The following is a 138,665-nucleotide window of genomic DNA, read 5'->3' on the forward strand; positions in this document are numbered from 1 at the left end:
ATATAAATCAGTCAAGTTGTTTAACACTGGTTTGGAATTGTATAAGGTACTCTATTTTTTTGTTGCATATAATTGTTTTTAATAATTACTTATTGAGATAAAGAGAAGTTACTTTAAAAATACCGCAGTTGTTTACTTATTCATCGCATAATATTACTTTTTTAGTTGATTGCACCTGAACATCAAACTTTAATTACATTCTATATAAATAACATTATTACAGTGTCAGTCCTATTTCTAACCTTTCTTTTCGATTTGTATTAAGTTACTCGATTCTCGGCACTTATTTTTAAATCGATATAACAAAACTCTGCACAACACTATGAAATTAACATAAATAAAACATCCTATTAGACAAATAGCTAACAATATTATCTAACAGGCAAATTGTAGACAGCATTGTAATGAATGTAACATTTCTTATCAACTTCTGTTTACCCTAAGATAATAATTGATTCAGAATATAGATATGAACTGTTCCCATGGTAAGATTAATCCAAAATAATTTTTTAAACGTTGCGTTATATTCTCTTTAGTTTCTGACAAGAATTTGTTTATTTGTTCTGAGAACTAAATGGAATGCGTTATTAGCTAAAAACTCAAAATTATGTGTATACTAATATAATACCTAAAGGCTCCGAAATTACTGAACGGATTTGAAAAATTCTTTCACTCTTGAATAGCTACACACTTCCCGAGTAAGATAGGCTTTATTATTTATCCCAGTACTGGCAGTCAGTAGTTCCCACGGGTTGCGGGTGAAACCGCGACTATCTATTTAATAACCACATAACTTTGTACCCGCGATCAGTTTTGATTTAATATCGAAAGTTTAATGAAATAAGAGAAAAAGTTAGATTAATAATTTAAAACTTCTCAACCAATTTAACTGTTTTTGTAATAGCACTAAAATTAAGTGTCTTAGAACAGGTACACGGTAAATTGGTAAACATTCCAGTTTTTGGTCATTTACCTAGGTATGTCCAGTCTCCATAAAATGTGAACCAAGATTGGGTAATAAGTTGGCAACCATAGACATAATATTAGTAAACAGGACTGCGCATATAAACCCAAAAAACGAGCCGAGTGAAACAGTTAGTACGGAGGCTGTCTGTCCCTTTCTAATAGGGTGACTATGAGATTAAGCTATGTGAGACAAATCCGAATTTGCTAAAATTATTAAACACAGATTGGTATTGAAGTTTTAACTTACTCAGTTTGTGACCTTAAGAAGCTAATAAAGGCTTTTAATAATTAGCGGGAATTAGCAGTATAAAAGCAGGAAGATTCGAAGTGAAGACTGTTTTTTTTTGTATTTCTATTTCATATATAGACTGCTGAGCCATTTATGTCGCCTTTTTTCTTTTTTTGGGAAGCTATAACAGTAGTACAACAGTTTTAAAATCCATCACCCATATTTTGACTCGTTACAAGAATTCATGGGCACCCTAGTTGTTTGGTTTACGAAAATGTTATTATTAGCTTACCTGTGGAACGATATATTGCAACCACCATAGGATTCACTTTTACAAGTATAAACACAACACTTTTTCACCATTTAAATAGTTTAAATTGATTTAATACAATAAATATATACAAAATTTTAAATGCTGATTACGCGCCAAGAATGTTCAGGGTTGCCGCTAGAAAAAAAAAAAACAAATAAAAAATTTATGTTGTTTATGTTTTAATAATAAATACGAATAAATTAATGCGATTGTTATTAATTTGTTGACTTACAATTGTTAAAATAAGATAAAAATTTTATGTGATTCAATTGTTTTTTGGGAAGACAAAACTTTTGATCACAACATTTTTTTATGCTGGCAAGGTGTTAGAAAGAGACAAACAGCCTCCGTTCGAACTATCCCTCTCGGCTCGGATTTGCCTCTGTGTATTATGCAACCAATTTAGTACCTTATTGCGTTAGAATAGAGTTCATTTTCGTAAATATATATTTTGAGCGTGCGCAATCTTGTTTAGTAATATTATATCTATGTTGGCAACTAACTCTCACGTTTTTTTTTTCTTCTAGCCAGAAGAAAAGACGAGCCCATAGATATAATATTACTAAACAAGATTACGCTCAAAATATATATTTACGAAATATAATAATTGCATAATACGAGGCAAATCTGTTGCAACAAAAAATGTTGTGATCAAAAGTTTAATTGAATCACTTATATTTTATCTTATTTTAACAATTGTAAGTCAACAAATTAATAACAATCGCATTAATTTATTATACTAATAAATTATTTATATAAATTATTATTCTTAAAACATAAACAACATAATTTTTTTGTTTTTCTAGCGGTAACCCTGAACATTCTTGGCGCGTAATCAGCATTTAAAATTTTGTTAATATTTTTGTATTAAATCAATTTAAACTATTTAAATGGGGAAAAGTGTTGCGTTTATACTCTTAAAAGTGAATCCTATGTTCCACAGGTTAGCTAATAATAACATTTTCGTAAATCAAACAACTAGGGTGCCCATGAATGAGTCAAAATATGGTGATGGATTTTAAAACTGTTATACTATTGTTATAGCTTGCCAAAATGAAGAAAGACGACATAAACGGCTCAGCAGTCTATAGTAGAAATACAAAACAAACAGTCTCTTCGAATCTTCCTGCTTTATACCTAATTCAATAAAAGCCTTTATAAGTATCTTAAGGTCACAAACTGCGTAAGTTAAAACTTCAATACCAATCTGCGTTTAATAATCTTAGCAAATTCAGATTTGTCTCACTAGCTTATCTCATAGTCACCCCACTGTAACTAATATGCGCAGTCCTGTTTACTAATATTATGTCTATGGACGAGACAAACAGGATAGGATGACACAGACTAATATTTTCAGATTCTCTATAAGCCGTTTTTTTTTAAATTGCAAAGTCCAATCGGAACGCTGCCAAATAGTTTTAAAAGCATTAGATTAACTAATGACGTAGTTTCACGGTTCAAATTGGAGTTTTTTTAGCCAAGAAAAAAGATTGATGCGTTTTGCATGGCATATATCAGACTGCAATCGGTTCGGGAATGTATTTTTACTTTATTCAGTAACTAAGCCGAGATGGTATCCGGCTGATTTCAGCTAGTGTTAGACCGAACTTTAATCCCAACATAGTTTGAATGAAAGCTAGTAGGTTGCATCACCATCATCATTATATCAATACTAGGTTTTCTACTGCAGAACAGAGGCCTCCCTCACTGATTTCAAAAAGGACTAGAGAAGTGGCCTGCCAGATAATTGACTCCTTAATAAACGGTATACTATTTGGCCACGGTAGCTGGGAAGCAGTGGATGCGGAGATCTGAAAATCGCGAAAAATTTACTAAGTACCACGATCCAGCAGCAGACGTCTTTCGGCTAACACGGCAGTATCTATAAGCCACCAGCATGCATCTGGAGCTCGGCACTCGAACATACTGTAATTAAAGTTAAAATATCAATTTAATAATAACGTTTATTACACACTAAACTGCCGTTTCACAAGATAAAAGAAGGCTTATCAAAATAATAATGATTGAGCACTATCTTACAATAAATCAGGACGCTAGGACTTAGCTAATCTGAGTTGATAAGGTTCTGAATACTTTACGCATATGTGAAGTATGTAGCTAGTTTATTCACAAGTTAGTTTGACTTCATCGTCATAAGCCTCATCAAGTTTTGCCGCATGATAACGCGCTTACGCGCGTATCGTACGAGAGTCGTACCGCGTATGCGCAAACAATTGACGACTACCGGTTCGTATGCTAGAACCTGGAACACTTTTATTTACTTATTTTAACCATTTATGAACACAGTTAATACATGACAGAAGAAGTAATATCATATAGTACAGTTTACTGCTTAATTCCGTGAAAATTGGACAAACTATCACACAAACACGCTTCCTTCACAATACCTAAATATTGACACACGTTTTCGATAAACCCGTTAAAACATATCTGATTGAAGATTCGTGCTCGCTATCTGAGATAAGGGCGTATAACACCGGGTGTTGACGCAAGTGGTCGCTGGTTACGTTAAATATAATCCTTATCTCTATCAAGATTTTCCTTAAAAAGACCGATAGACTAGCGTAAAACTGCCTGAAGTTAAAACCCACAGAGTAAACGGTTCGATATCAAATCCTCGTATGTATATGAAAATGAAAGACTGATTTTTAGGTCTAGCCAATATTCTCGCATCCTGACACTATGAATGCCATGTATTTACACGGCTATAAGTCAGTTTCAGTCGTTGTATCCCGTAAAACACACAGTAATTAAATCATTTACAGTTTCACTCCAAATAAATTTTTCAAACCTGCTTTTAAGCAAAATTTCATCGGATCAGTTTTCGACACTTAGTTAAAACTCATATAAAAATCGCTTTCGCAGTACAAGTACATATTTATAATATTAATCGAAGTCAAGACATATTTCGTAATCACAGTCGAAGTCACCATTTCTATGGTGACTTCGACTATCCAAATCCAAATGCAAATCCAGAAGGATTTGCAAAAATGCCGTGTAAATACATGGCATTCATAGTGTCAGGATGCGAGAATATTGGCTAGACCTAAAAATCAGTCTTTCATTTTCATATACATACGAGGATTTGATATCGAACCGTTTACTCTGTGGGTTTTAACTTCAGGCAGTTTTACGCTAGTCTATCGGTCTTTTTAAGGAAAATCTTGATAGAGATAAGGATTATATTTAACGTAACCAGCGACCACTTGCGTCAACACCCGGTGTTATACGCCCTTATCTCAGATAGCGAGCACGAATCTTCAATCAGATATGTTTTAACGGGTTTATCGAAAACGTGTGTCAATATTTAGGTATTGTGAAGGAAGCGTGTTTGTGTGATAGTTTGTCCAATTTTCACGGAATTAAGCAGTAAACTGTACTATATGATATTACTTCTTCTGTCATGTATTAACTGTGTTCATAAATGGTTAAAATAAGTAAATAAAAAAGTGTTCCAGGTTCTAGCATACGAACCGGTAGTCGTCAATTGTTTGCGCGCATACGCGGTACGACTCTCGTACGATACGCGCGTAAGCGCGTTATCATGCGGCAAAACTTGATGAGGCTTATGACGATGAAGTCAAACTAACTTGTGAATAAACTAGCTACATACTTCACACATATGCGTAAAGTATTCAGAACCTTATCAACTCAGATTAGCTAAGTCCTAGCGTCCTGATTTATTGTAAGATAGTGCTCAATCATTATTATTTTGATAAGCCTTCTTTTATCTTGTGAAACGGCAGTTTAGTGTGTAATAAACGTTATTATTAAATTGATATTTTAACTTTAATTACAGTATGTTCGAGTGCCGAGCTCCAGATGCATGCTGGTGGCTTATAGATACTGCCGTGTTAGCCGAAAGACGTCTGCTGCTGGATCGTGGTACTTAGTAAATTTTTCGCGATTTTCAGATCTCCGCATCCACTGCTTCCCAGCTACCGTGGCCAAATAGTATACCGTTTATTAAGGGAGTCAATTATCTGGCAGGCCACTTCTCTAGTCCTTTTTGAAATCAGTGAGGGAGGCCTCTGTTCTGCAGTAGAAAACCTAGTATTGATATAATGATGATGGTGATGCAACCTACTAGCTTTCATTCAAACTATGTTGGGATTAAACTTCGACTATCCAAATCCAAATGCAAATCCAGAAGGATTTGCATTTTTGCAAATCCTTCTGGATTTGCAAAAATGCAATAATGGGGTGGGTGAATGAAAGACCGAATGAATTGCAAAAAGAAATCGATATAGGCACATCACTTTAAATTTTAAAAATTGGACCAATACATTGTTTATTTTGTTGTGTTTCGTAATTTAGATAAAATCTATATTAAAATAACACCGTATCAATACGCGATAAAGATCATGCTGACAAAATTTTGATTAATATTTACGTAAATGATATGCGGCTTAAGAGAAATACGGATTTTACGAACGAATAAAAATATGTAGGTACATGCGAACTATTCTGGAGGCGGGAGATTAAAAAGATTTTTTTTTTCACTTGTAATAAGTACGCGTTGCTGAGCCGAAGTATTCTTATATGTATTTCATATTAAAAAGGTAATCGGATAAAGCACTAACCCGGTGTGGTGTGTATGTACTACATACTTATAGATATGCACCTAATAAATATTTATAGATTACTTTTTTCCTTGGGGGTAACCAGCGCACTCTGTCAGAAATCCGGGAAAACCCTTTTTGTAATGAGTCATAATTTACAATGAACATCAAGTAACTTTCTCTTCTACTACTTTTTACTTCATAAATGATTTTATTTTATTTTTCGACATAGGTACATGAATACTTGATTTTTTATTTTCTATTTTGAGACAATCCGATTTCCGTTGCAGATTTTTATAAATATTTATTGAAAATTCCAATATGGTCAATATTGTGCATTTCATTCACACTTGTTGGTTCGATAGTCGTCAGAGGAGAGACTTGAATGCAAGGGGTCTTCGCCTTTCGGGTTTATACCCAACTAGAGCATAAAGGCAAGGGAACAACTTACCTAGGTACCTAGTGTCTCACAGGATAGATAGATGGCGTTGGTACGTTTTTCACAAGTTTGCTTTGACCAAAATATGCGTGAAGTATCAAATGGTAATTTGGCAAAAGCTATACTTACGGTGAGTTGCACCATTTAACTATAACGATAACCGAACCATTTTCAGTAGTCAAATCGCCGATGTAACCAATGGGCGGAAAGTATAGGGCTGGCTATGATTTGGTTATCGTTATAGTTAAATGGTGCAATCCATCCCTAGTGTTTTTCTTTCTATGTTTTGACTATCATCGTAGGTACGTTAGCAATACCCGGATCGGCAAACTTATTTGACGAGATTTAATAATGTTTATTATCGCTAATACTTGAAAGGCAAAAGTTTGACATGCAAAAGGCTGTAAGTACTGATATTGATGAAACTTGATAACTTATACTTCAATATAACATACAGGCCACTTTTCATCTCGGTGCGAGAAATCCAACCCTCAGGAAAATTAAAAGAACCAACTATACATAAAAAAAAAAACACTTTTCTTTTAATAATTCAGTTTTACATATATAAAATTAAGACATTCTTAGGGGATGTTAGCCAGATAATCCTTGACGTGCGCGGGCTCGAGTCTCCGGAAGCCGGCGGCGTCGCATATGCCTACTTCAATGTTGTCTGCCGTCATCTGACCTTCGAAGCCTTCCTTGAGAGTGAGGATCGCTGTGTGGACAGCGTCATCTAGTTCTAGTTCTTCTGTGTACCTGGGTATTGGTGTAAAAAGGTTTTATTAAAAAAAAAAATAGTTTCTTGAAAAACTATGTATGTGTAAAACTGGGCCCCGATTGTCCTAAGTTAATAATGTAAAAATCGAATCGAAATCGAATCGCAATATGATCGTAATAGCAGTTTTAATCATATCGGGCATTCTGCTACTAATAAAAGACCACTCGTATTCGATTGACATTTGATTGGTGTGCGATTGGTCTGCTATTTTGATGATTTTGGTCTATACGGTAGTTTGCTGTACAATCATTTTGCAATCGTAAATCATTTGCAGACAAAATGATTCATTATTGAATGACAGAAAAGGATAAAAACGTTTATTTCAAAGAAAAAATAGCGGAATGCCACATACGCTTCAATAGTAACCGAGTCGGGATTGGATCTCAGTCGAATCGAGTCGAACGTGAATCGAAAGTCGCTTAAGTAAAATTAGGAGAATCGGGCCCCTGTATGTTGTCCACTATTTCCTGCACTAGGATAAAAAGTGGTGTATAAAATTTCTTAGTCTAGCTAGTACCAAATTACATTTAAAAGACACGAGTTTACATTTGCATTTATAAGTTAGGACAAACTTAATCTATACAGTTACATGGTTTAAATTGTCTTCAAGAATTGACGAAAACTGTCAAGAAACTATGATGAAATGATCTAAAACACCAGGTTCGCGCTAGATTCGAATTTCGCTACAGTAGATTAAAATAAAGCGCTCTTCAAGAGCTTTTATATGAAATATGTTTTTAATTAGTCACTGTTGAGCAATGTTAAAATGTGTGAAACAGTGTTCATACAAAAATGCCCATGCTTTCATATTGTAGTTCTTATGTATTGCTAGTTGACGGCATTGGGGAAGGCCTACATTTTACAGTGGACTGTAACTGGCTCATATAAAGATAATGATGTATTACTGTTGATGCACCTTAAATAAGTAGATCATAAACATTATGAGTAGCACAAACCTCTTCTCCAAGAAAGTCTTGCCATTATTATAGTTCTTGCCCATAGCGGTGGCCTTCCACGCGAAGTAGGCGCCTGAAGGGTCGCACTGGAACAGGTACGGCCTGTCGCTATCCCAGCCGCAGATCAGCAGTGAGACTCCGAAGGGACGGACACCACTGTGGAGGTTTAATGGAGGTTAGGTTGATTATCATGTAAAGGTTGTTTTTGTTAAACTCAATGGCGGTCTGCAAAAATTCCAGGCAAAAGTATGAGCTTGTGGTCCATCTCATAAACATGGTTTCTGCAAAACAACTTCCACAATATTTCATGACAACTAAAGGTTTGTTGAAAGCTATACCAAATGTGTATTTCGTCAATCGTTTTTACCCACCCATGAAGACAACTGTCCAAAGTCTCGAAAACAGTGCTAAAATTGTATGAGTTTAGTTTCCAACACTCTCGTACTCGATAAATTAGATTAATTCTACTTGGAGAAAGATGACACAAGAGATTCTTAATAATAAAGTCAGAACCACATCTAATTTCCATCCTCTAGTTAGAAAACACACTTCTTCAAAATTCTGCAACTCTCACCCAGACTGTGTATACTCCTGCATGACAGTAGCTACTCGCTGCACGAGCTGCGCCGTGGGTATCGGCTCGTGGTACATCAGGAAGTATTGCTGTGCCATCTTGCGGGCCTGGGTGACGAGGAGGCGGTAGTCCGGACCCATGCCTGAGTACACCATACCTGGAAAATAGTGTTGGCTATAAATAAATGCTCTCTTTTTAGGAGGTTTGTCACGTCTTGTATTTGGCTTTTTGTTGTACAAGGCGGCTCTATAATCTATATAAATAGGAGTAAAACATGAAATAATATATAGAATAATCATCTCTACATATCTGTATGTATGACAACATGACTCATTAATTAAATATCACTAGCAGTCATTGTTACAATACCACATTGGAGGTTGTCTGGCAGATTTGAGAAAACTCTGAAACTGAGCACTAGTCTTCTTAGATGGTTAAACCTACAGCTCACTCCATAACAAGAAGAATCAGTGTTATATGCTACAATTTAAAATTGTTACTTTAGGCATGATTTATAAAGAAAAAAAAAACATTATTGTATCCTGGCTGTTCTAAGATCCAGAACATAAAACAGTATATCTATAATATAAAAATGAATCGCAAAATGTGTTGGTAAGCGCATAACTCAACAACGCCTGGACCAATTTGGCTAATTCTTTTTTTGTTGTGTTTGTTATTGTCAGGAGAAGGTTCTTATGAAAAAAAATATAGGGTAAAGTAGAGAAGTCAGTTGACGGGAGCGAAGCCGCGGGCAAAAGCTAGTCTACAATATGTATGAGTTTTATCATCAGTTCTTTGCCCTTATTCTAATTTAATATTACTAAGATGTAAGGGAATCCCCAGGCTACTGAATTGTGGAGGTCAGTTAAGCAGTCAGTCCTAGTAAAACACCCATACATACTTGGGGAAAGGCTAAGCAAATAATGATGACATCTGTTTTTATTGAAAATCATTGCAGTTAATCATATTCTGGCTGTTCTAAGATCCAGAATATAAAACAGTATGTCTAATAACATAAATACTACAAACCTATATGTCCGGTGATCATCTCGACCTTGTTGACGCTGTGCTCATCATACAGGATGCTCTTGTGCTTGTTCTCTGTGGCTATCACCACGCCATTGGATGCTGGAAGTAAGCAGAGAGGTGATTAGATATAGAACAGTTGGAGTTATGAGGAAAGTATGATTTTACATGTTTCATCATTCTAAGTGTATGATTGTGTTTTGTGCTATTGAAGTTTTTGTTAAAGCTGTTACACCAGCATTTTTATAGTTGGGAAGTGTTTTTAATTTTGAGAAATAGGTAGGCAGAGGAATATAGTTTATAGATTGATAGTTTAATACACATCAATATTTTGACAAGTCATTGTTAAACAATAGTAAATTAATACGAGTCTCATAAGTTCTGGGGTAGTCAATTGGGTTTTAAATGCACATGACTCCAAAGTTAGTCATGACATTTTTCCAACTTTTACACGGTCTATGAACTTGCACAAAACTATGGACGCTAATATAACCTAACAAATAAACAAAACTTACCTTTGATACCGACGGATGTCCCGCCGGCGGCTACGGCAGCTAACGCATATTCGATTTGAACTAATTTCCCTGAAGGGCTGTGAAAAAATTAACAATTATGATTGAAATTACACTAAACATACACTCGGACTTTCGTACACCGAAAACCATCAAAATAGTAAGAAACCAACTGTTAAAATTCATTGAATAGGTTCTCACATTGTCGGTTATGGTAATTTAACAGTTTTTAGCACAATTAAACACGTAAATAAATAGTTTTTTTACCTAAAAGTGGTGAGAGAGAAACTGTAACGTTCGGACGCCATGATTACAAAGCAAATTGTCAAAATTTAGCGGCGTCATGTTGTCAGCAATGATGAAACGTCAAAAACAAAATAAACTTCTTTGCTCTATGGATCTTATGCCTTTTCAGACGAACTGGTTTCGACTAATCTAATTTTTTTAAAACTGAAAATCCTTGTTATCAAATCTTAGTCTAGTTTTTGATTGGCTAATCAATCAACCAATGAGAACGTCGAGTATTCGCTCAATAATTTGATTGACGTATATTTACTCCAGCGAAGCTATTTTTAATTTTAATGATCTTTTTGCTATAAACGTTAAATAAACCCTAGTGCGTTATGCTAGTCGGGCTCCGTGGAGTGTCACCAGCCTCCGATACCATGTCTGAAGGCACGTTGGAGAGAAATCGGGCTGAAAAAGCTTTAATAACGAAAACGCCTACCCATAGTCAGTTGTTCCCTAAGAATTCTGGAGTCAAGAATTATTCCGATAAGAATGGAAATGATGTGACGAAAGCGGTGCATAAAGGGAGGAAGACATTCGCTTTTTGGACGCTCGTCTGTCTACTATTTATCCTAGCTATAGGAAATTTAATTCTTACATTCACTATTTTGGCTGTGTTGAGGCTTGGTCAAGGTAAATATTTTTATTTATTTATGTTCCAACTAAGTCATATCTTCTTCGAAGATTCTAAACACATAAGTGAATAAAATTCAATGTGTTCTTCTGAATACATTATCTACTCCTTTGGAATTGTTATGGTTTTGATATGACCCAGTTTCCTATGTTAGTAGGTCACATTTTGTAAAAGCCAAAACATAAGTAAACATATGCTCCAACTATCAACACTAGAAGTGTTAGGACTGTTGATTGAAATTGTGTTTATTAATTAATAAATAAATATTACTATTGAATGTGTAATTAATAATTATTAGCTAAGCTTGGCCCCTGTTCCCGATCATTGGTCATCTATTTTTTAATGTTTATCACATATATCATAATCATATCTTTATAAACTACATTAAAAATGTTATCTATTTATATGCAAGTAAATACTTAAAATATAACAACTTTTCTAGGAATGGAGAGCATGGAATTCCTGCCGGAACATAACGCTATCAAGTTCTTCGGAGACACAGACTTTGAGCACTTGTACAAGAAGGACGGACTCATTGAGAGCTTCCGAGACACTCCAATGACTATTTCTAGTGAGAATGGATCTGTTATGTTCAATTTGCAAGTCAAGTAAGTACTTAATTAATTTATTACACTGTTATAAAGGGACAATAAAGAGGAAACATATTTTGTTTCTTTGTACCCTAAACTAGACTATCCCTGAGTAAAATATGCTATATTTTGTTGGGATCACTGTGGGGACACCTAGTACATATTATATCAGAATAACATATAGGCAACTTTATATTTTAGTAATTAGTATATAGATAGAAATATACTTAGTCAGTGCAAAAGTAACTCTGTCTATTGTTCACTATACTATACTCTGCCTATCAAATTATATCTAATCTTGACCACAATTCTCTATTGTTATATTACTTTCCAGACCATCTCGCTACGAGAACAAACTGACAGTAAACACATCTGGAGTGTTTGTACGTGGAGTGAACGCTCTGGAGCTGATAGACCCTGACTCGGGAGGTGGTGTTCAGTACCGCAGCCGCTGACATGAATATACCTGATGGAGTTAATAATTTGCATGCTAAGGTTGGTTTTCAATTTTGTTATTTAACCGACCTACAAAAGGGAGTTCCTCAGTTTAACCTTTCAAAGCCTTTGATTGAGGGCATGATAATAATATGTAAATTCACGTCAAAATTGCTCTGCCTGCCTTATTTAAATGAAGGGTTTTACTTTGTATTTTAACATCCAGACAGTGAAAATAAAAAATCTAAGATATTCACATTCAGGATGCTAGTTAATCAGAGGTCTTCCACAGGGTACAATTTTAGGTCTTATTTAATTCCTGATGAATCACTTCTTTCTCAATTCACTGCTTTAAATGAAAATATCCATACTATCTAAAATGAATTACTTATTATTTCCAGCAAATATCAGTGAAACGCATAACATCACCGGTCGACGAGGATCTAACCCTTCGCTCCGAGACGTCCGCTCACCTTCGAGGGGCTGAAGGAACTCACATGGAATCCAAAGAATTGTTCTGGAGTGCCGACCAAGATATTTACCTTAAATCAATTAATGGTTCTATAGTATTGAGCGGTAAAGAAGGCGTTTTTATAGATGTTAGATACCTTCCTATAGCGGCCACTGTTAATAGGACAGATAAGTACAGCCAAGGTACGGGACAGTTTAAAGTGTGTGTATGTATGCCTCAAGGGAAATTGTTCAGAATAGCAGTACCCACGGGGCAAAAAGTTACATGTTCGCATATTAATATGACAGGCGATTTGAATCCTTGTGCCTAAGTGGTAGAGTAGGTTTTTGATTGTAGTTGAATTAGGAGAATTTGATGTTTTTATACGTGTAAGTTGAAATGAAGGCCTATGATTGTTTTTTTACTAATTTACTTGGTAATTTATGGTCTTAATTGCTTTTTTTTATGAGTGTAAGCTAAATTATATTTTATGGACATTGAAGCGAAAAACGGTACCTTTTTAATTTTCTAGTCGTCCATAAGATTTTTTTTTCATAATGAATTTATGATTGTGCAAAATCTTTTAAGCTTTTCGTTTCTTGCAATTTCAATTTTAATTCAATTCAATTTATTTGCTACAGTATTCTTATGACTGCACTCGGATATCAAGATCTACATATCTGATATTAGTTAAGTTAGAAGTTATTAATTTATTGTAGGTAACAAAAATATAATTAGCATTTAAAATGTTTGTATTTAAAATATACAATATCGTACTTATAATAGTTGTTATTTATTTCATAATAAATAAACGAATCTAGTCAATATTTATGAGGTCTTATTTACGTTACCCATCCAAATGGCAACCTTACCAATACTTGCTTAACCCCACCCATCCAACTTACAACCTTACCAATAGTTGCTTAACCCCACCCATCCAACTTGCAACCTTACCAATAGTTGCTTAACCCCACCCATCCAAATTGCAACCTTCCAAATAGTTGCTTAACCCCACCCATCCAAATTGCAACCTTACCAATAGTTGCTTAACTCCACCCATCCAACTTGCAACCTTGCCAATAGTTGCTTAACCCCACCCATTAACTTGCAACCTCACCAATAGTTGCTTAACCCCACCCATTCAAATTGTCACCTCAACAGCAGTTGCTTACCTAACGTACTAAGAACAAAGCGCAAATTCTTTCGTTTGTTTTGGTACCTTATAAAATGGGTTCCCCTGAGTATTTGATCAACTAGCTTATGCTCGTAGTGGACAATCTCGAACTAAATAATTTGATAGATCAGGAAAAGAAAACATACCTCTTTTTTGAAAAATCCACCCATCTCCCGAGCCTTTTCTTAACTATGTTGGTGTCGGCTTCCAGTCTAACCGGATGTAGCTGAGTACCAGTGTGCCACAAGGAGCGACTGCATATCAGAGTGCCTAGTGCGAGTTTTGCAAGTAAATTTTTTCGATGCGAAGATTATCATACCATTGAATCACGTAGCACATATCATAGAATTGTTTATTTAATAAAGTCTGTCATCGGTACTTGGTACTTGGTCGTATAACACTCCAGCTCACTTTTGCGAGTGTAAGCATTATTAACCGGCAAAATGAATTAACATGTAATATCTAAATCATGTGACGTAGCATACGACTCTTTATTTCAATAGGCTTATAAATACGGATCGAGTTGCGAACGCACACAAAACTCGGAATCAGCACTCAGGGCCCGATTCTCCTAATTTTGAGCGACATACGATTCGATTCGACTGAGATCCAATCACGATTTGATTACGATTGAAGCGTCTGTGGCATTCCGCTATTTTTTCTTGGAAATAAACGTCTTTATCCTTTTCTGTCATTCAATAATGAATCATTTTGTCTGCAAATGATTGACGATTGCAATATGATTGTAGAGCAAACTACCGTATAGACCAAAATCATCAAAATGGCAGACCAATCGCAAACCAACGATTCGATTTCTATTCAATTTTGACATTATTAACTTAGTTAGGGAATCGGGCCCCTGGCCTCCTCAACACAGCTACGTTTTAGTTCGTTTTTTGGAAAATCAGTTAACAAATGAATCCAAAAAGCATCAATATTCAGAATTTTATTCCTCAATTTTATAACTAGATATACAAAATACTCACGCGACGTTTTATTCTTCACAAATACTTTCAAAGAAACTATGAATTAGGCTCTTACTCGAACAGTATTTATTTAAACGCAGTAATACAGTCGTAATGTTGAACAACAATGTACTAATATAAAATTATATTTATAAATTGTCCATAAAGGTTCCAAAACTACTGAATCGATTTGATAAATTCTTTCACTGTTAGGAAGCTACACTCTTCCTGAGTAACATAGGCTATATTTTATCCCGGTACGGGCAGTAGTTCCAGTAGTTCCACGGGATGCGGGTGAAACCGCGGGAAAAGCTATGTAAAATAAACAGTCCAGATAGGTTAGTTATATGCGAATCATAATGTGTCATAAAATATTGATATACATTATAAATTAAAATAAATATGATCAATAAAACGAATAATTTAAAAAAATATGTTATATATTAGTACATTCTTGCTAGATGCACATAACTTTTTATGTAAGTAAATCTACATTTCTCAGCCTTAGGTAGACTGGAATTCAGTCCAAAATTCAGTTGTAACCAGTGTTTTACAAGGAGCGACTGCCTATCTGACCTCCTCAACCCAGTTACCCGGGCAACCCAATACCCCTTGGTAAGACTGGTTGTCAGATTTTTGAAAATTCCAGTCTACCTAGTTAGAATATTTCTTGAATATACAAATTACTAACAGTCAGAGGCGGTAATATTATTAAAACATTATTATCCAAAGTCAGTTTTTATATAGCTGAGAAATTGACATTGCACACACATATCACAAGTTATTATAAGTTTTCCCATTCTTAAATGCTGATATTGGAAGACATAAGGTCGTTACCCCTTGGTAAGACTGGCTTTCAGACTTTCTGGCTTCTAACTACCCGTAACGACTGCCAAAGATGTTCAAATGACAGCCGGGACCCACCAATTTAACGGGCCTTTCCAAAGATAAATAAAATTAGTTTTGAAACTTTTCGAAAATCAGAAGTGTTTAACTTTCTCAAAGCTATTTTTGATCGTTGATGTCAATTCCAAAGCTATGAATTTTTGTTTTTCAAAAATTACAATACTTTAATCATACTACTGATTAAACCGTTTTCAGGTTGAAAATATTAGGTGACAAGGTTATACCACGGTCTATCATGATTTTAAAAATCTTTTCAGCTCAGTTGAGCTCAGTTTTCTGACAGAAAATATAGGCCTAGTACCTAGTTTTTTTTTGTGTTCATCATCATCAGACTTTTTATTGTTCCGGGTTGCATACATGCATGTCAGACTTACTAGCTTCTGACTACAAAAGCCTCCGTTAAAAGTTGTAATAATTTAACTCTTCTTGGCAGTCGGGTTACAGCCGTGTCACCCAATTTTTTCTTAAAAAAAAGCGGTTAAAATTCTAAAAAACTACTATTGAAAATTTTCCGTTTATATACAAAGAAGAATATTATATTTATGTATGTATTTATTTATATATCCACTCACTTTATTTCAGCAAAAATATTTTCGACACAATGTCAAGTTTTGTAATTGTATTTTGAAATAAAATGACATGTGAATCTCTATACATAATACTAGCTTCCGCCATTCCGTGGGAAGTACTCCGCGCACCTGGATAAAAAGTATATATAGCAGCCTTCCTCGATAAATGGTCTATCTAATACTGATTTTTTTCTCAAATCTTCTTAGTTGTTCCTGAGAGTAGCGGGTACATGTAACAACCCAGCAATATTTTTATCCAGGTGCGCATAGCAGTTCTCATGAGACGAGGGTAAAACCGCGAGTAACAGCTAGTTTTATCATAAAACTAAGTCTACCACTGTCAGTCTGTTAAATTCAAATAGCAATCATCTCAAAAACGACTGAAACCAATTTAAAATTAAAAAAATAAGCAGCCTCTTTTAAAGCTTTTAATACAAACGCGATGACAGTCAATTCATAAGTTTGGAAATAAACGAAATAATTAAAAAAAACAATAATACAAAAATTCACATGTCATTTCTATCTTAAATGTTACATCATGACCATTACATTACCGTTACGAAATGACACTTTTGTAATAAACCACTGTAGCAACTTCATGATAGATCGTTATAGTTACCGGCACGGATATTGAGCTCTCGGCGGAAGAGTGGGGATCGCTTTGCGCACTGTACACTTAAGGCAATAAACCAATAAATCACTTCTGCGCAGGTGAAGGTCAGGGCTCAATATACTTGCCGATGATTATACTATAACTATAGTATCAGGATAACCTGTTATAATTATCATTATTAAGAGCTGAAAACTATCATAAAGGATACGGCAGTATTTATTGGCAAAAATCTTCATTCAGCATTGAAAATAACCTCATTATTATCACGGTAATTGTAAACAATACCATCGTTACTAAAGCCTAAAATTATCGTTATGATTACATACTATTACGAACGACAAAAGTAAGGATAATTTCGGTAATTACAAACATGTAATTGTAAGGATAACTACGTTTATAACAGTATGTAATCGTAAACGATAACCGTGATAATAATAACATTTATTACCGATTGTAATCGTACCGATAATTACGTTAATTACCGTATGTAATCGTAACGGTAATAACGTTTACTACCATAGCAATCATAACGATAATAAAGTTCATTTTCATTGTCATATCCATATTTATTACCGTATGTAATTTTAACGATAATTACGCTTGTAATCGTAACGGTAATGACCTTTATCGTAACGGTAATGACGATTATCGTAACGGTAATGACGTTATCGTAACGGTAATGACGTTTATCGTAACGGTAATGACGGTTATCGTAACGGTAATGACGTTTATCGTAACGGTAATGACGATTATCGGCTAGCATCAGTCGATATGCCGCAGAGTCCACACAACGCACTGAGCACTGTCGGTCACTTTCACACGGTACCTGAGTTCGGTTCCCCGCTCACAATCTGATAGGTGATCAGGTATTCTGGGTAAGCCTGGAAAATGATAGAAAATCTTTTATTAATAAGGTGAAATTTAATGAAAAATGTTTTGCTAAAGGACTGTTATTTTTTATGTAGGTATATTTGAGGCTAATTTAAAATAATTGGAATCAAAAATTAAACCTGTGAATGCCAAAAATTGTGAATTATGGTAAACGCATATTTATTAGAATCGAAATGGTCGTACAAGATGAATTTTAGATTTTGTGGTGGTTGGATCCGACAGATGTACGTTCATCATAAGTTATTCTGAAATACATATTACTGCCAAGTTAAATCAAAATGCAAATCAAAACACATGCAGTGTTCGCGCGCACAGTGAACACAGATAGATCACCCCGACAACAACTGTCGGGCAGTAGCCCACCGGACAAAAACACCTGTCCGGTCGGAGGATCCTCCCTTTAGTGCGAGGTATGATGAGCTTTACTCTCTGCTCTCATACCTCCTCACCACTATTCTATATCTATACTAGCTTTTGCCCGCGGCTTCGCTCCCGTCAACTGACTTCTCTACTTTACCCTATTTTTTTTTTGATAAGAACCTTCTCCTGACAATAACAAACACAACAAAAAAGAATTAGCCAAATTGGTCCAGGCGTTGTTGAGTTATGCGCTTACCAACACATTTTGCGATTCATTTTTATTATAGATTTCTACAGTCTATCCTACCTGTTCCCCCCTATAGACGACGTACTCGGGGAAGCACAGCCCCCCCTGGGAAGGCCGGCCCGCCACCGAGTGGTGTCCCGGGGGAGCGTGCGCCATCTTCATCGCGCTCAGCAGTTGGAAGGCGCGGCCGAGGGTCACGCGGCATAGCAGCATTTGTCTGGAAACAAATTAATACTTTGAAAAACACGTCATCATCATTTTCCCGAGCCTTTTCCTAACTATGTTGGGGTCAGGTTCCAGGAATACGTGTCTACATAAAGGAGTACATAACAAAGGATATAACGAAGAATATAAGGAAGTATATAAGAGAATCCATAAGGGAGTATATAAAGGAGGGAAAGTACAATAGTATTATGTGAAGACCTCGTGGCTAAAACGAAGCTTCGAATCGTGCGATCAACGCTTGAATTTGTCGATCCGTGGATAAGTCACCACCTTGTCATAACGAGTTCTTTTGTGTTTCCGAAGACACGAGGAACTAGTGAGTCTCGGCTATCAGTTGAATATCTTTGGCAGTCGTCACAAGCCAAAAAGTCTGACAACTTGAGTAGCCCAAGTATCTGGATTGACAAGGTTAGATAGGCAGTCGCTCCATGCCAAACACTGGTACTCAGCTGCATCCGTTTAGACTGGAAACCGACCCCAACATAATTGAGAAAAGTCGCGGGAGATGATTAAGAAAGTTCATAATCATTACCATTACTCGAACATAAATCTTGTTATCGGAAGACATAAGGTCAATAACAAGACTGGTTGTCAGACATGCCTCCTGGGAGTACAATATTACCTGTGGCACAGATAGCAGCTCCTGTCCTTGTGCGCGGGACAGCCGGAGCCGCCGCCGAGCATGCCTCCTGGGAGTACAATATTACCTGTGGCACAGATAGCAGCTCCTGTCCTTGTGCGCGGGACAGCCGGAGCCGCCGCCGAAGCCGTACACGTACTGGTTGCTCTTGGACGAGTGCTCCGCGAAGTAGATGCCGGCGCCGAACATGCCGCCTGGAATAAAAAACGAGAGAATATACATATTGTTATAAATTAGTTTATGTTTAATATTAAAATATAAAATAGCTAAATAAAATGGCATATTGTAATTTATTTAGTTAAAAAAAAAGTAGACTAATTTCTGATAAGGTTAAAAATTCCCACCCCAAAATTCAGATTCATGAAGGAGCATAAAGAGGTACATAACGAAGTACAGAAATGGTACATAAAGATGTATATGAATACGTAAGGAATATGTATATAAAGGAGAGTACATGAGGGACTTTAAAGGGGAAGGATAAGAGGGAGTTTATATGGAGAGTACATGAGGGAGTGTTAAAGGGGAGTTTAAAAGAGGAGTATATAGGGATCATTAGGTTAGGCAACTGTTGGCACGGTCGATCCATCTATGTTGTGACGCGATCCTCTGTGTTTCGCTGTCATTTGAAACGTCTTTGGTAGTTACGATAATTCATACCGCAGAAAGTCTATCGACCAATCCGGTTTGAGAAAGACAAATACGTAATCGCTCCATGTGGCACACTGGCACTCAGCTGCATCCGATTAAACTGGAAGCCGCCCCCAACGAAATGAAAATTCTATATAGGCAGATGATTTCACCGATATAAGCGTGTCGCTCGTCGAAGCCCTTCTGCACGATGGCGTTGATGAACGGGCTGCCGTGGAACAGCATCCTCTCGTTGTGCGCGCCCGCCTCCTCCGTCACCTCGCGGCGCCGGTGCTGGTAGCGAACATACACCACCACTACTACAAGCACTACCGAGCGACAGAGGACTAGCTCACTTAAGACCCTATTGTCTTAGACATAAGGTCCAAAACACTACTACCCACTGTGTCTTTAGCAGGACCATAGCTAAACCTTGTCGTCATAGTAATAAGACTGTAGACACTACACAATAAAGCCTAAAATTCCTGTCTATTTAAACGTACTTCCAATCGAATGCTTTCTTAAGACACTACCAGCCTAACATTAGACACTAACGCCATAGACACAAAGGTTATAATACTCAAACACATATAAAAGTAACAGGCAGCTCAATTACATACCTTAAAACCATAGAAATAAGGTTGCAATTCTTACCTATGTAAGCATGTCATCCGAAGACCTTAGAATCCTAGAAATAAAGTTTAGAATACTTTAACTTACCTATGAGCAGCAAGGATAAAGGTAGCTCAATATCAAACCTAAAGAACACAGGGATAAGGTCCAAAATATCACCAATACACCCGCCATTATTTCTTACAGAGACACATCCAAAGCCACTTCAATATGAAACTCTAAGCACATAGCAATAAGGCACCCTGACCGATATAAGCGTGTCGCTCGTCGAAGCCCTTCTGCACGATGGCGTTGATGAACGGGCTGCCGTGGAACAGCATCCTCTCGTTGTGCGCGCCCGCCTCCTCCGTCACCTCGCGGCGCCGGTGCTGGTACCGCTCCCAGAGGCGACCGTTCACTAGCTTTTGTATCTGTAGGGGGAAAATACAGGTTTTACATCATCATCATCATATCAGGCATAGGACGTCCACTGCTGAACATAGGCCTCCCCCTTTGATCTCCACAGATACCTGTTGGAAGCGACCTGCATTCAACTAGTAAGCGCAGCGTAGGACGTCCACCAACAAGGTGGTTTTACATAGCTAAAATGACATTAAAAGTCTTAAAAAGATTGTTGATTTATTTAGCACCAGCCGTTTTCCAGCGTCCCGTGGGAACTACTGTCCGCACCGGGATAGAATTTAGCCTATGTTACTCGGGAAGAGAGAATTGAGTCAAAAGTTGTGGTGGCCTAGTGGTAAAGACTTAACCCTTTCAAGTTTGAGTATAGATTCGATTTCAGGTCAGGCAAGTACTAATGCAATTTTTCTAAGTTTGTATGTACTTTCCAAGTATACCAATAACTGTGTTTCGAATAGCACATTAAAATGTATTTCTCGTGCTGTAGGTCCCGGCTGTCATTGAACATATTTATCAGTCGTTACGTACGGGTAGTCAGAAGCCAGTAAGTCTCACAACCAGTGCTACCAAAAGGGATATTGGCCTGCTCGGGTAAGGCAGTCGCTTCTTGTAAAACACTAGTACTCAGCTGCATTCGGTTAGACTGGAAACCGTCACCAACATAGTTGGCAAAAAAAGAGGGAAAGAACTCATGAAAAAAGCGGCCAAGTGCGAGTCGGATTCGCGCACGAAGAGTTCCGTACCATTATTTGTAAAACGGATAAAAAAAAACTACGTTTGTTGTAAGGGAGCCCCCGAAAATATTTATTTAATTCTAGTTTTAGTATTTGTTGTTAAAGCGGCAACAAAAATACATCATCTGTGAAAATTTCAGCTCTCTAACTATCACGGTTCTTGAGATACAGCCTGGTGGCAAGTTGACGGACGGACGGACAGAGGAGCGAAAACAATAGGGTCCCGTTTTAACCTTTGGGTACGGAGCCCTAAAACAGAACTAAAATAAAATACGGAGTCATCCTCCGAGCCTTTTTCCCAAACTACGTTGGGGTCGGCTTCCAGTCTAACCGGATGTAGCTGAGTACCAGTGCTTTACAAGGAGCGACTGCCCTATCTGACCCCCTCAACCCAGTTACCCGGGCAACCCAATACTCCTTGGTCAGACTGGTGTCAGACTTACTGGCTTCTGACTACCCGTAACGACTGCCAAAGATGTTCAATGACAGCAGACAGAATGAAAATAAAATACGGAGTCATGTTAAGTAATTAGACGAAATTTTGGCCGTCTGTCGTACTTTCACCCCAAATTAATACATTGATTACAACTACATAAGGTACACAGATAGAGTATAGCCTGATAAAGAACATAAGTGACTTACCCTAACAACATTATAGTGCGTAAAGGTACCGCCCGCATGGTCCCTGTGTGCTCGCACGGAGGCCTGCATTTCCCTCTCGACGATTGTGTACTCGCTATCGGCGCATTCTCCCTCTGTGGGGGGAGCTACTTCTACGAGGGTGGTACCGCCGTACCATTCTGTTGAAAAAATGATTATTTATTTAAAAGTTCGGAATTACATGAAAAAGTCGTGGTAGCCTAGAAAGTAAAGAACCAACCTCTCAAGTATGAGGGCGCGGTTCGATTCCAGGTCAGGCAAGTACCAATGTAACTTTTCTAAGTTTGTATGTACTTTCTATGGCTGATAAAAAGGTGAAGGAAAACATCTTGAGGGAACCTGGACTATATAGTCTGAAATCAGCAACCCGCATTGAGCAAGCGTGGTGATTAACGCTCAATCCTTCTCGGTGTGAGAGGAGGCCGCAGCCCAGCAGTGGGACGATAAAAAGGCTGTAACTGTATATATTTATTAAACAGTTTGACTGCCTCGTTGGTCTAGTGGTGGCAATCGCGACTGCTATGATGGAGGTCTCGGTTCGGGCTGAAATCGCTTTCTGGGTTTTATAATCTTTCACAAAGCAGCCCGTAGTCTGGAGATTGGTGATTGATACACCGTGCGTCGGTGAGCGCGATGTCGGTCCTGCGCCTGATCTCTTACCGGTCGTGTCGGATTGCCGTCCCATCGGGTTATGAGAGTGAAGGAATAGGGAGTGCACTTATTGTGTCCAAGCAATTGCGCCTGCACTATAAATGTCATGTGCAGCTGACTGATCTCCTTACATGAGAACAGTTGCCGCGGCGAAATCAGATTCAAGCGTCTCCGAATGCTACTCAGTAGCAGTCGTTGTTACAATTCCACGTCAGAGGCTGTCAGGCGGATTTGAGGAAACACTGACACTAGGGCTTGTTAGGTAATTAAACCTGCAGCTGACAGCGCGGAGGTCCTCGTGCGACATCTCCGACAGTAGCCACTTAGCCACTAGTGAGTGATGTGTACACTACAATACCTGAGGCCGCCTGCAGGCTGTGCCGGGCGGCTTTGAGCAGTCGGTGTCGGTGTCCGTAGGCGGCGACGCCGACAGCGCGGAGGTCCTCGTGCGACATCTCCGACAGTATGTCGACGGTGATCTGTTCGCGTTCTAGTACTGTCGTTAGCTGTTCGAGGCCGATGCTGTTGGACAGGAAAGACGGTTTAACAGCCGTTACCAAAACTGAGATAGACTTTCGACTTTAACCCCAAACAAGTAATGTCAAATTTCTACCTCTAAAAACCACAGGCAGATTTGAAATATTGAGAAAGGCAATAAGTGATTTTGGTCTGCATTGAAACTATTACGTATAAAGAAAATTCAAAATTTAAAAACATGGCATCCGTATTGAAGCACTCCGTCTTGAATGTATTATAATTTTGGTAAAAGAAACTCGCAGACAACGAAAATTTTCGCTTTTCAGACCTTTAACCTAATGTAGTCAATGTTTCCTTAGGTCACTCACCTGGATAGGAACGTTTGTAGTGACTCCGACGTGGAGAGCAGACGCCGGTCTACCCGCCGCGTCTTCTAAGCTGCCGCGAGAACCTTCCGCCCAGTAGTTTGAGGGTACCACCTGGTGGAAGCAAGAATATCAGGTGTTAGGATAAGTCAAACTTGGCTGTGAAAAAGCATTTTTTTGACGTTAAATGTTTATAAAAGACTGAGATGATAATATACGGTATAATAAGGTCTATTGCAGTAAAGTGTGGGTCCATCTCATCGAGAACAAAATGACGACCGGAGATGTCATAACGGAAAATCTCCTAAGTCTCCAAAATGTGAGTGTTCGGGGGACGAGGAATGTACTATTTTCACGCTTTCATTCCTTTTCTTTTGAACCTGCCCATTTTTTGAAATACCAAAAATCTTCCATAAATATGTAAAATGACCCGAACGCCTCGTTAGTTCATTCGTAACTGAGTGTTATGTTCACACCCACGATTCGTATTTAACCTAGAAAAAGTTGCCTGACCTATCTGTCTTATAGCATCTCCACATATCTTTCTTCTGTGATCTATATCAGGGTGCAGTTGGCTCGACGTCACACACTTACCGGCAGCGCTAAAGGGACTGTATCCCCACTCGGCATGAGCACGGGATGGTGGGGCGGCGGCAGGGGCGGGAGGGGCGCGGGGCGGCCACCTCCCCGCTCTGACGTCACACACCGGCAGCGCTAGAGGCACTGTATCCCCACTCGGCATGAGCACGGGATGGTGGGGCGGCGGCAGGGGCGGCGGGAGGGGCGCGGGCGGCCACCTCCCCGCTCTGACGTCACACACTTACCGGCAGCGCTAGAGGCACTGTATCCCCACTCGGCATGAGCACGGGATGGTGGGGCGGCGGCAGGGGCGGCGGGAGGGGCGCGGGGGCAGTCACCTCCCCCACTGTGACGTCACACACTTACCGGCAGCGCTAGAGGCACTGTATCCCCACTCGGCATGAGCACGGGATGGTGGGGCGGCGGCAGGGGCGGCGGGAGGGGCGCGGGGGCAGTCACCTCCCCCACTGTGACGTCACACACTTACCGGCAGCGCTAGAGGCACTGTATCCCCACTCGGCATGAGCACGGGATGGTGGGGCGGCGGCAGGGGCGGCGGGAGGGGCGTGGGGGCGGCCACCTCCCCCGCCGCTGACGTCATCGCGTCCTGTAGGAGGGAGCGAACATCTTCCGCCCCCGCGAGATCTAAGGCTGTTTGACCCTCTTGGTTTTTGAGGTAGGGGTCTGCGCCGTGTGCGAGCTGAAACAATAAAAACATTTTTGCCGCCGTGCCACAAAAACTTTTAGGCGACTGTTAAACACTTGTCTTAAAAAAATGACAGATTGTGACGTTGAAATGAGGTCCGTTTTGCAGCCACACTTCATTTAGACAAGTGTTCAACAGATGTTTAAGTTTTTGTAGTAAGGCTGTTTAAGTTTTTATAAATGTAGGTCCTGCTTGTGATCTCTCTCCGGTGGTGTCGGATTGTCGTCCCATCGGGCTATGAGATTGAAGGATTAGAGAGTGTATCACTTTTAACTGTAGGTCCCGGCTATCATTGAACATCTTTGGCAGTCGTTCCGGGTAGTCAGATGCCAGTAAGTCTGACACCAGGCTAATCAAGTGGTATTGGGTTGCCCGGGTAACCGGGTAGAGGAGGTCAGATCGACAGTCTTTATGGCACACTGGTACACAACTGCACGCGGTTACACTGGAAGCCGACCCCAACATAGTTGGGAAAACGTTTGGGAGATGTGTACTCTTTCTATAACTTTTATGTTAATTTTTTTGTATATTATTATTAGATGTGTCACACGCGTGAATAAATGTTTTTTCTTTCTTTATTTACTTACAAGCAAGGCACAGAGCTGCGTCCTCGCCTTATGCGCCGCCTCATGCAGCGGCGTGAAGCCCCAGCGATCAGCAGCATTCGGCGGAGTACCCGCTCTCAGTAATAACGCCGCTAGTTCTACATGCCCGTACGAAGCCGCGTTGTGTAGAGGTACGAGACCGCCTTTATCGCGGGCCGAGACTGCGGCGCCGGCTTCTAGGAGTGCCTCGGCTACTTCTAGGTTGTTGTAGCCGGCTGGAGAGAAAAAAATGTCTTTGTAGAGATAGAATGGGCATGAATATGAGTCTCAGATGTTGGAAAAGTGGGTTACTTTTTTAAAGTAGGTAAGTTACTTTTTAAATGAAACTTACTTTTTCAAATCAAACCGCAAGTTAAACCACGGTAAACAGATAGTATCGATATAAAAATGTTAGTTTTATATGTAACTTATCTCCAATAATTTCCAATAAAAAGGACTTGTGCAATTTCACAGAAGTTGCTCATCCCACTAGAACGTCATCAACATACACGGAAAAATTACATGCCATTTACTGGCATATACTTCAATGAATCATTTAAACAAATTATGTATTAATAAACAATGAAAAACATGTAAATACAAAAATACCAACACCTAGAAGCCTACAATACTACACAAAGTTACTTGAAACACAAAATTGTTCATGAAACGAAGGCAACTGGAATTTGCCAGAATCTCAAAGCAGTGTCTATAGATCGTAACAACTTACCAGCGAGATGTAAAGGTGTAGAGTTTCGTCCGTGAGAATCTCTGCAGTTCACGTTTTGTGGAGTTATTAGTTTCCTGAAACAAAGAAATATTTAATTTTTAAACATAAAAATCAGAAATTAAAGTCGACTACAAGTTGCTTGCAAAATAAGTTAGTTATTGTCATAGCAAGTTTCTTTGTGCTATGCGGCTGTCATTTCGGTCAAGGATAAGGCATTCTAGGTATTTAACGAAGTGGCTAGGCGGATGATATTACCTGGCTCTAGCGAGATCCCCTCGTTTGGCAGCATCAAGTAGCGCAGCATCACCTCTCAGCGCGTCGGCTGTGTCGCTGTCTCCCGCTCTCACTAGTTGTAGGGAAGTGGCTAGGCGGATGATATTACCTGGCTCTAGCGAGATCCCCTCGTTTGGCAGCATCAAGTAGCGCAGCATCACCTCTCAGCGCGTCGGCTGTGTCGCTGTCTCCCGCTCTCACTAGTTGTAGGGAAGTGGCTAGGCGGATGATATTACCTGGCTCTAGCGAGATCCCTCGTTTGGCAGCATCAAGTAGCGCAGCATCACCTCTCAGCGCGTCGGCTGTGTCGCTGTCTCCCGCTCTCACTAGTTGTAGGGAAGTGGCTAGGCGGATGATATTACCTGGCTCTAGCGAGATCCCCTCGTTTGGCAGCATCAAGTAGCGCAGCATCACCTCTCAGCGCGTCGGCTGTGTCGCTGTCTCCCGCTCTCACTAGTTGTAGGGAAGTGGCTAGGCGGATGATATTACCTGGCTCTAGCGAGATCCCCTCGTTTGGCAGCATCAAGTAGCGCAGCATCACCTCTCAGCGCGTCGGCTGTGTCGCTGTCTCCCGCTCTCACTAGTTGTAGGAAGTGGCTAGGCGGATGATATTACCTGGCTCTAGCGAGATCCCCTCGTTTGGCAGCATCAAGTAGCGCAGCATCACCTCTCAGCGCGTCGGCTGTGTCGCTGTCTCCCGCTCTCACTAGTTGTAGGGAAGTGGCTAGGCGGATGATATTACCTGGCTCTAGCGAGATCCCCTCGTTTGGCAGCATCAAGTAGCGCAGCATCACCTCTCAGCGCGTCGGCTGTGTCGCTGTCTCCCGCTCTCACTAGTTGTAGGGAAGTGGCTAGGCGGATGATATTACCTGGCTCTAGCGAGATCCCCTCGTTTGGCAGCATCAAGTAGCGCAGCATCACCTCTCAGCGCGTCGGCTGTGTCGCTGTCTCCCGCTCTCACTAGTTGTAGGGAAGTGGCTAGGCGGATGATATTACCTGGCTCTAGCGAGATCCCTCGTTTGGCAGCATCAAGTAGCGCAGCATCACCTCTCAGCGCGTCGGCTGTGTCGCTGTCTCCCGCTCTCACTAGTTGTAGGAAGTGGCTAGGCGGATGATATTACCTGGCTCTAGCGAGATCCCCTCGTTTGGCAGCATCAAGTAGCGCAGCATCACCTCTCAGCGCGTCGGCTGTGTCGCTGTCTCCCGCTCTCACTAGTTGTAGGGAAGTGGCTAGGCGGATGATATTACCTGGCTCTAGCGAGATCCCCTCGTTTGGCAGCATCAAGTAGCGCAGCATCACCTCTCAGCGCGTCGGCTGTGTCGCTGTCTCCCGCTCTCACTAGTTGTAGGGAAGTGGCTAGGCGGATGATATTACCTGGCTCTAGCGAGATCCCCTCGTTTGGCAGCATCAAGTAGCGCAGCATCACCTCTCAGCGCGTCGGCTGTGTCGCTGTCTCCCGCTCTCACTAGTTGTAGGAAGTGGCTAGGCGGATGATATTACCTGGCTCTAGCGAGATCCCTCGTTTGGCAGCATCAAGTAGCGCAGCATCACCTCTCAGCGCGTCGGCTGTGTCGCTGTCTCCCGCTCTCACTAGTTGTAGGGAAGTGGCTAGGCGGATGATATTACCTGGCTCTAGCGAGATCCCTCGTTTGGCAGCATCAAGTAGCGCAGCATCACCTCTCAGCGCGTCGGCTGTGTCGCTGTCTCCCGCTCTCACTAGTTGTAGGGAAGTGGCTAGGCGGATGATATTACCTGGCTCTAGCGAGATCCCCTCGTTTGGCAGCATCAAGTAGCGCAGCATCACCTCTCAGCGCGTCGGCTGTGTCGCTGTCTCCCGCTCTCACTAGTTGTAGGGAAGTGGCTAGGCGGATGATATTACCTGGCTCTAGCGAGATCCCCTCGTTTGGCAGCATCAAGTAGCGCAGCATCACCTCTCAGCGCGTCGGCTGTGTCGCTGTCTCCCGCTCTCACTAGTTGTAGGGGAGTGGCTAGGCGGATGATATTACCTGGCTCTAGCGAGATCCCCTCGTTTGGCAGCATCAAGTAGCGCAGCATCACCTCTCAGCGCGTCGGCTGTGTCGCTGTCTCCCGCTCTCACTAGTTGTAGGGAGTGGCTAGGCGGATGATATTACCTGGCTCTAGCGAGATCCCTCGTTTGGCAGCATCAAGTAGCGCAGCATCACCTCTCAGCGCGTCGGCTGTGTCGCTGTCTCCCGCTCTCACTAGTTGTAGGGGAGTCAGACCATCTCGGTTACGTCGGGTAGGGTCTGCTCCGTGCTGCGAATGTATTAAAACATCGTGACGACGTTACATATTTATCATTAACAACCGTGCTTCTGTTAAATTGTTGTGTCATGGATATTACTCCGACATCATTGGCATTCTTTATGGATAATCAGAAGAGAAAGAGTCTTCTCAAAGCATCGAGTTGCCCGGGTAACTGGGTTGACGAGGTCAGATAGCCAATCGCTCCTTGTAAAACACTGGTACTCAGATGCATTCCGTTATAGTCTTTAAGCCGATCCCAACATAGTTAGGAAAGAGCTAGGCAAATGATGATACATAATATTCTTATTATTCCTTTAACCTTAAAAAAATATGTAAGGCAAGATAAGACTTATGTCTTTTACATAAATAAACATATTTTATAGCAAAAAAAGACTTATGTTTTTTCGTTCTTTTACGTTCAGTAACTATCGTTTTGTTACCACAGATAGATACATTTATTTGCACACAATTTTAATTCCTTAGTAACATAATTCGATATATCACTCACCTTTAACAATAACCGTACGATATCAGCCTTGCCTTTAGCGGCCGCTTCGTGTAAAGGTGTAAAGCGCCAGAGATCAGCCGCATTGACACCGGCCCCGGCTGATACTAGCAGCTCTGTCAGCTCGTAGTGGCCGTAGGAACACGCGTTGTGCAGGGGGACTAGGCCTCTGTATAGAATTAACGATTTGTATAGTTAACAGGTTTTATAGTTGAATTAACACAATGTATAGTAAAGATACTAGTAGTATAGTTAATAAATACACCGTATGTATAGTTGGTAGACTATGTGTATAGTTGGATGAACGAGGTGTATAGATGAATGACCGCAATGTATAGTTGAATGGCCGCTGTGTATAATTGAATGATTGTTATGTATAATTGAGTGACCGCAGTGTATAGTAAGAGGACATAGTTAATAGTGAGTCTAAAGTATCAATAAAAAGTGTAAAACGCCAGAGATCAGCCGCGTTGACACCGGCCCCGGCTGATACCAGCAGCTCTGTTAGCTCGTAGTGACCGTAGGAACACGCGTTGTGCAGGGGGACTAGGCCTCTGTATAGTAAAGGAATATAATCAAACTCAGAATAACTTATTTCATGCCGGCTGCAAAACAACACTTTTTAAACATCAAAACTTACAAAAGACAGCCCCCAAAACGCCCACCCTTCACTGTAAAGACAGTTGACAATGTGTATAGTTCAGTGACTGCAATGTATAGTAGGAAGTCACCGAGGTATATAGTTGAGTAACTGCGGTGTAAAGTTAAGCAACTGCGATGTATAGCTAAATGACCGCTGTGTGTAGTAGAACAATCGCTGTTTACTTTAGAAACCGCTATATTTAGTTCAGTGAAAGCTATGTACAGTTGACCGCTGTATGCAGTTGAATGATCGCGATGTACAGTATGTAAACATAGTTTATAGCAAGTCTACATAATGATTACAAGGGTGTGAAGCGCCAGAGATCAGCCGCATTGACACCGGCCCCGGCCGATACTAGCAGCTCTGTCAGCTCGTAGTGACCGTAGGAACACGCATTGTGCAGGGGGACTAGGCCTCTGTATAGTAAAAAAATACACTTTATAATATGGTGTATGGTGATCGCGGTGTATAGTTCAATGACCGCTATGTATAGTCGAGTGACAGCTATGTATAGTTGAATATAGTACAGAGCCCGGTGTGGTAGTGAGCGGGTGTATAAGTAGAGAGACTAGCTTGTATAGTTGAGAATGGCCGCGGTGTATAGTAGAGTAACCGCTGTGTAATGTTGAGTGACCGCGAGGTATAGCATGTAAACATAGTTTATAGTAAATACACATTATAAAGAGTGTGAAGCGCCAGAGATCAGCCACATTGACAACGGCCCCGGCCGATACTAGTAGCTCTGTCAGCTCGTAGTGACCGTAGGAACACGCATTGTGTAGGGGGACTAGGCCTCTGTATAGTAAAGGAATACATTGTAACTGAGAGACCACGGTGTATAGTAATGTGACCGGGATGTATAGTCGAGTAACCGAAGTATATAGTTGAGTAACTGCGGTAAAGTTAAGCGAGTTCGATGTATAGCTAAATGACCGCCGAGTATAGTTGAATGACCGCAGTGTATAGTTGAACGAGCGCTGTGTACAGTTAAGGAATTGCGATGTATAATAAAACATAGTTAATAAATGAGTTTACAGTATCAATAAAGAGTGTAAAGCGCCACAGATCAGCCGCATTGACACTGGCCCCGGCTGTTACTAGAAGCTCTGTTAGCGCGTAGTGACCGTAGGAACACGCGTTGTGTAGGGCCTCTGTATAGAGTTAATAAATTGTATAGTTAACACGTAGTATAGGTAACTTAACAAAGTGTATAGCAATTGGCATGAGTTCTATAGTTGAGGAATACACTGTATAGTTGATTACCAATGTGTATAGTTAGGTGACCGCTGTGTACAGTTGAGTATAATCGAGTGACCGCGTAATGTCGTTGAATGTATAAGTGATCGACAGCCTAGTGTATTTTAGCTACCGCTGTGTATAGTTAAATGGCCAATGATGTATAGTTGAGTAACCGCGGTATATGATTGAGTGACCACGGTGCATAGTGGAGTGACCGAGGTGTATAGTTTAGTGAACGCTGTGTTTAGTATGTATATGCATTACTCTTAGCATAAAATGATCTACTCGTATGCAGATCATTTTATGCTAAAATACTCACCCTTTGTCCTTGGCATGGACATCGGCGCCTCTTTGTAAAAGTAATTGAGCGAGTGGCAAGCGATTGTACCTGAAACAAATAACATTCATTTGTAACTAGCTGTTAGCCTGCAGTTTCACTCGCGTCCCGTGGGAACTACTGTCTGCACCGGGATAAAATATAGCCGATGTTACTTAGGAAGACTGTAGCTTTTCAACTGTGAAATATTTTCTTTAATGAAGTAGATGAAATAAATAAGAATAAAGATTGATTGAGATTGTGTACAGATGTACCTTTATTTAGGTGCCTACTTTTTTATGCTAAATCATTGAATGGTGTCAGATTATTACTGTCTTAAACCTATCATGTTCCTTCGTAGGCCTTTTATGTAGCCCCATATATAGATTAAAGATAGCAAAACATGAAATATTACGACGAATTCAAAACCTCCTTTTTGGGAAGTCGGTTAATAACGCGTGTAACTCACCCAGCGGCAAAATGCAGCGGCGTCGAATGTCGTCCGTCAACGTCTCGACAATTGACGAGTCTTGGCCGCGCGTCTAGTATACTCCGCGCGTTCTCCACGTCGCCCGTACGAGCGGCTTCTAGCAGCCTAAGAGCTGCCGCGTTTGCGCATGCATCTGTTGAAAGATGATATAAAAACGTCAGTTTTTTCTTTAAAACAAGTATGCTTGGAAGCGTATGTATCTGGTGTGTATGTATGTGTCTGGACAGGGTATTTGTACCCAGTCTATCTGTATGTGTCTGGACAGTGTAGGTATATATCTGATTAGTATATGTGTCTGATTGGTGTTTGTGCCCAGTTCACGAGTATCTGTCTGGTCAGTGTGTATCTCGTCATGTGTCTGGTTTGTCTGATCATGTGTCTAGTGTGTCTGATCATGTATTTGGTGTGTCTGGTCATGTGTCTGGTTTGTTTGATCATGTGTCTAGTGTGTCTGAACATGTGCCTAGTTTGCCTGGACATGTATATGGTGTGTCTGGTCATGTGTCTGATCATGTGTCTGGTGTGTCTGATCATGTATATGGTGTGTCTGGTCATGTGTCTGGTTTGTTCGATAATGTGCCTAGTGTGTCTGAACATGTGCCTAGTTTGCCTGGTCATGTATATGGTGACCCTCACCGTCTGGCTGCGGGTACAGCGCGTCGGGCGTGGTGTCGGCGCCGCAAGCGAGCAGCAGGCGGCAGGCGGCGGCGGAGTCGCGGCGAGCGGCCACGGCTAGAGCGCTGCTGCCGCGGCCGTCGCAGGCGTTCACTTTGCGCCTGTGGATAAAATGTATAAAAATTAAAAGGAAATACCACAAAGCTTTCTCACCACCACTTTAAAGACTGGTAGGCGTTAAGTCCGACATTGTACATTGTGTGCAAGAAGTAATGATTATTAAATAAATACCCTAAGAAACTTGTGGCAACACGGGACTTCATTCGTGTTCAGTGCAGCAAGTTTCTTTCCTCCGTCTAACGTCATCTCACAAGTAACATTATTTCTAGCCATATCGACTTTCACACAATCCATCCATCGTTTCTTCTCTTTTCCTCTACATCTCAAACTATTATCAACATTATTCTACCAGAAATAAAGTACAAAATGCTTTAACTTAATAGCTACATGTAAAGGCGTTCTTCTCTCGTTGTACTCGACAACCAACCTTATTTACCTAGCGATAGAGTTTAAAATATCGTCACTTACTATGACTCAGCTTGGATATATTGCGACCATTATTGCGTTTTCCAAATTTTATTCCTACAGCTATAAGGTTCAAATTACTATAACTTACCATGCCTTAACAATAGATCCATAGCATCTAAGTGCGCATGTTCAGTAGCTACATGTAAGAGAGTTTGTCCGTTTTTGTTCTTATTTATTTATTTATTCAATACTTCTTGCACATATAGTACAATGGCGGACATAACGCCTTAGGCGTTCTCTACCAGTCTACCTTTGGGTGGCGGAGAGAAAGCGTTGGTAGGTGTAGGTCTTATAGTAAACTATTCATACTCAACAAACAACCTTAAGCTTCTAGCAATAAAGTTCAACCTACTTAAACTTACAATACACACGGCACATGAACCTACCTCAATCTATCTAGTTGCTTCAATAGATTTTCAACCTTATCACAAGGTGCAACTTACCATGTCTCAACAGTAGATCCATAGCATCCAAGTGCGCATGCTCAGTAGCCACGTGTAAAGGAGTCTGTCCGTCTTTGTTCTTCTCGTTGACGCGAGCGCCTTTTCTTATTAACATCTCCATTACCTGAGAAAAAATTATATAGTTATAAAAAGCTAGCCGTTTTCCCGCGGTTTCACCCGGGTCCCATGGGAGCTACTTCCCGAACCCGGATAAAAAGTAGCCTATAGCCTTCCTCGATAAATGGGCTATCTAACACCGAAAGAATTGTTCAAATCGGACCGGTAGTTCCTGAGATTAGCGCGTTCAAACAAACAAACAAATAAACTCTCCAGCTTTATAATATTAGTATAGATATGCTGTTATTTGGGTTAAAAGCTAGTTCTTAAAGAGTTATTTAGTTAGTCTCAGAGAGTCCTTTCATTTTATACGAATTTATAATGTGGGTTTCAATAACCGATCCACCGCTTAGTGTTCTGATAGAGATTGAAATTTTAGATGTAAATTTTTAATGACAGAATTAAATCAAAATCGCAAAACGAAGGACATATCGGTTATTGAAATCAGCAGATAAGTAGATATGCATTAGAAATTATTGGTCCGCCATATTGGATATGCGGCCATGTTGGATTTGGAATGACGTTTCATAGATAATCATGCATAGTTATCCAAAATGATAGTATTTTCTTTAGTAAAAAAACTGCAGATGATGAAAATTATATCCTGTGAACATGACACTACATCACCCATCCATGTGGTGGCCTCACCTGCTTCCGCTTAGGGTAGACGCTGTTGGCGGCACAGTGCAGGGGTCTGTCCCCTGTGCCCATGTGCTGGAAGTTGCTACTGTATGACACTACATCACCCATCCATGTGGTGGCCTCACCTGCTTCCGCTTAGGGTAGACGCTGTTGGCGGCACAGTGCAGGGGTCTGTCCCCTGTGCCCATGTGCTGGAAGTTGCTACTGTATGACACTACATCACCCATCCATGTGGTGGCCTCACCTGCTTCCGCTTAGGGTAGACGCTGTTGGCGGCACAGTGCAGGGGTCTGTCCCCTGTGCCCATGTGCTGGAAGTTGCTACTGTATGACACTACATCACCCATCCATGTGGTGGCCTCACCTGCTTCCGCTTAGGGTAGACGCTGTTGGCGGCACAGTGCAGGGGTCTGTCCCCTGTGCCCATGTGCTGGAAGTTGCTACTGTATGACACTACATCACCCATCCATGTGGTGGCCTCACCTGCTTCCGCTTAGGGTAGACGCTGTTGGCGGCACAGTGCAGGGGTCTGTCCCCTGTGCCCATGTGCTGGAAGTTGCTACTGTATGACACTACATCACCCATCCATGTGGTGGCCTCACCTGCTTCCGCTTAGGGTAGACGCTGTTGGCGGCACAGTGCAGGGGTCTGTCCCCTGTGCCCATGTGCTGGAAGTTGCTACTGTATGACACTACATCACCCATCCATGTGGTGGCCTCACCTGCTTCCGCTTAGGGTAGACGCTGTTGGCGGCACAGTGCAGGGGTCTGTCCCCTGTGCCCATGTGCTGGAAGTTGCTACTGTATGACACTACATCACCCATCCATGTGGTGGCCTCACCTGCTTCCGCTTAGGGTAGACGCTGTTGGCGGCACAGTGCAGGGGTCTGTCCCCTGTGCCCATGTGCTGGAAGTTGCTACTGTATGACACTACATCACCCATCCATGTGGTGGCCTCACCTGCTTCCGCTTAGGGTAGACGCTGTTGGCGGCACAGTGCAGGGGTCTGTCCCCTGTGCCCATGTGCTGGAAGTTGCTACTGTATGACACTACATCACCCATCCATGTGGTGGCCTCACCTGCTTCCGCTTAGGGTAGACGCTGTTGGCGGCACAGTGCAGGGGTCTGTCCCCTGTGCCCATGTGCTGGAAGTTGCTACTGTATGACACTACATCACCCATCCATGTGGTGGCCTCACCTGCTTCCGCTTAGGGTAGACGCTGTTGGCGGCACAGTGCAGGGGTCTGTCCCCTGTGCCCATGTGCTGGAAGTTGCTACTGTATGACACTACATCACCCATCCATGTGGTGGCCTCACCTGCTTCCGCTTAGGGTAGACGCTGTTGGCGGCACAGTGCAGGGGTCTGTCCCCTGTGGCTATGTGCTGGAAGTTGACGAGGGCTTCCACGCTGCACTCTCCGGGAAGGGAAGGGGTGCTGCCGCTGGTTGAGGCTTGGGAAGTCTGTAAGAATTCCAAAAAATCCTGTTCATTATCAGCATTCGTAAAACTTGATGTTTTTAGGCAACTAAATTCGTCACACAAGTCTGTCCAATCGTTCTGTCTGTCAGTCTGTACGTACCCCTCTTCCACCCCCAGTATTGGCTGACAAAAAAATTGCTTTAATTTTTTTTTCGGAATTCCGTCAATGTCATCTAGCTGTATTTAAACTTGGCGCGTGTGTTACTGGCCTTAAAACTGTACTGCGCCCTCACACAAACACAAAGCATACGCAACGATTATTCATAAATTACATTCATAAAATTAGATTACTTCTGAAATACTACACGACACTACAATGACAAAAAAAAGCAGTCCATATTAGCTATTTCCCGTCTACTATATAACAATAAATATATTTCTTACCTGATGCTGATGTCCTGAGACAGCTGAGAGTTGTTTCTTGACCCTTGCCGGCTCCGCTAGTCTGCAGGCTTCTAGTAGACAATGTCCTCGGTATTCGACTGTAAGCAAAAAATTTTGCATTTTGTACAAAAAATACGTAATAGACGATAATAGGATGAATAAGGTAAAAGAGTTCATATCAGAGGATTTGAAGACTTGAAATATTTTTTGAAAACGTAAATGGTATGACTTGGTATCATAATATGTATAAGGTATATCGGGTGTGTCGTAACTAATCACATTAATTCCTATCACATATACTTTATGATATTCTATGGCGAATTGTGAAAAAAATAACCTAATCCATTCATGTGGTTCAGTGGTTTAGCTACAGGAGTCATTTTTCGTTATTACAATTTACAACATCATGTGTAAAGCAGAGATAAAGTTAGGAGTATCGAACGTTTTGACCAGTTGACAGCTGTCAGTTTTCAAGGGAGAATTTCAGCTGTTTGTAATGACTGACTCTTATAAGGTGTTCTTATTCTCGCACATTTTTATTATTTTTACTTTGTTTGAAGAAATCTTTTTTTCTTTGTGCTAATCGATATATATTTACCAGTATATGTATTAACTTATTTAATTTAATGTGATTAGGTACGACACACTCTGTATACTTACAAGCGAGCCTCTCCTGCAGTTCGCGTGTGGGCGCTACGTCGAGCGCACACTTGCCGTGACAGTTCAGTAGTGTGGGGTCTGCGCCCTCGCTTAACAGTAGGGAGCATACCTGTACCACAAAATATAAGTGTGAGTTAGGTAAACAGTGTTTTGACTTAAAACGATTACGCGAGATACATTCTGAGCGGCAAAAATCTGTCGCGCAGCTTTAAAAGAAAAAGGGAAAAGTTTTTTTGGCGAAGATACTTGTAAATTTCTTGCTTGAACGAGCCAAGTGATGTCGGAAAACCTGCTACTATGAAAGCGCTCTTAGAATAGTGTCGCGAGGCCAAAAAATATTGAAAAAGAGGCTATTCTGCACGAGGTCGCCTCTGTCTAAAATTATTTACATACTAGCTGTCTCATGCGGTTGCACCCGCATCCCGGCCGAAACTTATTCCCGTACCCGAAAAAAACATAGCCCATATTCAGCGCATATTGTGAATCTTCCCAACAGTGAAAGAATTGTTAAAATCAATCAAGTTGTTTCGGAACTTGCTTATTTTAAACAATATTAGTGTAGATTGGACTTAAAGCTATCAATACATTACCTCTAACCGCGCCTTACTAGCCGCCTCATGCAGCGGCGTGAAAGCCCACAGATCGGTCGCGTTAACGTCTGCACCCGCACGTACGAGCAGTTCTGTCACCTCGTAGTGGCCGTACGAACACGCGTTGTGTAGGGGAACTAGACCTCTGTAGAGAAAGTTTTGTTTAAGGTAATTTTGGGGTGAAAACACTACTAAGAAGAAGACCGTGGTCTACTGAGTAGTAGACTCTGGTCTTTTGGTGTAAGTTAAGTTAAAAGTAATTTTAGGATGAAACGACTTTGGTCTACTGAGTAGACTATGGTCTTTTCTTATTATTATAACAAGTAATTTAAGAAAGATCGTTGTCTTCTTCAAGGAATCTTTTCCTCGCAGTGAATAAAAACTTTTTTAATAGATACTTTCAAATAATTAACTGAAATATCGTAAAATATCGCAGTCTATTCCCTAAAAAATATAGATAATGCCACAGTCTTTTCAATAGACCGTCTTTTCACTCAGTAGACCGCTGTCTTTTCAAATCTACTCACCCCTTATCCTTAGCATGTACATCGGCGCCTCTCTGCAGCAGCAACCTCACAGCTCTCGCCCTATTATATCCGGCGGCCAAGTGCAGGGGAGTAGACCGTCTACCGTCACTCGCGTGCACGTTAACGTTGAGAGGAGTGAGGAGGGAAGCTAGGCGATCATCTGCGCCAGATCTAGCCGCTTCTAGGACATCCGCTGCGCAGTATTCACCTGAAACCAAATTTTAATGTAAAATTAATATTGACTTGTTTTAGATTGACAGTCTATCGATATTTTTGGGGAGAATAGGTTAGTGACAATCATCATATAAATAGCATGACGTTCTTTATTTTAGGCATAGGCGAAGTGTATCCGTAGTATAATTATACTAGGAGATATACCTGCGTCCCTGTCTGCGTAGCCTATCACCCGTGGATAATGAAGCTTTTCAACAATGAAATATTATTTCAAATCGGTTCAGTATTGTCGAAAACTTTAGTGGAGAAATACAAAGCTGTGCCTATGTACTATGTGTTCTATCTTTCTTTTTTTCTGTATTCTGTGTGTGTACCTGTGTACATAACTATTAAATAAACAAATAAAAAAACATATTAGAATAAATAAAATTAATATAGCCTATATTCTATTCTTAATAGCTGTAGCTGTTAGAAGACCATGGTCTTTTCATTTTCTTATCAAACATAAACTTTTCCTGTATATGGTTAGTGAACATGAACAATATAAAGTAAATAGTAGTAACATGACTCATAATGTTAGCAAAAAGCTTGATTTTATGTTAGTAAAAAAACACAAAACCAACAGGTTATTGCTGCGCCATCCCGTGAGAAATAACGCAAGATCCATTTATATACAATGTGTCCCGGGGATAAGTGACCGCCCGAAATTTTTTGAATATTTGTACAAAATTAAGGATAATTTCCTTTATATTTTTGAAAAAAATCACACATTGTATAAACTCAATCCAACGAATCAGCTATCATGTTAAGGTCACAGTAAATGACTCTTACCTGTCAACACAGGCCTGGTAGCGGAGTCGGCTAGATCGAGCGGCGTCTTGCCTTCCGTGTTGCGAATGTTCGGGTCCGCGCCGTGTTGCAGCAACGCTGAAACGTAATAAGGGTGTAACGTATCTTGTAATATAACTGTAGCATGATGTACAAATGTCACTTATAGTGTACCTTATAAGACTTTTTCGTTATTCACAAAAGAAAGAAAATACACACTTATGAAGTCACAAGTACACAAGGCAGTACCTGACTGCCTTGTGTACTCCTCTCATATACTCCGTTATCTATTCTTCCTTATCTACTATTCCTTAAATGTAATTTGTGTGATTTTTTACCAATATTGGATGGAGGGGCACCTCCAGGAGCAGGGGGGCATATCCTATTTTTATTGCTGGATCCGACCACCGTGTATCGATCACCAACTTCCAGATTTAGGGCTGCTTTGTGAAAGTTTGATAAAATTTAAAACCCACAGAGCGATTTCGGCATAACCTGGTTGCCAAAGCCGAGTATTCGTACAACAGTCACGCTATACGAATACTAGTCTAAGGAGGCAGACCAGAAAGAAAACACCTGTCTAAGCTCAACTTACGAGATAGGTAGAATATTGGGATCAGCCCTTACGGTCACCCATCCATCCCCCACCAGCTTAACTCACCTATACACACATCGACCTTCCCCTTAGCAGCAGCCTCATGCAGCGGCGTGTAGCCCCAGTTGTCTCTCGCCGCGGGCGCCGCCCCCGCGCTCAGTAGCGCTCTCACTACGTCTGCGTGCCCGAAGGAGCACGCATTGTGTAGTGGCTGTAGGCCTCCGTCGTCGCGGGCTTGGAGCGCCGCCCCGGCTGCTATGAGGATCTCCACTACTTCCCTGCGACCGTATCCTGGGGAAAAAGGTGACTTGTATAAATTGGGTTGCCTTAAGCTTGGGTTTCCTAGGAAAGCGGTGCCGTCATATAGCGGCCGTACTATTACGGACGCAAATAGACGGTCGTCTTTACGGTGATGACATGTGGAAAGTTCCACGGCTGTTTTAACACACCGTCATAAACTTTTTGTTAGTTGTATTATACTTACTAACCTGTTCGATTTAATATTCAAATAATTCCAATTCTGTTTTAGTTGACTTTTCTATAATCTTTACTTTTTATGTTAGATATTGCCTTCGTGGTTTCGAACGAAATCTATTAAAATTTCCTCGTCCTCGCTGCTCCAAGAGTTGTAACAAATTTTTGACGTTGTTCCGAAAAAAAAAACACAAATACGTATTAAAAAAGCTTCACCGCTTTCAATAAAACGTTCACCAAACTATCTGACACCGTCAAGACGGCCGTCATGCAAATGGCGGCACCGCTTTTTGAAGTTACGGCGTCAGTTACCGCTCTCTAGGAAACCGCCCCATTTTGTTTACATAGACAACGTTCTGGTGATGTCTTTCACCGCTGTATTACGGTCGCTATAAGACGGCACCGCTTTCCTAGGAAACCAAAGCTTTATGTCTGAGTGTGTTAGAGGCACTGACGTAAAAAACCTAACTAGCTTTCTGGCATAGTCGTTTTAGGTCTAGATGTTGGTGTCTAGTGGATGCAGCAATGTTTATTTTGCCTCCAACTTCACTTATGGGCATTATTTGCAGGACATAAGGGGAGTATATAAGGCATCGGTTCGTGTGCCGTCGAAAGATGGTCGACATAGGGAAGTATTATATAGGGGGAATACGTAAGAGTATATAATAGAGGGACTAGGTACATACCTACCTAAGGAATTACGTAGGAGAACACATAGAGGAGTTCATCAAAAGAAGAATTAAGTGTGACAAGGATAGGGCATGCCCCCAGTGACCACTAAGGTAGATGTGAAACTGGACCGATATACTAAAAAGCAGACAAACAGTTTTGGTGTATCAGTCTACCAGCCGCGGTATCTGGCAGATGCAGCTGTGTTCATTTCGCCACTGACTTCTAGACCGATGTATGTAAGTCTTAACCATGAACTACTGAACTAGGGAACTGGGACAAACAGACTAATGTAATAAACTACTAATATGTAAACATTGACTTATTACATATTCTAAATACATAAATGAATGCAATTAATCCGAATAATTTATTAATATTACACATGTTAATAAATCATTTAAATATATTACAGTAACATTATAAAAGTGAAAGTTATTTTATGTGTATGTTTGTAAATTCTTCATGCAAAACAAAAAACTACTGAATGGATTTCAATGAAACACGGTAATCTCTTGTAATCCCTACTAATAATATAAATGCGAAAGTAACTCTGTCTGTTTGTCACGCTTTCACGTCTAAACCACTGAACTGATTTTAATGAAAATTGCTAGAGACAGAGTTAACCTTGAGAAAGAACATAGGATAATTTTTATCCTGGACTTTTGAAGACTTCCCTTGGAAACGCGATATAACCGAACTACACGCGGGCGAAGCTGCGGGCGGAAGCTAGTTACCAATAAAATCTACGTACTTACGTCTAAAAAGGCGAATGCAAAAGCTTGTTTAAAATATTAAACAAAGAGGAAACCTCTTCAAAAGATTTGCAAAGAGAAATCGCGCGATTCAAGGTCATGGTCATAATATTTAGATCTTAAACAATAGACTAACATTGCCTAGATTGTAATGCAGATAAATATATTAGCTATTATGCAAACATTCAGTGTTAATGTGAGCATCATAGTTTGTATTTATTTTTTAGTCTGAAGTAATCAGCATTTGGTAAAATGTAGACATATATTTAACTCGCCGTTATCCGCGGTTTCACTCGCGTCCATTGGGAACTACTGCCCGTACCGGGGTAAAATATAGCTTATGTTACTCGGGAAAAGTGTAGCTTCTCAATATTGAAGGAATTTTTTAAATTGCTTCAGTAGTTTCAGAGTCATTAGGGTCCAAACAAACAGACAAACTTTAATATATTACTATAGATTATAGATAGTGTAGATTGGGTAAAAAGTAGACAAGTAACAGTCGTATGTGTCGATCGATCATAAGGTTAAGCAACACTTGGTGGTGTCGGGCAGTGGATGGGTGACTATTTTACGATGGCGAGTTTCTCCATGTTTCGGAAGCCACGTCAAATTGGTGTGTCCTGGCTATCATTTGAACATGAGTAGTCAGAAGACAGAAAGTCTGACGATCTGTACGAAGTAGTATTGGGTTGCCTGGGTAACTGAGTTGAGGAGTTCAGATAGGCAGTTGCTCCTTGTAAAGCATTTGTACTCAGCTGCATCTGGTTAGACTGGAAGCCAACCTCAACATAGTTGGGAAAAGACGGAGGAGGAGGAGATGATAGTTGGTGAAGAGTGAGTTTAGGAGTTCAGATAGGCAGTCGCTCCATGTGGCACACTGGTACTCAGCTGCCGACCCCTACACAGTTGGGAAAAAGCTAGGCAGATGAACAACAAGTTAAATACCAATACTTAAAAAGACAGTGAATTTCACTTTCTACAACAAGTACATGTTATTGGTGACTAATTAATACAAATTCAATTATGTGGTGAGTCACACATGTCTGTGTTTGTACAGCTGTGTTTTAAATTAACTGTTAAGAATTATAGTGTGTCTATACTTATAATATGTGCAGACAAATTGTAGGGAAGAGCTCGTAGCTAAGTCAAAGCCATGCAGATCAATGGATCATAAAGTTAAGCAATGGTTGATGCTGTCTGTCCTTGGATGGGTGACCCTGTCATGACGAGTTCTTCCATGTTTTAGAAGGGGGACAATATAGATTGGTGGGCTGGGATTCCTGGCTGTCATTTAAATATTTTTGGCTGCTGTTACAGAAGCAGAAGCCAGAATATGACAACCTGGGGATTGCAGGTTGGATAGGCAGTTGTTTCTTGTAAAACACAGGTAGACAACGAGGAAGCCTTTGCCAAATAGACAAACAAAAGTACCTAAAATCTTCTGCTAAATGTATAGATAAAGTTTGTTTATTTCTTTGAAGAAATACTGGACTGTTTACAAAAAGTCTTTTACTGTTTGATAGCCCATTTATGAAAGAAGACTCAGTAACCACCATCAAAAACCAAAGTTAAATGCAAGCACAACAGCAAGGCACTGCTAGTGAGCATGATATCAATAATGCACTTTGTGAGATAAGCTAAACATGACATATGAATAAAAATGTGATTATCAAACCTTCTGGTTATTACATATCTCTACTGATATCGATATGGTGAAATGGAAATTGTTATCTAAACTAATATAATAAAGAGAACCAAACTTTCGAGTATGAGGGCGCAGTTTCGATTCCAGGTCAGGCAAGTACCAATGCAACTTTTCTAAGTTTGTATATACTTTCTAAATATATCTTAGACACCAATGACTGTGTTTTGGATGACTCGTTAAACTGCAGGTCTCAGCTGTCATTGAACATCCTTGGCAGTCGTTACAGGTAATCAGAAGCTAGTAAGTCTGACACCAGCCTAACTATGGGGTATTGGGTTGCCCGGGTAACTGGGTTGAGGAGGTCAAATAAGCAGTTGCTCCCACACTGGTACTCAGCTACATCCGGTAAGACTGGAAGCCGACCTCAACATAGTTGGGAAAAGGCTCAGGAGATGATGATGATGAATTGTTTGTTTGAAGCCTTTAGAGTTAAAGGCTCTAATACTACTCATCAATACTGAATCAATTGAACTCCCTTTGTATTTCATCCTGCATTGTTAACAATTCTAAACTATTTAAACCCTCACTAACTGACAATATAAACATTAGCATTCTTGAAATAACTATTTACTTTGTAAATTCAATATTAAAATTAATAATAAACAGGTGTTTTAATAAAAATGATAGTTATGTTGTCTATGAACAGGGGCCTTACTCTAGCATATAAAACAAAATATCTGAATTATGTTATGAATAATAAATTACCTTTAGTAAATGAGCACAAAAACACAGACAACGCATAACACATTAAAAACCAAACAAATAAATATTGACACAAAACACAAGTTGACTGCAACAAGCTCAAAAACACACTGAAACCTTATTTTAGACTTCTACTTACCTCACAACGAATATATCGTGTCGTTGTAATATATAAGACCAACATTAATAGAGCATGACAATACAAAGTCAGAATTTTTAGTTCTCTCATAAAATTTCGACATCACAACAATATTACGTCAAGAAAACACGAAAGAAACAACAAAAGACATAAAACACGAAACGCCAATCAACTAGCGTAACTAATTATGCAATTTTTTAAAAACTTCATACTTCCTATTGTGGTTGGCGAGTCCTTTCACTAGTACTCAAAATCATGTTTTTTGAGAAAATGTGGTGCTTAAATTATGTTTTTTGTGTTTAATTACCTGCAGCGAAGTGTAGAGGAGTCGATTTGCGTCCAGCAGTGTCCCTGGCATTCACCGTTTGGGGAGTAATTAACTTTTTTACCCTCACGGCATCGCCAGTTTTACATGCCTCAAATAATTCGCGTAGAGGATCCGTGGGCGGGGGTAAAGCGTCAAGCGCCGATCCGAGTATCGAACGACGGCTCGACATGTTGATTTCACGTTTCACATTTAATTTTCGTGTGTTATTCGCACATTATCGAGATATTAATAAATAAAAACACGTATGGGCACAGCTGCTTGGTACTTTTATTTGACAATTGGGATTAGGGTTACTGCTTAAAAAATATATTTCCCCATTAATGGTAGTATTCATATAGGAGGACTTTTGCATACCACTTTATTATTTTGCTGTTTTTTGACATTTAAGAAAATAATTTCAAATTAGAAATTCTCTGTTTGTTATTATTTATAAAGTGCAAAGGTCCATCTGCAAAATGATTGAAAGTTGAATTTAATTATTATGATGTTTTGGGTCTTTTGTTTGTTCCACAAAGGTTCTGTAACTTTTGAATTGACTAAAAAAAAATTAACTGTCGTTTAGTCAGTTTCTTCTTACTATGGAAATGTTGTTTGTCCAAATACCCATTATTTACATATTTGATTATAGAATTAAAGACTCCTAGAAATAATTAACCCCTATAGTCTGTTTTTTAATCTCGTAGACTAAATTGACACTTGCAAAATGTCAAACTTTCTAATAATTTTGCTAGCTCTGTGGTGCAGTGTTGTACTTACGATACCGGTTCGTTGAATCGTAACTTTTTACAATAAGTCATCCTGAAATAATGGGCTTATCCTTGATGATTACGCATGGCTTTGCGTGGTCAGATATCCCTGGCAGTTTGTAGCACGTCGTAAAGCCATGTGTACGTACGTGAATTTTAAATATAAAACTTTGAATGAATATTAAATTCGTCTATTATAGATAAAAAGTTACGATTCAACGAACCGGTATCGTAAGTACAACACTGCACCACAGAGCTAGCAAAATTATTAGAAAGTTTGACATTTTGCAAGTGTCAATTTAGTCTACGAGATTAAAAAACAGACTATAGCTGTACAATATTGCCCCTTGATTTGAAAACTAAAATCTTGATTATTCCAACTTTTAGGAGCGAGTATACGGAATAATGTTCTGAATCTTATAGGTTTTTTATTAACTCAGCTAATAAATAAATAATAAATGCGAAGAAGTTTCTTGTTGTAAGGAATGTTAAAATTACTGGGTGTTTACCGTGTTATCGGCAACTTTTTTTAGTATGGTATCATTAGGTAATAGACAAATTATTTTGGTTACATTTTTTTATTTGCTTAAAGAAATTGCAATAGGCAAAATTATTAATGATTATTATGCTTTGAATATTAAATTTTAATAATATATATTCTTGGAGAGGCCTATGTCCAGCAGTGGACTGCGATAGGCTGATGATGATGATGATGATGATGATGCTTTGAATATTAAATTTTATTGTTAATCTTTATGATGTCACGCAAAATACAACAATTATCAACGATTTATTATTTTTATTAGCTTTGTTAAATTAATTATCTTTATTAAACGTTTAGTTAACTGCTTTCAATCGATTTACATTATTTCAAATTTGTGTCACGTCAGAAGTATCTGAATGAAACAAAAAGCTTGTATAATTTTTCACGATTAAAGCCAGCCAATTATTGTAGAAAATTCATCTAACTTACCACGTAAATAAACATTTTCTAAGTTAAGAACATAGGAAAAACATAACGCTGCATTCTATATTGTCTATTGCCTTTAGTTGACGAAATCAAAATGGCGTCTTTTATGGGCTAGCGCTTATCCGCCGCATACTGAATACCGTTTTCAATAATCGTGGGTGTAACTATTTATTAGTGATTATAACAATTTGTGAACGACTATTCAGTGTTTAAGTGCATTTTTTTCCATACCGGACTGACTGGATATTGTTTCAATACATCTAAACGAGCTCCCTCAAAGGTATGTCTCCTTTCACCTATCGAATATTAATATTGATAATCGCCTTATTATCGAGAACTCGTCGTAAAAAGTCGCGTTAGATACTCGTATTGTAGTGTCTGCGGCGCGTGCATGTTGAATTATCGCGGACGGAAGCCCCGTTCTTTAGATTAGTAGGTGAATGAGAGAACAGGTTTTTTTTCAAGTGGAGGACGCAAGACAGCGATGTAGTTTCAGTCAGATCTTCGTAATAGTAGGTTCCTCATTCTTGTGTCGCGTCGCATCGTCTACGGGTTCGCCCAAGTGTTATATGTACAAATATTGGTTATTGCGTACAAGTGGTTAACGTAATTAGTGGACAGGCGCGGCCGCAGTTGTTCAAGTTTCCCCGACTAGTGTTTTGTTCGTCTCTCGTGCTTGGATTGCAGTGTTGTGCCTCCGCGGTGTGCCAGATAGGCAATCGAAAGTTTAGATACGATATAAACGAGGTAATTGTGTTTTTACTTGTGTTTCAAGTAAGTATTTGAAAAATGAGAGTATCAATCCAGTTGAAGCCTATTACAACCAATTAGAGAGAGCAATTAAATTAATACTAGTTTAAAACCAGTCTGGCGATCATTAGGCTTTATTAATAGAGTATTTTTCAATCTAATTAATACCTTTTTTTGCAAACTTTTTGGAAATATTTTATCCAAAACTTGTGACCCTGAATGATGATCAAAAAATGTTACAAATAAGCTTATGAATATGATATTTTACACATCATCCACTTGACAGGAAGTTTTAACATTGATAAAAATACATTCATAACATATTCAAGTATTATATTACAGTTTGTGAGTCAGACAATTAAATGTAATACTCAACTACTGACTTATTAACCATTTCAATTGATAATTTCTGAGAGTTACAATTCTCTATTGCTAGGGAGTTTGTTCCACCATTTCTTCTTCCCAGTGAAACACATAGGAAGTGGTGAAGGGCGGGTGTTTTGGGGTCTGTCTTATGTAAAATTCAGTTTAATAAGTTCTGATTTTAAGCCTACTTTGAATAAATTACTTTTTATCATTACAAATTTATATTTGTTGACAGTAGATATATAAAATTTATGTAAAGAAATTAAGAACTCAATACTCCATTGAGTTAGGTTTGTAATTAAAAAACACTGCCTTGATCTGACCTTTTACTTAATAAAGTCAGTTTAAAAATAAAACATCAATTTAACACCACAAACCATTATTTTAAACTGTAGTTTATTTGTTTAGTATGTATTTGTGTAAAAGTCCTATCAAGATTGTTTACTTTTAGTTAAGTGCCTACTTGAACTGAGTATAGAAAGTGGTATGAAATTATTATTTGTTTTGTAGAGCAAACTATTAATTGACCAGAATAATATTACAAATGCATCTTAGTTTAGTTATGGTGATCCACCACAGCCCTGGTACATAAAAGGCTTAAGAAAAAACATGGTGGGTTTTAGTCAGTAAGAGTCTGATAGTCCCTCATGCTGCACACACAGTGAGAGGTGTCATTTAATGATTTCTCATAAATAAAAAAAAGATATTAAAACATGGAAGTTTACCGATCTCGTAACAGAACCTACATTTTATAATTTATCTCATAAGATACAAGTTATCTTTATAGAGGCTGCATTATCTCTGTAACCATCATTCTTATCAGTGCCTCAAGTACATAGATAAGTATAGAATTTAGTTTCATACGTAATAAAACTCTTCTAAAGTATTGATAAGTTTTCTTTTCAAGATTGTTGATACTATCATATTATTTTGAGAAATTTATTTTCACCCTGGAGAATTTCTTCCATCCATTCTTCAAGCCCTTTTCCCAACTATGTTGGGGTCGGCTTCCAGTCTAACCAGATGTAGCTGAGTACCAGTGTTTTACAAGGAGCGACTGCCCTATCTGACCTCCTCAACCCAGTTATCCAGGAAAATTTCTTCCGATGGCCAGATAAATAAGTACCTAGACTTTGTCTTTAAATCTGTTTGGGAGTTTTCGTTGGAAAGCTGGATAGACAAACATAATGCCCATAATGGTATTTAGTAACAACATGAATTAAATTACAATCAAAACTTATATTCTTTTAATTTAAGTATTTATTTAGGCATATTAATAAGGATGAGTTTTTGAAAGATAAACATAAAAAATCATTTAATCAAAGTAGGGTGAATATCAGCACTTTTTGAAAGTCAATATTAAAAAATGTATCTTGCTAAATGGGTAGCTATAGAGAATAGCACCTAAAGCTATAGAGAATAAAACCTGAATTAATAGGAAACTTCTACTTATCACAATAGATAAAGATAGACACCAATAGATAAATACACGTAGGTACATATGTACTAAAGCTAGCTATCACACATTACTGCAAGAAGCCTTAGCAATAACTAGATTACTTATACTAAGTTTGTAATTAATCACATTAAATTGGATTACTTAGGATTTGTTTCACATCAAATTATAGTCTGGGCTGTTGTAAGTCATTAAAGTAGTACTTATTTCATTGTGTGAGGGGAATGTCTTTCTATGCAATTTGTTCTATGTTATTGGAGCTGTATCTTGCTTTTAATGCTTCGTATTTGAACTATCTACTCTATGCAGGTGCACCCGTATAACGGTAGCTTATATAACATGGAAAGTTTAAAGGACATCATCCACATCCCATAAATTTTTGATCCAAAATCAAAAGTGGGTCAATATGGATGTTGTTCTTTCTTGAAACTAGCAAGTAAACAATTATAGATAAAAACCTTTTGACTTTGTCATACAGAGTTGTCATACATGAATGTTACTAAGCGTCATACTTACTCAAGGCACATTACTAAGTTCAGACTTTTAATGAAAAGTTTCCTTATTCTTTTCCTTCACTGTTAGTCAGTGAGGTTCAATATAAACTTAATAATGTACATAATATACATGGGACATCTAATAGAAAAATTTATAAGGGGTTCCACTCGCGGCTCGGGGGTACACCTGCCCGTACGCGGGTAAAATATAGTCTATGTTGCTCAGGAAGAGTGTAGCTTTCCAACAGTGAAAGAATTTTTCATATCAGTTCAGTAGTTTCGGAGCCTTTAGGTAGGGTACAAAGACAAAAATGATTTCCCTTTGTTATATAAATAGTATCACATCAGTATCACCCAAGTCCTGAGTGAACTACTTCACTCAAGATAGAAAGAAAATTCACTAAGCCTTTCATATTTCTTAGTACTTGAATTCACTTCACAAAGCAACCCAAGCCACATGATTAACCTACCTATATTACACAGTATTGAAAACAAATTAACCTACAGTGTTCCCAACACATAATTATTGTAAACTTGACCCACAACACTACTGACATACTGCAGTCTTCAAGGTCATTTTGTATGTAAAAATATAAACGTAAATACGCGGAGGTTATTTTTGTTTTTATCACTGCGTGTGGATTTTTTCCTGGTAGCACTAAGATGGGTTTAGAAATGTTGAGAGTGTCTTCATCATCATCATCAGCCTTTTTTAGCTGTTCCACTGCTGGGTACAGGCCTCTTGCTGGGCAAGTTTGCTTAAGGTGGATTGGCGTTTTCAGACTTAAGTACAGGTTTCCTCAATGATGTTTTCCTTAACTGTTAGTCGTTTGTGTCCAAGATACACTTAGAAAATACATATAACTTAAAACTTTAGCAAAGATATATTGGTCTGAGCTGCGAAATTCTATTGGTTGTTTATAAACTTCTTCGATCCACTTCGTTTTAGTGGCGCCTGGGCGTAATTTGATAATCCCTCGATGGGACTGCGGAATGAGCTGTTGGGGCCCTGATTCACAAACTTCTCCTGAAGGAATATGGGTTTTAATCAGTAAGAGTCTGACACTCCCTCACGCTGCACCCACAGCGGGAGGCGTCATTAGATGATTTTGCACCTCAAAAAAAATACGATTATTATATTAATCATTCATAAGTATACTTAAATCACTGCTTACCAGGTAACGTACTCATTAATGGAATATCATTATCCTGATATCATTCACTGGTTCTGGTAATTAACAATGTAACTAACTAAAGGTAACCAATTTTTATCATGAAAAATGATCGTATAAAATCATTGCGGTTTTCTCTATGAAAATTCGAGGAAAAGTACTTATGCGATGGGTTTCCACTCTTCAATGTGGCTTTCATCAGAGTTCCGGAGTTTCAAAGGCCTGAGTCTTAAAGGAACTAACAAAAGCCTTTATATCTTGCTTTTCCTAATAAAGGTCGAATTTGTCCCTTTTAAAGAGCTAGTTTAAAACACCGTTGTTTTACAAGATATTTCTTTTGGTATCTAATTTTATGTAACTAATTTAATCATATTTAAAATGTTGAAATGACACCCAAAATATTGGAACCTCGCTTAAAATTCAATGACCTTGAAATATTCTTGCATTTACATCTAGAAGCGCCAATTTTAATGAGCATTTCATAATTTGAGCGCAGTAACATAATCTGAATAGAAAAAATGCAGTTTTGTGATCTTCGACTAGTATGCAAATTGGCTTTGGAAGCCAAAGGTCTTGTGTCGTCCGCTTGTCTATGCTCCTATACTAATAGATATATACCATCTATACTTATACGAATATAATAAAGAAGAAACACTTCTTTGTTTGTGCTCTAAAGGATCCCAAACTACTGAAACGAATTGAAAAAATCATTTACTGTTGGAAACCTACACTCTTCCCGAGTAACATAGGCTTTATTTTATCCCGGTACGGGCAGTAGTTCCCACGGGACGCGGCCTGTAACTGGCTAGTACTAATATAATAAAGAGGAACCAATTTTTTGTTTGTTCCCTGAAGACTCCGAAACTACCCTATTTGAACAATTCTTCCACTTTTGGGAAGCTACATTGTCCCCGTGCCCCCGAGTAACATACGCTATATTTGTCCTGGAATGGGATGTAGTTCCGCTGGAGAGACAAACCGAGGGAAACAGCTAGTTAAAGATTTATAGTGCTATAGTGACTGTCAGTCTGAGTTGACGGATGCAACTCATCATACGCCTAGCCATTTCCCAACTATGTTAGTTAACTTCCAGAGTAAGTTATGGGTTGTAAGGGGATAATCTCTGGATCTGCTGAACATATTTTAAAATCCATTTACCAATAGAAAGCTTCGTTATTTTTGAATGTTAATCGAAGTTTGATACTGAGACCGGGACGCGGGTGAAACCGCAGGAGTTTGTGATTTATGGTTAAATCATCTCCCTACTCTGACTAGACAAACGGATGCATCTGTTCTGATGATTTGCACTTCAGTTATGCAATATGCATCCGCGTTTTTTTACTGACTATACTTGCCATCTGGACGAAGTTTTACTCGCATTTCCTTCGGGACTTCGTAACCATACTTTAGTGATTAAAAATTGTAAAGGAAATCAACACGGGGCACCTGTTGAGAAGGTTAGATAGACAGCCGCTGCATGTGACACACTGATACTCAGCCGCACTTGGTTAGACTGGAAGCCGAGTCACACAGGAAAAGGCTAGGCAGATGACGATGATGCAGTGTCATTCATTAAAAAAACAAGTACAAATAAAGGATAACCTTAAACACCAAATAAGCATAATATTCACATTACTACATAAACACTACAATTCGCAATTAACCATAAGAATCTGTAGTTATGACGTAATTTAACACGTGCAGTATAAATAATTTAAAATGCGTCAAATAAATTCCTTGCTTTGCACTTATGTGGTCTGCATAGCTTATGAGTTCAAATGACCTTATTCATAGTGGCATTTGTCCTTTCAAGGATTATTTCTTGGTTATCGAAGAAAAATATCCTGTTTGGACATTTCAAAATAGATGCTCACAATGAGGTAATGTAATAAGACAGATACTGGGATTTTATAATCTGATTTGGAAAGTCTCTTCCTAATAGCAACTCACGTTATATTTTTAAGTGTTAAGCTCTAGAACGCCGGTGAAACCCCTAAACAGATGTCAGCATTTGCATTATTATAAGCAGTCCCCTTTAAGCTGTATGGTACAGTTTAAACAGTCACACAGATTTCAGCTCCCCAGGTCTCGATTTTTTTATTTTGGCTATGGAGAACGGAAGAGGAGGTGTGGAGGTGTCACAACGCAAAATCTCCCAAGAAAGTACTTCGCCGCAGGTTACTTGACCTACAAGAAGGCTACTGGCCTACCTTCCTTATGGCATCTCCTTCCTCTGCGGTTTTGGCCGATCGTCACTCCAGCGCGCTGAAGATATTAATTTATTTCTGTTTATTCATATTATCCAGGATTCATCATCCTCCGAGCCTTTTTCCCAACTATGTTGGGGTCGGCTTTCAGTCTAACCGGATGTAGCTGAGTACCAGTGCTTTACATATTATCCAGGATCATGTTATCATTTAATACGTGCCAAACATTGAACACACATAACCCCTCCCCCCTTTTTGGTAACACCATTCCTCATCTCCTTTCCCCCTACCATTCAAAAGGCGTGGCTTCTATGCACTATATTATTGCATTTCCAAACGGGCATGCGCATTGCAGCTACTGAAATTTTCGGTTTGAACCCCATCTAGGTTTCAGTCGCAATTAGTGCGTAGGCTAGTGCGGTGCATTTGTGTGATGCAGCGGTGTCGGTCATTGGATTTTGACAAGATGGCGGCCCGTTCTGATGAGGTATGTCTTTCGTGGTTTTGTTTTAAATCTTTGAGGCCCTTTTTTGTACAAGGAATGACTTGTTTTGCTTATGGAAGGTCTCTTGGGGTATAATACCCTGTTGCTTTAAGGACGGAACCCTAAAAACCGACTTCGTTTTCGGTAATCTTAGAAACCTAAGACTTCGCACTCCGTCTATCTGTTTGTCACCAGGCTGTATCCGTGAACCGTCGAACGGAAAGGTGGTTTTAATTTCTGACCTTGACCTAACTATGATGCTCTTCTTTTTATTTACTAAGCTACCCAGGGGATCTTCCCATAGCCAAGTAAAATATAGCCTATTAGATGTTACTCGGGGATAGTCAAGCTTCTCAACTGTAACAGAATTTTTCAAATCGGTCCAGTAGTTTGGGGTATAAACAAGCTAAAAATGTTTCCTCTTTATTATCATTTTATAACTTAAAAATACTAAATAATACAACTTTAAATAATAAATAAGATCTAGTAGTGAAAGTTGAAGGTCACTGTTGCTTCATGAAGTGCCAAAAACGATGCCTAAATATACATAATTTAATAACATATGAGAAATATTGCACATTGATTGTGTCTAGGCCGTCACCTAAATTCTCTTCATCTTCAGCCTTGCAGCCTACTGCAGGGTACAGGCTTTTTCTGATTCAGAGAAGGAATGATCGCTAATCACCACGTTTTGCTTCAGTAGAATTGACCATTTCAGATTTTGAAGTCTAGCTTGCCTCCTTACCTTTATTTAGTCATTGTTGTCTAAGATATACTACTGTCCAAGAAAGTAAATAGCTTCATAATTTTATTTGCCTGACTTGAAGTCGAATATAGAAATTCGTACCTAAGATGCAGGATCAAAACTGCCGAATACCTAGTATTCAGATTTTGTCTGAATTTACGGAAAAAGACAAATGGTTCAACAAATCTATCCACATAATTAGTTTTAGCAATATATAAGCTGTGCGTTATCTGGTTGAACTGAGAATAACTAAAATATGTATGTCACTTGTTTATGAATTTGTCTTACAGAAGCATTAACATCATCTGCCTAGCCTTTTCCAAAAGATCTTCATTTCTGGCTTTTACTACGAGGTCGGGACCCACCAGTTTATCGTGCCTTACGTTTATCATAATGACCATAATCAATATTCAGTAATAAACGTAATAGATTATTAAAACATGACTGAAATAAATTAATAGTAATAGTATGTTAATACATTCTCGTTTAGATTATGATAAATATATCGTGTTATCTTGCACGTAGTAGAACGTTTAGCTAAGTCGGTCCGTGGATGGGTGATCATCTTGATATTACGAGTTCTTCCGTGTTTCGGAAGCCAGGATAAATTAGTGGGTCTGCTGTCATTTGAACATCTTTGACAGTCGTTACGGGTAATCATCCTCCGAGCCTTTTTCCCAACTATGTTGGGGTCGGCTTCCAGTCTAACCGGATGTAGCTGAGTACCAGTGTATTACAAGAAGCGACTGCCTATCTGACCTCCTCAACCCAGTTACCCGGGCAACCCGATACCCCTTGGTTAGACTGGTGTCAGACTTACTGGATTCTGATTAACGACTGCCAAGGATGTTCAATGATAGTTACGCGTAATCAGAAGCCAGAAAGTTTGTCAACCAGTCTTGCTATGATGTATCTCACAGGTAACTGGGTTGAGGTCAGAGAGGCAGTGCGCTCTGCATCCAGTTAGACTTACAGTCATGGACACATAATTAAAGACACTGTTGGAATCTTAAATTGCTGCCGCATTTCATCTGTATTTCTTTTTTCTGATTGCTACTGGAACTTTATTTTCTATTTTAAAATATTTAAGAGGGCATTGTGAAATATTAAAACTAAAGACTATCTTCAGTGATCCTTCGCGACAAGTTTTTTTTCGCTTTATCCGAATCTCGAGCGGTATGAAGCATAACGTGGCCTGGCCATATAATTAAAGACACTCCATTTGCTCAGAGGTAGAAATGCAAATTATTAATATTATTGATGGTACTTTTCTATAACAACATTCCCTACACTGTAACTAAGCATACTAATGAGTACTATTATTACTATATTTGGTTTATTTCCTTTTACTTCAATGACAGCACGACATCCCTAAGCGTGCAAGCGGTTAGTTTTGTTTTAAGTCGCTACGGGAATTTTCTTCCATGCTTCATAAAAATCTGTGTAAAATTGATCAATGTTTCATGTATGACTTATCGCCATTGTGTTTTCTGGCCGATCACCACTTTTTTTTCTATTAAATTTGCGATGGGCCAAAACAAAACCGTCATAAGTTGCTCGATCAAAGAGTCCTATTTACTACTCTTACAGTGTTTTTCAGAACTTTCCTAATTTGGAAAGCGCTAAGAACCGGTAAATTATGCTTAGCATATAAAAAAATGCTATTTCTAAAATATCATAGTACTTGAATTCGTCTATTTTTAATAATATCTTTCTAAAAGATCACCACACCAAGTAGTGGAGAGAAGCCCCACACTATTACTTTTTCGCCTCCTATGTTTGAGAACTTTCTTAGTGTATTTTGATTCCATCTCATGTTTTAGAGGCGACTAATTTCGATACATTATTTTAGAATTATTCGTATCCCTTTGTTTAATGATAAAAAAAATACATTTTTGAACACTTGTTAACTGCACCTTTCACATTTGATAGAAATAGCCAACTACAGTATGGACACGCGGTGCTTTTCCAAAAGTAACATCTTCCGATACCCATGCCTTACAGCTTTTCCCGACCCGGTTGTAGTCTAAAAGTTCTGCAGACACAATTGTCGTCCTTTTAGCATCAGATGACTCCCAAAAAAACCAGTACCGAATCATGTAAATGGTTCACTATTTGCCTATAGCACCGCCTTAAAGTCTGTTTGCGGACAAGTTTTCCTTGGGATCGGTTTTGAGTTGTTCTCAAACCATGCCTTTTTAGTGCTATTGATAAGAAATCTTTAATAATAAATTTATTACCATGTCCTTACTACAGATCAAGTGGTATGAATAAATCCGTATGTCAAAATATAATATTAAAAGGCCTAAAACATTTTACTTACCAGAATTTTTGTTCTAGTCTTATTGATAGGACTAAAATGAAATAAACCTAAATTATTACCTAATTCGAGTTTTCATAACTATTTTATTCACTTCTAAAAAAAAGTATGGCAACTATTTGTATCTTTCGTTTTTTTTCTTAACTGGGCTTTAACTGTCTTTAATTAGCTGACCAGCCAAGTATCAGCTACAAAAGTTAGTGTTCATTTCCCATAGAGCTTTATATCTAAAGTATTAAAGAAAGAAAATATTTTTGTCCTTAATTTAAAGAACACAATGTAATGTTTGTTTTAATAATTATTACACTACAGTTTATACCGTGCTTAAGCTCATGTCAGTACCATAACTATTTATTTCACTTCGAGTCGGTGGTGTCTTTAATTATGTGTCCATGACTGTATAAGCCGACCCCAAACGAGACAAAAACGTAAATTTTTGAAAAGACTGATAAAAATAATTAGATTTTATCGATGATAAAATATTAATTGCTTGGAAATAACTGTAAAATTTATGTTTTTCAGTATCTCTATGTTACAGAAGTAGTAAAAACAAGACAATTTTAGAAAACATGAGTTTTGTCACTTTATCTCACAATCTAAACTTGACCTTGAATATAAATGCTTTCTTAGTTTACATATTATGTCGGAATCATACATTGTGAGTTGGAAGAACATCGGAATTACTTATATTTTTTAAGCGACAATAAATCTGTGGATAAGACCCAGACACCAAAAACGAAGGGAACGGAGAAGTTTGTGAAAATCTATAGAATTTCTTTCACCTCGTTTCCTGACTCATTAATATCCTAGAATGCTGTAAATCTATTACTTGTTTCATAATTTATCTGCTCTGCTTTGGTAGAGTTTGGACCTAAGATCTTCCCTTGCATAATTGACAAGGACCCACTCCAGAAACAAGCAAAATATTTAGCTTTGGGATGGATCAACAAGTCTACAAGCAATGTGCAATTCAAACAGCTTGTCCCCTTTTTTATAAACGGCCAAGTGTTTTGCAAAATGCTTTGGCCGTTTTGGTGTTCGAAATTAGTAACTGTTTGCTAGAGTGAGTAGACCAGAAGGAACATTTCTATGCTTCACACAGGTATAATAAAGATGAAAAGGCATTTGTTCAAAGTAGACTGAAAATCAGCACTTTCTGAAGATCAGGTTAGCCCCAAAAACGCCCGCCTTGCACCACTTTCTGTGTTTTTGTTGTGAAGAAGAAGAGCACAACGATTTGAACACGACACAATTTGAAGAACCAGTCCTATACAAAATCTATCCTCAACAAGTAAAGCCTAGCCTAGGCAACTATTGCGCAACTCAACTCTATTGATCGGGATGGCATGAGCGATCGTGGTAGCTGCATTCGTATGTATATGCAGTATTGCAATGCGATCGATAGCTTGAAGCCCACCCCGTGCCACGCCTATGGAGGTTAATTAGTGGTGGTTTTAATATAATCTCCTGTACGCTCACACGTCATACTTTTTGTAGGACCGATTTTTTACCACTATTGCTGTCAGTGTGTCCTATTTTTTTCAAAAAATCGGTCACCGGTTATTATCGGACGTGGGAAGTTCTAACTCAATCTTTTTGGACTTCCGTACATAACGGCGAAAAGTCAGAAACCAGATTTCCCAAGGGGTATTGTGTTGCCAGGGTGACTGGGTTGAGGAAGTCAGATAGGCAGTTGCTCCCTGTGGCACACTTGCACTCATCTGATTAGACTTGAAGTCAACCCCAAAATAGTTGGGAAAAGGTTAAACAGATGATGATATTTATTTAAATTAAATTAATTATAGTATTAGACGTTACTTTGCGATAACATTAGACTAATATCTAATATGTACATAATCTATTATTTCACCCATATTCTCACAAAAAACAAGCGTAAACACAGGTACAGCATGCAGGCTTCGATTACTGCCGACAGCGGAATGCGTTCGAATCGAAACCGTGTCATTTGGTACGTGTGTCGTTGAGACTGACGTCTACCGTAGAGCGATTACGATATCGTGGTAGTGGGGAAAAACTTGTCAGGTATTCTTTGTCACCATCCTGCTACGGAAAGAAGTTCCCCCCGGGAAATACTAAAAACTTACAGAATGTGGTCGAAACACAAAAGTAGACAGCATAACACACCGGAGCATAATAGATATATGTAGGTACCATCATGTAATTTCGATGCAACAGCTCTCCCCCATGTACCAGGACAGCATAACTTACCCGAGTATTCATCTTCAGACCCAACTGATGACTATGTACCAGGGCAGCATAAAATACTTGAACAAATCCCTCAGGATGCGGGTGAATACGTGTCATTTCGTACGTGTGTCGACGAGTCTTTGACGTCTAACTTACAACGTAGAGCGTAGAGCGATTACGATATCGTGGTACTGGGGAAAAAACTTGTCAGATAATGTTAGGAGGATGGTGAAAAAGTTTCGTGGTTTATGCAGATTTTATAAATAAGAAACTGGCTGTTTTTCTTGCCTTCACGGCTACGATTGGCGTACGATTGGAGAGAATTGGATCCAGTACACATACAAAATATATCCTATGTTACTTGAGGACAGTGCAAGCTACACTGTGATACAAAAACTTTGGGGTACAAACAAACTAAAAAAAAATGACTATAAGCGCCCCTGACTGATCATCATAATAGAGAACAAACGCTTTGGCCGAGAATCGGCCAGACAGCCACTATTATTTCAGTAGGATGCTGTACTGACCCAAATAAAAATGGTCCTAAGGGCAGGGTGATGATGATAATAAACAACAGTTGTCATGACAACAGTCTGACATCCACACACCTCCAGATATTGTTTCTACCACTCCAACCAAGTATACAATACATAAATATTCATGCACCTATTCCCGTAGCATTGCCGATTACTAATTGTAATCAGAATCATGTATAAACAAATTAGCACTCATGTTATTTCGTACCGTTATACTATTTCCATGGTGTTATGGCGAGAAGAACTGTAAATCTGACACTAACATATTGCATAACTTAGTTATAAATAAGTACTGCTAAGTGTTAAGTATTGTGGGCTGCGGGATGGTTCGAAAGAGTACCGCGGCCCTGGTACATAAGAGGCCTACGACGGAACACGACGGTTTTTAGTCAGTAAGAGTCTGACACTCCCTCACCGCTGTTAACCCACAGCGGGAGGGGTCATTTGATGATTTTTGACGTCTTAAAAAAACATAAAGAAAATAGCTAAGTATTGTTCTTGCAGTGGTGGCCTAGTGGGCAAAGAATAAACCTCTCATGTATGAGTGTGGGTTAGAGACGTCAGGCAAGTACCAATGTAACTTTTCTAATTTTGTATGTCTTTTCTACGTATATCTTAGACACCAATGACTGTGTATCGGATGGCACGTTAAACGTCACGGCTGCTTTCTTTGGCAGTCGTTACAGGTAGACAGAAGCCAGTAAGTCTGCCACCAGTCTTACCTAGGGGTATTGGGTTTCCCGGGTAACTGGTTTGAGGAGGTTAGATAGGGCAGTCTCTCCTTGTAAAGCACTGGTACCCAGCTACAACCGGTTAGACTGTAAGCCGACCCTAACATAGTTGGGGAAAAAGGTTCGGAGGATGATGAAGTGCTAAGTATTGATTTTGCAGTGGTGGCCTAGTGGCTTGCGATTTATCAAAATCACCCCATCTTCTATACTACATAAGAAACTCCCTCTAAAAAATGCACATCTTATGTAATTCAAACTCCAACCATGGTTGACTGCAATCAAATGCAGATTCTCATGTTTCTAACGCGGCCTCGCTTGACCTGCATTAACGAAGTCGGTCAGTCAACGGGTATTTAGGTTTTCTAAGCTCTCGATCTACCAAATATGCTAATTTGTGATCGTGACCGGTTCTTCAATCGTGCTTGGTAGTGACAATGGGTCTGTGAATGGGTGATTTTTGGGAGATTCTTTAAAATAGAAAGGGTTATTCTTTATGTTAAATTGCAACTTATGTCCTCCTAGCTGATTATCGGCCACGGCGGCTCATATAAGGAGATAGATCATCATGTGTTGCTGGGGAGTTAGTTGCGCCACTTCTTTTTCCCAGCAAAAACACATAGGAAGTGGTGAAGGGCGGGCGTTTTGGGGGCTGTCTATTGTAAATTCCTGACGTTCGAAAAGTGCTGTCTTGCAGCCAAGTTTGATTAAATGATTTTTGATTTTGATTTGATTTTATCCCGCTGCGCAAGTCATATTATAGTTCACAAGCTTTTACAAGGATTAGATTTTTTTTTTAAGGAGCCATAGATATTTTGACGGTTTATAAATTATCGAACGGAAGCTTCGTGCCCCAGTCCGACTCGCACTTGGCCGGTTCGTTTATTCCAACTTTTAGTTTCAGAGATTATCGCGTTCAAACATATACATAAGCTATGATTAACATATTACTAATAAAAAGAAAAGATGAATGAATACTCAATACATAGTTTTTTTCTATTTCAAATACACAATCTGTTCAAATCGGATGACTCAAAAGATTCTTTGATATTTTTGATGTTCTAAAAAAAGTAATATTAATGATGTCAACTTCCCATTTTGAATAGACTGGCTGTAATCTATAAATGTTAGGTGATGCTATTTATATAATGCTCTTTAAGAAGGGGGACCTATATTGATACATCGTATTAAGCCAAAACAGGAAAATATTTTGTTTGACGAAAGTGTTTGAGGCATGCTTGTGTGTGTAAATGTACATATAGGTACATTGTGTTTGTATGTGCATCGCAGAGCATGTAAATGTCGGTCCTGCGCCTGATCTCTTTCCGGTAGTGTCGGATTGCCGTCCCATCGGGTTATGAGAGTGAAGGAATAGGGAGTGCACCTGTGTCTGCGCAAATGCTCGTGCACTATAATATGTCCTGCGCAGCTGGCTGATCTTAAATGGGCCGAAATCGGCCGTGGACGCCATTATGTGTAAGCTCGGGAGCGCTCAATAGTGGTCGAGTGGCCGAGGTATAGTAGCAAAAACGGCTGGAGTTGAAAATTCTTTCAAAGTTGTGTTCTTACAATCTTCTTTGATGAGTGATGATCTTATCATGTGGAAGGCATGTTGAATTGCTGTGTCCCGGCTGTCATTCGAGCATTCAGGCAGTCTGAAACTAGAACGTCAGACTAACATTGATACCAAGGGTTTGCCTGGTGGACTGGATAAAGCAGGTCAGATAATCAGTCGCTCCATGCATGTGGAACACTGGTACTCAGCTGCATCAATTAGACTGGAAGCCGACCCCAACATATTTGGGAAAAGGCTACTTGGTATCTTTGACTTTTAATATCTTTCTTTATTAAAAAATCATCACGAATGAGCTTCATACACTACACTCAGTCATGTCTGCCTTAATGATTATAAATTAATCACCACCACTATCAGACATCGTCATTGTTTCTCTGAACTATATTACGTTGTTACATTACTTCGTGACCTAATCTGACGTCATTATGTGAATCAGTAAACTATGTTATATTAACTTTATTTATATGTTTATGACTAAGTTTTTAATTTAAGATGCTTGATGAGGTCAATATTTGTAGTTTATTAACTTGAGTCAGATTTGGTTGAGGCAGTCGCTTCTTGTAAAGCACTGGTACTCAGCTGAATCCGGTTGGACTGGAAGCCGACCCCAACATAGTTGGGAAAAGGCTCGGAGGCTGATGAATTACTTGAGTCAAGGTGGCCTAGTGATCATCCTTAACAATCCCTGAGTGTCCGCGAAAGTTGTCGGTGTAACACCCCCGTGTCTAGGAGGGCTCCTGTCGCCGGCGTCTCCAAATGCTACTCAGTAGCAGTCGTTGTTACAATTCCACGTCAAAAGCCGACAAGATCTGAGGAAACTTTGCAGGAATTATTGCAGCACACTCCACTTTTTCTTCTTTTCCCGTTTAGAGACACAACGGGATCTAATTATGCTATTTTTCTCATTCAACTATGCCTTCAGTACTTACACCACACTTGAATCCAGAATACCCCTAAATCGGAGCGGAAAAGTTTTTGAACAATTAATATATTTTCTTCACGTAGGTAGGGGTGCCTAGGAGACGAGATGTTTCGATAAATATTTGTCGTTAAAAAGTCCTCCACTTCGCTTTGAAATCTTGGAGAGTACTGCTGCTTGAGATATACATATGTATTTGGTTACCCAGAGACCTGACACGCCAAATACTTTGGGATGCTAAAGGATATCCCTTAACAAATTGTTGTATATTGTAACGCGATACAATGCTATACGAGGCGACAAACATCCGAGGATCTTAGCGCTATCGTAATTGCGGGGTAAACATAAATACCGGTGACGTAGCGGCGGATAGCGCGGTGATGTCATGCGGTCGCGTAGACTGTGGTGCAAGATATAAACTTATATAGAAATATTGGTGTTTTTAGACTGTATTGCTATTCAGTGTGTGGTCATGTGGTGTGTGTTAGAGTTGGGACCCTTATTTAAACTTTTAAAAGACAGTCAGACAGACAGACTTTTACAGAAACTTTTACAAGCTAGAATATTTTAGAAGTACAGTTGTGGTCAATAGTCAATACGTGCTCATAGCTTGAGTCTCTAAAGTCAGCGATACGACATTTCACTCAAGCGCACTTTTAGGGTTTGGATCGTACATTTTGATTGTCCCGTAGTCAACTTCAAAATGTTCAACGTTATTTGACGAGACGAAATACTCAAATCTATGTACTTAACTGTCGCAGAAATATATGAGCATAAGTGTGGTAAAGATAGGATGATGTTTGTCAAGTCCTTTAAATGGAGTGGCGTATTCAACATAATCTGAGTTAGTAAGCGTCTTCCAACATTATCTACTTACCCCGCTAACGCTTATAAACTTGTACCACTCTTCAATTGCGACCCAACTCACGTTGTGAGAAGGCTCGTTTCAATTGGCACATGGTTGTCTGACAGGTTCGCCGGCGGCCGATTCAGGACGATTTTGCGATGTGCCAATATTGACCGGATTCTTTCTTTGTAGATAATGGTTGTTGTAGAAAGTTGATGCTTTTTTAGGATTTGTTGGGATACATATTTAAATTACCTAGTTTCAATTTTCTAAAAAAAAAACACAAAAGTCAAATATGTTAATAAGGCAAATAAAATTAGCACTTTCAAACATCACTTACTTTGGGGAGCAACTACAAAAACGTCCCCTTTTACCGCTTCCTAATGCTAGACTGGGAAGAAGAAGCCGTGGTTAACAAACTTTCCAGGAACCCAGCTGTCTATTACAATTCTTATTTTCAGCAGGGATTTGATTTGTCTATGTCAAATCATCATATAAGCCCATTGCCATCCACTGCTGACTGTAACCTCCCCAAATGAGTGCTCACCGTCCTGGTCTTGGGCAGCCCGCATCCATTCTCTATCCGCTACCTACCCTATTCCAAACTGTCGGTTTATAAAAAGGGGTGATGATCATCATAATTAATTTGGCAAGCTGCAATTTGGCAACATAATATGGCGATAGAGAAATATCAACATAGTAACATCATAATATGATAATAAAATTGTCTCCTAAATAAAATATGATTCATATTCACTCCATGTTTCCGTAATATCACCAAAGGCTCGTCCTAGTCATCATCCTCTTTCCCTTATCAAACGTTGTTCAGTTCAGCGCAGTATGTGTTCCTCTTTTTATACTCTTCTATCTGCGATTATCTCACAATTAAAACACTCTTTCTAGCCATGTCGACTTTCACACAATCCATCTATGATTTTTTTTTAAGGCTCCTATTATTTAAAATTCCCAGTAGCTCCTTGTAAAACTACTCAAGTGTGCATCCGGTTAGACTGGAAGCCGACACAAGCATAGTGAGGAAAAGACTAGACAGATGATGTTGATGACTATTTAAAATCCCGACCGCTTCTCGTTTAGACCATACCCGACCATTAAATAAGCCACAAGAAGTCCCATATTATCCTAATTGCTTCATCGCTCATACTGGCTAATTAATTGCTAATTTAATTAGGCCTCATTTATGAAGACTTAAAACTTGAGGCGTAGCCTTTGAACGGATTAAAGAAATTATTTGAACGATAGAGTAGGGCTTTGTAATCCGTGTATGCTTAAGGATTTAGTAGATTCTTCGGTTTAAAATACTTGCTAATATTATAAACTAGCTGTTTCCCGCGGTTTCACTCGTATTTCGAGGGAACTGCTTCCCACACTCGTGGTCTGGGCTGTAGGATTATCCAAAAGAGAGTGACAGCCCTGGCCCTGGTGTACGTCGGGCTCCAGAAGGTACATGATGGGTTTTAGTCAGTAAGAGACACATTTCTTCTTCCCAGCAAAAACACATAGGAAGTGGTGAAGGGCGGGCGTTTTGGGGACTGTCTTTTGTTTTTGACGTTCGAAAAGTGCTGATTTATCAGCCTAATTTGAATAAAAGTTTTTGAGTTTGAAATAAAGGGGTCATTTGATGACTCTCCCCCACCTCCAAAAGGTCAATCACACCAGATACTATCAGATCTAAAGTCAACACTTTTACAAAGTTTTTATAATTATACCATTGTTTCTAAAAAGCTTATTTGTGTCAATATGGACCCATCTATCTACCAGTTCAAACAAATACTTCTAAAATCGAAGATTTCTAAAATCGTCGAACATCGCGTTATATCAATACTTGTATTGGACTATTGGTTACTTCAGCAGTTACCTAACGCCTGTTGCAATGTTGTGGTATGCTAGCCTAGCCTCGCTGTGGAATTTCGTAGTACTAGTTGTTTGCTGCAGTTTTGCTTGTGTCCCGTGGATTTTGCCTTCCGTAGAGGGATGAAATATAGTCTTGGAGACAAGGGAATAGGGTTGCTTTTCGACTGTAAAAATATTCTTGAATCGGTTCTGTGGAATGAATTTTGGAGTCTTTCGTCGACACAGCTTAAAAACTCTGAATCTGGACTGCGGCCTCCCCTTAGCTGAAGCGATTTAGTGACCTTATAATATTAGTGTAGAATAGTATACGTATATACATGTATGTAGATAGATGATTTTAGCTCAGAAGGAAGAGTGATATTAGTTCTGTAGTAATGTATACATATACGTATGTACCTTTGACTATATCTTCAATTATCATAAGGTGTGATAGTTGTCAAACGATTATTGACGCGTGTCAGTGTTTGTCGTCTTGGGGACAGGTGAGCTCGTGGCTAGGTCACAGCGCAAAGGTCGACCAATCAAAGGTTAAGTTAAGCATTGCTTAACGCGGTCACTCTGTATAATAGCTAGTTCATATGTTCCTCGGAAGGCACGTTAAATTGGTGGGTCCTTTCAGTCATTTGAACATCTTTGGCAGTTGTTACAAAAGCCAGAAAGTCTATACCTTCAACGAGTGTTACCATGGGGTACGCTCAGGGTTGCTCAGGTAACTGAGTTGAAAAGGTCAGATAGGCACACATTTGCTCTCAACTGCATCAGGTTAGACTGGAAGCCGACCCCAACATAATCTTAAACTTTCTAGGTGCAATAAACTTATTGAACTTCACTCAAACCCAACAGACTCGGTGACCACGGCTTATCAATGGCCGTTATGAGTCAGCTACGTAATTATATATTATATTATAATACATTTTAAAACATTTATCAACTCCCGCGCACGCTTCCGGTTAGCGATAAGGTTTGTGATAAAGTTTCGTAGTTTACGTACTGCCTAACGGGTGTTTTTAGTTTTTTAATTAGGTTTCTTTTTGGGCCTATATTCTTTAATTAATTTTGGGTTATTAGAGTTTTAGATATTTTCACGTACTTGCGCTCTGAAATTACGTAGGTTGATAAAAATGTCCTTAAGCTATTTTCAAGGTCACATCTATAGTAAATCTTATCTCCATCGACGTTTGGTTGCATAGAGAGCATGAGAAATTACTCGCTATTTGTGTTCTTAAACTTGTCATCATCCTCATTCTGCCTATAGCCCAATACTATTTGCGGTCGTCGCAGCAAACCATATGAACGTCTTTGGCAGTCGTTACAGGTAGTCAGAAGCCTATAAGTCTGACAACCAGTCTTACCAAGGGTTGCCCAGGTAACTGGGCTGAGGAAGTCACATAGATAGACAGTCGCTCCTTGTAAAGCACTGGTACTCAGCTGTATCCGGAAAGACTGCCAGCCGACCCCAACATAGTTGGGAAAAGCATCGGGAGATGATGATTTTCTGTCACCGGTGCCACATTCAAACTTAAGTGACATGAAATACCTACTATCTACACGCTGGGTAGTTTGTTGCGCCACTTATTCCCAGCAAAAACACATAGGAAGTGGTGAAGGGTGGGCGTTTTGGGGGCTGTCTTTTGCCTAATTTGTTAAACCAAAATGAACGTTTTGGAGTTTATCCTAGGATGCTTCTAAAAACACTTAAATAATTAGGTACGTCATAATATTTCACAAACGTGAACAGCGACCATTGAGACGACCTTGGCTCTGATAAGACGTGTAAATACTGCATAACTTTGTGTTAAGTGCGTTTCACATTGGTTGACAGTCGCTGCGGTTTTCCTTCTGTGACTGATTTTGTCATTGAAATATTGGTAGGAGGGATGAGGAGATATTTTGTGTCATTCTAAGCAGTCCTTTTAAAAATAGTAACCATGGAGTCTCTTGCCCGTTCTTCTTCATAGGAAGCTACTTTTGGAACGGGCACCTAGAATCAACTTTAGTTATATTTTTGACGTTCATAAGTGCTTGTAAAGGCTTAATTGAAATAAATGATTTGACTGTAAAACGCTGCAGTTTTCCTTTAATAGTTGACTTTATTACCTAATAGTTTTAATGTAGAGCAGATATTTTTTCTTTCTAAAGGATCCGTAGCTCTTAATCGATTTGGATGCAGTTTTGGTTCAGTTTAAAGCTAGTACGCTGGCATTGGTTCTTAGATAATTTTGGGTCTACTCATATTCATGTAGCACAAATATAAAATGGTTTTATTAAACTAAGTTTAACCTAAGAATTTAGAATCAGTAAGATTACATTTCTCCTTATCACAGTCCGATAAACATTGACCTTGCATTTCATAATTTATAATCGTCTGCGATTTTATCCGCTGTCTGGAAGCTCCTTTACACACCGAAAAATCAAACAAATGAAGTAAGAAAAAATTATTATTTGTCCTCAAACAGTTGAATATGTATACGTTAAATGGTTTTGTTATACCTATGTTTACGTTATGTTTTTTTTAGAAATATCTGTTTGTTATAATATGTCACGTTTCTAAGTCCTGGTTTACTAAGTGAGGATTTCACATAATTTGTTGTTATTTAGTTTATAAAAAATATGTCCAGAAAGTAAAAAATATATAATCCTATTTGAATATCCATCCCTTTTGGTAGTCTGCTAAAAACCGTATTTTACACTGGTAAAAGAATTTTCTGACTTATGTTTTTTTTTGTGTCAACGGCTTTCAAACAGTGAAAATTGAGAATTAGAGCCTTTTTCCTTCAGGCAGGCATGTAAGCTAGAACCATACTGTTAAAGCTTCAAGTAACTGAGCGATTTCCTTAAAATAGGTTAAAGACAGCTTTCCTATTTCACATATTCGTACTCGATAAATCTATTCGATTTTCAAGAAGGGTCATTTTTTTAACACCCTCCTCGAACGTTATAACATTAATATCTTCGCTCCTTTCGCGAAACTTTCTTATTGAGTATTATGTTAGTGAACTAAGTTTTGTTACATAATTTTTAAGATTACTTGATTAATATTTTTATATGTATTTGTCAACAGAGATGCGCAGAGACACAGTGGAGATATAACACGATGTGCGAGGTCGGATGAGGCGCGAGCGCGCGCTCACGCGACGCGCAAACTAACAATATGTCGTTCTTCAATAATCTTAAGAAGGTAAGAAGATGTTGTACTATTACTGGGCTCTTGGGCAAGACCTTTCCAGGTTAATGTATGCCCGGGAAGTTAGGAATTTCTGGTGAGAACTACTCCGTGTAACAGGATTAAATGTTGCTTAGGCCATGCGGGGATAGTGTAGCTTCGCGGATAAAAAGTAGTATACTCTTCTTCGATAAATGAGCTATCATATACTAGATAGAAGAATTTTCCAAATTGGACCAGTATGTCATTCTGAGATTCAGAGGGCATTCAACAATCTTGAGATTTTTAATATTACTAGCTTCCGCCAGCAGTTTGACGCGTGTCCTGAGGGAATTACTTCCCGGACCCTTATAAAAAGAAGCCTACATAATTTTTCTGCTATATTACCGCCAAGTTTCATCAGAATCTAATTGAAAGCTTTTGCGTGAAAGGGGAACAAACATACATAAACACATACAAACTTTTGCGTTTATAGGATTATGATAGATTTTTGCAGTTTTCCCTCATCACGCAGAAAATAAAAATTTCCCTTTTGAACACTGCTGTTTTGGGCCTTTTGAATGTATGTAACATTTGCTCCTTTAACACATACATTGCGTGTACTCAACGAGGTAGCGGACAGAATAGATATTTTTACTTGCTCTTTGAAAGAATTCGCAAAAATCACAATAAATGTAGTTTGCCAATGAAAATATTATAATTTTGTACCACACTATTGAATTAGGGAAACCTGTAATGATAGTGATGATGTTGTTGTATAAATAAATAAATAAATTTGTAATTATCTAACTCCTCCCCTTTCGTCCTCAGGTGCTGCACCTGGGCAGCGGCAACGATGCTAAGAAAAAGAAAGTGTTCAACAACATTAGGGACAACAGCGATCCCTCTGAGAACTGGGACATGGTTGGCGAGCTCGGCGATGGCGCGTTTGGGAAGGTTAGTGTAACTTTGTTTAATTTTTATATGGAAACCTAACGTACATAGCTAATTAGTTGTACGCTACTGAGGCTCCTTTGATGCGGTTTGAAAAACCCATAGCGTAAGGTTCGACCCGTGATAATTCGAGTACCCCTCAACACTGCGAATAGCCACCATGCGAGTAAGAGCGAGCGAGTTTGTGTACGCACCTTAACTCTTTAGAGATTTGGTCACTCGTATAGGCTATATTTTTCTATCCGCCAAGAATTATCCCGCGGTTCTAGGTGTCATCATTTAAACCAGTAATTGTAAATTACGCGGAAAATGCGCTATTGTGAAAGTATTGTAACTGGTGGTGAATCCCTGATATCTCTCAAAAATTAATTGACACAGCCTGTTTACATCTTACTACTTTCTGAACTCGGATAAAAGTACCCTGTGACTGTAGTTCCTAAGATTTGCGCGTTCGTATATAATCTCATCAGCATTATAAATAAAAAAAAAATATTCAGGTCCATAACCCATATAAAAAGTATTAAATATGGCTAAAGATATTTATAACATATTATCTCCTTTCGAATTCCAGGTATACAAAGCCCAACACAAGACGACGGGCCAGCTCGCCGCCGCCAAAATGTGCGTCCTCGACAACGAGGACGACCTCGCGGACTTTACCGTCGAGATCGACATACTGTCGGAGTGTCGGCACCCCAACGTCGTCGAGCTACACGAGGCGTACTTCATCGACAACAAGCTGTGGGTGAGTTGCAGTTCAATAGTAAACGTGTCGGCAACTCGACCTAGGAGATCGACATACTGTCGGAGTGTCGGCACCCCAACGTCGTCGAGCTACACGAGGCGTACTTCATCGACAACAAGCTGTGGGTGAGTTGCAGTTCAATAGTAAACGTGTCGGCAACTCGACCTAGGAGATCGACATACTGTCGGAGTGTCGGCACCCAACGTCGTCGAGCTACACGAGGCGTACTTCATCGACAACAAGCTGTGGGTGAGTTGCAGTTCAATAGTAAACGTGTCGGCAACTCGACCTAGGAGATCGACATACTGTCGGAGTGTCGGCACCCCAACGTCGTCGAGCTACACGAGGCGTACTTCATCGACAACAAGCTGTGGGTGAGTTGCAGTTCAATAGTAAACGTGTCGGCAACTCGACCTAGGAGATCGACATACTGTCGGAGTGTCGGCACCCCAACGTCGTCGAGCTACACGAGGCGTACTTCATCGACAACAAGCTGTGGGTGAGTTGATGATGAACGGAATCCCTATAGGAACTGTGTTGCACCTACCACTTCTACTTCACCACCACCCTAAGGTAGACTGGCAGAGAACGCCTAAGGCGCTAAGTCCGCGTTGTACAATGTGCATAAAGAATTGTAAATAAATAAATCCTAGGGGAAGTACTCCTTTCACCCACACAAAGGAGCCAGGAGTCTTCCTCAAGCGGGATTGTTCGCGCTCATTACCGCGGCGCTGGTACATGGCGGGCTTCAGAAGGAACATGGTGGGGTTTAGTCAGTAAGAGTCTGACACTCCCGAGCGCTGCACACACTACGGGAGGGGTCGTTTGATGATTTCCTACAAAAAAGACTCCTTCGATAAATGTGCTGTCTATACTCCATTTGAGTAGGTACTTAACCAATGATTAACAATCTTGATATGACTACTTATTACAAATGAAAAGCAACTAAAAATCAATGTAAACACTATAGTAAGAATCATTATTTTATCCAGAAGAATATTTGTTTCAAATGCATTTATGTATGTAAAAAGTCATATCAAAAAAGCTTGCCTTTAGATAAGTCTCTATTTAAATGACACTAATATAATAATTTCACCAGGACCAGTTGTTCTTGAGATATGTTCCAAACTCAAACTCATTTTTTTTATTTCAAATAGGCCTATGAAAGCTCTTTCGAAACGTCAAAGTTAGGTGCACGGTTCCAAATAGTTGGTCTCATGGAGAAGAACCTGCAAGAAACTCCATGGACACTCTTTCCCTCAAAGGATAAGTGAAGATATGATTAAACTACAGTTCTAAACATTTTCATTTTCCCAAATTCCAGATGCTCCTCGAATACTGCGACGGTGGCGCCCTCGACTCTGTGATGGCCGAACTAGAGAAAGGCCTCAACGAGATACAAATAGCCTACGTCTGCAGAGAAATGTGCAGAGGTCTGCAGTTTCTGCACTCGAGGAGAGTTATACACAGGGACCTGAAAGCCGGCAATGTTTTGGCTACCATGACAGGGGGCGTTAAGCTGGGTAAGTAGTCTAGCTAGCTACCTACAGGGTGTTGGATTCTGGTTTTTTGAAAAAATATGTGGTGTTTGAAAATTTTGGTGTGTTTGGACTAACTAATAATGTTTATGGTTTTGTGAATTTGACAGCTTTTACTAATCACCGGTTTTGGATTTTAACTCCTATGTAATCCTTATCCTCCTTATGTGATACTTGTGCTTCCTATCCTATAATCTTATTCCCGTTAATCACCCTGTAATTACCCTTTTAAAACCTCTTTTGCACCTAAACTTTTCACCCATGAGGGTGAATGGGAAAAGTCCCATTCCACTGAATATCGGTTTCAAAAATTTTCAGTTCGCATTTTTGTCCAGAAATTTTCTTGGACCATCCCCATCCCCTTTTTTGATCCCTCAGAATCTCTTTTTCGACTAGTCCCCTTTCACTCATTAGGGTAAATGAGAACAGTGCAATTCAATTCTGGTTGCTTTTCCCAAAATCCACTTATTTACACCCCCATCCCAATATATTTCCTACTTTTCCCCAAAAGTCCCTATTTCCCCCGTTCCCCCTAGCCGCCACTGCCTGGATCGTCGCGGCCCCCGGCCCGTCATACACAGAGACCTGAAGAAGTGCGTACAACCTTCAAATCTCTGTGTATGATTGGTCGTGGGCGCCAGATACCGCAGCATCCGGTGACGGTATGTGTTTGTGTATTCTATGCTGGTAGTAATAAGGAATAATTTTGTATAACTTTGTGGTTCTGAAGTTCATACATGTGCAGTAGTCCTTTTTTTTGAGTAGTGTGAAGTTGGTGACTAACTTCGGACGAGCAAAGCTTTTCGATAATGTATGTACGAACAAATGCGCAAGGCGTTAAATATCTAACTTTAGAATTGCAAAGTTATATCGTGAAAACTGTGAGTGAAGTTTGAGCATGTTTATACCTAATCTTAAATTGTAAATTAACTCTAAATTGTTATATCGGGTGTGTCGTACCTAATCACATTAAATCCTATCACATATACTTTATGATATTCTATGGCGAATTGTAAAAAAAATAACCTAATCCATTCAGTGGTTTAGCCACAGGAGTCATTTTTCGTTTTCATAATTTACAACATCATGTGTAAAGCAGAGATAAAATTAGGAGTATCGAATGTTTTGATCAGTTGACAGCTGTCAGTTTTCAAGGGAGAATTTCAGTTGTTTGTAATGACTGACTCTTATATGGTGTTCTAATTTTCGCACATTTTTATTCTATTTACTTTGTTTGAAAAATGCATTTTTTTATTTTTACGTATTTTTCTTTTTTCTTTGTGTTAATCGACATATATTAACCAGTATATTAACGCATTTCATTTAATGTGATTATGAACGACACACCCGATATAGTGTACACTAATCATTACACTCGTATTTTAGAGGCTGGTTAACCACAAGGCCAACATAATTCAAATTTAAAACACCATTATAATGCTGCTTTTATATCATACTAGCTTTCGCTAAATTCCTGAGGGAGCTTCTTCCTGAAAAGGGACAAAAAGTAACCCATTTATATTCTGGAAATATAAGCTAAATTACTGCTGTTTCATAAAAATCCTCGAAGCTGTGTGTGTCAAACATACACTCATAACTTTCGCCTTTATAACTATTCTGTAATGTGATGTGATTTCCCTATTTATTTCAGCGTATATATTTTTATCAGTGTATATGTAGGTATGTGATTTTTCAAGTACAATCAGGCAAAATACTAACTTCAAACTTCAATATTCGCAGCGGATTTCGGCGTATCAGCGAAGAACAAGTCGACTCTACAGAAGCACGACACGTTCATCGGCACGCCGTACTGGATGGCGCCCGAGGTCGTGCTCTGCGAGACATTCAGAGATCATCCTTATGATTTTAAGGTAATTTTAGTCTGAAAGTTATCGCTAGAAAATTAAACAGATGTTTCACACTTGTTCTAGAATTGGAGTACAAACTTTATTCAACATTTTTGTAATAAGACATAAGTTTACCACCATCAACAATTAAATGGGAAGAACTCTACCATCATTATCTAGGCAGACTTTTTTTATAAGCTTTTTCCAAACTATATTGGGGTCGGCTTCCAGTCTATATGGAGTCGAGTACCAGGGCCTCCATGTCTGACCTGCTAAACTCAGTTACCCGGACCTCCCTATCCCCTAAGTAGAACTGGTTGTCGGATATTCTGGTTTCTGACTCAATACAACTTCAAAAGATGTTTAAATTGGTGGGTACCAATTTAACATGCCTTCCTAGTGAAGGAACTCGTTATGCCATAGATGAAATGACCCAACCTTATGGTCGACCTGCATGGCTGTAACTTAGCTACGAACTCATAATATAAAAAGCCTACTGATCATTTAATTTCTCGTTTTCCGCAGGTGGACATCTGGTCACTAGGTATAACCCTAATAGAGTTTGCACAAATGGAGCCTCCCAACCATGAGATGACGCCCATGAGGGTGCTGCTCAAGATACAGAAGAGTGAACCCCCGACCTTAGACCAGCCCTCCAAGTGGAGCAAGTCGTTTAACGACTTCATATCTAAGGCTCTCGTTAAGGTAAGGTTTCATTTTAGTAACATGGGCTCTCGTTACGGTCAAGTTTCATTTTAGTAACTTAACAACCACTTTCGCTGGACTTTCTAAGTGGAGCGAGTCGTTTACCGATTTTATATCTATGGCTCTCTCCCTTCTAAATAACCTAACAGTCAAGTGAAGCAAGTCATTCAAAGACTTTATACATAAGGGTCTCGTTATGGTAAGGTTTCATTTCAGTGACCTAAAGAGTCTTAGGCTAGATCACTGATGAAGAATTTTATTGACAATCTATTTTAAGGGTCTGTTCAGATAGACCGGGTCGGAGAGCATCGGCGCGTATTTTTCTTTTCACACAGACCGGAGCCGATCGGCTGCGCGAGCATTAAAGAGCATGCTAACGGTGTCAAACGTCAAGAAAAAGTACGCGATCGGAGCCGGTCGGCTCCTCTTATTATTTCACACTGAGCGCCTTCGAGCATTCTTAATGATAAAAGCAGTTCGCATGCAAAAATAAACCTTACTACAAATACTGATTACTCAATTTTCAACGTGTTAAGAATTTGCTCTGCTCTCCGAGCCGGTCTGTCTGAACGGACCCTAAGGTCTTTTCAGCGGAGCGGATGGTTACATTTTTGTTTTCTGAATTCTTGCTGGTTTTTTGATCGTCTTTTCTTGTTTACTTTTTATCCAAGTGTGGAAAATACTTACGAGACGTGAGTGGAAGTGGAAGATAATAAATTATTTAATAATATTTTACGTTATTTCCCACCAGGACCCAGAAAAAAGGCCGACGGCAGTAGAACTGATGAAACACGAGTTCGTGAACGGCAAGTTAGACGCCAAACCTCTGCGAGAGCTGCTGCTGGAGTACAGAGCTGAAGTGGTGGAGGAAGAGCTGCTGGACGACGACGCAGAGGTAGGTTTACTCTTCCTGGGCAAGACTGCCTCGTTGGTCTAGTGGTCGCAAGCGCGGCTGCTGTGCTCGAGGTCTCGCTTTGCGAGTTTTCTTTAATTTTCACAAAGCCCGTAGTCTGGAAGTTGGTGATTGATACACCCGTGCATCGGAGAGCACGTAAATGTCGGTCCTGCGCCTGATCTCTCTCCGGTGGTGTCGGATTGCCGTCCCATCGCGCTATGAGAGTGAAGGAATAGTGAGTGCACCTGTGTCCAAGCAAATGCTCGTGCACTATAACATGTCCTGCGCAGCTGGCTGATCTCCTTAAATGAGAACAGCCGCCGTGGCCGAAATCGTCCCTGGACGCCATTATTATTACAGCCTTTTTATCGTCCTACTGCTGGGCACAGGCATCCTCTCACACGGAGAAGGATTGAGCATTAATCATTTGATGATGTTCCTTAAAAATGGGTTTTTCAGACTGTGGGAAAAGCGGTGATTGCTGCTTCCGCCAGCTGTTTCATAAACTTCTTGGTTAAACTATTTCCTGCACCCAGATACCTCGTTAATAAGCTATATTACTGAAAAATTTTATCAATATTCCGTTCAGTCGTTTCTGCTTGAAGAATTGTTACTTCTTCACATTCACAAACTATCACGTGGTCTCTTCGTCGATTCTTGGCATTTTACTTTAATCCTTATATTTATTAATACTCACTCAAATCTCAACTATTTACTATATTCTTCTATGATATAATTTACTAAACTATTGTACTGTAAAACTTATTTCTTACTTTTATATTTTATATCTATTGTATTTAATAATAAAATTATAATATCTCTCCACTAACACGTGTGTCTGCTTCTATTGCACGCTTACTAACATGCTTGCCTCTATTCGATGCGACTCTTTGTAATGTATAGTCGAAGTCGAGGAGAGGCAAGAAAAATAAGGAGCAGTATCAGAGAATTGGTTAGTATATAATGTTAAAGTAGGTCTTAAAATAGTAAAATATAGGATAGGTATAATATAATATACATGATATGTTGCAGTCAATTGGTTGAAATAGCCATTTAATATAACAGCTTAGTCTAAATGACTTATAGACGTCTTACTGAAATGCATTTTTTTGTCAAATGGCTATTTTAACCAATAGGCTGCGACATAAACATTGTATTCTCGAACATTTTCTATCTATCACGCCCAGACTCTACCAAAGCTTAGCGGAGTAGAGAAGTTTTTAAAATACCAATTCTTGTAAAAAAAATTTGCTGAGGGAAAAACGAAATTCTATTAGTTGTTTAAATCTTCTCTGCTTGCTACAGTTTGGTCGAGATTTGGTCTTAGAAGCGTTTCTTAATGATAACATTTCTCCCTATAACTCGAACTCCGTTTCGCCACCAGAAGGCTTTTTGATTCCCTAGTACTTTTTAGTAACATTAATTCATGCTATGTCAAAAGATTTTCCCTCTTTTGTTTTGAAATTTTTCTTGAAATTTCTTGCTATAAACCTTACGGAGCCCGAGACCTTTCCAACGAATGCAAAACCGTTTAAATCGGTTCGTGCGTTCTGGAGTTATAGCTTCGGGAAGGAAAACCCGACAATATTTTTATATAGTAGATTTATGTAGCTTTATATATTTTGTATATTTAATACAATAACGTTAATGTGTCGTGTGAATGGTTTACATTGCAATCGAATCGGACGCCCAGCCGCTAGATCGTCTGCCTGCGTCGAAGGTATTATTGTTATTAACTTTACTTTATAAGTGGCAACACTGAAAAATATGTCAGTCGATATTTGTATGTCGTAGCTTGTTATAAAAGTTGATTTATAAAAGTACCAGTTAAGTGCCAAGTTTAGTCCATTGACTTTCTTCAAAGTGGTTTAAACTTTGCAGCAAATGCTGATCATCGTGAAAATTGGTACTTTTTCAGACGTATACATAAGTTTTCAAGATGATGGTTTAAACTCAGCGCCAAATGCAGGGTTTCTTTTGTTACTGGTACTTTTGCAAATGTATACATACGTTTTATTTAATAGATAATGGATTATGTATGAAGACACTTAAATGTAACACCATTTTTTATTTCAGTTAAACTATTTGATTGAAAAATTTTACCTTGTAATATTAGTCAACTTTTTAGTTTTTTTGTCTATTATTATAGAAATTAATTTCTTCGACATTAGAGGATGTAATAAACACAATAGTTAGGTATATTATATTAATATGTGTATGTTTTGTTCCTCAGGAGCCGCGCAGCTCTCATATCCCTATGGAGGAAGATGACTCCACCTCCGTGCGCTCCGCCGACACGCCAGATGTCAAGAGTGAGTACTGAGTATATAGCTAGTAGCTAGCTGTTTTTCCTCAGTTTCACCCGCGTCCCATAGCCCATATTACTCGGGAATAGTGTAGGTCTAGGTACCTAACAGTGAAAGAGTTTTAAATAACACCTATAGTTCTTGAGATATGATTGATTAACTGTGGTTTTCAGTAACCGAGATACCAATAATATTATTACAATAATTTGTTTAGCTCATTTAGTAGATGGTTTATGTGCAGTTTGCACAAAATCAGTCGAGTGGTATTTCATTTCAGAATCTGTAAAATTTTACAAATCTAATATTTACCTTCCAAAAATTTTAATAAGGATGAAAATTTGAAAGGAAGGAAAGAAGCTGTGTTGTCCTCTGTACATACAATACGTAATCTAAAAAGTCATCATTTCCGGAGCCTTTTCCTAACTATGTTGGGGTAGGCTTCCAGTCTAACCGGATGCAGCTGAGTACCAGTGTGCCACAAGGAGCGACTGCCTATCTGACCTTCTCAACCCAGTTACCCGGGCTTAGTGTTTTATGCTATTTAGACTATGTAGTGATATAAAATTGTATGCCACTTTTCGTTATTATTTCATAACACATAGGTAGTGCGCGTCTGTACATTCTTCTTCTTCTTTCGTGTCGATGACAGGTCTTATAGTGAGCTGCGGGTTGTTCGAAAGAGATACCGCGGTCCTGGTGCATAAAAAGCCTACGACAGAACACGACGGTTTTTAGTCAGTAAGAGTCTGACACTCCCTCACCGCTGCTAACCCACAACGGGAGGGGGCATTTGATAATTTTCCATCAAAAATTAACCCCTTTCCCTCCCCCTAGTGTCGGAGGAGCTCCCCGGCGCCGCCACAACGCCCCGCGCCGCCACGCCGCCGGCGACCACCACACCCCCTGCCGCGTCAGCCCCCGCTGTGTCCGCCGCCGCCGCCAAGCGCCCGCACGAAGACGAGCACCCGCCTGCTGATAGGAAGCCGCCTGTGTGTATTATTCCTAAAAATTGCTATGAAAAAAATCCTTATTATACTTCTACAGTGTCATCATCATACTACGAGCCTTTTGCACAACTATGTTGGGGTCGGCTTCTAGTCTAACCGGATGTAGCTGAGTACCAGTATGCCACAAGGAGCGACTGCCCTATACTTCTACAGTGTATAGTTTGATAATTTCGCGCAATAATATTGGTGCTACTTTTAGAAAAGGTTTCAATTGCATTCTAAAAAAACTGGCTTCAAAAAGAACACAGATAAAAATATAATATAATTCTTGAAAATATGTCTTCATCGCTTTCCTTAGATAGAGAATAAAAACGTGGTCATCAATTTTTTATGAAAGGATTTAATATCTAAAACAGATTAAATACACTAGGTACAAGAATGATATATGTATTGTTATAAATTAAAAACTAACTCCTAAAATATTCTTTACAGGCACCAAAAAAAGAGAAAGGCCCAGCGCCTCCGCCCCCATCAGCCACATCACCACCCGCCCCCGCCGTCACCCCCGCTCCCACCCCCGCGCGAAAGCAACCCGCCCCGCCTCCTCCCGCCGCGCCAACCACACCCGTAGCCTCCGTCACACCCGTAGCCGTTACACCCGTAGCCGTCACACCCGTCAGTGTAGTGACTCCGGTCAGTGCAGTGACTCCGGTCAGTGCAGCGACTCCGGTCAGTATAGTGACTCCCGTGAGTCCGGCGCCGTCCGAGGAAGCTACGGATACCGCAGCGCTGCCTGCTGCTACCGCCGGCAGGCTTATTGTGGACCAGGTGAGTGTTACAGTGACCCCGGTAACCCCGGATAATTCAATGACTCACTAGTTAGACCACTAATCTAATCAGATCCATGACCCCTTATTCTGCTCAATGATCCCCAGTTAGCCCACCGGGGCTGCTAGGAGCTTCATGACCCCCTGGTCAGCGTAGTACCCCGTCAGTTAGCTCAATTACGCCCTGGTTAGCTCAGTTACCTCTAGTCAAATAAATGACCCCACAACCCGGTCAATGACCCCTTTCATATTAATGACCCCTGTTGTCAACTCAGACTCCCTCTAGAACTTTGTTAGTTTTCATGACGCTACGATCCCTGGAAGCTGGTTAAATTAGTTACATTAGATTCCATTACAAAGATACATACAGTTCTATCTAATAAAACCTTGTTTCCAATTCACAGGTATGCAGAGACGCAGAAAAGGCAGTCGAAAACAAGACCACAGACAAGAAACTAGAAGTCGAAGACAAACCAAAGCAAGAAAAACAGACAGACATCAAAACAAATATTATTACTACCAAAACGGACAAAGAAAAATTACCTAAAACCAATTCTATTGAAGAGAAAACATCTAAAAGTCGACCCAACTCTTTACACGAGGTTAACAAAAGGGATATTCAAGACAGGGATATAAAAAGAGATCCCTTACAAGATAGGGACCTTAATAGAGATATAAAACAAGAAAAAGATATAAGGGATGTAAAAAGAGATTCTTTACACGAAAGGGATATCAAAAGAGATTCCTTGGAGAAGACAGGGATAGAAGTGAATAGAGTTAGCGCAGAAGTTAGTCGGTTGGAGAAGAATTATTCACGGTCCAGTTCTGTTGATGAAGAGAGAGTGGATAAGAGTAGAGAGAGAGAGAGGAGAACGCAACATAATGCTGTTGAAATTAGGCCTGTTACGGTGAGTTTTTTAATTAGTTTACTTGTACAACGTTAAAAATATAATAATGTCCCAAGTGAATTAAAAATAACTTTAAAAATATATATTTAACAAAATATATCTAAGTCATACCTGGACCACCGATACGAAATTTCCGGTTTGACAGAGCCCTTATCTATTTTATGTATATCAAGATTTTGTTGTTTACTGTGACTGTGAATTATTCCTAGATTTGCAATTTCATATTAAGTATAGACATGCTTCCCAATTTTTTTATATTTCTAAGATCTGCAGAAGTTGTTTCTAAGTCGCAAAATTAAAAATATTTCACAATAAATTCAGAGTTGTAAAGTATCGGACGCTGGATGCAGGTCGCCTCCAACAGGTATCTGTGGAGATCTAAGGGGGAGGCCTATGTTCAGCAGTGGACGTCTTATGTCTGAGATGATGATGATGATGATGATGAAAGTATCGGAAAAGTAGGGATTAAATAATATTAATAAAACCGCGACAAAATCCGTGAAAGTAGTTTTATTGTCAGATTTTCTTCATGATTCAGATCTTTTTTATGAAAACTTTTCACATAAATGACTAATCTTCTTTTTACACCGTTCCAGCCACCACAACCAAAAGAACCAGACCCGCCTACATCACCAGCCCCGGCCCCCATCGCCCCCAGCACAGTGGTGGTACACTCGGGAGTGGTGCTGGACGGCGCCGTGGTGGTGGTGGAACCCAATAGCTTAGCCGCCACGCCGGCGGGGCTGGTCACTGTCACCACCACCCATCCGCCCGTGCTTAGTACTGCAGCTACTGTGAGTAACATTATCAAACTCAAAACTCAAACTCAAAAACTCAAACTCAAAACGCAAAACTCAAATGGTTTTAAGTGAGTTTGAGTTTCAAATTAGGCTGATAAATCAGCACTTTTCGAACGTCAAAGACAAAAGACAGCCCCCAAAACGCCCGCCCTTCACCACTTCCTATGTGTTGTTTGCTGGGAAGAAGAAGTGGCGCAACAAACTCCCCAGCAACACATGTCTGTCTATTAGATATCATAATCATCCTCAGTTTTTTCAAATTCATTTATTGCAAGTAACCATAGAACTCAAGTATTAGCGACCCGCTCCGGTTTCGCACGGGATAACAGTATTTCCCCACTATTTAAGTAATGTATGTTATTATACATATAAACCTTCCTCTTTAATCACTGTATTATGCCAATAAGATGATAATTAGGTTTGTGTATTCCTGATTTTTGGGGGGCAAATAATAAGGTCACCATTTCATAAAAGTGGTCTCAAAAGGGTTTCAGCGTGTTGGCTTCGGCCCCACGTTCGCCTTCCCAAAGTCCAGGACTCTGTAGTCCCGTGGTCTGGTCAAGACATAGTTACAGCCTTTTTATCGTCCCACTGTCGGACTGCGGCCTCCTCTCACGCGGAGAAGGATTGAGCATTAATCACCACGCTTGCTCAATGCAGGTTGGTGATTTCAGACTATATAGTGCAGGTTTCCTCAATCGGTTCTGGTCAAGACATACAAAATCTTAATCATTTCAATTTCTCCCAGCTCCCGCCGAACGCAGTAACAATATCAACGACACCCCCCATAGCTGACGAAGTGGTGATAGTCGGAGCCGGCTCATCATCAGACGACGACTGCTTCGCGCCGTCATCGCTCGACAGCTTGGACTGCACACATTATAGTGGTGAGTTGAGAATTTATGTGTTAGTATCTGTTATCGGCACGAATCTTGAGCTCTGACCTTCACCTGCGCAGAAGTAATTTATTGGGTCCCATTTGTGGTATGAAGTGAGGCACGGGGGCTAAAGCGGTGATTGGCCCGCAGCGCATCGCGTCATAGCCGTCACTCGGGATTGGTTCTATGCTAATAAATCACTTCTGCGCAGATGTAGGTCAGAGCTCAAGATTCGTACCGATAACTATACTTGAATTGTATATGTATTAATATATTTTTTATTTCACATACGTTTACATTTTTATGGGCACGCTTAACTAGCTTAAAAACTATTGTAAATCATTTTTTTTCTTCTCCATAAGACCCACTGTTTGGAACTGTGCAACCAGTTTGACGTTTCGAAATATCTGTTCGGCCTATTTAAAGGACCATGGGCAAAAATGTATGAAGCCTGGGCTCACCCACCAACAGAGATGAGACCACTTTGAATATACTTGTAAAGCACTAAATATCAAGATTTTAACTAATTTTTGCGAAGAATCCATGGGGTTATTTTGCTATAAATATTTTTCTCCAACCATAAATAAACTAATATTCTGCAAAAAGTAGTGCTGTTACGGCATTGTAGGTTTTGTTATTGAACACCTTTAACTAGTTTTAATTCCAGGTTTAATGTATACATAAAAAATAAAAATAAATAACTGTTAGCAGCTGCAGTTAAAATTATTTTTGTAAACATTTCAATCAATAATAATGTCGTCTAAATATCCTGCCGGTGGATTAAATTGTGTGTGCCTGCCTAACCCTAGATACCATATTATTGAAAGGATATGAGCACAACTTCCTACTGTGCGTCTACGTGTTAGACACGAGCAGTAATACTGAGCGATGGCATCTCGACCCATTTCGTTTCTGCTAACCAGAATGTATACGTAATATGTACGTGCACGAACATGTCTTGACTGTATCCTTCTTCTTAATAGCCACACATTTTGGTGATGGATATTGCAATTATCAATCAAAAAGTTCCAATTGTCGTTACCCATCAGAATATGTTCTTGGCAAACTCTGAAAAGCAAAAAAAAACTATTCTTAGGTGCATCGGCCTAGAAGTCAGTGTCTAATGGGTGTTCCTGAGTTTATACGCCACCGACTTCTATGCCGATGCACCTAAGAACAGTTTTTTTTGCTTTTCAGTGTTTTTGGGAATCGGTTTTATTTGTTTGTAAAAAGTTTTTTTTTTATTTTTGGCTTTACTTTATATAGTGACAAGCATAGTTGTCACTATCCGCATTTGTGGAAAGTTCCCATCAATACGAATAACATAAGCCCAAACACGAGGTAGTTTAATATGTAAGTTGTCGAGTTCCCTCCACCTTCTCCGGTCTCCATCATCAGGTCAGCTCCAAACCTTCACTGTTGCGTAGTGTTATCAGACGTACACCTCACTGTCAAGTTTTTAACCTATGCACGCCAACAATTTTCGAAAGTTGCCCTCGATTTCTCAGGGGTTCCATCATCAGATCCTGACCTGGTGATTATGAGGTGGTCCCATAATCCTAGCATAATCAAATCCTGCGAATTAGGTTTTATGTCAGAAACAACCAAGTGCACTACGACTCCTAACAATTGTCCTTTTCTACAAAACCTATTTAAGTGTATATCTTTTTTTTGCCATGGAATTGAAGGTAGTGCCCATAGTAACAATTTTAGTACAAACAAAAACCTTCACAACGGCATATGCTACATCTCTGTTGGACAATGAGCCCAACTTGACTCATGGTCCTTTAAAAACATACGTTGACTTGTTGTAAAATAGGACAATAATTTCTTTATTTACCTTTAAATCAAAACAAATGGCAATTATTTTAAAACAAAGCAGGTATACTAAAAATGTGTATGCCTATTATATAAAAAATATAAACAAGAACATATTATTATATTATGAGCAAAGTAAAAATGTGGATTTGCGGCCTATTAAAATTTTATTAATAACAATGGCAGTTAAGTACAGTAAATACCTTCAGTTTACTACCTACTCAATGGAGTCTAGTCATATTCTAGCATTTATATTCTTAATTATTTTTACAAAAATATATTTTAAACAAATAAATTGTCGCTTAAAATAACAATTTACGTAATTCGGTTTTTTTTGTTGTATTTACAGTGTATTTTAAGTGCATAATATAATTAAATTTTATATAGAATTACATCGTAATCGAAGACCGAGAAGTGGGTCAAATTAAGATTCCAAGTTTTTCTTACGTACATAGTTACAAGTGAAGCTAATATAAGCGTGTCAAAAGTGATATTAATATTGTTTTTTTTTAGTTAAGTGTTTAATCAAATGGAGTATAATATTTATAGAAAAAAGGTTTGGTGTATACTAGTATCATGACCTGCGGAGCCTTTTGCCAACTATGTTGGGGTCGGCTTTATTTGCATAGAGGTACCAGTAAAGCTGAAGAGTTTGTTTATTTATTTATTTAGCAATTTATGTACACAGTGAAAATATAAAAGAAGTATACATAGCATAAAATAGTACAAAGGTACTGCTTATTTCTAAATCGAAATCTCTTCCAGCAGACCCGTAGTAGGAGAGTTAGAATAAAGAGAAGTAGATAGACTGTTTATTTACTTGAATGCGATAATCTCAGGAACTACTGGTCCGATTTGTAAAATTATTCCAGTGTTACACATCCTATTTATCGAGGAAGACTATAGTCTACTTTTTATCCGGGTTCGATAAAAAAAGCTAGTATTAATGGTGTGTTTGTTACTAGCCGTTTTCCCGCGGTTTCATCCGTGTCCCGTGGGAACTACTGCAGGTAACGGGTTAAAAATAGCTTATGTTACTCGCAGATAATGTAGCTTTTTAATGGTGAAATAATTTATAAATCGGTCCTGTAATTTTGAGTTTATCCATTACAAACAAAGTTTCTCTCTATATAATATTAGTATAGATTACTGTATGTGCGTATTTAAGTTCTTCTTCTTTCGTGTCGATGACATGTCTTATAGTGAGACTACAGTATGTCAGCTCAGTATACGGCCGGATGCGTTCATTAGGTAGCTCATAGCTCATGTATTTCAGTGTTAATTTATTAACATATTTCTATGTAAATCATGTTCATATGCTCAAATATTTAAAAAACGACTGCAGAAATTCCTAGAAAAGAAAAATGATAAAATTAAATGATAAAGCTTGAAACTTAAAATTTTAAGAATGTTCCTTATTTAAAATTATATTTTTAAAATATTTGTACGCCTAAGAGGCCAAACATGAATGGTAACGTTTATTTTCTTGTCTAACAACCTGCATAACTATGTACACCCATGTTTTCTACAAATAAAGTATAGTTATCGGCACGGATATTGAGCTCTCGGCGGAAGAGTGGGGATCGCGTTGCGCACTGTACACTTAAGGCAATAAACCAATAAATCGCTTCTGCGCAGGTGAAGGTCAGGGCTCAATATCCTTCATCATCATCATCATCATCTCAGGCATAGGACGTCCACTGCTGAACATAGTCCTCCCCCTTAGACCTCCACAGATACCTGTTGGAGGCGACCTGCATCCAGCGTCTTCCGGCGACCTTTATAAGGTCGTCTGTCCACCTTGTTGGTGGACGTCCTACGCTGCGGTTGCTAGTCCGTGGTCTCTCCAGCACTTTTCGGCCCCATCTGCCATCTATATATCCTTGCCGATGAGTATATCTTGTATGTTTGTATTGTTACAGAGAAAGCGAGAGGGCGTCGTTTAGATAGCAGCGAAGTGTTGATACTAAGTCCTACGGCCGCCGCCACTGATTCCGGAGTATTCGATGATAGTGTTACTAATGGACTTAATTTGGTATGTATTAGAGTTAATCACTTTGTGATAGGTTATGAAGTTTTGTTGTTTTATGTTATAGATTAATTGTAAAAGTCTAGCCAGATTGTTATAAAATTAATGATGGTACTGTAGGACCGGGAGATCACTCGCTTGCTCAAATGAAAAAACTACACTGTAGTACCCTAGCCGTTTGGGTGTTTTGATGTCTGATAGAATTGTTGTAAAACTTTTGCCAGACTATTGTAAAAATGAGTTTCTTATTAAAATTTAGTATGGTAGGAAGTTTTTTATCTGATGGATACGTCCTTACAGTTTAGCCAGATAACTATAAAATTTGGTCTTAAAAAAGTACAGATTCTAGTATTTAACTTTGACGATTTTTTTTGAAGATGATAATTGAAACTTTGTACTAAAAACGGCTTTTTTAAGACGTCGGTTTGAAGTAAGGTGAAAGGTACTGTTTTATTTATGTTCATGTTATTTTATACAATAAGATTTATAAACGTAATCATATGCGAACAGAAGACATATTTACTAGAGTGAATTTTCTAAATGACAGCTTATTGTGTATTTATTTATTACTATATCCTTGCTCGTATTGATTGTGTTATTATATCAACACCAGCTATTTCTGAGAACTCATTCTCGCACCCCAAAAAAGTAGTCTGAAGGTCTCTGCACGCATCGGGCGCGGCGCGGCGCGGCGGGACGGGACGGCGACGCGACACTGAGCAGTTGTAATGTACTACATATTACGGACGACGCCACACAGAGCCGTCCCGCTCGACGCGACGATCGAGTACATTGTGTCGCGTGGCCGTCCCGTCCCGCCGTGCCGCGCCCGCTTTGTGCAGAGACCTTAAAACTACCTATTACACTGACATATTTTTTTCATATCTAACCATTGTTTCTAAGATTAGCACATACAACCTTACCAACTTTTAACCGACTTCGAAAAAAGAAGTACCTATTAATACATGATTGCTTCTTTTCAGGACACATCACACGTGTCAGTGGTGACAGTCGGTAACGAAGAGGTGCGGGTTCGAGACTCGGCCGCTACACACATCGCTCTCGGATCAGTCAGCACTAGGCTCAGTCCTGATAGTTTTGAGAGGTAACTATCATATCATAGTTGACTAGCTTCTGACGGTGGTTTCACTCGCTTTCTATGTGAACTACTTTATGTACTAGGATGAAAATTAGTCTTAAGTCTCACTTGGTAAATGGGTTAGCTACCACTGAAAAATATTTTTTTTTTTGCAGATTTTACAATATTAGAATAGTATAATAATTATTTTCTTGATTCATCATCTGTCTAGCCTAGCCTATGTTGCGGTCGCCACTGCCTATCTGACCTTTTCAATGCATTACGTTCATTTAAAATTAGAGGGGATATAGCTTAGACCCGGGAAAATGACATAAGATAGTTTTTGTCACCACAGTTATATCGGGACGTGGGTGAAACCGCGGGTGGAAGCTAGTATTAGTATAGATAGATATATCGTACCTCACTATCGGCCTCATCTCAAAGCTCAAAGTCGCTCAACGAGCTATGGAGAGGGCTAGTAGCTAGTAATCTGTGGCTATGCTCGGTGTTTCTCTACGTGATCGAATCCGAAACGAGGAGATCCGTAGACGAACCAAAGTGACCGATATAGCCCACCGGATTAGCAAGTTGAAGTGGCAATGGGCAGGCCATATTGCTCGCAGAGCAGATGGCAGATGGGGCCGAAAAGTGCTGGAGTGAGGACCACGGACTAGCAAGCGCAGCGTAGGACGTCCACCAACAAGGTGGACAGACGACCTTATGTCGGTCGCCGTCGACGCTGGATGCAGGTCGCCTCCAACAGGTATCTGTGGAGATCTAAGGGGGAGGCCTATGTTCAGCAGTGGACGTCCTATGCCTGAGATGATGATGATCGTATATTTTGAATATTAATTTGCTCAGTATCCCCAGCAGGTCGCAGTCGGACAGCGGGTCGGTGGCGTCGCTGTCGTCGCGGGCGGCCGCCGACGCCGACTCGCTGGCGCCCGACACTCACGACTCGCAGCTCAATGGCGGCACCAGGTATGTACTACAGTATTTTAGGAAATATATAGCACGGTATAAAAAGAAAATAGGCTGAAAACCAGCTCTTTTTCATCGTCAAAAAGTGAAAATTGGTCCCAAAACGGACGCTCTGCGCCACCTCCTATGTTCAGTTAAGGCTTAGAAGCAATGGGAACCAAATACACTGAAAATAGTAAGTAATTAAAGAGTTTGTCTGCACTCCATTCGAATGAACACTTAACTAAAGGATTTGTTACACAAAAACATTTTAAACAAATTGACTGCTGTTTTAAAATATGAGTAAATTGATTAAATCAAAAAGTTCTATCAATTTTTACTTAAGAACCTAGTCAAAATTATTTTTGGAACATAGGTACATACAACCCTTTAATTTTACAATTAAAATTAAAAACTATTCTAGTAAAACACCTACATCTCCTACCTAATCTACATATTTACAAAAATAAAAACTAAGTATCAAAAAACTCATCCGCATCGCTGTCAGCGGGGATCGTGCCCAAAAGGCCGGCTGCATTGCCACGCTGGATGGCAATGCATATATGCCTTTTGGTCACGAGTAGACATAGTCAAATGGAGTATAGAGTAATTTTATCACAGCAAAATGCGTAAGAAATATGCTGCGCTATCATACATTTTGAGGTCATCTAAAAAGGGTCATTTGTTACAGAGTAAACACAGATAGTCAGAATTTGGACAATGGAGAGCCGGTAGTACTGAGAAGAAAGCAGCAAGACGGACAGCCTGTTAATAGGATACAGAGGTAAATATAACACTATTACCACTAACTGAATTAACCTGGTTTTATTCGTGTTTTAGTGATTAATTTTAAAATTTAATAAATACTTCAATTGATTCAGTGGAAAATATAAATGCAATTATGAGTATAAAGCTCATTCAAAATACTTTAAAAAATTGTCATTAGACATAAAATATTTTACTATTACGTTTCATGTATTCTTTACTAGCTTCCGCCATTGGTATCACTCACTTCTTGAGGGCACTACTACTACCGCTTCTAAATAAATAGCCTATGTATTAATATGTGTATAGATTACATTGCTGCCAAGTTTCACAAGAAATCTATCAGTGATTTACGCCTAGAGTAGCAAACACACTTACAAACTTTCGAATACATAATATTAGTGCGAGTTTATTCTTCTATAAATGTTATAATAAATGTTTGTCTGTTTATCAGGTCCAAGGAGGACATCCACATGGCCAACCTGAAGAAGAAGACCCGCAAGCGCACCAGGAAGTTTGAGATCGATGGCGTTATAGTCACCACCACTACTTCCAAGGTAACACTCATCAAGTATAGATCATACTATACTCCATTATGAGTGCATTTTTATAAAGATCAGACAATCTTAATAGGACGTTTTCGCTAGAAAAAAAAAAACAAACAAACGCTCTGATTGTTGTTTTTTAGGGTTCCTTGCCCAAAGAGTAAACCGGGACCCTATTCCGTCCGTCCGTCCGTCTGTCTGTCACCAGGCTGTATCTCATGAACCGTGATCGAGAGTTGAAATTTTCACAGATGATGTATATCTGTTGCCGCTATAACAACAAATACTGAAAACTAGAATACAATAAATATTTTGGAGGGCTCCCATACTACAAACTTAATTTTTTTGCTCATTTTCTAAATAATGGTACGGAACCCTTCGTGTGCGATTCCGACTCGCATTTTCCCGGTTTTTTTATACATACACGTACAAAAATGATGCTCCTGGCAACATTGTGAAATTAAAATGTAGCGGGTACACCAAGAACGGCAGGATGGAAATGCTCGCGCGTATATCAAATATTTCCTGAACCATTTCAGCGAGACAGTTGAAATTTTCAGATTTGATGTATTTCAGTTACCGCTATAACAACAAATACTGGAAACTAGAATACAATAAATATTGCAGGGGGAATATTATAAAATAAAGTTGTATAAATACCCGTCAGACACTCGCACATTTTACTTCGACTTTATATCTTTATGTTGCTTGTCGTGTCGGATTACCGTCCCATCGGGTTATGAGAGTTAAGGAATAGTGAGTGCACCGGTGTCTGCGCAAATACTCGTGCACTATAATACGTCTTGCGCAGCTGGCTGATCTCCTTATATGAGAACAGCCGCCGTAGCCTATAATCGGCTAGGAGGACATCATGTTGCTTGAGAAAAATTTTCGTAAGTTGCAAGAAGTTATAAGAACAACTTAAGGGGTTTTACATTAGTTAATGTTTGTCATATATATCGTGAATTAATTACGCGACCTAAAGCTTATCTACCTACACTTCTCTCGCAGGTGATTTGGGGCGACGAAGAAAGCGGGCGCACATGGGACGACCACGCGCTCCGCAAACAAGAACTGCGAGAGATCAAGATGCTGCAGAAACAGGAGCAGAAGCAGTTCCAAGACCTCAACGCTAAGGAGAGCCAGCTCAGAGAGCAGCAGGATAAGAGGTCAGTAGGGCACTCAGTAACAGCCGTTGACTTGCTTACTAGAGCCGTAAGATGTTGACTAGTCCGATATAAGTAATTTCATAGATATAATAAATCAATCATTGACCACAGAGCATCTTGGTCAGATGATTGTGGCAGTGCTTGTCTATGCGGTTATTAGTGCCGCAAGCACTTTTTTTGTGGCTGAAGAAACCAATAGCTGCGTGACACACATAGATAGAATATTATCAACAGAATTAGTATGACATAATAATATTTTGTTTAACAACAAAAAACATTCCGAATTAAACATGTTTGAAAGTGTCATTGTTTCGCATTTTTACTACTAAATATTATATGTAAGGTTGTTAATTTAGTTTTTAATTTCATGTTTTTTTTTTATTCAAAATATGTAAAGGAAATAAGAATATAACAAGTCCTTATAAATATATGTATTTACATTAATGAAAACTTTGCGTCTGAAGAATTAATTTGTGGTGGCCATTATGTGGCTGTGGGCCAATGTACCCTTATTCTGATTTTTGCAACCCAATCACTGGATCAAAGGCCTACATATGTCTTTCACTGCCGCTAAAAATAAAAAAATAGAAAATCAATTCTATATCACGTATATCTGCGCTCCGAGATACAACGGGTTAATCAACCTCCTTATTCCCCAGGTTCGAAGCCGAACTAGTGTCCCTAGGCCGAGCCCACGAGGCCGACCTCGAAGCCCTAGCCCGCGCCCAGCGAGCCTCCGCCGAGCGGGCCGAACAACAGCTGGAGGCCGAGCTCCGCCACGCCGCCAAGCGCCTCCGCGCCGACCACGAGCGGGACCTGCGCCACTTCAGAGACACGCTCAAACAGGAGCTTAGGTTGCTCAAACAGGTATTTAATGTAATCTATACTAATATTATAAAGAGGAAAACTTTGTTTTTTTGTTTGTTTGGTTGTAATGGATAAACTCAAAAACTACTGGACCGATTTTAAATATTCTTTCACCATTAGAAAGCTATATTATCTGCGAGTAACATAGGCTATATTTTATCCCGGTGCGGGCAGTAGCTCCCACGGGACGCGGGTGAAACCGCGGGAAAACGGCTAGTATAACCATAAATTGGTAGGTCCCGGTTCTCATCTGAACATATTAGGCCGTCGTCAAGGGTAGTGAGAAGCCGGAGAGTCTGGCATCATACGAAGAGGGTTGTTGCCCGGGTAACTGGGATGAGGAGGTCAGATAGGCAGTCGCTTCATGTGGCACACTGGAACTCGGCTATAGACTGGAAGCCGACTACAACATGGTTGGGAAAAGGCTCGGAAAATTCCTCTCTTGTAGACGAAAATTAAGGGTTGAATGTGATATTTAGATAAAACTTTATTTGAAGCTAATTTTTTCCCAGACATTTTTTTTTGGTATGTAATGTACTTATTTTACCTATAAGATAATTATTTTTGTATCACAGGAAGTAGAGTTAGTAGCAAAAGAACGTCGCAAGGACGCGTACCGCGTCCGGCGAGCTCGCCTCGACGCCGAACACGGCGAGCGCGAGCGAGCATTCGTGGCCGCGCTCGCGGACGCCGGCGACGCCGTGCTGCGACGCATACACGATGCTCATAGAGACAGGCAGGCGTTAGCTGATACCCAGTACCTGCAGCAGAGGCATCAGGTATGTGTACAGTGATTCAATAGCAGACTTAAAGTCATTCACTCACTCAGTTGGACATTCAGTTAGGCACTCGGTGATACACTCAGTAAGACAGTCGAACACTCATTCATACACTCACCTGGACACTCAGTCGCACACTCGTTCACATAGTCACATGCCCACCCACTAATTCGCCCACCCGACGCCGAACACTCATTCATACACTCAGTCGCACACTCACGTAAACACTCAGTCATACACTCAGTCAAGCACTCAGTCACAAACTTGGTCATACACTCGGTCAAATAGTCAGTCATACACTCAGTCGCACACTCAGTCACACACCCACCCACTTATGCACTCACTCACCCGACGCTGAGCATGGCGAACGCGAGCGAGCATTCGTGGCCGCGCTCGCGGACGCCGGCGACGCCGTGTTGCGACGCATACATGACGCGCATAGAGACAGGCAGGAGTTAGCTGATACTCAGTACCTGCAGCAGAGGCATCAGGTATGTGTACAGTGATTTAATCGCCGACTTAAAGTCATCCAGTCACTCAGTTGGACACTCAGTTAGGCACTCATTCAAACGCTCGAGACACTCACACACACACTCGGTCATATACTCAGATACACACTCGATCAGACACACACATACACACACACACACCTAGACACTATGTGCACTTATTTACTCACCCACTCAAGTGGGTTCACTCACTCGCTCGACGCATACACGACACGCATAGAGAAATAAAAGTATTAACTTAAGTTATTTATTTTAAAAATAGTATGGTAAGATTGAGATTGATTACGAATAGTGAATGAACAGTGCACCTGCTTCTTCGCAAATGCTTGTGCACTATAACCTCCATAATATATTAGAACAGTCGCCGAAGCCGACAACCAACTAAGACATCATTAGATTGAGCTCACTAAACTCCCCCCTCTTCCTCAGATAATGCGTACCCGCGAAGCAGCCCTCTGGGAACTAGAAGAGAAACAGATCCACGAGCGTCATCAGCTCGCCAAGCGGCAGCTGAAGGACGAGTTCCTGCTGCGGCGCCATCAGATGCTGGTCAGGCATGACAAGGAGCTGGAGCAGATCAAACGGTACGTCTTATACAGGCACCAGGGATGTTACCAGCTCGCCAAGCGGCAGCTGAAGGACGAGTTCCTGCTGCGGCGCCATCAGATGCTGGTCAGGCATGACAAGGAGCTGGAGCAGATCAAACGGTACGTCTTATACAGGCACCAGGGATGTTACCAGCTCGCCAAGCGGCAGCTGAAGGACGAGTTCCTGCTGCGGCGCCATCAGATGCTGGTCAGGCATGACAAGGAGCTGGAGCAGATCAAACGGTACGTCTTATACAGGCACCAGGGATGTTACCAGCTCGCCAAGCGGCAGCTGAAGGACGAGTTCCTGCTGCGGCGCCATCAGATGCTGGTCAGGCATGACAAGGAGCTGGAGCAGATCAAACGGTACGTCTTATACAGGCACCAGGGATGTTACCAGCTCGCCAAGCGGCAGCTGAAGGACGAGTTCCTGCTGCGGCGCCATCAGATGCTGGTCAGGCATGACAAGGAGCTGGAGCAGATCAAACGGTACGTCTTATACAGGCACCAGGGATGTTACCAGCTCGCCAAGCGGCAGCTGAAGGACGAGTTCCTGCTGCGGCGCCATCAGATGCTGGTCAGGCATGACAAGGAGCTGGAGCAGATCAAACGGTACGTCTTATACAGGCACCAGGGATGTTACCAGCTCGCCAAGCGGCAGCTGAAGGACGAGTTCCTGCTGCGGCGCCATCAGATGCTGGTCAGGCATGACAAGGAGCTGGAGCAGATCAAACGGTACGTCTTATACAGGCACCAGGGATGTCACCAGCTCGCCAAGCGGCAGCTGAAGGACGAGTTCCTGCTGCGGCGCCATCAGATGCTGGTCAGGCATGACAAGGAGCTGGAGCAGATCAAACGGTACGTCTTATACAGGCACCAGGGATGTTACCAGCTCGCCAAGCGGCAGCTGAAGGACGAGTTCCTGCTGCGGCGCCATCAGATGCTGGTCAGGCATGACAAGGAGCTGGAGCAGATCAAACGGTACGTCTTATACAGGCACCAGGGATGTTACCAGCTCGCCAAGCGGCAGCTGAAGGACGAGTTCCTGCTGCGGCGCCATCAGATGCTGGTCAGGCATGACAAGGAGCTGGAGCAGATCAAACGGTACGTCTTATACAGGCACCAGGGATGTTACCAGCTCGCCAAGCGGCAGCTGAAGGACGAGTTCCTGCTGCGGCGCCATCAGATGCTGGTCAGGCATGACAAGGAGCTGGAGCAGATCAAACGGTACGTCTTATACAGGCACCAGGGATGTTACCAGCTCGCCAAGCGGCAGCTGAAGGACGAGTTCCTGCTGCGGCGCCATCAGATGCTGGTCAGGCATGACAAGGAGCTGGAGCAGATCAAACGGTACGTCTTATACAGGCACCAGGGATGTTACCAGCTCGCCAAGCGGCAGCTGAAGGACGAGTTCCTGCTGCGGCGCCATCAGATGCTGGTCAGGCATGACAAGGAGCTGGAGCAGATCAAACGGTACGTCTTATACAGGCACCAGGGATGTTACCAGCTCGCCAAGCGGCAGCTGAAGGACGAGTTCCTGCTGCGGCGCCATCAGATGCTGGTCAGGCATGACAAGGAGCTGGAGCAGATCAAACGGTACGTCTTATACAGGCACCAGGGATGTCACCAGCTCGCCAAGCGGCAGCTGAAGGACGAGTTCCTGCTGCGGCGCCATCAGATGCTGGTCAGGCATGACAAGGAGCTGGAGCAGATCAAACGGTACGTCTTATACAGGCACCAGGGATGTTACCAGCTCGCCAAGCGGCAGCTGAAGGACGAGTTCCTGCTGCGGCGCCATCAGATGCTGGTCAGGCATGACAAGGAGCTGGAGCAGATCAAACGGTACGTCTTATACAGGCACCAGGGATGTTTACGCGAGTTACCTCGACCCTGGTACATAACGGTATCCAGAAGAAATATGGTGGGTTTTCATCATCTCCATCTCCCGAGCCTTTTCCCAACTACGTTGGGGTCGGCTTCCAGTCTAACCGGATGCAGCTGAGTACCAGAGTGCAACAAGAAGCGACTGCCTATCTGACATCCTCAACCCAGTTACCCTGGCAACCCAGTACTCTTTGATAAGACTAGTGTTTTGGTAAGAAAAACGGACGTTTATGCTGTCGGTGAAAATGGGTCTCTGGTGATGGGGTTGTTCGCGCGAGTTACCGAGGCCCTGGTATATAAAGGGCTCCAGGGTACAAAAAGGAACATGATAGGGTTTAGTCAGTAAGAGTCAGATACTCACTCATCCTGTTGTCCTTTGATAATTTTCTGCCAAAAAAGGTCTTAGGTTCACCCAAGTAGAACAGACTTTTTTTGAGTTAGTATAAATTGTTTTACATAATATTGCAATAACAACTTGTATGACGTCTAAAATTATTTCAATCTGTGTCAGTTAAAATAAATACATAAACTAATTTTCCAATCTCTTTACAGGAAAAACACCCGCAAAGAGGAAGAGCTAGCGAAAGTCCAGGCTCTAGAGAAGCGATCTCTGCCGAAACGCATCCGAGCCGAACAGAAGGCCAGAGAGATGATGTTTAGAGAGTCTCTACGCATCAGCGCGGTTAACGCGCCGAGTCATGAGGATGAGCGAGAAAGGTTGAAGAAGGTGAGGTCATTTAGACACTCAGTCGGTCAGTCATTTTGGCACTCAATCGTTCAGTCATTAGGCAGTGGCAGTGGTAGTGGTAGAGTCAGACAGTCCACCAGTGAGTAGGTCAGTAGGACAGACAGTCTGTCGGTCAGTCAGTCAATTCGTCTGCTAGTCATCCGAGCCGAACAGAAGGCCAGAGAGATGATGTTCCGAGAGTCTCTGCGCATCAGCGCGGTTAACGCACCGAGTCATGAAGATGAGCGAGAGAGGTTGAAGAAGGTATGTCATTTTGTCACTCAGTCGATCAGTCATTTGGTATGTCAGTTGTTCACTCAGTAAGGCGTTATGTTAGTCGGTTGGTCAGTTACGCAGCTGGTCATTGGGTAGGTCAGTTAGGCAGTTAGTGGGTTCGTCAATAATGCAGTCAGTGGGTCAGTCACTTAGACAGTTATTCAGTTGAGCAGACAGTCTGTCGGTCAATCAGTCAGTTAATCTATTAGTCGACTAGTCAGTCAGTCGATCGCAAGGTCAGATATAGAAGCGATCTCTGCCGAAATGCATCCGCGCCGAACAGAAAGCCAGAGAGATGATGTTCCGAGAGTCTCTGCGCATCAGCGCGGTTAACGCGCCGAGTCATGAGGATGAGCGGGAGAGGTTGAAGAAGGTGAGGTCATTTTGTCACTCAGTCGGTCAGTCATTTGGTATGTTAGTTTGTCGGTCAGCTAGGCATTCAGTCAGTGGGTAGGTAAATTAGTTAGTCAGTGGGTAGGTCAGTTAGGCAATCAGTGGGTCCGTCGATTACACAATCAGTTTGTCACTTAAACAGTCATTCAGTTGAGCAGACAGCCTGTCTGTCAGTCAGTAAGTTAATCTGTTAGTCTGTCTGTCAGTCACTAAGTTAATCTTTTAGTCAGTAAATCAGCTAGTCGGTCAGTCAATAATTCGATCATTCAGAAAATTAACTCGTATTAAAATGTGTATATGTTGTTTCTAGTTCCAAGAGAACGAGAAGCGTCGTTACCGTGCTGAGCAGCAGCGCCTCGCGACGAAGCATGCCAAAGCCAGGGAGGAGCTCAAGGCCGCCGGAGAGGTAATATATAGCTTATTATTATTTTTTATATGGCTTATACTAGCTGTTAACATGAATTTAAACCGAGTTCTGAGAGAACTACTGCTCGTACCGGGATAAAATATGGCATTGATCCATTCTAGGTTTACAGCCAAGTAAGGGCGAGGTGATAGTAACATTTGCTTCACAATTTTTCGTCAATCTATGTAACTGTTACCAGAATCGACCAGCGCCGATACCAGCTTTTTTTCTATAAACATTCTGTATAACAATTTTCATTTAAATTGAGAGTTATTTTCGAATTTATAAGAATTTTATAGTTTCTTTCCGCGTCGTGGGGGCTTCGATAAATAATTTGCTTTACATCGGAAGAATTTTCAAATCGGATAAGTAGTTCCTGAGATAAACATATTGAAGCAAAGAAATGACGTGCATTAGAGCATTAATCTAGAAGCTATATACTATTTCTATACAAGATAGTGTGACTTCACTAAACATAAAACAAAGCCTACCCGTAAGAGAGGTATACTCAAAACTTGCAAAACCGCAATTTTCAACAACATATAGTCATAAAGTTTTATTTACAACCTACTCGATAAAAAACGCCTAGCCAAAGTCTAACCACAATTTCTCCCCACCAGGCGTTACTCCGAGAACTGGAACAATACCAGAACGAGAAACGCAAAGCCCTCATGAACCATGAGAGCAACAAGATGAAGGCAGTCGAGGAGCGATACTCCCAGGAGCTCAAGGAGTGGAGAGCTACCCTCGGGGACAGGAAGCTGGTGAGTACTCTGCAGTACCTTGGGGGAGAAGGTGGAGACAGACCGTGGTCAGCTGTCATTTGCTCAGCCTTTGCCAAACTATGTTGGAGTCGGCCTCCAGTGAAATTGAAATAAAGAATCCTCGCGTCCTTTTTTTTTGACGACGTCAAAAATCATCAAATGACCCCTCCCGCTGTGGGTTAGCAGCGGTGAGGGAGTGTCAGACTCTTACTGACTAAAAACCGTCGTGTTCCGTCATAGGCCTTTTATGTACCAGCGCCGCGGTATCTCTTTGAACATCTTTGGCTGTCGTTACGGCTAGTTACAATCTGATATCCAGTCTTAACTAGGGGTATCGGGTTGCCCGGGTAACTGGGTTGAAAGGTTCAGATAGGCAGTCGCTGCTTGTGGCACACTGGTACTCAGCTGCATCCGGTTAGACTGGAAGCCGACCCCAACATAGTTGGGAAAAGGCTCGGCAGATGATGATGACTGTACAGTCTGATTAAATAGCAACTCTTCAATGTGAACAGCAAAAATATATAATATTTTTTTCAAAAGTTTACTTTTGATATTGTAACTGAATCGTTGATTTTGACGTTGAAGTGTTGCTTGTTAATTGAAGTGAAGACAGCTGTGTAATACACCTATTATTGTATTTTTATTGGTAATGTTTTTTTATTATTACTTGCAGCTCAGATTTGTTCGACGTATCTTGTGTGTTACACAATTGTCAAAATACTTTTATCCCAATTTTTTTACTAGGTCTTGACAAATCTATCAATTTCTGTGTTTTTTAGGAACTATGTCCAAAATTATGTGGTTTCCCCTTTACATGTTTTCAGCGTGACGTATGCATGATATTAAAATTGTGACGCTGACTGTACGCTAAGTAAATGCTAATAATAGGTAATCTAAAAAATAAGGCTAGATCAGAGGATCTTCTGGTATTGAATATGCTTTTAAATGAACAACATCAGCTGCAAACGGATATCAAGTAGCATATATATAATTCTGATTTATACGCCATATTACTGCCAAGTTTCATCAAAAACCGTTCAGATATTTGCGAGTAAAGAAGTTAGACGCTCTCACAAACAGAACATTAATATATTAGCATATATTGTACAGTCGGTGACACAAGTTTTTCAATATGTATAAGGCATGTGATGTATATAGCTTGCATTATGGTTTGGGTGGATTGTACGCATGTGTTTTACGCTTATATGGTAAAGAGAATAGACTTTTTTTATAAACAAAGTATTTTGGCAAAATAAAATGTAGATGAAAATAAAGATGGCGGATGGTAATTTGTATTTGGTATTAATTTAAGAAACACACGGTTCGACCCGTGTTCAAAGGGTAATACTTCCCGCATCTAGAAAAACACATTCTGAAACTCAAGACTATCCTTCTTTAAAATTTCATCTTAATGGGATCAGTAGTTTTGACAGTCAAGTTACTTTAAAATTATGATACATATTAATAAGTATAGTAAAAACGGCTTTATACTCAAACACTCCAAGTGCCTAATATCACACTTATCAATTTTGCACGCATTTTCAGAAATTATACACACATTCACGCACAAAGCACGCAACACAACAATAACAAACACAGCAAATAACAGTTTTTTTTGAAAATATTTTCAAAAAGTACCAATTTATTCTCTTTGTCATATAAGCAAGCATGTATGTTCATAGCTTGTCACAAATAATGTAAGGTGGTGGCTTATAGGTGAAGGTTTTCGTCAAAAAAGGTTGTAATCAGTTCTAAAACGTGTACCAATACAAAAAAACTCCAAAAAGTTTGGTTCCAAACGCGTTTCAGAACTTCCAAAAAGGTTTGCATACACGTTTGTATACGTCCCGTGTCGTCCCAGGTTTTAAAAAGAGTTCAAATGTTAATACCATCCTATTCTAAACAGAATATCATAAAAAGCTTCGAGAAAAACTTGGATGACCATGAGAAAAAGTTTGGCATACCCATAAAAGATAGAAGCTTGTATCTCAACGCTCCGTGGCCTAAAAATGTACTGCAGCACGTGCTAAGTGCGTATCAACAGCGGACATCCTTCATTGGGTCTCTATCAAGATCTCGAACCAGTCTTAATTTCTTATCAGCCGCTAACACACCTAATATGGATAGGCGAAGAAGCATCAGCCCTAGTAGGACAACTAAATCTGCTGCAACCAGTGCTAATAACACCACAAAACGAGGAAAATTGACTAAAGGACATCGATACGCGTCCACTTCCAACTTGAAGTTGGTTTCCGACAAAATATCCGGTTTCTCTGTCTTTAACTCCAGCGATGATTGGAGAAGAGAACCTATTATGGCGTATGGCGACGACAGACAGATCACAGAAGAATCAGAGCGTCCGAAAGACAAAAAACTAAACAGACAATCAATGTCGGAACATTTGTTAAAGACAGAAATTACTCAGCCGATGAAACGGAGTATTTCTCAGCAGAGTTTGAAGCAAGACAGAGCTTTAGAAGCCGTTATGATTGACTTGCCGTCTCTAGAGACACCTTACTCTACAATAAAGAGCGATAGAAGCAATAGTACTTATACTATAGACTCTGATGATATGGAGACTCATTTCAGTAGATGGGGTCCCGTAAGAGGGTCCAATAGCTACTCGAACTCGGAGATACCTGTGAGTCAGCTTTCGACGTTGAATGTTAGAAAGTCAATCTTGTCGGATAAGACAGAGGGGCCGCCCGATTCAAATGTTTAATTCGGTTTTGGATGTGGGAGAGAGGTATTTTAATGTTTTAAAGTTACTATAGATTTTTTTAGTGATATTGTTAAAATTTAGAAAGTTCTAGCAGTAATATTGATCTTGGAATTTAAGTCTCTTCCAAATTATGTGCGATTGGTGATGAAAAAATTAATCCCTTATCCCTATTTTGTGTGTAAGTCCTGATAACGTTGATTTTCAGACTGTTTTCTCTTCGACCATTTACCCATTCTATACATGTAAATAATGTATTAATTAAATAACAAAAATTGCGGCACACAATTTTATTATCTTAATAACAATGCATAGGTTGTCAAAAATGCTATACATTTAAATATTTCAAAATATTGTTGGCGATTTTTGACGTTATTCTCAATTTTGAAATGCAATACAAAAGTTAACATATGTGCCACGTTCCTTAACAGTTGTTTCACTAAATCGTCCCTCAAACCTATTACACAGCAAATATATCTTAACCTTAAAATGCAAAGTTTCAAATGTATGTACATATTCTAAGATCTCTCCTTTAGTCTTAAAACTATATATATATTTTTTTTGTCAAAATTACAACTTTTTAAATATTTTTATTTTCTCCCTGTAACTTCTGCCATTTCATCAACTGCGGTTGTTCTCATATAAGAAGATAAAGAGATATTTTCCCTAGTTGGTTTTGAAAAATAAAATATGAAAATATTTCACACTCACTCCCGCATCCAAAATTGTTGTTTAAATATTGTATTATAGTATTTTTTTTTTATTTAAAATGTTTTTGCATTGTAAAATAACTTCCGTCAAATATGAAAGCTTTATTTTGTCTTACACCATAAAACTATTGTTTTTTTATAGATACAGGTTGTTGTTTTTTTCAAATTATTTTTTTTTATTCAATCCTTAAATTCTCCTGTATTTTAAATGTCATATATTTGTTTATTTTTGCTTGCAAAAACATTTTGAAGCCACTTCTAAAATTATTAGTTATATTAATTCTTATTTACTAAGTCGCTTTTGCTAAATTAAAACCTATACTGGTCTTTGTAATTTAAATATTGTATATTTGTGTTATATGCTGCGATATATACTCTGATATTATTATAATTATGTATATTATAGTAAAATATATAAGACCATTTCGATGTCGTAATATTTGATGTTATTATGTTTCCGAAAAAATATATAAAAAAAATTCGTAACGAAAATCAATACAAATAAAAACATCGGATATAATAACAGTAAGATTGCTTCCAAAATGACTGCCGTTTTCATAAAAAGCATATTTACGGTTCTTTTTAACTATAAACATACATACATCAAAAAGGCTAAATATCGACTTCCTAAATAATATACAAAAAAGTTCCTTATTATAAACTTGCCATTCATGAGATGAGAGCACCAGATATTTTAGACCCTCGGGTCAAAGAACAAATGTTTGCATCAGTCGGTTTTCGGTCCTCTGTAAGTTTTCAACTATACATCTGAATATAAAAAATACTATGGCCTTATTGGCATGTATTATATTCTTATATACAAGCTTTACTACTGCCAAGTTTCGTGAAATTCCATACAGCAGATTCACTTTTATAATATTTACAAAAAATCTGGTATCTTCACCTCAATTGCCAAAAGTCACTTCCATTTTGCCAAATAGCTATGCTTCCTGCTTATTTGTAAAATAATTAAGATGACGATTGAAATAAGTAATTATGAAAAAATATATATCAAAGGAAAATTATATTGTACTTAACATTCCATCCGTTCTTCCATTTTTGGCTAGAGTTAGAAAATATATGCTTCTCAATATTGCCAATATAATTAATATATAATACATACTTGCCCATAGTTAGACTGTCGTTTGCTTGAAATATCGGCTACAGTTTAAAATAAATAATCAAGTATATTAAAGTCATAAAAATAAAATTGTCAGTCAGAATTTTATATAGTTAATAAATACATATATTATGTAGACTACGTATAGATTAGTTCGGCGCTTTTGCGGATCGCGGGGGGAGATAATTAAAAAACGGCTTAAAATATATAAAAATAATAGAATAAATATAAAATATATAGTTTAGTTTTGTAGGTCGTGAAAATTCCTGACTTGAAACCTGTCGGAAAAATACATTCGCGTCAAAGAATAAGCGTGATGAAAGGGTAAAAAAATAGTGGTTCTAATTAGTCCGCATTTTAGATTGGCAAAAAAATATTTTACACGTATTTTTTATATTAATAAAATATTAAATATATACTAAGATATAACGCAACATAGATTGAGAGCGGGGGCTCGTGACGTCACGTCTATGTAAAATTTGGACTAAAAAGTGGCAAAAAATGCAATCGTGTTGTATCTTCGTTGTTATTTGTTTGTGAGAGAAAAGAAAAAATACGTGTCTATTATTTTAGGGTCGTGTTATTATACGTGTCCATTCACCATGCCTATTAAAATATTGTCCAAGTCGGCAAAATATAGTTAGAAAGTAATTTTTATTCGATGTGCCTCAACCCAAAGTCTTAGGTTAGAAATAATTATATTTGAAAAGTTGAATTTGATATTTTTAATTGTTATTTCTATTGTGTACAGGGTGTATTTTTTGAATGTCAATCTTGAACGGTTTTCAAGTTAATATGGTCACGTCGTCAGTGCAACTTTTCAATATATTTAAAAAGTGATTTTGACGACTGTCGAGTATATGAGACACAAAAATACATCCTGTATACAAATACACCCGCAACGGGAGCAAAATAATTATATAAAATAAAATTATTATTGTTAATAGTAATTAAACGAAATGCGACGTTCTAACGAAGTTATTAATAATTATTTTAAATTAAATAATTAGTAAAAAATACCCGTTAAATTATGGTCAATTTCAAAGAATCGAATGATCCGGTTAATACGTTAAATAATTGTTTTTCTAGTGGAACTCTTGTTATTTTGATATACTATGATGATGCCATCCTAGCCCATTATCGGCCATGGCGGCTGTTCTCATATAAAGAGATCAACTTTTCGACTGTCATATACCACGCTAATTTTATCTCGATTAAAATAATAATCAGTTTTAAAGTCAAAAAGTGTGTATCTATTATTAATTTTGTAAACTTTTCACACATTCCATTAATGGCCTAACCCCGACTTTATACTTGTATGTCGCTTCCATAAAAATAATGTAGGTAACTTCCATGAGTTGTAAGAAGTAAAAAAATTGCTGTAAGCGACTTACGACTTACTTACGTTATTAACTTAGAAGTGTAAAGGTCTTATAATATACTTTTCTTTATTTCAAAGTTACTAACATAATCTATTTTAATATTATCGTGGATGCCATCCGTAACAATTAATTTTCTACTAATTATTTCGTTGTACAAAATACTATCTTTTATAAATAAATGTTTATTGTAAATTGAATTTTGCATTGTTTTTTGAAAGATGTTTTAATAATTAATTGTATTATAAATTAGACTGTATTGTTACGAGGCTGTAATTTTTAAAATTTTTACTGTTTCATCACTACTGTACAAAGTAAATTGAAAAACATATTTTCCAAAAAAACTTTGGATAAAAATAATAATTGAAGATCAAATATAATATTTAAAAATGTTCTTGCTACATTATTTGCAAATAAAGATAAGAAATATGTTATATTTGTAAACAAAATATTATAACATCCAAAGTATTAAAATTTTTCTGCTGCAAAAGATTTAAAATAGTCATATTAGTGATGAAACAGGCGTAGGTAAAGTTTTACCCTTACCCATTAATTATAAATACGATTCGTTACCCTTTTACCCTAGGCTTTCAAACCTTAAAACCAGTTTCAAATACGTTAAAATTGGTTTCGAAATGTAAAATTGTTTTTCTTTTTCTATTCTAAAGGCTTGACGGAAATGATAAGCTAGCGATGTCTTTATTTTTTTCCTGATTTCTAGATAACAATTTTCGTTTTAGTAGGTTATATTGCAAATCTATAAAATAGACCTGTACGATATCTGTATGATTTACCACTATAGTTAAGTAAACGAATTAATAGAGAGGATATTTACTATATTTTAAAACATCTAAAGCAAGAAAAACATGTTTTATATAACATAAAATATAGTAAAAGTAAAACATAAACCAATTCGTTTATTTCCGTCTATATTTCTATTTGTAATAAATATACGATTTTCTTAGGTACTAGGTTAACCATTTACCCATTTTTTACGTCAATAGTAGTCCAAAGTAATGCATGTATATTTTTAAATAGTTTTCTAGTTTTAATGGTTATTTACTCTCATCGCCTTTTTCATTGTTACGGAAGTCGATGTATAGTTTTCATCAATCTTAATGACCGCTCTGAACATCGTACGATTCGCTGCATGTAAACCATTTCACATATGCTCAGAAGCTAGTTGCGAACTGCCATTGAGTTTGGCGAGAACTGTGCATTCGTATTTAACACTATAATGATATTATATATTTGATTTTAAGTTAATTTTTAATGTTCTCATTGTCATTTCCGTAAAGCTAACCCCTAATGTACAATCCATTATTACGCGTTTCTGTGCGCGTAAAGTATCTTATTTTAATTTTATTTTAAAATAAATCATTTATATTACGCAAATTATAATGTAAATAAAGATGTTATGTTTCATAGTTATTATTGTTTTTTTTTCTTTTTTAATATATTGGTGTTGGTTGTTTAACATTTTGGAAATATAATTTGCTTTCCCTGAACTTAATATTTCAGAAATGAGACAAATAAAAAATTGTGGGCTATATTTTATTAAATAATTTTGGGTATAACTTATTAAAAAGACAAGCTATTACGCCATTTAATATTTCAGCTTGCTTAAAATGACTGCAGCTGCATTGGTGATATACTACATACAAATGCCTTATTTTAGAAGCTAAGAGTAAACTTAGAACCTTTCATTTTACCCCTATCAACGTTATTTTACCCCTTCACTATGTTAGTTCATCTTTTACCTAGGACCGAGTTCATCGACAATATAAACGTCCGTTTTTATTAAAACAACTGTTGACTTTTATCTCCTAGTATGACTGTTAATTTCTCCAACTTTTTTAAGTTATGCCCTATAACCCTATAGGGTCCATATTGTTTCTAGCCTGTAAAATGCCACCTGTATAACATATGGAGTGCTAATAAAGACTTGAGTATTGAGTACTTTGAAATTTGAACGTGAAAATTCATAGTAAACAGTTGTTTTAAGATAATTGACGTTTATATTGTCTTACACGTGGGTCCAAGTTGGTTTACCCTATTCTACGTTGTCTTACCCCTACAAAACGCAAATTTACCCCAAGCTTCTAAACTAAGGTACAAATAAGGATGACTCCACACCTAACGACAGTTGTACATAGAGCCTTTAACACAACAAGTCGCGCGATTGAAAGTCGCAACGCATGAGCATGTGCTTACAAATTGGTGTATTGATGATGATGTTTTGTTAAAACCTTATGAAAATTGAACGTCGAGATATTTATTTTATGATTTTGTAACAAGCAGGTTTGTAAAAGATCCATAAAAAATGGATTTTGTTCAAGCAGTAAGATTTCTTTTCATTATTTGCTTGAGTTTAAAAACAATATGGCTGTTAGATTGACCGTGACTGTTAACTTGATTCATTGGTTTGTAAGTCCGAAAACGTTTTCTTGACAAAAAACTTCAGATTGAAATTGTCAAGAAATGCAATACATAGTTTGATCCCCGTAGAGCTTACTCAATTTTAAACAAGGGTAAGATTAGAACCTTCCCTTTTACCCTCATTAACGTTGGTTTACCCTTCACTATGTTTGTTTATCTTTCACCAATAGTACAACAAACAATACAGTTTACTATATATATTATTTAAAAAAGAGCTGCATGAAGTTCAAATGTGAGAGTCCCAGTTTTGTAAAGTCAGTAAAAAAATAACTAACAATATCTCGACGGTCATATAACGAAAGGTTTTAACAAACCCTAACAATACACGGAATGCATTAACGACGTGGTGATGAGTACTGCCTAACACTGGACGGAGGATGCAGCATGGTATGTGGACTTGTATTACTGCACCTTTTTATTTTAAAGTTGGCTATAGGAGACCATGCATGTAGATGGTTTGATAAGGAATAACATTTTCACCGACACAGTTGAAGAAAACAGCTATTAATCACAAACATTAAAACCTCTGATAGTCGAAGGCATTTGGGTTTATGAACCTAATACAATTCCCAATGCAAGGTTAGCCAAGAAGTTACCAAGAAATTTTCCGCTTTATTTATAGGGTTGCACGATTCAACTATAACGATAACTAAACCAGCTGTGAAATTGCCGCCCTTTGGTCAATTCGGCGATCAACAACCACGGTGAAAAAAATGTTGCTAGACCGATCCAATACATATAAAATTGCTGAAGAATTGGCCCTTCATTGCTTGCCTATAGGAAGAAGAAATGTTAATATTATTAACCATAACCTAAAGCGTAGCTAGATTATAGATGCATGTGGTCTCCTATAGTTATAGAATAGAAAAACCTTTTTTTGACAGCGAAATCTAATTATAATGTTTTTCGTAAATAACAAATATGTACAAAGTGTTTTGTATGTTCTTTCTTAAGCGTCAGAAAACGGTTTGCAATGGCACCAAGTTCAGCACATTCTTACATTTCAATTGGATTATAAATATTATGATAGTTGAAGTTTTTTTGTTTCATCAATTTATGCATGGAGAATGATACTTTTAGTGTTTTGATCATGATTAGTCATCAACAGGAATTAAATAATTCTTAGTGAAATACTGAATTTCTCTGATTATATTATATTTTAATTTACTTATTATATTGTAAACTATAATTTACTTTTTACTCACACAAAAAATAATTTCACAGGCGCTAGAAGAAGAATTCACAGTCCAGCTAGAGGAGCAAGAAAGGCAATCAGCCAGCAGCCGAATGCCCCCTCCACCTTCAACCATGCCACAACACAGTTCTACCCTCCATTCATCACGGACTAGTCTTGCTTCAAGCCATTACGACTAGACTTCACACACACATATAGTCTCCGTGACCTTCCATGGAGGTTTTATAACTTACTTCCGAGGCGGTGTACGCCTAAAAAGGACCAATAAACACTGCCGGAGCTGTGTGTGTGTAAAAAAGACAGACTCACCCAAATAGTTCGGTTTTACGCCGCTAGATGGCGTTGTGTTCAGTAACGTTAGTTGCAAAGGTCGGCGAGAGATGGCGCTGTTTTCAATGTTAGACTGATGTTTTATTATGGATGTAAAGAATTGAGGTTTTCCTGCGATTCAGGGAATCGATGGAATAATGAAATGTTTTAATAATAAATGTACCCGAATTTGTCAGCACTTTTCTGTCTAACTTGGGTCTTAACTTGAATAAACTTTCTTCGGTCTCTGCTTTTTGTGAAGAGACGAAAAGTAAATTTTCGAATTGAAAGTAACTAAAATAAACCCCAGTATTTATCTACTTAATTAGGATTATGAAATGGGGCCTAAAACGCACAAAAATAAGGCTAATTAATTGCTTAGTTAATTTTAACCTTTTCAACGCTAAAATGGCGACGCTGGCGGGAATTATCAAATTAAAATAATACAACGTTTTTGAAGAAATTTTTAGACTAATATTAGGTAGAAAGGACATTTAAAAAATTTTAATGGCGATTACGCTAAGAGGGCAAGTATTTTACACGATTATTACGTCTGTAGTGAAATTGTTGTTTTAAATTATTGGATGGTATCAACTGTCTTATATGATTGGAATATAAAGGTTGCTTTTAAAAACTTATCCATGTTTAATTCAATCAAGCGAGAAAGTGCTTATTCTATTAGCAATATTTACCAACTATTCAATTATTTTGAATATAACAAGAAAATAATACGCATCGGCTCGCATTGTCAAAGAAAGCAAAGAAAAGAATTCGCGTTCTAATTCGCATTGCAAAGATTTTCGACAAAACTTAACGTAAAATATTGTAAGTGCGAACTGTCTTTTAGCATGGTTACCAGATACTAGGCTGGTATTGCCAGCAGTGAAAAAAGGAATTGAATAAACTAAAGAGGTGCTTTCGCGAAGATTGATTGATAAGCAATTTTAATGTGTGTATTGGGATTAATAAATTAAAGTCTAGGTATTTGAAGGAAAAATGAAATTATTGGACAGCATCATTTGTGAATAGGAATAAAGTCAAATGTTTTTATTTCAAATAGCTGCATAAACGCAAATCACATGTTCTACCGATTTGCAATCCTTCTGTAAGGATCTTAGTCAAAAATTGTCCTGCAATAAATCAAAATACTTAATTAGAAACAAATTTTGTCTAGATTAATATTTTAGCGTTACTAGCAGTGTTGCCAGTTTAAGAAAAATATCAGAATAGTTTATAAAAAGTCGGGGATATAGCAAAAATGTACCGACAGCTTCTTATGTTTTTTTTTTTTTAGATATTATCTTATCTAAGAAAAAGGAGAAATTGATATCTTGATAGAATATTTTGTTAGCAGGAAATAACTGGTAACACTAGATGTTAAGCTTGTGTGGAACTAGCGAAATATAAGGCCTAAAAGTGTTCCTATTTATGGACATTTTATAAAACCCCTTTTTTGCTGTATTTTATAAATGTAGACTGAAAATGTGGATTTGTGGAAAAACGTTTAATATATAGAAGGTGCGAATAATTACTTAAACCTAAATAAAATCTTGTCAATATAAAATATGAAACTTACCTTGGAAAGCGTTTAGTGTGAAAGAATAGTAAAATATGTACCTTTGTATCTGTGTGCAAATATTAATACAATTTCCTTCAAAAATTACTTCAGACAAAGTGTTGTTAGCTTAACTTGACACTTATCGTACACTTTTCTGAAACGATACAAAATTCAATGTTTTTGAAAATCCTGTAAATATGAAGAAAAGCAGTAACAACGTTGCACAGTGCTTTAAGCCGCAAACAATTCAGTTTGAACCGGTTTGTACCTTGTAATAAACCGGTATGTACTACGGTTGAGCCGCGCCTCAAGCCAGATTGCTTGATTACATAAATCAACTATTTTGAATTTTGGGAACGTATCAATAAGTACAGAATGATCAATGCACTTAGAATAGAAAATAAAGATCATAGAAAACCTATGCCTTATTTCACTTGATTACACTAACTAATTTAATAAAGTGAAATAGCATAGAATCTTTAAGCGGTTAAAGCGGTTTAGTACCTCTAATTCAAAATCATATATGAGAACTTGGCTGCTAAACAACACTTTTTGAACGCCAGAATTCACAAAAGACAGCCTCAAAACGCCCACCCTTCACCAATTCCCCTGTGTTTACTGGTAAGAAGAAGTAAAATTTGTCAAATGAAATAAGGCTTTTAAAAGCGTCGTAATTATCGCTTTTGCTCAGGAAACCTAAATGCTTGAGTATTCCAACATAATTGTAAGATTTTAAAGTATTTGAGATTTTATTCACACAGTGCCCGTCAAATAAGTTTGCCGTCCCGAAGTTGGCTGGTGGTTCACGGTAGTCAAAATGTATGAAAAAATAGTACTGCGCATGCGTGAGGCGTCAAACTTAGGAGCAAAGTTATTTGATGAGAACCACACCTATCATATCGATTATGAGAAAATTTTTAATACGATTACACTTGTAAGTTCCTTCCGTAAAAATTACTTACGGAAGTGACTTCCGTCAGTCGCGTCCGTAAGGAATTATAAGCGACTTACGCAGTGATTTTACGTTTGTAAATTGATCGTAAGCCACTTACAAGTATAAGACGGTTTCATAAAAAAGTCACGGTTTATGAATGTATGTAGATTTTGTACAGAATAAAGTTTAATTAAGTTCACTTTAAATTAGTCAGCTTAGATTTTGACTGACATTACTGAATAGGCAAATAAAATAAATATTTTTTCATGTACAGTATAAAATAAGTAACGTGCCTACTTAATTTATGTTTTTATTTTCATATCTAACGGCAAGAGCCCGCATACTGTGTAAAAAATAAATTTTATCAAAAACTAAATTAGAATCGATTTTTCACTTGACGTGAATTTTATTTGTTAATTTAATACACAGTCACGCCTGCTAGTCTTCTTAATATGCTCATTGCAAAATAAATATAATTATTGAATTATTTTGTACAAGAAAATAACCAAACTTTCCCGCGCTGTCAACTGTCAAAACTGTCAATGTCATTCAGTACAAAATGGCGCGTGAAAAAATTGGCAATTCACCATGAAGGTTCGATAGCTAAGGCAATGACTATAAGAAGGCAATATACCAGATTTCTGTACAACATTTTCTGTCTGCCATAACATTTTACTATTTTCTGTATTTCTGTAAAAACCAAAGAGAACTTTTTCAATCTGTTTTAAAAGCGTGTTCAAATTTTGCGGCTATTTTAAGTAATATTTTAAATTATAGCAATTATTCAGTTACAAATGTGTAATCCATTCCAACTCTTTTTTTTTTCATTAAAATAGACATTTGCTCAGAAACAGGCTAATACCAGTATTTCTCAAACCTATTTTTTTGTGGTTAATACATACTGCTCTTAAGTTCCTGATTGGTTCTTTAATTAGGTTATTATTATTTATGTTTTATCCAATTATGATTACTTAGATACCGCATAATTTTGATCACACTTTTAAACGCGCTAGTCTTTCGGGCTGATCGTATAAAAGACGTAGTTTATACCTATTTTTGTATCTTATAAGTCGAAACAACGATTAGGAACGTGTTTTTCTTAAATTATTGTAATCATTATTACCTAAGGGAAGGTTCATATATGACGGAAGAGCGAGCGTATCGTAAATGTATGATCGACGAACGCATTCATCGGTTAGGAGTGAATGAGTGAATGTTTTATCATATATTTGTCTGTTTTTGCGTTACGCGACGTAGCTGTCAGATATGAACCTTTCCTTAAAATTAGACCTGCGTTATTTTATATAGGATTAAGTGTAAAGATTTCATTTTTAGATTAAAGCGAACTTTACCCTTTATTGTACATTGCTTTTTGAGATAATTTTTAAGTTAAAAATATACGAGAAATGTGTATTAAGTAGTAAGGAGGCTCAATATTTGAAATGGATATTTGAAACTATTATATTACTATTACTGACTGAATGTGAAAAATGTAAGCTTCGGAAGTGTCCGGCATTTTCTTACTTTCAATTTGTTTTGTATTCATTTCAAATAATTGAATTTCTTGATTTTAAACCCCTGAAAATATTAAATAACTGATTATAAAATCAGAAACGATTGTCGGCACTCGTAGACAGCTATGGAGCGTCCGCAAAAAGCGTACTTTGAAATAATAATTTTCACCCGAAATTTTTTTTTTTAATTCATTTATTTATTTTTAAACATATAATTTACATTTTTAAATATTAAATATAAAAATAAAAAACATTTAAAAATATAAAAAATAGGTTGCCACCGATATCGGGCACAGGGTCCAATCACCCGAAATTATTATTAATTTGTAAATATTGAACATAAAATATAAACTAATTAAAGCATTTTTTAATATGTAAACATAATTTGAGAGATTACCACAGTATTTTGTGTAAAATTTTTATTTTATTTTTTTAGTTTTAACAAAATAGCCATAACCATCTTTTTTAATGTTAATTTTTGTCAATTAAAAGTGACTAAATTATTGTTAAATTTTTTTGAGATATAAATGAAATACACTTTGTAATTTTGAGTTTTATTTCATTCTATATCAATACCCTTGGCAGTCGGAAGCCAGTAAGTCAGACACCAGTCTTACCAAGGAGCATTGAATTGCCTGGATAACTGGGTTGAGGAGGTCGGATAGGCAGTCGCTCCTTGTAATACACTGGTACTCGACTACATCTGGTTACTTGACTAACAATTAGGAAAAGGCTAGGCAGATAAAATATTTGAAATATTACTACAAGTTTGAATAACATATGCAAGAAACCGGTTTATATCATATCAATATTCAATTAATATCTGCAACTTTATGAATAGTTATTATTATTCATACAGGTTGTTTCTTTAGGTAGATTATTTTTCTTACGATGGCGTCCAAGGCCGATTTCAGCCCCAGCGGCTGTTCTCATACAAAGAGGTGCACTCACTATTCCTTCACTCTCATAGCCCGATGGGACGGTAATCCGACACTCGCGGAGAGAGATCAGGCGCAGGACCGACATTTACGTGCTCTCCGATGCACGGGTGGAAGTTTTCTTAAAACCAACCCCCAAAGCGATTTTCGGACTGACCCGGGAATCGAACCCGAGACCTCGTGCACACAGTTTGCCTCATCGCAACTCCTTATATGGGAACACTTGCCTATTTCAACCACTGCCCGTCCCGGGTAAAAAAAATCGATTCATTTCGATCATCGTATCGATCTCCGTAACTGCTGAATCGATCATCGATTAGGTTTAGTTTCGGAGGTTAATGTTCGATTGATACAATTTTACCGATTCAGGCAAGTTGACCTGTTGGCCTCTGCAAGGACTTAACCTTAGGCGTTTTATTTTAAAATAAAACAGGTACAAGATTCTAAAAATATCAACCTGTGTATTAAAATCATAACAACTCCATTTATAAAGTCAGTTTAATATAAGACCTGATTGGGTTTGCATGTTTTTATTAGTCTAAGTTAGAAATTAAGCGTAAAAGATGAAAAACTGGTTTCTATTCATTTTAATTATAGTTTGTGTTTGTTGTGAAGACGATATACGGAAGAATGAAATATTAAATTTAGCTGAAGGTGAGTTTTGATTGCAATTAGTAATCTTCATTATAATACACTAATATAAGAAAGAGGAAGCATTTTTTGTTTATTGAACAATTCTTTCAGTATTGGGAAGCTACACTATTCCCGAGTAACATAGGCTATATCTTATCCCGGTACGGGCAGTAGTTACCACGGGACGCGGGTGAAACCGCGGTAAAGCTGCTAGTAATATTATGAACGCGAAAGTTCGAATGTATGGGTGTTTGTTCCTCTTTCACGTAGAAACTACAGGATGGATTTTGATGACTGAGCAGTAATAGGTATAGCTTAGGTAGGTAGTTATATCCGAATAAGTAGGCTACTTTATATCCCGGTGTGGGTAGAGAAGTGACAGGACGGGAAGCGGGAGAAACCGCGGGCGAAAGCTGTACAATACCTACTAGCTTCCTCGTATAGATTTAATTTGGTTCTTTACAAGGTAAGTTCCTTCTACTTTTGTATACTTTATTTGTGTAAGTATTTAACTAGGTGAAGGTAAAAATAATCTTGATATTATGACCTTTTACATAAATAAGTACAGACGCCAGCAGATCATCAGTCAGCAGGCCTACGTTGCATTTTATTCTTAAGCTGAGTTTTTAAATTAAAAATCATATCAAGATTGCCTATATTTAGTTAAATATCTACACAAATGAAGTATAGGTACGTGGATTGGGAGAAACTACTGAACCGATTTGAGAAATTCTTTCACACTTGGGAAGCTACAGAGTAAATATTTTGTTCGGGTACGGGAAGAAGTTACCGAACAACGCGGTTGAAATTGCGAGAAACAGCTAGTGCTTAAGAATCCTCAAATAAATCCTAAAGTAAGGATGATTAAATCTTTTACTCAACGTTTTTGCAATAAGGGTTTCTTTAAGTAATACCTACGTAGTAAAAAAATATTTGAAAACCACTGCAATCTTTTAATTCTAGGATCAAAATGCGTGTGGGGTGGTGTCGACGGTGTTTGTAGAAGCGTTCACCAATGTCAGTCTGCTATTAATGATATTAAGAGTAAAAATTATCCGCCTGTAAGTACGGTTTTACACTATTAAAGCCTATTTTTCAACGAAAATGTAAACGTCCGTTTTTCGTATAGCAACTGCTAAATATGTTTTTTAAAGAAGTTGTATCTACCTGCCTTTCGAAAGTTGAGCAATATTCTATAATTTTTAAACGTTTGTTGAACACTTGTCAAAAAAATTACAGATGAAGTATCACGTTGAAATACCCACACTTTTTTTAGACAAGTGTTCAACAGATGTTTTAGTTTTTGTAGTAAGGCCGTAAAATTTGTAACTAGGCCAAATTAGAAAAATTCTTTCTCTATTGAAACATTATCTCCGAGTAAGGCTTTACTGTTTTATTCTAGATCTGCAGTTTCGAAGGAGTAAAACCAATAATATGCTGCACAGATTGTGAGCCTGGCGACTTTTTGTAAGTATTAATCAACTGTTTATATTATGTAAGTACATGGTGGAGAATAAATATGTATATTATACTTCATATAAAGGGACAGTACATAAGCTAGGGCATAAAGGAATACATAGGGGGATGTATAAGAGAAATATAAAGAGGGAGTATATGTACATTTAGGGAAAGTAGATGCATTGTTAAAACTATCGAATGTATACTTGATCAATCATATTAAGGCATTTTTCACAAGACATTTTTTTTCAGAAATCTAAGCCCAAATGACAACATCGCTTATTATAAGACTGGACAGAAAGCAACGGACAGTAAGTCATTTATTCTTTATTGTGTTCGTAAGTATAGAGTCTATTACATACACCGCTATTTTCAGGGCATTAATAATATATTTTCTTCAGTGGTTACTAATGCATACAGTTCTCATTTTTAGATTTTTCGTTGATTAGTTTAAAGGAAATTAATATTTTGTCATGGTCAATTTTGTAATAATTATAATAAAAATAAAAAATCGTTTAGGTATTCAAACTTAGCTGCAAAACGCCCCCAAAACGCGGACCCTTCACGTTAGGACCGCATGCATTCTGTTTTACCAAAACAGAATATCCTCATATTTACCAATTCCCCTAAAAAATCACTCTAACAAACTTGACTTTGACTTTGACTTCGAATAACTCCATCTTTCAGAATGTCTAGACTACTTCACGACCCTGGACTACGGCTGCTATGAGCCATCTCTCACCAACGTGCTGAAGGAGATGAACACTACAAGGAACTGTTACGACACCGACCTGGTGCTGTACATCATTGCTGGCGGAAGAAACGCTGACAGGGATCAGTTCCCTCACATGGTAAGGACATCTCCCGAGCCATTGCGTAACTATGTTGGGGTCGGCTTCAAGTCTAACCGCGTGCAGCTGAGTACCAGTGTGCCACAAGGAGCGACTGCCTATCTGATTTCCTCAACCCAGTTACACGGGCAACCCAATATCCCTTGATAAGACTGGTTGTAAGACTAACTGGCTTCTGACAACGCGTAACGACTGTCAAGGATGTTAGCAACATACATAACCAGTCGGGTTAACAGCTTCCGCTTTCCGCTTGAGTGCTGACTTTATTTTTGCTCTCCTTGCCCTTAAATCTGGTTATTGTTCAATGTTCCAGGCTCTGCTGGGTTATGGTGAGGACATGAAGACGGCGCAGTGGCTGTGCGGAGGCTCCGTCATCAGTGAGCGATACATCCTCACTGCTGCACACTGCATATCCAGTCCTGCCGTGTAAGTGTCATCTTTCACTCAGAATATTGAGATGGGGCCGAAAAGTGCTGGAGTGGAGGCCACGGACTAGCAAGCGCAGCGTAGGACGTCCACCAACAAGATGAACTGATGAAGGTCGCCGGAAGACGCTGGATGCGGATGTCCTATGGCTGAGATGATGAAAAAAATGAAAAATGTTATATAATCATATTACTAGTATTATGTCCTATCTATCGTATGAGGTTAAGAGAAACTTCTAATTAGAATAAACATGTCATTTTCAGAGGCCAAGTAAAATACATAGCCCTAGGTATCCTCAAACGGTCAGACCCTCAGGAGTTGTGGCAGAAGTACAACGTGAAGAGAATCATCGCTCACCCGCAGTACAAGCCTCCTTCCAAGTACCATGATATAGCTCTGTTGGAGACTGATTATGAGTAAGTTTAGAATAAGTTTCTTGCTTTGACATATTGAGATGTGACTTATTCAGATAAAAGTATCTTAGGGCATAGGTAGGTACAAGATACATAATTTGATCTTGTACATATAATAACACGAAATAGTTTTTGTTTTTATCTTTAAGCTTTCGAAATTACCGAATCGATTTGAAAATTATTTCACTATTAAAAAGCTACACTCTTTCCGAGTAACATAAGCTATATTTTTTCCGGGTACGGGTGGGTGAAACCGCGGGAAAACAGTTAGTCTATAATAATCTAATAAAGAGGAAACACTGTTTGTATCCTAAAAGCTCCGAAACTACTAAACCGATATGAAAAATTCTCCCACTCTTGGGAAATTATACTATCGCCGAGTAAAATACAGTATATATTATCTGGGTAAGTGCAGTACAGCTAGTTTTTGATAAGAAGTTAAACACACCACCATTGTCAAAAGGCTAGCCACTTAATCAAACACCTATCTTTCCAGTATATCATTCAACTCGCACGTACTCCCCGCCTGTCTCCACGTCGGCGAGGCAGATCCCACTGCCGAGGCCACGGGCTGGGGCGCTCTAGGACACCACAGGGAACTAGCGGAGATATTGCAGACTGTGAGATTATTTCTAATATTATGAATATAGAGTTTGTGTGGATTAGTGGATGTTTGTTCCTCTCTCAGGTAAAAACTACTCCTGCCGGGGCTGCAAGATTGTTCGCGCGAGTTACCGCGGCCCTGGTACATAAAAGACCGACGACGGAACACGACGGTTTTTAGTCAGTAAGAGTCTGACACTCCCTCACCGCTGCTAACCCACAGCGGCAATGGTCACTTGATGATTTTTGGCGTCGTTAAAAAAAACACTGGATGGATTTTGATAAACCTAGCTATCAAAATAACATGATATAGGCTACTCTTTATAATATCTAGGTGCTGGAAGCAGCAGTGATGGATCTAGCGTAGGGACCACTGTGGTCATGCCCATAATATCTTATATGCTCTCGTTTGTAATCTCTTATATGCTCTCCTCGTATTCCTCTTTATGTACTCTTATATCCTACACTATAACTCCCACCCCTGATTACTCCCCTTGTGTACCACCCTTTGTATTCCCTCTATGTACTCCCCACATTTACTCTTTTATATACTTCCCTAATTACATCCTTATGTACTCTCCCCTAAATACACCCTATAGGTACTCCCTTAGTAGTCCTAGGGGATAATTTGGTTATTGAAATTCGCCTATATACATTTTCGTACCTTCTAAATTATTTTATTTCTCTCCCAGGTATCACTATACAGGTTTGAAGAAGAAGAATGCAAACGCGCATACCCGGTCCACAGACATCTGAAATACGGTTACAATCATACCACGCAAATGTGTTATGGACATCGTGAGGAAGCTAAAGATACTTGCGAGGTAGGTTCACGTCAAATTTAATGTCGTTCCGGGTCACGTTTTACCCTCTGGCACACAAAAAAACGGCACGAAGGGTTCCGTACCAAAGCAAAAATGAGCAAAAAAATCACGTTTGTTGTATGGGAGCCCCCAAAATATTTATTTTATTCTAGTTTTCAGTATTTGTTGTTATAGCGGCAACTGAAATACACCATCTGTGATAATGTCAACTCTAACTATCGTGGACAGACGGAAGGACGGACAGAAGAGCGAAAACAATAGGGTCCCGTTTTACCCTTACTATGTTTGTTCGTGCACCATTACCTCACGTTCAGCTGAACCGACTTTGGTGCGGTTTTCACGTATTTAGTATTTGTCAGACTTAGTATAATAATCGGCACGAATTTTGAGCGCTGACCTTCATCTGCGCAGAAGTAATTTATTGGGTCCCTTTTGTGGTATGAAGTGAGGCGCGGGGGCGGGCTAAAGCGGTGATTGGCCCGCAGTGCATCGCGTCATAGCCGTCATTCGGGATTGGTTCTTTGCTAATAAATCATTTCTGCGCAGGTGTAGGTCAGCGCTCTAGATTCGTGCCGATGATTCTAGAACGGTTTAGGCATATTATTAAAGTAGATTTTTAAAAAATAAAACAGTTATTTTTTGCCATTTCTCCACAGGGTGACAGCGGCGGTCCCTTACAATCCTCAGCTCATCTCTCAGACTGTCTATTCACGATTCTTGGAGTAACATCCTACGGGCGAGCCTGTGGGTTTGCCGGGGGCTCCGGCATGTATACCAGGGTGTCCCACTACGTACCCTGGATTGAGGGCATTGTGTGGCCTTGATGTTATGAGAAATAATGTAATTTTAATCTGTACTAATAAAATAAAGAAGATTTTTTGGCGGTTGTGTTATTGTAACCTGAACTGATTTTAAAAATGTTTTCACTGTTATAAAGCTACACTATTCCCAAGTTTCCGGCTGTCATATGTGTGTCATTGAACATCCTTGGCAGTCGTTACGGGTAGTCAGAAGCCAGTAAGTCTGACACCAGTCTTACCAAGGGGTTACGGGTTGCCCGGGTAACTGGGTTGAGGTCTCCTTGTGGCACACTGGTACACAGCTGCATCCAGTTAGACTGGAAGCCGACCCCAACATAGCTGGGAAAAGGCTCGGCAGATGATGATACGAAAAGAGACTCACTCTGAATAAGAATCATTTATTTATTTTAACAAAAGTAACCATCGGTTAATTCCATCAATATAATAGCATCATAATGGATTAAAACGAAATCCCTACTAATATTATAAATGCGAAAGTAGCTCTGTCTGTCTGTTACGCTTTCACGTCTAAACCACTGAACTGGTTTTAAAACAATTTGGAACCGAGATAGAGTTGACCTTGAGAAAGAAACGAGGATAGTTTTTATCCCGGACTTTTGAAGAATTCTCTTGGAAACGCGATATAACCGAACTCTACCCGAGCGAAGCCGCGGGCGGAAGCTAGTAACTTATAAATTGCTTTTTATAAAATGTTCGAAGCTAGAAATTTTAGTGAAGGTGACAAAATCATTGGGGGTCCAATATTGCTCAATACTCCCTTCGGAAACCGACCCCAAAATAGTTGGGAAAAGGCTCGGAGGATGATGACTCCCTTCGGGTGATATCGACACGATCCCTCGGAGGTAGTGGCGAGTGAGGAGTCGTTCTGTCGAAGGGAACGTGAGTCCTGAGCCGCTGTTGCCTCGATGGATCATCGTACCTGGTTATAGCAAATAAATAAATAAAACTTGTGTACAAAGAAAGATACTTACATAAAAACAGTGAATAAAATGTTGTACATTAGTTGATAATTAAAAACCGGCCAAGTGCGAGTTGAACTCGCGCAAGAAGGGTTCCGTACCATTATTTATAAAACCGCATCTAGCTGTTGCCGTTATCGACATCGAGTAAAAATTTCCAAAAAAATCACGTTTGTTATATGCGAGCCCCTCAAAATATCAATTTAATTCTAGTTTTCAATATTTGTTGTTATAACGGCAACAGAAATACATCATCTGTGAAAATTTTAGCTCTCTAACTATCACGGTTCATGAGATACAGCTTGTTGATAGACGGATGGACGGACAGAGGAGCGAAAACAAAAGGGTCCCGTTTTACTCTTTGGGTACGGAACTATAAAAACGTTTTCGACTCACGGTTATCTAGGCCAGCACAAAATTTGTCTCCTGTTATGTATCCCTGGAAAGTAGGAGGTGCCTTATCCAGGCATGTCTCAGTAGTAATGAAAGGGTACTCATGTAATGACAGCACGGAATTTTCAGTCACGGGACTGCTCCACACAGGGACCTGGGAAACAGAATTACATTGTATATTGGCGTCCACGGCGGCTGTTCAAATTTAAGAAGATCAGCCAGCTGCGCAGGACATATTATAGTGCACGAGCATTTGCGCAGACACAGGTGCACTCCCTATTCCTTCACTCTCATAGCCCGATGGGACGGCAATCCGGCACGACCGGAAAGAGATCAGACGCAGGACCGACATTTCTGTGCTCTCCGATGCACGGGTGAATCAATCACCAACTTCCAGGCTCCGGGCTGCTTTGTCTTCTAAAACCTACAAAGCGATTTCAGCCCGACTCGGGAGTCGAACTAGAGACCTCGAGCACAGCAGCCGGGCTGGTATCCCGATGGTTGGCTGGTAGAGAATGCCTTGTGGCATTAAGTCCGCCAATGTACCAGTTAGCATAAAGTATGTATAAATAAACCAGCTTCTGCCAGCGGTTTCACCCGCATCCCGAGGAAACCTCTGCACGAACCCGGATAAAAAGTAGCCTATAGCCTTCCTCGATAAATGGGCTATCTAACACTGAAAGAATTTTTCAAATCGGACCAGTAGTTCCTGAGATTAGCGCGTTTAAACAAACAAACAAACAAACTCTCCAGCTTTATAATATTAGTATAGATTAATTGTTACCGTTCCGACGTTGCCAGCCGTTAGCTGATATTTATCGAAGTTCTTTTGGAAGTCCAGGCAAGCTGGCATGACACCCGCCGAGAAGACCACTGGAGTTTGCAATGTCAGTAACGCTATGTCGTATTGATAGTTAGTCAGTTCGCCCTTGTAAAGAACAGGTATATCGATTTTTCGGACCTGTAAAAAGATTTCAAAAATACTGGTTGGAACACTCATACTGACTGATTAAGCTGTCGGCCGACTGTTTAAAACCGTTCCCAATATTTGAGACTCATATATCGGGTGTGTCGTACCTAATCACATTAAATCCCATCACTATACTTTATGATATTCTATGGCGAATTGTAAAAAAAAAATACCTAATCTATTTAGTGGTTTAGTCACAGGAGTCATTTGTCGTTTTCATAATTTACAACAACATGTGTAAAACAGAGATAAAGTTAGGAGTATCGAATGTTTTGATCAGTTGACAGCTGTCAGTTTTCAAGGGAGAATTTCCGTTGTTTGTGAATGACTGGCTCTTATATGGTGTTCTAATTGTCGCTTATTCTATTTACTTTGTTTGAAAACACTTTTTTATTTTTACGCATTTTACTTTGTGTTAAGTGTTAATATGTTAACCAGTACATTAACGCATCTCATTTTAATGTAATGTAATACCAACACTTATCTTACTTACACGATGTATTGAGGTGTACAAAGTCCCCTTTGCTGCGAGATCTTTTCCCAAAAATGTCGGACTAAACGGTTGGACCACTACCGCATAGTCTAAAGCATTGTACGTACGAGTGGTCCCAAAACAGTGCGCCGCTGTGAAAAGACCATAAGAGAAAAACTAATAATTTAAAAAATCGGCCAAGTGCGAGTCGGAATCGCGCATGAAGGGTTCCGTACCCGAGCAAAAATGAGCAAAAAATCATGTTTGTTGTATGGGAGCTCCCCAAAATATTGATTATATTCTAGTTTCCAGTATTTGTTGTTATAGCGGAAAATTTCAGCTCTCTAACTATCACGGTTTAAGAGATATGTCCTGGTGACAGACGGACGGACGGACAGAGAAGCGAAAACAAAACAATAGGGTCCCGTTTTAGCCTTTGGGTACGGAACCAACGTCGCAAATATAAGTATGTGGACTCGATTCCAGATCAAGCAAGTACCATTGCATTACCATTGTATATTTTACTTAGAAACCTACTTTAGACAAGTTGCATTAGTACTTGCCTGACCTGGAATCGAAGCCGCACTCTTACCTGACACGACGACGTGATTCGAGATGATAGTACCACCACACCGTCCTCGGTATTCCATTGGTAATTCTTCGTAAATATATGCAAACCACGGCACAGTGTTCGCATTGGCAGATACAATGCCACATTCTGTGGATTTCAAATAAACCAATTTGAATCATCATCATCTCCCAAGAAGTTGAGGAACTCAGATAGGCAGTCTCTTCCTAGTACTCTGTTCCTAACTTTCTTTGGGGTCGGCGCAATATGTCATCCTCTTCCATTTTCCCCTGTCACTCGTCATACTGACACTCACTCCCTTCCTATTCATGTCATCTTTCAGGCAATCCATCCTTCTTTTCTTAGGTCTTCCTCTTCCTCTCCATCCATCTACATTCATACTTAGCACACACTTTGTTGCATGCGTATCATCCCTTCTCATTACATGCCCATTCCATGACAATCTTCTACTTCTCATCTTTTTTGTAACTGCCTCTACTTTCAGACTTATCCATTTAGTTATAGTAGTTATAATAGTAATTCCTCACTATATCCATTCTTGTAACACCACACATCCATCTCAGCATTCTCATTTCTGCTACATGCACTCTCTAACTCAGATAAGCAGTCGCTCCTTGTAAAAGACTGATACTCAGCTGCATCTGGTTAGACTGGTAACTGGATTAACATTCAATCATACTCTTTATGAGAGCAACAGTGGGACGATGGTGGTCGAAGTTGTAGGGATCCGTACCTGGTATGCATGTTGCTATGAAGTCCCACACTCTTTCATGACATCGCATGAGAGGCAAAGCCGAGGGGCTGTAGTAGCCTTCGCGACACTGTGACTGCACTACAGTACCGACTGGCTCGGAATCTCCACATTCCTCAAAACTGTCTGAATCTGGTCTCTTACAGGTATACTTCACGCTCCGGTGTGTTTCAAGTATACATACGGCTGGAAGGAAAAAGAGAATCTATACTACTATTATAAAGTGCCATGTTGTTAAGTTATATAAGTACTATGAATCTTAAGAGTAACTGATCCGATTTGAAACATTCTTTGAGAGTGAAATAGCCCATTTATTGAGGAAAGTGACAACTAAGTTTTATTCCGGTGCGATAAGCAGTTATCGCTGAAAAAAGTACTTTCTAAGTATATCTTAGACACCAATGGCTGATAAAAGGGTGAAGGAAAACATCTTGAGGAAACCTGGACTATAAAGTCTGAAATTACCAACCCGTGGCAAGCGTGGTGATTAATGCACAATCGTTCTCCGTGTGAGAGGAGGCCGCAGCCCAGCAGTGGAACGATAAAAAGGCTGTAACAGTAACAGCTTAGACGGGAGAAGGACATGGGAAAGCTTTTGTCACCATCTGGCTACGGGAATCAGTTATCTTGGGAGCTAGTTTCGTATAAAAATACTTACGCACGCATCATCATCATCCTCCGAGCCCTTTCCCAATTATGTTAAAGTCGGTTTCCAGTCTAAACGGATTCAGCTGGGTACCAGCGCTTTACAAGGAGCAACCGCCTATCTGACCTCCTCAACCCAGTTACCCAAGCATCCCGATACCCCTTGGTTAGACTGGTGTCAGACTAACTGACTTCTGACTACCCGTAACGATTGCCATAAATGTTTAAATGACACCCTACTGGAATGCAACTGGAGTGTTTTGAAAGAAAAAACTTACTTTTTTTTACCGTGTGTTCTTCTCCTGCGACCACTGAAATTGCCAAGGATTACAATAGTTTTTCAAAAATTTATAGTAAGTGTACCTACATAATAGGTAATAACTTAAATAATAACAGCCTTACTACATAAAGTTAAACATCTGTTGAACACTTGTTTAAAATGGCTTCAAAGTGGACTTTATTTCAACGTCAACAATCAATCTATAACATTAATTTTTTTTTAGACAAGTGTTCAACAGACTTTTAAAAGTTTTTGTGGTACGACGGTAAGTGTATATAATTTTACTATTTTAAAATTAATGTAAATAAAAAGTCAAATTCATAAGCATTTATTCAAACTTCGCTGCAAATCAGCACTTTGTGAACGTCAAAAACAAAAGACAGCCCCCAAAACGGCCACCCTTCACCACTTCGTATGTGTTTTTGCTGGGAAGAAGAAGTGGCGCAACAAACTCCCCAGCAACACATGTCTGTCTGTAGGTTAGAAGAACCTTGCAACAATGTTTTATATACAAATTGGTATCTTGAAATAGCACGTTCAAGACAGCAAAACAAACAAAAATATCTTCAACTTTATTATATTAATAGATTCCTTATTAAGCAAAAATGTAGAAGGGTAAAAATACTTACAAATTACAAGGAATACTAGCCACAGAATCTGCTTCAACACAACAGGATACATTATTTAGTTGACACGGTAAGATAGGTAGTCAATACGTGCCGTGAATACATTTATTGGGTTCCTACAAGGTAAGAATGAGCGGTCTGGAGCACAATTCTGCTAATTTTACTTAAGCGACATATGATTCACATCCGACTGAGATCCAATCACGACTCAATGACGAGTGAAGCGTAGGTATGTGGCATTCCGCTATTTTTTCTTATAAAAAAACGTTTTTATCCGTTTCTGTGATTGAATAATGAATCATATTGTCTGCAAATTATTTACGATTGTAATATGATTGTAGAGCAAACTACCGTATAGACCGAATGGCAGACCAATCGCAAACAAATTAGAGCCATTTGAAAATGATTCCGTCTTATATTAGTAGCAGAATGCAAGCTAAAGTTGAAACTGCTATTGCGATTCAATTTCTATTAAATTTTGTCATTTTTAACTTAGCAGAATCGGGCCCCTGACAACGTCCTATAAAATACTCAATTATAAATAGACTTGTGAGGAATAAGATAGCAGACTGAAGACTAAAAAGTCGGCCGATAGTTGACATGAGATTTGGCAAAAAAAAAGTAGAAAATCTAGAATTCAATCAAGGTTTTCAGTCCGTCTTATACCGGCTAAATACCTGGGGCCCGATTCTTCTAAGTTAATAATGTCAAAATTGAATAGAAATTAAATCGCAATTGCAGTTTTAACCTTAGCGGGCATTCTGCTGTCTGCTACAAATATAAGACCAATCGTACCAACGACATTCGATTGGTTTGCGATTGGTCTGCCATTTGGTCTATAGGGTAGTCTGTTCTACATTCATATTGCAATGGTAAATAATTTGCAGACAATATGATTCATTATTGAAGCAATGAAAAGGGTAAAAACGTTTATTTAAAAGAAAAAAATGCGGAATGCCACATACGCTTCAATCGTAATTGAGTCGTGATTGGATCTGAGTCGGATGTGAATCGTATGTCGCTTTAGTAAAATTAGTAGAATCGCGTCCATGTAATACGCGTACTATACTACCATTCATCTTCATACTGATTTATGAGTCCAAACAAACTATCGGCCGACTAAAAGTGTGCAGTGTGTAGCTACTCTTAAGTTGGGGTATGTCATTATTATATGAAGTCGGTCAATTAATGTACTTTTCGGTTGAATTTTCCTCATTTCAAGTTGCGTAGTTAGTACCAGTAGTAAGGTCCATTGTTATCGGCCACGCACGGCGGCTATTCCCTCATTCCAAATGTTCTGAAGAGATTTTGCAGCCCAAAGTACTGAAACTCCTCTGTAGTATAGTTTTTTTTTAATACTCAATACTCAATTCTTTATATTTGCGTTCCATGTGTTCTACAGGTGTTGTTTTTACAAAGTTTAAACAATAGGGACCCGGTAGGGCACAGCATAAAGAGGTAGGAGAGGTTTGCAGTACATAGGTATCATCTTATTACCTACTTTAGTATTATCAATTCTATACTTATTACTAAAACTGAAGAATTATAACATGTTATATTCTTATCTTACTGTGTGTGTGTGTGTGTTTTTTGTGTATGTGTGTGTGGGTGTGTGTGAACTTGTGAAATTAATTACACATATCAAAATATTTATCAATATAATATAGATAGAGGTAAATTAATAAAAATAGTAATAAAATAGTTTTCTCATTGTAAGAGTTTAAGTATATGTTCTTTTTCTTATGCCCAGCGCTTACCGTTGGAAGCGCGTCGGAGCGCATTTGAAGACAACAATTTAATATAAACCTGACATACGGTTTCGGCGGCTGACAGTCAGTTTGGTTTGAACGCACCCTACTCTATGCTTAATATCACTGACATTTCAAAAGTTCTTCAAGGCCATACGACGCTCTCAATCCAGGGTAAGTAGTGGTACACCCGGGTGTAGATCCCGGAGCCCGCGGTGACGCCACACTGACGCCCGTATGACGTCACACCGATGATGTCGTACGCGCAGCTTAACACGTCGTTTGCTATTTGGAGAGGACCCCCGCTGTCACCCTGGGAAAGAGAAAAGGTAAATTAGACGAGCAAGAATATTCGCAATCAATCTTCTTATCGAGAGCGCTGCAGGTTTAATCACCTAACAAGCATTAGTATCAGAGTTTTCTCAAATCCGCCTGACGGCCTCTAACGTGGAATTGTAACAACGACTGCTACTAAGCATTCGGGGGAGCCGGACGTAAGTGCCCTCCCAGGCACGGATGTGCAAGTTTGATAACTTCCAGACTCCGGGATGCTTTGTGAGAGTGACTAAAAATTACCCAATCTAGGAATTTAAACCCAGGCCCTGTGCACGGCAGCCGCACTAGCGACCACTGCAACGAATGGGGCGGTCAACGTTAGACTGATGTCAGACTTAGCGTCTATTAAAAGCGGGTCTAAACTGACCTTTTTAGAAACTAAAAAGGTAAACTCGTAAGAGCGTCGCGCGTTTAAACCTAATTTCAATAAGGATCGGTGTCTAAGCATTTTTAAGAGAGTATGAATAAAGACACCACCTTTAAAGGTTCTCAGAAACCGGCGATGACTCGCTTTTAATTATCACTTTGAGCGAAAACTCGCTGAAAAATGTGATCCGTATGTTCAAACGACCGCAGAAAATAATATCATAGAGAAAAGTAGAGGAAAATGATTTCTCGCGTAAATCCCTTCGTCCATGCAGTATTTAGCCGTAAACCAGTGTACTGATGATAGACCCTCACCACATTCTAAAGGTAGCTATGAGGACTGCAATAATCTCCTCAGGGCGTCTCCCGTGAACGCGCGATGCAATTCGGATTCTGAAGACCAGTATTAATGAAAAAAGTATTTCGTAAACGCAGATTTGACTCCCGAAATAATGAAGCTTTTAAGCAATATATGTAGGGTAGGTGAATCGATCATAAAATTAAGTTATGCTGCTAAGCAGAGGTCGATTGTTGCCGCCATGAAGAGTTCTTCCGTATTTCGGAAGGCGTTAAGAGCTCTGCCTCATTGAGACGCCATGGCGACGTTGCCAGCGGGGCAGGCCTGGCTACTTCTGGCATCCAAAGGTCGCCAAGTCGAGTGGCCGTGGCAACTCAACAGTCAATTGTTTACGTCGTGAAGAAATCGCACGCTGACTGGCGACCACACTGGTGACTGAGTGAGCGAGGTGCACATAGCCGAACCCAACGTATTTGGGAAAAGGCTGTCAGCGTCATGCTAATATTCGCTCCCTGTCATGTTCATTCAATTTTTTAAAATATTTAAAAAGAAAGTTGTGCCTACCTCGCATGTATCTTTCGGCTTCTCATAATCTCCATAGCACATCTGTGTGGTGTGGTTGTAACCGTGAACCAAATGCCTGTGCTTGGGATACAGTTGGGAGCAGGTTTCTTCATCGTATCTCTCTAGTTTCACCTAGAAAAGAATGATATAAAATGAATATGCATACTTGTAAAGGAATCAGGTAAGAACCACTGTCTTAAGGTTTCTTGGATTTCTTTTATAATAAAAACAATATTTGAGAAGCTTTCTTTTGCTAATATTAAAACTGATACCTACTAATCTATATGTATTACATAAATATTGTAGTATAAAGAGGATTTTTTGTTTGTTTGTTTCTGTACTCTGAAGGCCCCAAATATACCGAACCGATTTGAGACATTCTTCCACAGATGAAAAGCTACACTCTTCCCGAGTAACATAGGCTATATTTTATCCCGGTACGGATGGTAGTTCCCACGGGACGCTGGTGGTACCGCTGACAGAAGGTCAAATAAAGCTGCTTACGGCCTGTAGATTGTCAGCCAACCCCTGGCGGTGACCGAGTGCCCCCCACCCGGAGGCCTCTGCTGCAGCAGCAGGGTTCGGCTCCGAGTGGAGACACGCGGGCAGCACGGAGTCGTCGAACTGAATACTGAAAGAATATCCTAGGGATTATAGTGTACATTATATTTTAAAATATACTAAATCTATATTTACATAAAAAAGTATATAGTAGCGATTATAGTTATTTACATAGATATTTACAAAACAAAAAAAAAATACATTATATCTAAAACGCGTCAAAAAATTCATCACATCGCTGTCAACTGGGAGCGTAGGTACCCAAGAGGCTGGCAGCATTATAGCTGGGATTATTATTTTGTTATTTGCGTTATATGCTTTTTTTTATGAAAGATTTCATTGTATGTAAAATATGACGTTTTGAAGGCACGTTAAATTGATGAGTCCTGACAATCATTTGTATACCTCTGGCTGTCGTCACTTGCCGTTAAAATCCTGATGGCCTTACTACAAAAAGTAAAGCAGACGTTTCTATTCCTTCTTTCCTCTTAATTTTTTTTTAGTAACATCATGAAAGTCAGATTACCTGTCTGACCTTCTCAACCCAGTTACCTAAGCAAACCAATAAACTTTGGCAATACTGGTTGTCTAGTTCCTGACAACCTGGGAACGCCTGCCAAAGATGTTCAAATGACAGCTGGGAATAACGTGCCTTCCGAAACCCAGAAGAACTCTTATCTATGTTGTATAATTACTTTCACAAAGCAGCCCGTAGTCTGGAAGTTGGTGATTGATTCACCCGTGCATCGGAGAGCACGTAAATGTCGGTCCTGCGCCAGATCTCTTTCCGGTCGTGTCGGATTGCCGTCCCATCGGGTTATGAGAGTGAAGGAATAGTAAGTTGACCTATGTCCGCGCAAATGCTCGTGCACTAAATTATGTCCTGCGCAGCTGGTTAATCTCCTTAAATGGGGACAGCCGCCGTGGACGAAATCGGCCGTGGACGCCACTATTTAAATACTTACTCAGTATCAGTTTCCAGTAGTGCAATATCGTGGTACTTATAAGGAGGAACATACTCTGGGTGAGGAACTATACTCCTCACGCGGTGCCGTCGCCAGAAAGCCGGAGGGTCTGAACGCCTTAACATGCCCACTGCTATGTACTTCACGGGACCTCTGAAGATGGTGAAAGGTTAGAGTTTAGGGAGACAATATGGAGGAGACTTTTGGGTGTCTTACACTTTTTGAAAAATAATTTTGAATTGACAATTCCCGCTGTGGGTGCAGCGCTCGGTAGTGTCAGACTCATACTGACTAAAACCCATCATGTTCCTTCTGAAGCCCTTTATGTACCAGTGCCGCGGTTACTCTTTCGAAATTTCACGAAATGGTGGCCGAATCATTGTTGTGATAAAACTCACGCACACAAAAACCTGGTCCGCTCGGTAAAAAATTTCATGGCAAATGAATTCCGAAAAACCGTTGGTGCTACCCCCGCAACCTGCTTGCCACTCCCGCGCGCCATTTGAATTTTATTCGAAATTTAAATTTCAAAAGACTATGGGACACCCAGTATAAGGATATTGACTTTTTGGGCGTGAAATTTCGAAAGTTACCGCGGCGCTGGTACATGGCGGGCTTCAGAAGGAACATGATGGGTTTTAGTCAGTATGAGTCTGACACTCCCGAGCGCTGCACCAACAGCGGGAGGGATTATTTTATTATATTTACCTTGGGAGGGGTCATTAAAATGATTAGGTACTTACGCAGCAGGACTGGATATGCAGTGTGCGGCAGTGAGGATGTATCGCTCACTGATGACGGAGCCTCCACACAGCCACTGCGCCGTCTCCATGACCTCACCATACCCCAGCAGAGCCTGGAACATAGAACAACAACCATTAAGTATGGTACGAACGGTGATGATGATGATGATGTCCTCCGAGCCGATAATTGGCTACGGCGGCTGTACACATATAAGGAGATCAGCCAGCTGCGCAGGACACATTATAGTGCACAAGCATTTGCTTGGACACAGGTGCACTCACTATTCCTTCACTCTCATAGCCCGATGGAACGAAGAAGAATGGTACGAACTACAGAATTCAATTCAAACAGAATAAAAATATGTCGGCGCGTCAGGATCCGACATCGTTAAATAAAACAAAGGGGTTCTCACACAATCACTTGGTTTATTCCAATTAACACAATATTAGTCACTACAATTATTTATCACGAATTTGTGGGAGGTGTGCACTCGGCAACGGTCGGCGAACGAATGACCCGAGTCGTGCGCGCGCGCCGCTTTATATAAGGTCCACCGTTGACAGATCGACGGTTGACACATCGACGGTGGCGCCGTCAAATACATAATTGATACAATTTTTATGTGATTATAAATAAGTTATCTTGGACACCAATGGCTGATTAAAGGTGAAGGAAAGCATCTCGAAGAAATCTGGACTTTAAAGTCTGAAATCGCCAACCCCATCTCTTGCACGTGGTGATTAACGCTCAATCCTTCTCTGTGTGAGAGGAGGCTCAGAAGTGGGACGATTAAAAGGCAAATGATATTCTTTACATCAAAACTTACCATATGAGGAAACTGGCTGCGTTGAGCATCAAAACCAAAACTTATTGGAGGTAAAGGTTGATAGAAGTAACGGTTCTGTGAAAATGAGCAAATTTTAATCCTTCATTTATTTGTGAACTAGCTTTTGCCCGCGACTTCGTTCGCGTAGAATAGTGACTTTCGGCAGATTTTAGGTTTGACCAATAGATGGCGCTATACGTCCGGAATGAAATTTCTTTTTCTATTTTTTTTTGTAATAAAAACTATTCTATGTCCTTTCTCAAGTTCCAAACTATGTCTGTACCAAATTTCAAACAAATCAGTTCTGTAGTTTAGGCGTGAAGAAAGGACAGACAGACAGACAGACAGAGTTACTTTCGTATTTATAATATTATAATATATAATATAATAATATATAATATATATAATATATAATATTAGTTAGGATAGCCCCCCAAAATCCTGCCTTACGTCCGAGCTGAACACCGAGCCACGTGGGGGGCGGACACACGTACAATGGAAACTTACGTGGCTAACAAGGTCAGGTAACCCAGTAATATGGAGAGAATTAATAATGTAGAACGCATAGGGCCGCTGCCCGAGGGTGATCGTCGGGGCACGTCTGGAGCTGACGCTGGACGTGACAGCATACGGACCGTCAGCGGCTCTTCGCTGAACAGGCGGGCGAGAGTCGGGGGAACCGAAAATACTACAGCCGACCATCGGGGCGGGGAGGGGGCTGGTGAAGCTTTGCAGAGTAGAGCTGAGCTCACACACTCTGCCGGCTCATCGGCAACGACCACAAATACCGTAAATAACAATGACAGACGAAGAAAGTGGTCAACAGAGGAATTGCACGAGTTGATGTTTTGCTACTTTAGGGCACGTTCAGGAGGTTCAGGGTATATAGAGAGGCTTAAGTCACTGTTTGTTGAGAGAAATCCCAACAACCCAAAAATACACAGATTCACAGGAAACACACTCTCAAATCAGGCTCGTAGCGTAATTAAACAGAGACTTATTTCCCAGGAGTTGATTGATAGGATACAGAAACAAGCAGAAGGAACACTAACAACAGAAACCCCAGAAGACATACATAACGACCAAGACACGCCACACACATCAATACACTCAACAACAGAAAACATACCACACAACCCGCACACACAACACACACTAGAACAAGTAGAAACAATAGACCAGCTGACCGGTAGTGTAGAAGTAAATGAGGATCAGGATACACTTATCTTACATTTCTTACAAGTTTTAGCAGAAACGAAAGAAACACCACTAGCAGAACGCTTCATTCTTCCCAAAGCACAAATAAATAGAAAATTTATAGGAAACTTAAATACTTTAAATAAATACTTGCCTAATATATTAATTACCCACAGTAGTCTTCGCGAAATTAACAATGTAATTTATGCAGCTGCCAAAACTCTAATAATTAACAATAATCAAACTCCTTTTAAACCGAAAGATACAATAAAACAAAAATCAGAACCACCTTGGAAAAGAAGAATAAAGACTAAAATAGAAAAGTTTAGAAAAGAATTAGGACAACTATTAGAAATTAAACGCGAAATCAATACACGTAGAATGCAGAAAATAAAAGACAAACTATACACTAAATACAATATTCAAAACGAAAACGACCACGACAACACAACAGAAATCATCAAACAAAAAGTAAAAGCACTTGCAGGTAGAATAAAAAGGTACGACGATATGAATACAAAACAAGAACAAAATAAATTATTTAAAGAAAATGAACATAGGTTATATAGAAGTTTAGGAGCTAAAAGCAACGCTGATGTAAATATACCTAGTAAAGAAAGTGTTCAACAATTTTGGGAATCAATATTATCACAACCAGTACAATATAATAGGGAGGCTAATTGGATTACGGAAATAGAAATTTCATCAAATGAGGTTACCACAATAAATGAAGAAGAGATTACAGAAGACCAAGTTAAAATTGCAGTTAAGAAGTTACTTAATTGGAAAACACCGGGAATAGATAAAATACAAAATTATTACTTAAAATATTTCACTAGCGCGCATAAATATTTAGCACAGTTATTCACGAATTTAATTACAGGGGGGGAAGCGTTAGAGGAATGGTTTACAACGGGTCAGGTAATATTGATACCCAAAAATGAAAATACTGAAGATCCCAAAAATTGGAGGCCTATCGCTTGTCTATCAAGTATATACAAAGTGTTAACCTCCATCTTAGCCAATACACTTTACCACCACTGCCATGAGAACAACATAATGGCAGTAGAACAAAGGGGTTGTCGGCGCGGTGCCAGGGGATGCAAAGACCACCTTATGGTTAACAAGGCCATTTTAGAAGACGCAAGTCGCTCACACAAGAACCTGAGCATGGCGTGGATTGACTACCAAAAGGCTTTCGATAGCGTATCTCACGAATGGCTCCTTAAGATCCTGGACATTTATAAATGTCCTGCTGTAGTCAAGAAATTTCTTAGACTATCAATGCCTTCGTGGAGAGTAGTGATGACAGCGCGAGGCTCCCAAAACTCCATAACCACGGATCCGATTTACATCAGACGCGGAATATTTCAGGGCGACTCCCTCTCTCCTTTGCTATTTTGTTTGGCAATTAATCCTCTTTCATACATACTTAACAAATACGAATTAAAAGGGTACAAACTTAGAGATAGTTACTGGATCAATCATTTACTTTACATGGACGATTTAAAGATTTACACAAACAGTAGAAATAATCTGAAAGTTTTATTAGACAGTGTAGAGATATTTACAAATGACATAGGGATGAGATTTGGGCTTGATAAATGCAATATATTACATATAGACTCAGGACAGAGAAGCAGCACAATAGGAGAGGGCCATATTTTATTAAGTGGGGATACTTTCAAACAACTTGCCATAGGTGATAGCTATAAATATTTAGGAGTTCATGAATCAGGAAAAATAGAACATAGTGTTATTAGGGATCAAATAACCAAAGAGTATTATAGAAGAGTTAAAAAATTACTAGACACGCAACTCACATCGCGTTATCTTATTAAAGGTATCAATACTTACGCTATTCCAGTGTTACTATATTCTTTCGGAATAATAAACTACAAAAACAGCGATCTTAGAGCAATAGACATAAAAACTAGAAAATTATTAGCAATAAATAAGGCACACCAACAGAAAGCAGACGTACAGAGGCTTTACTTACCAATAGCACAAGGAGGGAGAGGACTTTTAAATGTAGAATATATGTACAAAACACAAATACTTAAATATAAACAATACCTCAATACAAATAGGGACCATCTCATTAAAACAATAACGAAACACGATAAAAATAGGGTTAAATATTCAATAATAAAAGAAGCAGAGGAAATAGAAACACAGCTACACTTAACACAAGGAAGCCAACACACAGACAAAGAAATCAAAGACGCAATAATTAAACAACAAAATACAGTATGGCGAAGTAAACAATTACACGGACAGTTTCCCAAAAAAGTACTAGATCAAGCTAATATAGACAGAGAACTTTCGTTTAAATGGATTAAAAAACAACAACTTCCACCAACTATAGAGTCATCCATTTTTGCAATACAGGATCAAGCCGTTATGACCAAACAACATCAGCGCGATATATTGAAAGAACCAGTAGACGGAAAATGCCGCCTCTGCGTCACTAAAGACGAAACTACGGAGCATATTATATCTGGATGCGAAAAATTAGCGGGGACCTACTATGTCCGACGACATAATAATCTTGCCCAATACGTCTACTGGTGTCTTGCTAAAAAACATAAAATAGAAGTTGCAAACCTTTGGTGGAAGGAAACACTAGTGCAACCACAAGTAAAAGAAAACGAAACCGCCAAAATCATGTGGGAAATGCCCGTTCAAACCGATGTCACTGTTACACACAATAGACCAGACCTTATATACACAGATAAAACTAGTAACAAAACATATTTAATAGATATTACCGTACCGTCAGATTACAACATAGGAGCCAAAGAAATAGAAAAACTAAGCAAATACCATCTTCTGAAAACTGAAATCAGTCGGCTGTGGAATACACAAACGGCTGTCATTCCGATAGTAGTAGGCGTGACGGGCATCGTTGCAAAAAGCATTAAAAAGTACATAGACCAATTAGACGCTTCAATTAACATTCACATACTCCAAAAACAAGCAGCCATACATTCATCAATCATACTCAGCAAAGTATTAGGAGATACAGTATTCGTACGAACAATAGAAGAACAACACTCACACACTGACACACAGACACCAGACACTCGGAACACGCATCCATCACCAAGCACGCAAGCGGGACCAGCCATCCAGGAACAGAACACACAGCAATCATCTAACACTGAACATTCGTCATCATCACAACCTAGAAGAGGGAGAAGAAGGATAAGAACAACGCAAACAAACACATCAACTACATAATACATATACACTATATAATAAATAATACATAAAAAATACTTAATAACAGACTAGGGGGGACATAGATATCTTTTTTTCCGCGGGCTGCGGAACGGGATACCTATTAAACCGACATAAAGTCGAGAAGGTCAAACCTACCACATTTAGTTAGGATATCAGAATTACCTAAGCGTAATCATGTATAGTATGTAACTTTGTACCCAGACAAATAACTTAATAAGTATCAGACGTACTGAAAACTTCTATTGGAATTAAGATTCTCTTTTTAGGGTTTCGTACCCAAAGGGTAAAACGGGACCCTGTTGTTTTCGCTCCTCTGTCCGTCCGTCCGTCTGTCACCAGGCTGTATCTTATGAACCTAATAGTTAGAGAGCTGAAATTTTCACAGATCGGCCGGTTTTTTTAGTATGTACACCATTATACATAAAAAAATATATATAAAAAAAGTTTAGGTGACTCAAAGGTCTTGTTGCTAAAACTGATCTTCTATTACAACAGCCAATCTTTGGATCGACAAAAGGAAATAATAAATATGAGAAGATAAACTTACCAGATATAACAAACCACTACTTTCAGTGGTAGAAATATAATCTTCAATAGCCTCGGTGGTGCCATCATCTTTTGGAGACGGGTCCTCCTGGTAGCAGTTCCTCTCAGGATCCACCTTCTCTTCAGGCAGATATCTTGGAACAAAACGGCACGGATAGCTTAATTTTGCCAAGTATTTTAAGCAATCTGAAATAAGAAGGAACCTTTTAGAGTATTGAGGCTGTCACTGAACATCTTGGCAGTCGTTACGGGTAGTCAGAACCCAGTAAGTCTGACTAGCCTTACTATGGCATATTGGATTGCCCGTGTAATTGGGTTGAGGAGATCAAATAGGCAGCAACACCACAGACATGCTGATACTCAGCTGCGGTTAGACTGAAAACCGATCCCAAAATATTTGGGAAAAGGCTAGGCAAATGGTGGACTAAATTTTAGAAGATCTAGTGGGGGACTTTTTGATGCCAACTCAAATCCTCAGCCTTCTAAAGATACCCAAATCGACGAGAAGATCTGTCTACCCCTTTTTCAACTATGTCGGGGTCGGCTTCCAGTCTAACCAGATGCAGCTGAGTACCAGTGTGCCACATGGAGCGACTGCAGATGACCGATAAGAAGATAAACTTACACTTTCTCGCCTTGATGCTTGATTCGTTAAATCTTGAGTCTATTTCATAGTCTGGAACTCTGAAAAAACAAAGTATTCAATGTACGGTAGACTGCACATCAGTGGTAACAGAAAGCACGTAGTTATGCGCACACATATAGTCTGACGCCAGTCTAACCAAGGGGTATCGGGTTGCTTGGGTAACTAGGTTGAGGAGGTCAGATAAGCAGTCGCTGTAAAACACTGGTACTCAGCTGAATCTGGTTAGACTGGAAGCCGATCCCAACGTAGCTGAGAAAAGGCCCGGGAGATGATGATAGTTAAAAGAATACCAAACCTACTGATTACTGTGCGTCTGCTCACATTCTATACAGCATACTATAGGGTTTACTCCTTCAAAACTGCATATCTGAAATAATAATTAAAAAAATGTAGGTATGTACCTATCATTCACAAAGTTTTCATGACTAGCTGTATCCCGCGGTAACACCCGCGTCCCGTGGAAACTTATATTCGTATCCGGATAAAATATAGCCTATGTTACTCGGGAATAGTGTTTTCCAATAGTGAAAAAAAAATTAAAGCAAGCAAAAGATGGAACTCAGAATAAAGAATATGAAGTTTTATAATCATCATCTTCATCATCATCATCATCAGCCTATCGCAGTCCACTGCTGCACATAGGCCTCTCTAAGTGCACGCCACTCAGATCGATTTTCGGCTTCTCGCATCCAGCTCCTGCCAGTTTTATAATAAGTACTTGCATATAAACTTGTGAATATACATATATTACTGTATATCATTTAGTTTTTATCATTAAAGTGAAGTCATCAATTAAGTTTTACCTGAGTGTGTAACTTGCATGTTCGTACTTTTAGAGCTCTCACACTAGAGAATTTTTGTCGCGCGTAGCAAAAGCGAACGTATCGTATGGTAAACCTAGGGGTATCGGGTTGCCCGGGTAACTGGGTTGAGGAGGTCAGATAGGCAGTTGCTCCTTGTAAAACACTGGTACTCAGCTGTATCCGGTTAGACTGGAAGCCGACACCAACATAGTTGGGAAAAGGCTCGGGAGATGATAGCTCTGTTAGTACATAAACGTGTTTACTCACGGGAGGATGGATTTTTCTCCTTATAGCATCTTTGGCTGACTTGCAGGTTAATATTGGGGTACACTTTCCAGCCATCCCGTTCCAGAAACATTGGTGTCCTAGAGAAAATTATCAAATTAGTCTGATGTAAAAACAAGCGATAATACAAAAACCGACGAATTGAGACCCTCCTCCTTCCCAGCGGAGCCCAACAGGGCCAAGCAAGGCCCGCTGGGGCTGAGGGATTGTTCGAATGAGTTACCGCTACCCTGGTACATAAAAGGCCTACGACAGTACCTACACGACGGTTTTTAGTCAGTAAGAGTCTGACACTCCCTCACCGCTGCAAACCCACAGCGGGAGGGATCATTCGATGATTTTTGCCATCGTTAAAAAGACACTCCTCCTTTTTTAGAAGTCGGTAAATTATAGTTAACATACCTTCCGGTACATTAAGTAGAACCTGATCATTCTGTGCACTAAACATACACAAACAAACAAAAATAACTATTTTAAATAACATGATTTAATATTCAGTATTTACACTAAATAACGACTGAACTGTTTAGCAAGTATGTATATACTAATAGTATTTACTATAGTTAAAAATAACATGTTCTGTGAGTTCATAAAAACCAGTTTTCTGTTATATTTGAATAGCCTTTGACCGACACGGAGTAAATAGATTACAGAGAGCGCAAAGTTTCTGCCGGTCGCTTCCAACAGGTATCTGTGGAGATCTAAGGGGGAGGCCTATGTTCAGGATTGGACGTCCTATGCCTGAGATGATGATGATGATGAAAGTTTTATAAGCTAGCTTCCGCTCGCGGCTTCGCCCGCGTAGAGTTCGGTTATATCGCCAGTCATCATCCTCCGAGCCTTTTTCCAACTATGTTGGAGTCGGCTTCCGAAGGAAGTATTGAACAATATTGGGACCCCAATGATTTTGTCACCTTCACTAAAATTACTAGCTTCGGACATTTTATTAAAAGCAATTTATAAGTTACTAGCCCGCCTACACTACGCGAGCGAAGCCGCGGGCGGCTTCGGTTATATCGCGTTTCCAAGAGCATTCTTCAAAAGCCCGGGATAAAAACTATCCTATGTTCTTTCTCAAGGTCAACTCTATCTCTGTACCAAATTGTATTAAAATCAGTTCAGTGGTTTAGACGTGAAAGCGTAACAGACAGACAGACAGTTACTTTCGCATTTATAATATTAGTAGTGATGCTAATACTCAATATATCCTCCGAGCCTTTTTCCCAAACTATGTTGGGGTCGGCTTCCAGTCTAACCGGATGTAGCTGAGTACTAGTGCTTTACAAGGAGCGACTGCCCTGCCTGACCTCCTCAACCCAGTTACCCGGGCAACCCAATACCCCTTGGTTAGACTGGTGTCAGACTTACTGGCTTCTGACTACCCGTAACGACTGCCAAGGATGTTCTATGACAGCCGGGACCTACAGTTTAACGTGCCATCCGAAACACAGTCATTGGTGTCTAAGATATACTAAGAAAGTACATACAAAGTTAGAAAAGTTGCATTGGTACTTGCCTGACCTGGAATCGAACCCGCGCCCTCATACTCGAGAGGTTGGTTCTTTGCCCACTAGGCCACCACGACTTATATGCTAAAACTCAATACTTTTACTTATTGCGTTCCACATGTATTCTTAGGTGGTAGTAGTACTTATAAATAGTTGACATGGACCCTGTCGTACACAGCAAAATAGGTGGGTTAGGAGAGAGGAAGCTGTTATTAGCTATGTTACTTATTAGAAATATTATAATATTAGAAAGCTGAAGAGTTGGATTGCTTGAACGTGCTAACACTACCTGTGTAGCTTCCCCGGGACGCCGGACGCCGGAGGACCAGTTTAACTTGCCTCCCGAAATAAGTGCGGTGTTTTTAACACGCTTATATTAGCTTCACTTGTAACTATA

General features: G+C 39.3%; 7 protein-coding genes across 7 annotated transcripts; 3 read left to right on the top strand and 4 right to left on the bottom strand.

The window, feature by feature from the left end:
• Window positions 1–7,054: 7,054 nt before the first annotated feature.
• Window positions 7,055–10,793, bottom strand: Prosalpha2 (Proteasome alpha2 subunit). Its single transcript, XM_021344284.3, has 6 exons — window positions 10,644–10,793; window positions 10,380–10,456; window positions 9,868–9,966; window positions 8,839–8,995; window positions 8,265–8,420; window positions 7,055–7,286 (listed from the first exon to the last, which is right to left on the bottom strand). Exons 1-6 carry the CDS (start codon window positions 10,682–10,684, stop codon window positions 7,112–7,114), a joined length of 705 nt encoding a protein of 234 aa, XP_021199959.1. The 5' UTR covers window positions 10,685–10,793; the 3' UTR covers window positions 7,055–7,111.
• A 95-nt stretch (window positions 10,794–10,888) lies between these two features.
• LOC110383492 (uncharacterized) lies at window positions 10,889–13,601 on the top strand. Its single transcript, XM_049847875.2, is given in 5 exon segments — window positions 10,889–11,297; window positions 11,741–11,906; window positions 12,223–12,315; window positions 12,317–12,383; window positions 12,725–13,601. Coding segments are annotated over 5 exon segments (1,005 nt in total). The 5' UTR covers window positions 10,889–10,999; the 3' UTR covers window positions 13,106–13,601.
• A 1,278-nt stretch (window positions 13,602–14,879) lies between these two features.
• On the bottom strand, window positions 14,880–44,969 carry LOC110382688 (poly [ADP-ribose] polymerase tankyrase). The gene is given in 26 exon segments (XM_064042916.1): window positions 14,880–17,882; window positions 18,560–18,716; window positions 19,432–19,558; window positions 20,872–21,034; window positions 22,400–22,557; window positions 23,427–23,590; window positions 23,914–23,952; window positions 23,954–24,024; window positions 24,977–25,189; window positions 25,783–26,015; window positions 26,510–26,583; window positions 28,790–28,841; window positions 28,967–29,060; window positions 29,560–29,725; window positions 31,758–31,826; window positions 32,224–32,377; window positions 32,881–33,020; window positions 33,887–34,014; window positions 35,965–36,108; window positions 36,511–36,608; window positions 37,171–37,279; window positions 37,761–37,905; window positions 38,288–38,495; window positions 39,293–39,388; window positions 39,951–40,175; window positions 44,636–44,969. Coding segments are annotated over 26 exon segments (3,483 nt in total). The 5' UTR covers window positions 44,826–44,969; the 3' UTR covers window positions 14,880–17,816.
• Window positions 44,970–46,437: 1,468 nt separating this feature from the next.
• LOC110382689 (serine/threonine-protein kinase 10) lies at window positions 46,438–104,459 on the top strand. Its single transcript, XM_064043100.1, has 27 exons — window positions 46,438–46,652; window positions 68,114–68,230; window positions 69,026–69,151; window positions 69,720–69,893; window positions 71,218–71,416; window positions 73,172–73,302; window positions 73,804–73,983; window positions 74,735–74,878; window positions 77,112–77,190; window positions 78,019–78,173; window positions 78,624–78,959; window positions 79,363–79,866; window positions 80,463–80,660; window positions 81,415–81,553; window positions 85,285–85,397; window positions 86,375–86,496; window positions 87,340–87,450; window positions 88,121–88,213; window positions 88,649–88,751; window positions 89,751–89,908; window positions 90,568–90,775; window positions 91,351–91,554; window positions 92,493–92,647; window positions 95,087–95,261; window positions 96,241–96,336; window positions 96,957–97,100; window positions 99,007–104,459. The coding sequence occupies exons 2-27, from the start codon at window positions 68,204–68,206 to the stop codon at window positions 99,820–99,822; spliced, it is 4,890 nt and encodes a 1,629-aa protein (XP_063899170.1). The 5' UTR covers window positions 46,438–46,652; window positions 68,114–68,203; the 3' UTR covers window positions 99,823–104,459.
• A 7,943-nt stretch (window positions 104,460–112,402) lies between these two features.
• Window positions 112,403–118,000, top strand: LOC110383481 (serine protease persephone). Its single transcript, XM_064043065.1, has 10 exons — window positions 112,403–112,569; window positions 113,512–113,609; window positions 113,951–114,015; window positions 114,259–114,317; window positions 114,694–114,857; window positions 115,171–115,283; window positions 115,547–115,699; window positions 116,193–116,316; window positions 116,992–117,123; window positions 117,780–118,000. The coding sequence occupies exons 1-10, from the start codon at window positions 112,479–112,481 to the stop codon at window positions 117,945–117,947; spliced, it is 1,167 nt and encodes a 388-aa protein (XP_063899135.1). The 5' UTR covers window positions 112,403–112,478; the 3' UTR covers window positions 117,948–118,000.
• A 396-nt stretch (window positions 118,001–118,396) lies between these two features.
• On the bottom strand, window positions 118,397–123,752 carry LOC110383280 (modular serine protease). Its single transcript, XM_064043066.1, has 8 exons — window positions 123,633–123,752; window positions 123,002–123,034; window positions 122,061–122,264; window positions 121,331–121,456; window positions 120,760–120,890; window positions 120,081–120,257; window positions 119,300–119,450; window positions 118,397–118,863 (listed from the first exon to the last, which is right to left on the bottom strand). Exons 1-8 carry the CDS (start codon window positions 123,682–123,684, stop codon window positions 118,613–118,615), a joined length of 1,125 nt encoding a protein of 374 aa, XP_063899136.1. The 5' UTR covers window positions 123,685–123,752; the 3' UTR covers window positions 118,397–118,612.
• A 1,645-nt stretch (window positions 123,753–125,397) lies between these two features.
• On the bottom strand, window positions 125,398–137,289 carry LOC110383479 (serine protease snake). The gene is made up of 11 exons (XM_064043061.1): window positions 137,163–137,289; window positions 136,743–136,840; window positions 135,972–136,039; window positions 135,652–135,710; window positions 135,028–135,212; window positions 130,038–130,112; window positions 129,211–129,323; window positions 128,468–128,620; window positions 127,446–127,572; window positions 126,942–127,073; window positions 125,398–125,690 (listed from the first exon to the last, which is right to left on the bottom strand). Exons 1-11 carry the CDS (start codon window positions 137,242–137,244, stop codon window positions 125,523–125,525), a joined length of 1,260 nt encoding a protein of 419 aa, XP_063899131.1. The 5' UTR covers window positions 137,245–137,289; the 3' UTR covers window positions 125,398–125,522.
• Between the last annotated feature and the right edge of the window lie 1,376 nt (window positions 137,290–138,665).

This window comes from Helicoverpa armigera, chromosome 30 (assembly GCF_030705265.1).
Source record: "Helicoverpa armigera isolate CAAS_96S chromosome 30, ASM3070526v1, whole genome shotgun sequence".
In the NCBI taxonomy this organism is placed as follows: Eukaryota; Metazoa; Arthropoda; class Insecta; order Lepidoptera; family Noctuidae; genus Helicoverpa; species Helicoverpa armigera.

Coding starts and splice junctions, on each gene's coding strand:
- LOC110383280 (XM_064043066.1), bottom strand. CDS start 123,684: ATGTATCCTGTTGTGTTGAAGCAGATTCTGTGGCTAGTATTCCTTGTA. Junction 123,035..123,632: donor GCTAGTATTCCTTGTAATTT/GTAAGTATTTTT, acceptor TGGCAATTTCAG/TGGTCGCAGGAGAAGAACAC. Junction 122,265..123,001: donor AGAACACACGGTAAAAAAAA/GTAAGTTTTTTC, acceptor TTTTCCTTCCAG/CCGTATGTATACTTGAAACA.
- LOC110382689 (XM_064043100.1), top strand. CDS start 68,204: ATGTCGTTCTTCAATAATCTTAAGAAG. Junction 73,303..73,803: donor ATCATCCTTATGATTTTAAG/GTAATTTTAGTC, acceptor CGTTTTCCGCAG/GTGGACATCTGGTCACTAGG. Junction 81,554..85,284: donor GGACTGCACACATTATAGTG/GTGAGTTGAGAA, acceptor GTATTGTTACAG/AGAAAGCGAGAGGGCGTCGT.
- Prosalpha2 (XM_021344284.3), bottom strand. CDS start 10,684: ATGGCGTCCGAACGTTACAGTTTCTCTCTCACCACTTTTAG. Junction 9,967..10,379: donor GACATCCGTCGGTATCAAAG/GTAAGTTTTGTT, acceptor GCTTACTTCCAG/CATCCAATGGCGTGGTGATA. Junction 7,287..8,264: donor AAGACTTTCTTGGAGAAGAG/GTTTGTGCTACT, acceptor ACCAATACCCAG/GTACACAGAAGAACTAGAAC.
- LOC110383479 (XM_064043061.1), bottom strand. CDS start 137,244: ATGTTATTTAAAATAGTTATTTTTGTTTGTTTGTGTATGTTTAGTGCA. Junction 136,841..137,162: donor TCTACTTAATGTACCGGAAG/GTATGTTAACTA, acceptor AATTTTCTCTAG/GACACCAATGTTTCTGGAAC. Junction 129,324..130,037: donor GCAGCCAGTTTCCTCATATG/GTAAGTTTTGAT, acceptor TCTATGTTCCAG/GCTCTGCTGGGGTATGGTGA.
- LOC110383481 (XM_064043065.1), top strand. CDS start 112,479: ATGAAAAACTGGTTTCTATTCATTTTAATTATAGTTTGTGTTTGTTGT. Junction 114,318..114,693: donor TGGACAGAAAGCAACGGACA/GTAAGTCATTTA, acceptor TCCATCTTTCAG/AATGTCTAGACTACTTCACG. Junction 115,284..115,546: donor TGCATATCCAGTCCTGCCGT/GTAAGTGTCATC, acceptor TGTCATTTTCAG/AGGCCAAGTAAAATACATAG.